Source organism: Chiloscyllium plagiosum, unplaced genomic scaffold, assembly GCF_037043375.1.
Source record: "Chiloscyllium plagiosum isolate Xiang-an unplaced genomic scaffold, Cpla_swu_hap1 HiC_scaffold_46, whole genome shotgun sequence".
Lineage (NCBI taxonomy): Eukaryota > Metazoa > Chordata > Chondrichthyes > Orectolobiformes > Hemiscylliidae > Chiloscyllium > Chiloscyllium plagiosum.
The window spans coordinates 4,521,932-4,665,460 of record NW_028270184.1 but is presented as its reverse complement, the minus strand read 5'-3'; the positions used below and the strand labels follow the sequence as shown (position 1 = coordinate 4,665,460).

General features: G+C 51.3%; 2 protein-coding genes across 4 annotated transcripts in view; both read left to right on the top strand.

The window, feature by feature from the left end:
• Nucleotides 1-15,763, top strand: part of LOC122543812 (mammalian ependymin-related protein 1-like) — a 24,301-nt gene extending 8,538 nt beyond the window's left edge. Inside the window, exons 3-7 of the mRNA XM_043682602.2 lie at nt 1,653-1,687; nt 4,668-4,805; nt 6,689-6,869; nt 10,008-10,095; nt 15,611-15,763. Of these exons, the coding sequence (XP_043538537.1) occupies nt 1,653-1,687; nt 4,668-4,805; nt 6,689-6,869; nt 10,008-10,095; nt 15,611-15,689 (521 nt within the window). The 3' untranslated portion in view covers nt 15,690-15,763. The remainder of the gene's footprint in view (nt 1-1,652; nt 1,688-4,667; nt 4,806-6,688; nt 6,870-10,007; nt 10,096-15,610) is intronic.
• A 26,198-nt stretch (nt 15,764-41,961) lies between these two features.
• Nucleotides 41,962-128,956, top strand: LOC122543979 (calpain-1 catalytic subunit-like). 3 transcript variants are annotated; one of them, XM_087983741.1, is made up of 22 exons: nt 41,962-42,088; nt 76,338-76,619; nt 83,728-83,797; nt 92,382-92,500; nt 93,222-93,355; nt 98,134-98,302; nt 101,101-101,184; nt 103,007-103,092; nt 108,999-109,073; nt 110,731-110,891; nt 113,461-113,630; nt 114,696-114,707; nt 115,285-115,496; nt 116,272-116,311; nt 117,316-117,381; nt 119,687-119,744; nt 119,842-119,906; nt 120,172-120,240; nt 121,501-121,579; nt 124,609-124,725; nt 128,005-128,063; nt 128,605-128,956. In XM_087983741.1, exons 2-22 carry the CDS (start codon nt 76,380-76,382, stop codon nt 128,629-128,631), a joined length of 2,112 nt encoding a protein of 703 aa, XP_087839867.1. In that variant the 5' UTR covers nt 41,962-42,088; nt 76,338-76,379; the 3' UTR covers nt 128,632-128,956. The 3 variants fall into 3 exon arrangements, with proteins under 3 accessions (XP_087839867.1, XP_087839868.1, XP_087839866.1); XM_087983740.1 differs by lacking the exon at nt 41,962-42,088 and adding an exon at nt 47,560-47,686; XM_087983742.1 differs by lacking the exons at nt 116,272-116,311; nt 117,316-117,381; nt 119,687-119,744; ... (4 more) ...; nt 128,005-128,063; nt 128,605-128,956 and adding an exon at nt 47,581-47,686 and having other exon boundaries at nt 42,066-42,088; nt 115,285-115,500.
• The last annotated feature ends 14,573 nt before the right edge of the window (nt 128,957-143,529 follow it).

Here is a 143,529-nt window from a genome sequence, read left to right as displayed (position 1 = left end):
TGCTTTTCCAGCACCACTCTAATCTAAACTCTGGTTTCCAGCATCTGCAGTCATTATTTTTACCTAGTACACATAATAGATATCTGGACTTAACAAGGTTAAAATAACAAAAACCAATTTCTATAATATGTTTTGGACCAGGTCACACCCCCTCAAAATATTAAGAAGGTAGCTTAGACTCTAATTTTGTTTCTTTTTATAAAAATAAATGCTGTGTTCCAGATGCAATTCGATTGGTCAAACTACTCGAAGTTAAGCAAAACACAATTTATTCAAACACGATAGTTAAAATACAACAAAAGAGAAAGGAAGTTGGAATAATTTAACTCTATTGGAAAACTTAACAGAATAATGGAAACAGTAACTATTACTAATTGACTGTTCCAATACAGTAGCATCCAAAAACACGCCCTTGGCAAAAGGCAAAATCAGAAAACAGATTTTGTCTCACATGCAATCGAGCAGCCCAGCTTTTGACTGCAATCGAGAGAGGGAAAAAATATCTTCCGCTTCAATCCCCCAACGGCAACTGCTGCTGAAAACTAAAAACTAAACATTCCAGGTTCTGTGGATGGAAGCTGGACCACACCCATTCAGGCTGCTTCTATTGTTCCAGCTTTCTTTTTAAAAAAAACAACCAAGGCTTCACAGGATATTTATTTTCTCATAGACTGTTGTTCCAAGACTCCTATTGACAAAACGTTTCAACAGGGTGACTCTCTTTGTAGCAAGACTCCCCTACGTGGAGTTTGGATCAAGGCTCTTGCCTTATCAGATGCAGAAGATCCATAAGAAATATTGAAGTAGGGAGGATTTGCTAGAGTTGTACAGAGTCATACCTGGCACATAGGAAGATGGCTGTGGTTATAGAGTCACAGAACCATAGAGTCAGACAGCAAGGGAACAGACTCTTCGGTCCAACTAATCTACGCCAACCATGTTCCCATTCCAAACTGGTCCCTCCTGCCTGCTCCTGGCCTATATCCCTCCAATTCTTTCCTATTCATGCACTTATTCAAATATCTTTTAAATGTTGTAACTGTACCTGCATCCACCATTTCCTTTGGCAGTTCATTCCACACACTAACCACCCTCTGTGAAAAAGTTGCCCTTCAGATCCCTTTTAAATCTTGACACCTATTCCCACAATCTCTCTCTTAAATAAAACCAGGACAAAACACAATTCTTAAAGCCACAGCGTTGTCACAAGCAATAAAAATAGTGATGCAACTTGATAAGGTGGTTGATAAGGGGTAGGCAGGAGTTTTCCTTTGTCTGTGTAAAGAACTAGTGCACATAAATGTAAAATAGAAACTAATAGCTCAAATACAGAACTTAATAATTTCTTGACAATGATGTGGAAATTGCACACATGAGTGACATGAGAGCAGATCACGTCAATGCATTTAAAGAGAGGTTTCATATGTGACAGAGGGATAAGGGGATCTGGGAACCAATGTGGGCAGAGCCCATTAGAATGGAGGAAACCCAAGTGGAATATAATTTCTGGCAGAGTCTACTTGGGCTGAATGGTCTCTGTTTCTGAAAATCTAGTGGCTTGACAGTGGAGAATGGTAAACGTGTACAATGATCCACTCGAATAGACCTGTGCTGCCTATAACAGAGCTTTTCCTTTACTTTGTATGTTGCAGATGGACCCAAGCTTCTGGAAGGTCAAATGGTCACCGTGAGTATCAGGATCATAATGTTTGGTGTCTCTGATTCCGCCCCCCTCCCCCCCCAGAGTTTTGAGGAGGGGCATTGAATCATAATGTCTGTGTGCCCATGCCTGCCTGAAGCCAAGTGTGTTTACATGCAGGACCCCTCTCCTCCGCAAAGGACATGTCCAACCAGTGCACCTTGATCAATTCAACAAAAACATGGAATGACCACTCTTTCCTGGCGCCTTTGAACCTAAACCCGTGTGGGGTTGATGATTGGTCATTGGGTACGTTCTCTGCAGCAACACCGTGACTAAGCAGAGTCACTTGCCCACCAAACAGCAGCCTATTGTGCAGTTTACATTGTTGTTCCCCTTGTAGATTTTGAATGTTTTGCCATCCGGTCCTGCTGAGTGCAAGACAAAACGTGTCAACAGGGTGACTCTCTTTGTAGCAAGACTCCCCTACGTGGAGCATTGTGTGTTTGGATCAGGGCTCTGGCCTTATCAGATGTAGGAAGTCCATAAGAGATATTGAAGTAGGGAGGGCTTTGCTAGAGTTGTACAGAGTCATACCTGGCACATAAGAAGATGGTTATCAGAACTTTATGATTCTGTGACTCTGTAACCACAACCAGCAAGGAAACAGACTCTTCGGTCCAACTAATCCATGCCAACCATGTTCCCATTCCAAACTGGTCCCTCCTGCCTGCTCCTGGCCTATAACCCCAAATCTTTCCTATTCATGCACTTATTGACATTTCTTTTAAATGTAACTGTAGCTGCATCCACCATTTCCTTTGGCAGTTCATTCCACACACAAACCACTCTCTGTGAAAAAGTTGCCCTTCAGGTCCCTTTTAAGTCTTTTAAAACTGAGCCCCCCAGATTTGAACTCTCCCACCTGAAGGAAAAAACCCTTGCTATTCAAGTTATCTATGCCCCTCGTGATTTTATAAACCACGATAAGGTCCCCTCTTAACCTCCTAAGCTCCAGTGAAAAAGTCCCAGCCTATCCTTATAATTCAAACCCTCCAGTCCTGGCAAGTAAATCTTTTCTGAACCCTTTACAGTTTAGTAATATCCTTCCGATAACAGGGCGACCAGAACTGGACACAGTATTCCAGAAGAGGTCTCACCAAAGTCCTGTACAACCTCAACATGACATCCCAACTCCTGCACTCAAAGGTCTGAGCAGTGAAGAGAAATATACAAAACGCCTTCTTAACCACCCTGCCTACCTGAGACCCAAACTTCAAAGAATTATGTATCTGAAACCCGAGGTCCCTCTGTTCTGCAACACTACCCAGGGCCTTACCATTAATTGTATAATGGTTTTAATTGTAAAAGTCCTGCCCTTGTTTGTTTTACCAAAATGCACAACCTCACGTTTATCTAAATAAAACTTCATTTTCCACACCCCAGCCCATGATCCAATTGATGAAGATCCCTTTGTAATGTTAGCGGTGGCACCAATTTTGGTGTCATCCACAAAATTACTAACCATGCCTCCTAAATTCTCATCCGAATCGGTCGTATATATGACAAGCAGAAGTGGATCTTATAAAATTGATAACGTGTGTATTTTGGAATAATCAAACCAAAACAATTGTCTTCGGCCTGTCATCTTGGCTCCAGGACATCTCTGTGTGAGTTCCTCAGGGGTAGTGTCCTGGGCCCACCCATCTCCAACTGCTTCGTCAATGACCTTCCCTCCATCACCACTTCTGACCTTATGATACTTGCTGCTTGTTCGACTCCTCAGAGACTGAAGCAGTCCCCATGTTCGAGTGTATAGGTTTGCATTTCCATCTAACAAGCAGCGCACATGCCATGCAAGTGCCAGGCAATCATTATTTCCGATAGGAAAGCGCCACACCATCGTCCTCGATGTTCAAAGGCATTAACATTGCTGAATCCCCATTTTTTTAATTGCATAGTCCTAGTGAACCATCATGCTACACTCACGCTCTCTCTCTCTCTCTCTCTCTCGAGGGAGAGAGAGATAACTGGTTGTGGTTAAACCTAAAGATCACCATGCCTTGGTTGAGGGGCAAGGTTGATAAGCCTATGACAACTTTACCTTTACACCTACCTCACAATTAATGTCTTAGGGTGGTACCAATGATCAGAAACTGAACTGGGCCAGCCATATAAACACAGCGGCTGCAAGAGCAGGTTAGAGGCTGGGAATCCTGCATCGAGAAACTCACCCCTCTTCCCCCCCCTCCCCCCCCCCCCCCCCCCCAAAGCCTATCCACCACTTACAGGGCATAAGTCAGGAGTGTGATGGAATAATCCCCACTTGCCCCTAGATGGGGACAGCTCCAACAACACTCAAGAAGCTCGACACCATCCAGGATGCAGCAGCCCATCTGATTGGCACCCCATCCGCAAATACCCACTCCCTTCACCACCGACACTCAGTAGCAGCAGTGTGTACTATCCACAAGGTGCACTGCAGACACTCACCAAGGCTCCTTAGACAGAACCTTGTGAACCCAGGAGAAGGACATGTGGGAACACCACTCCCTGCAGGTTCCCCTCTGAGCCACGCACCATGTTGCTGTTCCTTCACTGTCACTGGGTCCGAATCCTTGAGCTCCCTCCCAAACAGCACTGCAGCTTGGCCTTACACCATATGGAGCACTGTGGTTCAAAAAGCCAGCTCCCCACCACCTTCCCAGGAGCAATCATTGCTGGCTCTTAAAGAGAGAGAATTGGATGCTGTCTCCATTTTCTCGTTTTATCAGCCTTTCCTGCTATTTCCTTTCCCCCTCCTGTTGGTGTTGACTTCCTCCTTTACCAATGACTGCACCGATGCCTTAGGGACTGTAACGATCAATTACCACCACCTCATCATTTGAGAGATCTCTATCCCTCTCGAAGAGAAAAGAGCCTTATCTTTCCCCCCTCCCCCATCCAAAAAAACAGCTGCTGTAGACTTTTTCTCACGGGTATAACGTTTTCCAGTGCTGGTCTCATCCTTCTCAGTTTTATTTTATAGTTCGACCCAAGCAAACACTTTGAGATGTGGTCCAAGTTCGCCTTTGACGGGATACAAAAGAGGATATGCACCAAAAGTGTGCTGATGATGGACAAAGGCGTTAAGATCTCTGTGTACAATTTCCTCCTGTACAAAGAGGTGAGTTTACAGACCAAGAGGCTTCTGATTGATGAGGTAACGCCCCTCCCATCATCCTGACAAGGAGCCTTAAGCGGCTCCCACTACATGCAGCAGCATTCCGTATCATTGTTTCACGGTGAGGGATAGAAATACTGGGATATCTTCCATTCAGACTTCAAACACCAAGCTCCACATCACCTCTACACTGTCCCCCATCAAACACTCCCCAGGACAGGGACAGCACAGGGTTAGATACAGAGTAAAGCTCTCTCCACACTGTCCCCCCATCAAACATTCCCAGGGCAGGGACAGGGACAGCACAGGGTTAGATCCAGAGTAAAGCTCCCTCTACACTGTCCCCCCGCCATCATACACTCCCAGGGACAGGGACAACATTGGGTTAGATACAGAGTGAAATTCCCACTACACTGTTCCCCATCAAACACTCCCAGGACAAGTACAGCACAGGGTGAGATACAGAGTAAAGCTCCCTTTACACCGTCCCCCATCAAACACTCCCAGGACAGGGACAGCACGGGGTTAGATACAGAGTAAAGCTCCCTCTACACTGTTCCCCATCAAATACTCCCAGGACAAGTACAGCACAGGGTGAGATACAGAGTAAAGCTCTCTCTACACTGTTCCCCCATCAAATACACCCAGGACAGGGATAGCACTGGGTTAGATAGTGGGTAAAGTTCCCTGCACAATGTCCCTCATCAAACACACGCAGGACAGGGACAGCACAGAGTTAGATATAGAGTAAAGCTCCCTGTACACTGTGAGCAAGTCACATTGCTATTATTGTTTGGGACTCGGACTGTGAAGTGTTGAAAGATGTATCACATTGAGCTTGATCTGTATTCAGTGATGTTTGAAGGCTGTGAGGAAACCTGCTTTCCGATTTAATTTCAGATTTGGTCTTTGTGAGATGTTGGAGATTTTGTTTGTCTACATGCATTGAAATGGGTTCTTTAAAATCATTGAGGTGACCGGTTCAGTGCATCAGAAATTAATGGCAAGAGTCAAGAACCACAAAGTCAGAACTTTATTTCAATTATATCCCGTCTTCTTGCCTTACCTTACCTTCCTTTTCTCTCCTCTCCTTCTGAGTAACGCTTGATTCTTCTACTGTTCTTAAAAAAACAAATCATTTTCCATCTGTAAAGTTTACTCCCGATGCACAGTGCCTCAGTGGTTAGCACTGCTGCCTCCCAGTACCAGGGTCCCGGGTTTGATTCCACCCTCGGGCGACTGTCCATGTGGAATTTGCACATTCTCCCCGTGTCTGCGTGGATTTCCTCCGGGTGCTCCGATTTCCTCTCACAGTCCAAATAGGTGCAGGTTAGGTGGATTGGCCGTGTTGAATTGTCACAGTGTTCAGGGACGTGTAGGTCAGTTGTATTAGTCAGGGGTAAATGTAGAGCAATAGGGTAGGGGAATGGGTCTGGGAGGGTCAGTGTTGACTTGTTGGGCCAAGTGCCTGTTTCCGCATTGTAGGGATTCTATTCTGTATGTCAGATTGAAATAGCTCTGTAAATCATTGTTAAAGGAGTCCCCTATGTAAACAATTGTGTCACGATAGTTGCATGGTATAGCTGCTAGGTGGCACTGTCACTCTACTGTCTACAACATTGCACCATTGGAGTTAGAACAGAGAAACTGCTTGGTCAATCATCGATTTAATCTTCAATGAATTAATTTAAGAAGTAAAATTAATGAATTAACACACTTTACAACAGCAGTATTGAGCACAGAATAACTCAATGGATGGAAGAGCGAGGTCTAGCCCTTCCCACTGGGGTGGTGGGCAGTTGGCCAGAGGTTCTGATCTGTCAAACTGAGTGGCATTGTAAAGTTCCCTTGTGTAACTCCTCTCTGTTTCTCTCCTCTACTTGCAGAACATTATGTTCCAATTCTACCCCCAAAATAATACATGTGTGAAGACTCCTCTCCGTGTTCCATTCCTGCCCATTGCAATTCCCCGCAATGCAACATTTGTTTCTCAGATCTACATCGGAGGCTCCTCTGCTCCAAGAGAGGGGATACTGGCCAATGTTTGGAGTGGCGAAATTAACACTGGTAAGAGCGTGGGTGGATTCCTATTTAACCTCCTCCTTCCTGCTTATCTCTCTCTCGCGCGCGCGCTCTCTCATTACAAGAAAGCCCCTTGAGCTCCCGAGCTGAACGGGACCCTTTCTTTGGAGAGCACGGTGTGCCAGTTAAGTGCTGGCCTCCCCCTTCAATCAGATTCCAGGTGAGAGCTGTGAAATCCTCCTTAATGATCATTTCTTCCCCCTCATCCCCTGTCAGAATGTTGAAGGATACCATCCTGTTGGCCTGACAACCAGGTTTGAACCTCCTCTGGTCTGCATGCCAAAGGATCCTCTGAAAAGGAGATCATTTAGCCCCTTCATCACCTTCCACCATTCCATGAAACAATGGCTGCCCTGTCATCCTGGCCTTGACATCTATGATTGACTCAACATCAACTGCCCTTTTTTATTTTCCAAGATTGCTAAGGGCCTGTCCTTTGTGTACAGACATTTACAATCTTTCTTGAAAGATCTGATGTTATGTCTCATGATCAACAGGTCAGTCTACCTTAAAGAGATATGCCGATGATATTGTCAGTGTACCATAACTGAGGGTGCAGAGATCTCATACTCTTTCTTATCCCAGGATCCCTTGAGGCATGACATGCTGCTGAAAGCATGTTGCTCTTTGTAACCTTAACTGCACATGAAGAATGTAGTGTCTACATCTAATAGGTAGAAGTGGGTACTGAGATTAGAGTCAAGATTAGAGTGGTTCTGGAAAAGCACAGCAGGTCAGGCAGCATCCAAGGAGCAGGGAAATCGATGTTTTGGGCAAATGCCCTTCATCAGGAATCAGTTGTTCTAAATGTCTATTTCTCAATGACACCCTATCAATGCCCAGTTTCTTATGATGTTAACATGAACCTTACCACATCAGATAAAGTACCCTTTTGGAGACTAGCTGTCCCTGAGGTTAACATGGTTGTCTTCAGAAGCCTCCGCAATTTTGCTGTTAGATATTTGGAAAACTAATTGAAGGGCAACCAGACAACAACCTTGGACAATAGGGAATTCAGACACTGCAACTATTTGTCGCTCTTCAGTATCGGTTTTTGAGAGGACAGTCATCTGTACAGATTTGTAGACAGGACACTAATCATCAAGACAACATGTTTTCAAACATTAGACTGTTATTTCAAAATAGAAGAAATTTCTAGGAGTGCCTTACTTAAAAAGCTAATTATCCATTCAGCCGAAAGTGAAGACTGCAGATGCTGGAGATCAGAGTCAAGATTAGAGTGGTGCTGGAAAAGCACAGCAGGTCAGGCAGCAACCGAGGAGCAGGAAGATCGACGTTTCGGGCAAAAGCTCTTCATCAGGATTCCTGATTCAAAATGTCGATTTTCCTGCTCCTCGGATGCTGCCTGACCTGCTGTGCTTTTTCAGCTCCACTCTAATTGTCCATTTAGCTGAACCAAAGAGTTACCAACCTGTACTGAAGCACAGATGGTACTCTTTCTCTCTTTAAAAGGAACAAGCATAAGAGGCTGGCAGAGCAAATTACAGCAGATGCTGGAATCTGTGCTGAAAATAAAAAAAGCTGGAGATCACAGCCGGTCAGGCAGCATCCATGGAGACGAAGCAAGGTAGCGTGCCAAGTCTAGATGACTCTTCGTCAGAACTGTTAGCTCTTCATCGAAGCGTTTGCTTGCCCTCTCAATATAAGAGGCTTGAGACTCTTTAAAAATAAAAGACGGCCAAATGATCCGAAAAGTATAGTTCCAAAGCTCCTCCAGAAGAAAATCCGCTTAAAACCTGGAGCGGGTGTCCAGTGAAAACATGAATCTTCACTGAATTATAACTGTTTGAACAACAGGCAGATCGATATTACAGATCGAGTGGTAGGTGATCCAGAAAAGATTGGAGTTGCGCTTGAAGCCCAACTCGAGAGAAGAATGATCTTTAGGATTAGTAGACACCAACCCCAGGAGCCCATTGGTCAGTTCCACAGCCAAGGGTGATTATGACCTTCCCAAAGAGGAACTGTCTTGAGAGGTTCCTCGAACTGGTCACCATCTCTACATCTGTTTCACTCCTTTAGGAAGGACCTTGTGGGCACGTGCAAGGGCCAGAACATTGAATTGCTTGAGGATGAATCCAAGTGTCAAGTCAAGGTGGCAAACCAACCAGCATTGCAGCCAAAATTATTACAACAGTCAGCAAGTGCACCAAACCACCAGCATCTGTTAACGTTGTGGTCTGTCCCACCTACCCAAACGTGCCCCAAGCTTTTCTGATATGCAGGTGGCACCAAGGGACAGCGGGCTCTCCTGGTGAGGAAATCTGATTCCAAAGCCTGAGCCAGACCCAAAACAAACCACAGGTGACCCTCAAGCTGGTACCAAGGTGCATGAATAGAAACCCATCGGCAAAGTACAGAGCTAACCAAGCAAAAGGTCAATTTCAGAAGACGACAAATTAAAAGCTACAAACCAACATGGGAGCTAGTGCCTGCATAGTACAACTCTTCATCCGGGAAGGCATGTACCTAGTGGCACTTTGTGGGTCAAGTCATTAAAGTGTTATCAGAGCAAAGGCCTGCTCTCTCATTAGTGAGAGATGGTTGGTGGTGGATTAGCGTGAGGTCACCACATTTCAGATGAGGGGAAAGGTTGAGAAGAGCCCATCATGGTAACCTCAGCCAGTGTGGGAATTGAACCCATGGTGTTGGCATCATTCCAACCAGCTGTCCAGCCAATTCAGCTGGCCAGCCCCGACCCCATGGTGCAGCCTACAAGAACCCACCTCACGGAGTTCAACAGGTCACGAACTGTGTGTGTTGGTAGACTCTCGATGCAATGCGGTCCACCACCTCCCCTGGGCTTTCTGAAATGGTAACTCCACTGACCCCCATGTAGTTATAAATTCAAGCGATTCTTCTCATGCTTCCCCCCCCCCCACCCTCCATGATGGAACAGTCTGCACGTGATGCAATCAAATCAGTCAACCTCTGTCCAAATGGAGACAAAAACAGATATTTCTGGAGAAGCTCAGCAGGTCTGGCAGCATCTGTGGAGAGAAACCAGAGTTAATGTTTTGCGTCAGGTGAACCTTTTTCAGAACTGGGCAGTTGACATAACCCTGTCTTTACCAATGTGTGTTTTTTTTCTCCCCCACCCAGTGCACTACATGGCGACGTTCACGGAGGTCGGCTGTCTGCCCGTATCTGAGGTCATTTACACCAAGGAGACTGGCTGGGTCACTGAGATGTGAGTAGCTTGACGTTCTCTCTGCCTTTGTCCTTTTATTCATTCATTCCCTCCCCCAGCATCTCACCCCCTCCAATCCTCTCTGTTCCCACGCCTGTCACTCGCTGGGCTGCATGGCGAAATGTCCTGGGGTTGGTGACTGGGTAGGCCAAACTATGGCCACTGAACCTGGCTCTCTCCTCCCACAGCAGCACATGAACACACTGAGATATCAGCTGGGGGGGAGAAGGGTGGGGGGGTAAATGTGTGGAGTTAGCTCTGTTTCCCTCCCCTCACCCGTCCCCAGCTCCCTCAGCCCAGAGATACCAGAACCACTGCTGCCCTTCAAATGCAAACACGGCACTCTACAACCACTGAAAAGTTACAGCGCAGAAAGAGGCCATTCAGCCCCTCGTGTCTGTGCCGAGGAAACTAGCCGCCTGCTCAAATCCCATTGAGCAGCAGCCGGGGGTCTGTAACCCTGCAGGTTCCAGCTCTTCAGGAGCAGACCCGGCTTCATTTTAAATGAGTGAAGGGGTTTCCTGTCGCAAACACTGAACTGGACAGAGAATTTCAGACACCCACCAGTCTCTGGGTGAAAAGATTATCCCTTTCGTCCCCTCTAATCCTTCTGCGAGTAACCTTAAATCTGTACCCCTTTGGAAGTTGACCACGAGGAATAGACAGAAGTGAGGACGACCGCAGATGCTGGAGCTCAGAGTCGAGAGTGTGGTGCTGGAAAAGCACAGCAGGTCAGGCAGCATCCGAGGAGCAGGAGAGTCAACATTTCTGGCAAAAGCCCTTCATCAGGAATGGCTTTTGCCAGAAACGTTGACTCTCCTGCACCTCAGTTGCTGCCTGACCTCGTATGCTTTTCCAGCACCACACTCCCGACACTAAAGGAACAGATCTGTCCGCTCTCCCCAATCCCTTCATTATTTTGTACAGCTTGATTAAGCCAGCCTTCAGCCTCCTCTGTTCTAAGAGGAAACAACCCTAAACTATCCAATCTTTCTGCATCGCTGCACTTTACAAACCCTGCAAACATTCTTGTAAATTTCCCCTGTACGTCCTGTAATGTGGGGACCAGAACTGTACAGAAACCTTTAGCTGTGGCCTTACTAGTGTCTGGTACAGCACCAGCATTGCATCCCTACCCTTGCATTCAGAACCAGTGACAGAAGGCATCCCAAATACTTTCTTTAATTCCTTATCTCCACAACGTTCCACCTTCAGGGACTTGTGGGTGTAATGTCCAAGGTGTCTCCCCTCCTCTACCCTGTCAATACCCTCCTTGCTTGCTGAGTTTCCTTTGCTCTGTTTTTTCTTCCCCAACCCAGAACTTTCAGATTTGTCACACACACCCCACCACCACCAACGCAATCAAACCATCTTCCTGCAATCGACACCCATCCTCTTTGTTATCAGTCAGCACCACACTCTCGACCCGGACAATCTGCATATTTCCTAATTGTGCCTCCCACATTTAAGCCTAAATCATTAATACTTTGAGCAGACAGCATGGGGACCCAACTCTGTGAGCCCCTGTGGAACACCACTAGAAACCACTTTCATCCATCATCCTTTATCCTTCATTTCCTGATGCCGAGTTACTTTGGATCCATCTCGTCCCATTCCCCTGTCTGCCACTTGGGGCCTTGTCTGAAGGGAGCTGATTCAAACCCGCATTCACTGCACTACCCTCCCCAATCCCCCGTGTTACATCCTCAGCAAATTAAAGTAGCATGATACAACCTTCCCTTAGCCAAACAATGCTGACTATCCTGGATTAATCAATGCCTTTCTAAGTGACTGTTTCTCTCAATTGATTTTTTTGAAAAGTAATTTGCCCGCTACTGAGGTCAGACCGAGTGATCGATAATTATACGGCCTATCCCTCACATATTTGGTCCCTTAAACAAAGGGACAGGCATGACCTTCCTGCACACACCAACCCCCATGGAACCACTCCGAGCACAAAACATTTGGACTTGTAGAGAAGACGATAAAATGTGGAGCAGGAAGGGCACAGCATTGGAGGAGCAGGAAAGTCGACATTTTGGTTCGGGACCCTTCATCAGGACTTGTAGGGAATCTCTGCAGTCGGCCTATTGAATTTGCAATGACCCTCCAATGAGCATACCATTTCCCCCATCCCTGTAACCCTGCGTTTACCATGGCTAAACCCCCACCCCACCCCCACAACCTGCACGTCCCTGGACGCTTAGCATGGCCAATCTACCTTAACCTGCACAACTATGGACGATGAGAGGAAACCCACGTGGACACATGGAGAATGTGCAAACTGCCACCCAGACAGTCAAACTGAGGGCAACCCACAAGCCCACCCCCACAGCACCAGTACTGAGGAGCTTCTCCCATCTACCTGGGAGTCTGTCTCAAGGTGCCTGTGACAGTGCAGCACTCCAGCAGCAGCACCACACGAGTCAGCTTGAGGGTCAGGAGGGAGACTCGACCTTTCTGACCTTGAGCCACTGCTTTCCCATGTCTGGCACTGGCTGCTGTTATGACCTACCTGCGTCACCAGAGGGAGCATGGGTACCATTTCTGGGCTGGGAAGGTGTGCTGCAGTGAGATTCCCTGCTCAGGGACACACACTGGTCCCTGCAAATGGGGATGGGGCCTGGAGCCTTCCATTCTCAAACAGCTGTCTTGTGCAATACACAGACCCTGAGAACACAGGAGATCATTCAAAACGCAGCCTGGACTCGCCACAGATGGAGAGGAATATCCCTTGTTCTCATTCCCTTGTGTTGTAGGGGGCACTGGGTCTAAAATCAACAGGAGAGGAGCTGAGGGAGATGTATGATAAATGATCCCCCAACCTGATTTCCCTCCACGGACCTCACTTGTACAACAGAGGCCACAGGTCCGCGCTGCAAGTCCTGAGTGCACAACTCGGGGAGATAGTGAAGGCTGTTGCTTCTGAGTAAGTCAGTGTTCCTCCATAATGTGTGACAGCCCCTACACCCCCTTCCAATCTCTGTCACCTCCTCCAACCTCACTAGCCCTCCCTATCTCTGTAACCCCATCCAGCCCCTACACCCCTCCCTATCTCTGTAACCCCCTCCAGCCCCTACACCCCCTCCCTATCTCTGTAACCCCCTCCAGCCCCTACACCCCCTCCCTATCTCTGTAATCCCCTCCAGCCCCTACACCCCCTTCCTATCTCTGTCACCTCCTCCAGCCCCTACACCACCTCCCTTTCTCTGTCACCTCTTCCAGACCCTACACCCCTTCCTATCTCTATCACCCCCTCCAGCCCCTACACCCCCTTCCTATCTCTGTCACCTTCTCCAGTCCCTACATCCCCTCTCTATTTCTGCCATCTCCTCCAGCCCCATACCCCTCCCTATCTCTGTAACCCCCCTCCAGCAGGTACACTTCTCCCTATCTCTGTCACCTCCTCCAGCCCCTACACACCCTCCCTATCTCTGTAACCCCCTTCCAGCCCCTACACTCCCCTGCCTATCTCTGTAAACCCCCTTCCAGTCCTTGTACACCCCGCCCTATCTCTTAACCTTCTCCAGCCCCAATACACCCCTCCCTATCTCTGTAACATCCTTGAGCATTTACACACCCCTCCCCTTCTCTGTCACCTCCTCAAGTCCCGACACCCCTCCAATCTCTCTGTCACTTTCTCCAGCCCTGACATCCCTTCCTGTCTCTGTGTCACCTCCTCCAGTCCTGACATCGCTCCCTACCTCTATACAAACTCCGGCCACTACACACCTCTCCTTATCTCTCTGACCTCCTCTAGCTCTGACATCCCTCCTTACCTCTGTACATCACCTTCTAGTCCTTACAACCAAGGACAAACCAGCCCACTTGGTTGACACCCCATGGACCACCTTCATTCACTTCCTTCACCACTGACACAGTCACAGCAGTGTGTACCATCCACAGTGGACCACAGCACACTCCTTGGACAGCACCTTTCAAACCGACACCCTCTACCCCATCAATGGACAAGGGCAGCAGGTACCATTTCCCACTGAGCTGCACGCCATCCTGACTTGGGAACTAGATCACTTGTACCTTCCCTGTCACTGGGTCAAAATGCTGGCACTCCCTCCCTCACAGCACTGTGGGTGCCCCTGCAGGACTGCAGCAGTTCAAGAAGGCAGCTCACTATCACCTTGTAGTGGGGAGTGATTAGGGATGAGCAGTGACAATTTGCAAGAATACCAACAAAGGGGGGAACCATCCAATCTGAACAAATCTGTCAGTTAACTGTCAATCATCATCCCCTGCTGCATGGCACTGTCACGACCAATTAGAGCCCACCTGGCAACCCATTAGCATTCTTCTTTCATACAGGACAACACGTTGGTTTTCCCTTCTATTGGAATTCTTGCAAATTGTCCCGATCAGTGCAGGATGAAATGCGTTGATGAAGATGCCTTTTGCTTTCAGGAAGATTCACTATTTTAATCCCGGCAAGGCCCTGAGCAAAACCCAAACGTCAGTGAAGAGTCGCTGCTATTCACACGCTAAGGTTTACTGCTGAGGCTGGCTCCACTGGAACAGGCTTCCTTTTGGCAAATTCATGTGCATTCACTCGGAGCTATATTCCTTCGGCTGGTACCTCTCCCCAAGACAAACTGCAAACCAAACTTCAGTACCACGTGTGGGTTCCTGTGAACTCCATTTCCAACAGTTTTTGCCTGGTTTCTTGTCAGAGAGGCAGACATACTGTATTAGCCTACGCTCTCTCACATACCCCACTTTGAATTATTCTGACTGCGTCACTGTGCCTCTGTTGCTTGGAGACAACCTAGTTTTGGTCCTCTCTACCTTTTTTTCTTTCATGCACTGAAGTGCTAATCCCTACCCCCTTCCCCAATCTCCACGTGGACTTGAAGTGTCTGTGTGGAGTTTGCACATTCTCCCTGTGGGTTTCCTCCAGGTGCTCTAGTTTCATCCCGCGATCCAAAGATGTGCAGGTTAGGGTGGATTGGCCGTGCTAAATTGTCCCACAGTGCCCAGGGATGTGCAGGTTAGGGTGGATTGGCTGTGCTAAATTGTCCCATAGTGCCCAGGGATGTGTAGGTTAGGGTGGATTGGCCGTGCTAAATTGTCCCATAGTGCCCAGGGATGTGCAGGTTAGGGTGGATTGGCCGTGCTAAATTGTCCCATAGTGCCCAGGGATGTGTAGGTTAGGGTGGATTGGCCGTGCTAAATTGTCCCATAGTGTTCAGGAATGTGTAGGGTGTGCGCATTAGTCAGGGATAACTGGAGACGAATGGGTCTGGGTGGGTTACTCCTCGGAGGGTAAGTGTGAACTTGTTGGGCCGAAGGGCCTGTTTCCACACTGTAGGGATTCTATGACTCTAATAAACAAACCGTCATCCAGCCTCCTTACCAAGCCCAAAGTAACTCTACAAATTGAAAGTTCAGAAGAAAAATCTCCACCCTGTACACACCTTGCTAAATATCAATTAATCCTATGGTTAGACATTGTTCTTAACACTGAACAAGCCTGTACTCATTTTGTTTTTATTTAAATTTCTAGGTTCTATGACTTAACCACAGGAATCAGTGATCCCAATGTATTTATCCCTCCTCCTAAGTGCCTTAAACTGAACAATTGAGAATATTTGTTCTCAGATCCGGTACAATTGTAAGATTAATCTGACAATCTGAAATAAAGAACAACTGTACCCTTGCTCGCTCTGTTTATTGAGGTAGGAAACTTTGCCAGTCAAATGGCCGGAGGTCATGCAGAGTTCTGCTCCCTGACTTCCCCATCACTAATGCAGGACAAATACAGACTTTGAGATAAGGCTAGCTAGCATTACTAAATGGTGGTAGACTCTATGGATGCATTGTCACACCTAACTGCAACCGCACGCTGGAAATTTAGCCGGAAGCGTCACAAACATTCAGGTTTTGAAAACGCTGCTGGGAGTCAGAGGACTTGAATTAAGGGGAGGCTGGATAGGGTGGGACTTTTCTCACCGGATCGGAGGAGGTGACCTTCATAGAGGCTGATAAAATCATTAGGGGCAGAGACAAGGTGAGTGGCCGGTGTCTTTTCCCTCGGATGGGGGATTTCAAGACTAGGAGGCACATTTTTAAGATGAGAGGAGAGAGATTTTGAAAAGACATGGGGGGGGGGGTGGTTTGAGGTGGGGAAGGCAATTTTTATTTTAAACACACAGGTTGGTTTGTGTGTGGGATGAACTTCCTGAGGAAGTGGTGGATTGTGGGTGCAGTTACACAAGCACCTGATGAGGGAGCACCACTCCGTAAGCTAGTGCTTCCAATTACACCTGTTGGACTATAACCTGGTGTTGTATGATTTGTAACATTTAAAAGTGGGTAGACGAATAGGAAACATTTGGAGGCATATGGGCCAGGAGGGGGCAGGTGGGACTAGTTCAGTTTGGGAATATGCTCGGCATGGACTAAAGGGTCTGTTTCTGTGCTGTTTGACTCTTAAGTACACAATATTCTCCAATTTTACCTAATTATCAGACCCAGGTTGAGAAAAAGCATACACCAGGTTACTGTACTTAAAAAGGAATTAGTTTATTACAAGTACCATATATGCTCGAGTAATAGTCAAATTTCTTTAGACTACTTTTTAAGGTTACATTTATGAGGTTGACTATTCATGGATTTTAGTTTTGTGGGGCTGAACTTCATACTGTATCATTAGCAGAGCCCCGATTGGTCTCTAAACGAAGAAAGAAAGAAAACGCAACCAATTATGGTAATTATCAGATACAGACAATAGAAACAAAAATGAATTGCCAGTAGTAAGCTTTCATTTCTACCTACAAAATGTCAAGCAGGAAATATAATACAACTTTAAATCACAATTACCAGTACGTCGGAAACATGTCAAATGCAAAAGTTTATTAAAATCCTGCTTAATCATACGTTCAGCATCTTCAGCACCGAATAAATCTTCATACACATCAGGGTGAAGGTATCATCATACAGACCCTCCTCATCCTCGCTAATTGTAGTCAGCGATAGCACAACTTCTGCTGCTGCTGCGTCATCTATGTCACCCCATAGATAATCGTCCTCTGTGCTGTCTAATGCATTCGAAGTTCCACGTTTCTTGAACGATTTGAAAATAGTTTCAGCTTTTATTTTCCTTCCATGAATCAATGAAGCATTCACCCATCAGGGACAGTGACAGCCTCCGTACATGTATGTTGTTTTTTCCTGTATCACCCATCCAGCTATCCCACTTCATTCTCATCATATCTTTAAATGGCTGATTGATACCAATATCTATCTTATTGATACCAATATCTATCTTATTGATACCAGATACCAATATCTATCTTATTGTTACCAACATCTGTTGGTTGCGAAACACTGGTACATCCTCTGGGAATTACAGCTATGTCTGTGTCCTGTGATTGAATGTTAGCAACAACATTCGTCACTAGATGGGATCTAAACTGGTCCCAGACAGGCAAACTCTTTTCCTTGTGTAGCCCATCAGTAAATTCCAAACTTCCCTTATCCACCTTCATCAATCCAGCCTTGCGGGAGTACATGGATAACAATTCCTTTTGGAAATTTCTCCTTTGGTGAAGTTTTTTTCCCTCAAAAACAGCCATCGGTTTTAACTTGGTGCCTTCAGTCATACAAGAAATAACATTGGAGCGGCATGGTGGCTCAGTGGTTAGCACTCCTGCCTCACAGCACCAGGGACCCAGGTTCGATTCCGGCCTCGGGCGACTGTCTGTGTGGAGTTTGCACGTTCTCCCCGTGTCTGCGTGAGTTTCCTCCGGGTGCTCTGGTTTCCTCCCACAATCCAAAGATGTGCAGGCCCGGTGAATTGGCCAGGCTAAATTGTCCCATAGTGTTAGGTGCATTAGTTAGAGGGAAATAGGTCTGTGTGGGTTACTCTTCGGAGGGTCGGTGTGGACTTGTTGGGCCGAAGGGCCTGTTTCCACACTGTAGGGAATCTATTCTAAAAAAAAGGAAAGCCACTTTCCTCATGGCCAGTGGTTCTCACCGATACTGTTTGTTTCCCCTCTTTACTTTGCAGTTCAATTCTCCCACATGTCGAGAGTAATAGGTGATTTGTCCGTGTTCCCAATGCGTGGTAACTTGTAGCCTTCCTTCTGCCGAATTCTGGTCACCAGCTGGTGACACTGAAATGTCTTCTCGTTCAGCAAACTTAGTTCTCTGCTGAAGTGCCAAGTCATGCCTTCTGATGGACCTTATGTACCATGTAGCATTTGCCTGTAAAATCTGAAATTCCATCCTTCCCTGATTCGTTTCATGCATGGATTCTGATTAACACATTAGCACTCATACATTTTCCGGTTTGACCCATTCTCTAGTACCCGCTCAGCAACCCTTGTTTTCTCCAATAGTGGCCACTTGCTTAGTTTACCTCTGTTGGCGCACTTGCGCGTTAGCATTGTCCGAGGTTGGTTCGATATCTTTTTCCGAAACACAAAATTCTCTTACCGCTCCACAGATATTTGTCCTCTCTGCAACTTCAATACCTTCCGGTTTAAACGCTGATATACGTTGTTTTTTTTACCCTGGAGGGCATTTTTACACAAAATGATGGAGAAATTTCAAAACCTCAACTAGGTACATGACTATGCCATGGGGTTGGTTGTCACCTGACTCTTTCGAACTGAATTGCCGTGAATTGTGCACCAAATCACAATAGCACGAGAAAAAAATTCATCTCCTCATCGTAACATTTATGTACGGGACAATACCTTGACTCTCAAATGTTGATCTGTTATCTGTAAAGACCTTTACACAGGAAGGATTTGGAGGGATATGGGCCGGGTGCTGGCAGGTGGGACTAGATTGGATCGGGATATCTGGTCGGCATGGACAGGTTGGACATAAGCGTCTGTTTCCGTGCTGTACATCTCTATGACTCTATATATGGAAAGTTCCAGACTTTTGGCCAAATAGAGAGGGTCAACTTTTACATGAGGTCGACTATCACTTGAGTATGTATGGTAATTAGACTCTAGCCACAGGGATGTGCAGGTTAGGGTGGATTGGCCGTGGGAAATTGCCCCATAGTGCCCAGGGATGTGCAGGTTAGGGTGGATTGGCTGTGGGAAATTGCCCCATAGTGCCCAGGGATGTGCAGGTTAGGGTGGATTGGCCGTGCTAAATTGCCCCATAGTGTCCAGGGATGTGCAGGTTAGGGTGGATTGGCCATGCTAAATTGTCCCATAGTGCCCAGGGATGTGCAGGTTAGCGTGGATTGGCCATGGGAAATTGCCCCATAGTGCCCAGGGATGTGCAGGTTAGGGTGGATTGGCCATGGGAAATTGCCCCATAGTGCCCAGGGATGTGCAGGTTAGGGTGGATTGGCCGTGCTAAATTGTCCCATAGTGTCCAGGGATGTGCAGGTTAGGGTGGATTGGCCGTGCTAAATTGTCCCATAGTGCCCAGGGATGTGCAGGTTAGGGTGGATTGGCCGTGCTAAATTGTCCCATAGTGCCCAGGGATTAGATTAGATTAGATTACATTACAGTGTGGAAACAGGCCCTTCGGCCCAACAAGTCCACACCGACCCACCGAAGTGCAACCCACCCATACCCCTACATTTACCCCTTACCTAACACTACGGGCAATTTAGCATGGCCAATTCACCTAACCTGCACATCTTTGGACTGTGGGAGGAAACCGGAGCACCCGGAGGAAACCCACGCAGACATGGGGAGAACGTGCAAACTCCACACAGTCAGTCGCCTGAGGCAGGAATTGAACCCAGGTCTCCGGCGCTGTGAGGCAGTAGTGCTAATCACTGTGCCACCGTGCCGCCCAAATTGCCCCATAGTGCCCAGGGATGTGCAGGTTAGGGTGGATTGGCCATGGGAAATTGCCCCATAGTGCCCAGGGATGTGCAGGTTAGGGTGGATTGGCTGTGCTAAATTGTCCCATAGTGTCCAGGGATGTGCAGGTTAGGGTGGATTGGCCGTGCTAAATTGTCCCATAGTGCCCAGGGATGTGCAAGTTAGGGTGGATTGGCTGTGCTAAATTGTCCCATAGTGCCCAGGGATGTACAGGCGAGGTCGGTGAGCCATGAGCCATGGGATGGATGGGATGCTCCTCAGAGGGTCGGTGTCAACTTGATGGGTTGAATGGCCTGCTTCCACACTGTAGGGATTCTATGATTAAACAGTTATAATCTGTCAGCAATAATACTACGAATTAAAACTCTAATCCCCCTTACACACACAGAGACAAACTAGCAGTGAAATAGACGTTGTGGGTGAAGGAAGGCTGTGAGACATCTGCTGGTTCCTCTGCACATGTTACTGAGATGATCTTTGAATCTTCTGCTGCTTCTCTGTCACTTTTCGAGAGAGAGAGAGAGAGTTTCTGCTTCACTAATGAAGGTCTCTGATTTATCCGTTAAAATATCACAGCTTACAACACCTGCTGGAATAAAGGTGAACCTGTCTTCTACTCGTCCAAAATGGGTTTTGACAGCAGAGGACAGAGTGAGAAAGCCCCTCTACTGGTGGAGCTTTATCAGTCTTCGTCAGAGACATTAAAAACTGCAGATGCAAAACAGGCAGGCAGGAGACTGGGAGAACACAGCAAGCCAGGCAGCATCAGGAAGTGGAGAAGTCTACGTTTTGGGCGTAACCCTTCTTCAGGACACTCAAAATGTCTCCAGCTGGCTTGCTGTGTTCCCCCAGCCTCCTGTCTGTCCCTCCTGATGCTGCCTGGCTTGCTGTGTTCCCCCAGCCTCCTGTCTGTCCCTCCTGACGCTGCCTGCCTTGCTGTGTTCCCCCAGCCTCCTGCCTGTCCCTCCTGATGCTGCCTGCCTTGCTGTGTTCCCCCAGCCTCCTGTCTGTCCCTCCTGATGCTGCCTGCCTTGCTGTGTTCCCCCAGCCTCCTGCCTGTCCCTCCTGACGCTGCCTGTCTTGCTGTGTTCCCCCAGCCTCCTGCCTGTCCCTCCTGACGCTGCCTGGCTTGCTGTGTTCCCCCAGCCTCCTGCCTGTCCCTCCTGACGCTGCCTGCCTTGCTGTGTTCCCCCAGCCTCCTGCCTGTCCCTCCTGACGCTGCCTGCCTTGCTGTGTTCCCCCAGCCTCCTGCCTGTCCCTCCTGACGCTGCCTGCCTTGCTGTGTTCCCCCAGCCTCCTGCCTGTCCCCACTGACGCTGCCTGCCTTGCTGTGTTCCCCCAGCCTCCTGCCTGTCCCTCCTGATGTTGCCTGCCTTGCTGTGTTCCCCCAGCCTCCTGCCTGTCCCTCCTGATGCTGCCTGCCTTGCTGTGTTCCCCCAGCCTCCTGCCTGTCCCTCCTGACGCTGCCTGCCTTGCTGCGTTCCCCCAGCCTCCTGCCTGTCTACATTCTTGAGGGTGTTCCATGACCTTAGAACCAATCGCATGACAAAAGGCTTCTGCCATTGATGACTGGTCGCTCGTCCTGTGGGCACCCAGCCTCAACTGTGCACAGAAAGCACTTGTCTCCAGTTCGTCTGCAAACACTTCAGTTCCTGCTGTTCACACCAACTGCTCGACATGTGGCTCTTGCTTTTCAAAACGTGCAGCAATACTTTAAAATGGTGGTTTTAAATCAGTTTTATCTCATCGAAGAAAACATAAATAAGAGGCGGAGGAGGCCGTTCGGCCCTTAGAGCCTGCTACCCCAATTCAATGTGATCGTGGCTGAACATCCCATTCGGTCCCCTTTTTCCCACTCCCCCCCCCATCCTTTCACCCCTCAGAACCAAATCTAACTCCGTGAAAACATCCAGTGTTTTGCACTCGGCTGCTCCCTGTGGCAGAGAATTCCACAGGCTCCCCACTCTATGGGGGATGATGTTACTCCTCATCTCGCTCCGAAAGGTGCTGTCAAATATCCTGAAAACTGTGAACCCCGATTCTGGATTCCCTGGTCATCAGGACTTCATTTCCTTCCTGCATTTACTCTGTCTATCCCTGTTAGAATTTTATAGGTTTCTGTGAGAGATCCCCCATATTTTTCAAAACACCAGTGAGTACAGTCCAAACTAATCAAGTCTCTCCACAGTCTCTGTCACCTCCTCCAGCCCCTCCACCTCCTCCCTATCTCTGTCACCCCCTCCAGCCCCTACACCTTCTCCTTCCTCCCTCTCTGTCACCTCCTCCAGCCCCTACACCCCCCCATCTCTGTCACCTCTTCCAGCCCCTGCACCCCTCCATATCTCTGTTAATCTTCTCCAGCTTCGACATCCATCCCTATTTCTGTCATCTCTTCCAGCCCCTACACCCCTTCCACATCTCTGCCACCCCCTCCAGTCCCTACACCCCCTCTCTATCCCTGTAATCTCCTCTTGCCCCTACATCCCCTCCCTATCTCTGTCATCCCCTCCAGCCCCTACACCCCCTTTCTATCTCTGTCACCCCTTCCGCCCCTACACCCTCTCCCTATCTCTGTCACTCCCTCTAGCACCTACACCTCCTCCCTATCTCTGTAACCCCCTCCAGCCCCTACACCTCCCTATCTCTGTAACCCCCTCCAGCCCCTACACCTCCTCCCTATCTCTGTCATCCTATCCACTCCCCCTACCTCCCCTCCCTATCTCTGTCCTCCCCTCCAGTCCCTACACCCCCTCTCTATCCCTGTAATCTCCTCTAGCCCCTACACCCCCTCCCTATCTCTGTCATCCCCTCCAGCCCCTACACCCCTTCCGCCCCTACACCCTCTCCCTATCTCTGTCACTCCCTCTAGCCCCTACACCTCCTCCCTATCTCTGTAACCCCCTGCAGCCCCCTACACCCCCTCCCTATCTCTGGAATCTCTCGCCCTGTTTTTAAGCTGTTTCCTAAAACTCTGAGACTCACACTCAATGGAGGTAAGATTAGGGTAGCGATAAAATACTTGATCAGCATTAAATCTTTGTCACGAATAATTTGGGCCACTTCATTGCATTGGTAGGCACTATATCAAGACAAGTTGTTGTTGTAATTATACACCACCACCACTCCTCCCCCTGCCCACAACCCTACATTCCTATTTTACTCCCCCCCTGTTGAAGTCAGAGTCACTCCATCATGGAATCTTGTGGGAGAGAGAGAGAGTCTCGATCAACTGGATTAAATTCAGGATATCCGGTCGTTGTGGGCCAATTGGGCTGAAAGGGTCCGTTTCCGTGCTGTACATCTCTATAACTCTAAGTACAGAATGGTAGCTCCAAGAACATCAAACAATGGAAGGTGTGAGGTTATCACGGCGTGGGCTTTGGGAATTAAAGCTGAAAAATTAAAATTAAAAAATGGAGAATTCTTCAGTTTAACCCAACAATTGTACTGCCTCAGTACTGCACTGTAAGGACAGACTGTACCAAGCGAGGCTGTTGATGTCCCCTTGGTGAAGGGGAAAGCAGTAGGATCCCTACAGTGTGGGAGCAGGCCATTCAGCCCACAACCCCAAAGAGCGTCCCACTCTATAATTCCCATGGGTAATCCACCTAACCGGCACATCTGTGATGTGCGGGAGAATGTGTAAACTCTCAGGGTAGGATTGAACCCAGGTCTCTGGGTCCCCAGTGCTGTGAGGCAGCAGTGCTAACCACTGAGCCACAACCCCCCCCCGTGCCTTCCTTGAGAGAGAAAGGGCTTGAGGTTGTGAAGGCCTCTGGTTGGTTAACTCTGTCTCCCTCTCCACAGACACTACCCGGGGGTTTCTCCTGCACTTCCTGCTTTTTTTTCTCAGATTTCTGACATCCACAGCCCTCTGGGCTTTTCTTCTTTGCCCAAGGTGTAACGTCTGGGTGTGGAGCAATCAATCACTCAGTCTGCAGCCCTGCCCTGCATCGTCTCTGCCCGGGCAACTCCCAGCCTCAGAGAGGCAAACTATTTCCCACACTGAGTCAACTTTACAGCCATCACTTAAACTCCTCCACCGCCTTCCCCTTATTAGAAGACAGCGTTGCTCTCTCAAACCCTGCCAAATCAGAAAATCAAATCCCTGGCAGTGGTTCATAAGTAAGCAGCCGACTAATGTATTATCCAGTGAGATCAATGTAAGTGAGTTTACAATCAAAATACGTGCTGCTTGCTAACCCATCCAGCAGCCTGCAACAATTTGGAAATGCCATTTCTAATCATTTAAACAGGAAGTGGCTGACGCAACCAGCCGTCCGAGTTCAAGGCACCAGGCAGCTCTAATTACTAGGATGTGATTGAAAACAGAAGAAAGCTTCGCTGTACTTACTGCATTCCTCACCCCCTGCAGTCTCCCTCAAAACCCTGTGCCAAACCCCTTTCCTGCCCAAGATTCTGTTTCTCTCAATTTGTGCGCAGGATGGGATTCTCGCTGGCCAGGCCCAGCATTAATGGCCCGTCCCGAATTGTCCTTGGGAAGGTGGTGGGGAGCTGCTTTCTTGAACCTCCGTAGAGATACCCACACAGTGCCCATTAGGGAGTGAGCTCCAGGAACCGTTGGCGATGAAGGAACGGCCGATATATTTCCAATTCTCTATCTCTCTGAAGCAATACACAGATAAACCAGCTGTTGTACCCTGTACCGGGCTGTAATCAACCATTCAACCCCCAACTCACCACCCACCAAGCCCATTCTGTAACATGCCCCTCTACCAATCTCCCATTCCACCCTGGGGCACTGAGATGGAAGATGCATAGAACGTGGAACAGTACAGTGCAGCACAGACCCTTCACCCCTTGATGTTGTGCTAACCTTTTATCCTACTCTAAGATCAAACTAACCTATGTACTCTTCATTTTACTGTCATCCATGTGCCTATCCAAGAGTTGCTTAAATGTCCTTAATATATCTGACTCTACTACCGCAATGCATTCCACGGACCCACCACTCTCTGTGTAGAGAACCTGCCTCTGACATCTCTGGAAAACTTCCTCCAATCATCTTAAAATTATGCCCCCTCATGATAGATATTTCTACTCTGAGAAAAAGTCTCTGGCTATTCACTCTATCTGTGCCTCTCATCATCTTGCACACCTCTGTCAAATCTCCCAGACTGAGGGAGTGCTGCATTGTCAGAGGTGCTGTCTTTGGGACAGACACTGAGAGCCAGCCCGACCATCTCTGATGTGTCAACCACCACCTTTTATTGGACAGACAGCAGCCGTATGTTGGGGCCGCTGTTTGCTCCCTTTGCCAAGTAGTAAGGACAAAAGCCGTCTTTGCGTTTCTGTCTGTGGGATCTTTCTGTGCGCAATTCCTTGGTTTCCTGTACGGGAGCCATGACGACGTTCCCCCCCCCCCCCCCCCCCCCCCCCCCGCGCAGTCCCATCACTTTCCCTTTGAACAGCATTCGGGCTGCTCTTGTTGTCTGGTGTTTCTCTGGGAAGCTGGGTTCTGGCAGGGGGGGGGGTGGCACGGGGTGTCCCCACCTTGTCCTGTGCTTCTATAGCTTGATACCCAGCCCCAGTCTGTCCCACACTGATCCAAATACAACAAACCGTTCATTAACCAGCACCTAGGGGGGAGCACGGGGTTGATCGAATATTCGGGTTGACGAAAAGATCCACCATCAATTTAACAAACACACACTAAGGTAATAAAATCATCATGCAGGGGATATACACGTTTAGAGCCATAGAGATGTACAGCACGGAAACAGACCCTTTGGTCCAACTCTAGTCCATGCCGACGAGATATCCTAAATTAATCTAGTCCCATTTGCCAGCATTTGGCCCATATCCCTCTAAATCCTTTGTAATCCAGTCTCCACCACTTCCTCTGGCATACACACACCACCCTCTGCGTGAAAAATTGCCCTTCGGTCCCTTTTAAATTTTTGTTCTCTCACCCTAAACCTATGCCCCTCTAGTTTTGGACTCCCTCACCCCAGGGAAAAGTCCTTGTCTATTTACCCTATCCATGCCCCCTAATGATTTTATAAACCTCTATAAGGTAACCCCTCAGCCTCCGACGCTCCAGGGAAAATAACCCCGGCCGATTCAACCTCTCCCTGTAGCTCAAACCCTCCAACCCTGGCAACATCCTTGTAAATCTTTTCTGAACCCTTTCAGGTTTCACAACATCCTTCTTATAGCACATCTCTGTTAATACTTTTTATTTACAACATACATCACTTAGATAATAAAGCAACTTGGCCTTAAATGTACCAGAAAAGAGCTTTTCTCACTCACAGGCTGACCTGACTACTCAGACCTTGCGGTAACCGGAACCTGCTGGTGTTTGAGGCAGACCTTTGTTTTTCGGTTTATCGAAAGTGCCGGTTCATTAGGTGCCCGTTGAAGCAGAGTTTGTCAAAGTCCTCACTCTCCGATTACAAACAACGGTTTTGAAGGTGGGCCTTTGAATCTCTTGATTTTACAGCCTTCCAGAACCCAATGTGGCAATGAGACATTTTTATTTAGCCATGAGCAAGGCCTAATCTCTTCCAGTGGATGTTTTGTTTGGAACTGGATGGCAGAAGTGAAACACGCAGTTGTTTGATTACACAGACAGCACTGTATTCCCTTCGTAATTCATATTTAATCTTGCAAATGTAGATTGATGATGCTTTACTCGTTGTCTAGAGAATAGCATCCATCCGATAACAATCCACTTTGTGTAGGTCTATTTGAGTAAGTCCGTTGTTCTTAACTAATAGCTGCATCCATGTCTTAATTTACCAATGATTTGGAGATGCCGGTGTTGGACTGGGGTGTACAAAGTTAAAAATCACACAACACCAGGTTATAGTCCAACAGGTTTAATTGGAAGCACACTAGCTTTCGGAGCGACGCTCCTTCATCAGGTGATAGTGGACTAGTGTGCTTCCAATTAAGCCTGTTGGATGATAACCTGGTGTTGTGTGATTTTTAACTTTATTTTACCAAGCGATTGAGACAGGTTAATTGGTTCCACAAAAAAAGGTCAATGCATCTGGTTCAAAAAATAACATTCTGGTCATCCAACCCGGTATGAAAATTCCATGTTCTAGAAATCTAGAGCAATATCTTTGCTGTTTCGCAGTGAGATTGCAGTCATTTCGAAACTGACAGAGTTGAAGGGAAATTCAAGAATTTGGGTTCAGAGGGTTGACCTCTAAAAAGCCAACTTTATCTGCTTAGTGTTCAGCAAATAAGTCCAGTGGTTTATAGCCAAAATAGAAAGGTATATATTCTGACTTGTCTCAGTGATCTGTTCTTCATATGAGACCTAAGGGGCAACCTGTTCACACAGAGTGTGGTGTGTGTATGGAATGAGGAAGTGTGGAAGCTGGTCCAGTTACAACATTTAAGAGGCATTTGGATGGGTATATGAATAGGAAGGGTTTGGAGGGATATGGGCCAGGTGTTGGCAGGTGGGACTAGATTGGGTTGGGATATCTGGTTGGCGTGGACAGGTTGGACCGAAGGGTCTGTTTCTGTGCTGTACATCTCTATGACTCTATGTGGATCATTGGGATACCTTCTGGGGAAGGTGGGACCTGTACAAGAAGGACAGATTGCACTTGAACTGGAAGGGCACCAACGTCCCAGGCGGGAAGTTTGCTAGAGCTCTTCAGGAGGGTTTAAACTAGATGGGCGGGGGGTGGGAACCTGAGCTACAGATCATATGATGGAGTAGGGAGAGAACAGCCAGATACATCATGCAGACAGTCTGTGAGGAGGGATAGGCACTTGATAGGGCAATAATGCAGTTAGTGTGATGGGTTGAAGTGTATCTATTTTAATGTAAGTAGTATCAGGAATAAGGGTGACCAACTCAGAGCATGGATCAGTACTTGGAGCTATGATGTTGTGGCCATTACAGAGACTTGGATATTACAGGGACAGGAACGCTTATAGGATGTTCCAGGGTTCAGATGTTTCAAGAGGAATGGGGCGGGGGAGGTAAAAGAGATTCAAAGTTTGTGCGAAGATTTGTAGCTCGGATGGTCGTCGTTGTGGTTCTGTTCGCCGAGCTGGAAATTTGTGTTGCAGATGTTTTGTCCCCTGTCTAGGTGACATCCTCAGTGCTTGGGAGCCTCCTGTGAAGCGCTTCTGTGATGTTTCCTCCAGCATTTATAGTGGTTTGTCTCTGCCGCTTCCAGTTGTCAGTTCCAGCTGTCCGCTGCAGTGGTCGGTATATTGGGTCCAGGTCGATGTGCTTATTGATTGATTCTGTGGATTGATTCTGTGGATGAGTGCCATGCATCTAAGAATTCCCTGGCTGTTCTCTGTTTGGCTTGTCCTATAATAGTAGTGTTGTCCCAGTCGAACTCATGTTGCTTGTTATCTGCGTGTGGGGCTACTAAGGATAGCTGGTCGTGTCATTTCGTGGCTAGTTGGTGTTCATGGATGCGGATCGTTAGCTGTCTTCCTGTTTGTCCTATGTAGTGTTTTGTGCAGTCCTTGTATGGGATTTTGTACACTACATTGGTTTTGCTCATGCTGGGTATCGGGTCCTTCGTCCTGGTGAGTTGTTGTCTGAGAGTGGCTGTTGGTTTGTGTGCTGTTATGAGTCCTAGGGGTCGCAGTAGTCTGGCTGTCAGTTCGGAAATGCTCTTGATGTATGGTAGTGTGGCTAGTCCTTTGGGTTGTGGCATGTCCTCCTTCCGTTGTCTTTCCCTTAGGCATCTGTTGATGAAATTGCGGGGGTATCCGTTTTTGCCGAGTACATTGTATAGGTGTTCTTCTTCCTCTTTTTGCAGTTCTGATGTACTGCAGTGTGTTGTGGCTCTTTTGAATAGTGTCGTGATGCAACTTCTTTTGTGTGTGTTTGGGTGGTTGCTTTCGTAGTTTACGACTTGGTCTGTGTGAGTGGCTGTCCTGTATACCTTTGTGGTGAATTCTCCGTTCGGTGTTCTCTGTACCATCACGTCTAGGAATGGGAGGTGGTTGTCCTTTTCTTCCTCTCTCGTGAATCGGATTCCTGTGAGTGTGGCGTTGATGACCCGGTGTGTGTTCTCTATTTCTGTGTTTTCTCTGTCATATCGTGTTTTCACAGAAATAGAGAACACACAGCTAACGATCCGCATCCATGAACACCAACTAGCCACGAAACGACATGACCAGCTATCCTTAGTAGCCACACATGCAGATGACAAGCAACATGAGTTCGACTGGGACAACACTACTATTATAGGACAAGACAAACAGAGAACAGCCAGGGAATTCCTAGAGGCATGGCACTCATCCACAGATTCAATCAATAAGCACATCAACCTGGACCTAATATACCGGCCACTGCAGCGGACAGCTGGAACTGACAACCAGAAGCGGCAGATACAAATCACTATAAATGCCGGAGGAAACATCACAGAAGCGCTTCACAGGAGGCTCCCAAGCACTGAGGATGTCACCTAGACAGGGGACGAAACAGCTGCAACACAAATTCCCAGCTCGGCAAACAGAACCACGGTAAAAGAGGTGGGGAAGTGGCATTGCTAATCAGGGGTAGCATCACAGCTACAGAAAGGGAGGTCATCGAGGAGGGTTTCTCTCCAGACTCAGTATGGGTGGAAGTCAGAAACAGGAAGGGAATAGTCAGTTTATTGGGAGTTTTCCACAGTATACCCACCCCAATAACAACAGAGACACCTGGGAGGCGGATTTTGGAAATGTGTAGAAGTAACAAGGTTGTTGCCATGGGTGACTTTAAACTTCCCCAAAAATTGATTGGAACTTGCTTAATTCAAATAGTTTGGATGGCGCAATTTTTGTCAGGTGTTTCCAGGAAGGGTTCCTGACACAATATGTAGATTGGCCGACTAGAGGGGAGGCCATATTGGATTTGGTGCTTGGCAACGAACCAGGCCAGGTGTCAGATCTCTCGGTGGGAGAGCATTTCAGTGATAGTTATCACAACTCCCTGACCTTCCCTACAGTCATGGAGAAGGATAGGAACAGACGGTATGAGAAAGTATTTAATTGGGGGAGGGGAATTTACAATGTTATTAGGCAGGAATTGGGGGCGCCTAAATTGGGAACAGATGTTCTCAGGATAATGCACAACAGAAATGAGGAGATTGTTTAGGGAGCACTTGCTGCGAGTGCTGGATCGGTTTGTCCCACTGAGGCAAGGAAGGGATGGTAGGGTGAAGGAACCTTGGGTGGCAAGGAATATGAAACATCTAGTCAAGAGGAAGAAGGAAGCTTACTTAGGGTTGAGGAGCAAGGATCAGACGGATCTAGAGGGTAACAAGGTAGCCAGGATGGAACTGAAGAATGGACTTTGGAGAGCTAAAAGGGGGCATGGAAAAGGTTTAGCAGGTAGGATTAAGGAAAACCATAAGGTGTTCTACACTTATGTGAGGAACAAGAGGATAGCCAGAGTGAGGGTAGGGCCAATCAGGGGTATTGGGGGGAACTTGCGTCTGGAGTCAGAGGAATTGGGGGAGGTCCTTAATGAATATTTTGCTCCAGTCTTCACAACTGAGAGGGATCTTGATGTTTCTGGGGACAGAGTGAAACAGACTGATATACTCAAACAGGTTGATGTTAGGAAGGAAGATGTGCTGAAAATTTTGAAAAACATAAGGATAGATAAGTCCCATGGGTCAGATGGGATACAGGAGGAGAAAGTGAGGACTGCAGATGCTGGAGATTCTCCTGCTCCTTGGATGCTGCCTGGCCTGCTGCACTTTTCCAGCAGCACATTTTCAGCTCAGATGGGATATACCCTAGCTTACTACAGGAGATGAGGGAAAAGATTGCTGCACCTTTGGCGATGATCTTTGTGTCCTCACTGTCCACTGGAGTAATGCCAGATGACTGGTGGGTGGCAAGTGTTATTCCCTTGTTCAAGAAAGGGAATAGGGATGATCCTGGGAATTACAGACCAGTCAGTCTTACATCTGTGGTGGGCAAAGTATTGGAGAGGATTCTGAGAGACAGGATTTATGATTACTTGGAGAATCATAGTTGGATTAGAGATAGTCAGCATGGCTTTGAGAGGGGCAGGTCATGCCTCACAAACCTTATTGAATTCTTTGAGGATGTCATTAAACACATTGATGAAGGTAGAGCAGTGGATGTGGTGTACATGGATTTTAGCAAGGCATTTGATAAGGTTCCCCATTGTAGGCTTATTCAGAAAGTAAGAAGGCATGGGATACAGGGAAACTTGTCTGTCTGGATACAGAGGGTGGTGATAGACGGAAAATATTCAGCCTGGAGCTCGGTGACCAGTGGTGTTCCTCAGGGATCGGTTCTGGGACCTCTGCTCTTCGTGACTTTTATAAATGACTTGAATGAGGAAGTGGAAGGGTGGGTAAGTAAGTTTACCGATGACGTGAAGGTTGGTGGAGTTGTGGATAGTGTGGGGGGCTGTTGTAGGTTGCAACGGGACATTGACAGGATGCAGAACTGGGCTGGTAAGAGGCAATGGAGTTCAACCTGGAAAACTGTGAAGGGATTCACTCCGAAAGGTTGAATTTGAACGTAGATTACAGGGTTAAAGGCAGGATTCTTGGCAATGTGGAGGAACAGAGGGATCTTGGGGTCCATGTCCATAGATCCCTCCCAGGTTGATAGCGTTGTTCAGAAAGCGTATGGTGTGTTGGCTTTCATTAGCAGGGGGATTGAGTTTAAGAGCTGCGAGGTTATGCTGCAGCTCTATAGAGCCCTGGTTAGACCACACTTGGAATATTGTGTTCAGTTCTGATCGCCTCATTAGAGGGAAGATGTGGAAGCTTTAGAGAGGGTGCAGAGGAGATTTACCAGGATGCTGCCTGGACTGGAAGGTATGTCTTCTGAAGAAAGATTGAGGGAGCTAGGCTTTCCTCGTGGAGCGGAGAAGGATGAGAGGTGCCTTGATAGAGATGTACAAGATGAAGAGGGGCATAAATGGAGTGGATAGACAGAGGCTTTTTCCCAGGGTGGAAATGTCCATCACAAAGGGGCATAATTTTAAGGTGACTGGAGGAAGGGTAAGGGCAGATGTCAGAGGTAGGTTTTCCACACAGAGTGGTGGGTGCGTGGAATGCACTGCCAGCAGAGGTAGCAGAATCAGAGACATTAGGGACATTTAAGCAACTCTTGGATAGGCACATGGAAGTTAGTATAATGAAAGGTATGTAGGTTAGTTTGATCTTAGGGTAGGATAAAGGGCTGGAACAACATCGAGGGCTGAAGGGCCTGTACCATTCTACGTTCTAACTGCAGGAATTCCGAGCTCCCCAGCAACTTCCACAACCTCAGACTTTTATTCAGGGCACTCTCTCTGAATTACATGCCCTGTTACACTCTCTCTGAATTAAACGCCATATTACACTCCCTCTGAATTACATGCCCTGTTACACTCTCTCTGAAATACACACCCTGTTACACTCTCTCTGAAATACATGCTCTGTTACACTCTCCCTGAATTACACGCCCTGTTACACTCTCTGTGAAATACATGCTCTGTTACACTCTCCCTGAATTACACGCACTGTTACACTCTCTCTGAATTACACGCTCTGTTACACTCCCTCTGAAATACATGCTCTGTAACACACTCTCTGAAATACACGCCCTGTTACACTCTCTCTGAAATACACGCCCAGTTACACTCTCTCTGAAAGACATGCCCTGTTACACTCTCTCTGAATTACATGCCCTGTTACACTCTCTCTGAATTACGTGCCCTGTTACACTCTCTCTGAAATACACGCCCAGTTACACTCTCTCTGAATTACATACCCTGTTACACTCTCTCTGAAAGATATGCCCTGTTACACTCTCTCTGAATTACATGCCCTGTTACACTCTCTCTGAATTATGTGCCCTGTTACACTCCCTCTGAAATACGCGCTCTGTTACACTCTCTCTGAATTACACGCCCTGTAACACACTCTCTGAAATACACGCCCTGTTACACTCTCTCAGAAATATACGCCCTGTTACACTCTCTTAGAAATACACGCTGTGTTACACTCTCCCTGAATTACACGCCCTGTTACACTCTCTCTGAATTGCACGCTCTGTTACACTCTCTCTGAAATACACGCCCTGTTACACTCTCTGAAATACATGCCGTAACACTCTCTCTGAAATACATGCTCTGTTACACTCTCTCTGAAATACATGCCCTATTACACTCTCTGAAATACACGTCCTGTTACACTCTTTCTGAAATACACGCTCTGTTACACTCTCCTTGAAATACACGCTCTGTTACACTCTCTCTGAAATACACACTGTTACACTCTCTCTGAATTACATGCCCTGTTACACTCTCTCTGAGCTACACGTCCTGTTACACTCTCTCTGAGCTACACGTCCTGTTACACTCTCTCTGAGCTACATGTCCTGTTACACTCTCTCCGAAATATACGTCCTATTACACCCGCTCCAAAATACATGCCCTGTTACACTCCCTCTGAATTACATGCCCTGTTACACTCTCAGAAATACATGCCCTGTTACACTCTCTGAAATACATGCCCAGTTACAATCTCTCTGAAATACACGCTCTGTTACACTCTCTCTGAAATACACGCTCTGTTACACTCTCTCTGAAATACACGCCCTGTTACACTCTTTCTGAAATACACGCCCTGTTACACTCTCTCAGAAATACACGCCCTGTTACACTCTCTCTGAAATACATGCTCTGTTACACTCTCCCTGAATTACACGCCCTGTTACACTCTCTGTGAAATACATGCTCTGTTACACTCTCCCTGAATTACACGCACTGTTACACTCTCTCTGAATTACACGCTCTGTTACACTCCCTCTGAAATACATGATCTGTAACACACTCTCTGAAATTAGATTAGATTAGATTACTTACAGTGTGGAAACAGGCCCTTCGGCCCAACAAGTCCACACCGACCCGCCGAAGCGTAACCCACCCATACCCCTACATTTACCCCTTTACCTAATACTACGGGCAATTTAGCATGGCCAATTCACCTGACTTGCACATCTTTGGACTGTGGGAGGAAACCGGAGCCCCCGGAGGAAACCCACGCAGACACGGGGAGAACGTGCAAACTTCACACAGTCAGTCGCCTGAGTCGGGAATTGAACCCGGGCCTCTGGCGCTGCGAGGCAGCAGTGCTAACCACTGTGCCACCGTGCCGCCAAATCTAATCTAATCTAATCTAATCTAATCTAATCTAATCTAAAATACACGCCCTGTTACACTCTCTCTGAAATACACGCCCAGTTACACTCTCTCTGAATTACACGCCCTGTTACACTCTCTCTGAAAGACATGCCCTGTTACACTCTCTCTGAATTACATGCCCTGTTACACTCTCTCTGAATTACGTGCCCTGTTACACTCCCTCTGAAATACACGCTCTGTTACACTCTCTCTGAATTACACGCCCTGTAACACACTCTCTGAAATACACGCCCTGTTACACCCTCTCAGAAATATACGCCCTGTTACACTCTCTCAGAAATACACGCTGTGTTACACTCTCCCTGAATTACACGCCCTGTTACACTCTCTCTGAATTGCACGCTCTGTTACACTCTCTCTGAAATACACGCCCTGTTACACTCTCTGAAATACATGCCGTAACACTCTCTCTGAATTACACGCTCTGTTACACTCCCTCTGAAATACATGCTCTGTAACACACTCTCTGAAATACACGCCCTGTTACACTCTCTCTGAAATACACGCCCAGTTACACACTCTCTGAATTACATGCCCTGTTACACTCTCTCTGAAAGATATGCCCTGTTACACTCTCTCTGAATTACATGCCCTGTTACACTCTCTCTGAATTACGTGCCCTGTTACACTCCCTCTGAAATACACGCTCTGTTACACTCTCTCTGAATTACACGCCCTGTAACACACTCTCTGAAATACACGCCCTGTTACACTCTCTCAGAAATATACGCCCTGTTACACTCTCTCAGAAATACACGCTGTGTTACACTCTCCCTGAATTACACGCCCTGTTACACTCTCTCTGAATTGCACGCTCTGTTACACTCTCTCTGAAATACACGCCCTGTTACACTCTCTGAAATACATGCCGTAACACTCTCTCTGAAATACACGCTCTGTTACACTCTCTCTGAAATACATGCCCTATTACACTCTCTGAAATACACGTCCTGTTACACTCTTTCTGAACTACATGTCCTGTTACACTCTCTCTGAAATACACGCTCTGTTACACTCTCTCTGAAATACACGCTGTTACACTCTCTCTGAACTACATGCCCTGTTACACTCTCTCTGAGCTACACGTCCTGTTACACTCTCTCTGAGCTACACGTCCTGTTACACTCTCTCTGAGCTACATGTCCTGTTACACTCTCTCCGAAATATACGTCCTATTACACTCGCTCCAAAATACATGCCCTGTTACACTCCCTCTGAATTACATGCCCTGTTACACTCTCAGAAATACACGCCCTGTTACACTCTCTGAAATACATGCCCAGTTACAATCTCTCTGAAATACATGCTCTGTTACACTCTCTCTGAAATACACACTCTGTACACTCTCTCTGAACTACACGTCCTGTTACACTCTCTCTGAAATACACGCTCTGTTACACTCTCTCTGAAATACACGCCCTGTTGCACTCTTTCTGAAATACACGCCCTGTTACACTCTCTCAGAAATACACGCCCTGTTATACCCTCTCTGAAATGCATGCCCTGTTACACTCTCTCTGAAATACATGCACTGTTACACTCTCTCTGAAATACACGCTCTGTTACACTCTCTCTGAAATACACGCCCTGTTGCACTCTTTCTGAAATACACGCCCTGTTACACTCTCTCAGAAATACACGCCCTGTTATACCCTCTCTGAAATGCATGCCCTGTTACACTCTCTCTGAATTACACGCTCTGTTACACTCCCTCTGAAATACATGCTCTGTAACACACTCTCTGAAATACACGCCCTGTTACACTCTCTCTGAAATACACGCCCAGTTACACACTCTCTGAATTACATGCCCTGTTACACTCTCTCTGAAAGATATGCCCTGTTACACTCTCTCTGAATTACATGCCCTGTTACACTCTCTCTGAATTACGTGCCCTGTTACACTCCCTCTGAAATACACGCTCTGTTACACTCTCTCTGAATTACACGCCCTGTAACACACTCTCTGAAATACACGCCCTGTTACACTCTCTCAGAAATATACGCCCTGTTACACTCTCTCAGAAATACACGCTGTGTTACACTCTCCCTGAATTACATGCCCTGTTACACTCTCTCTGAATTGCACGCTCTGTTACACTCTCTCTGAAATACACGCCCTGTTACACTCTCTGAAATACATGCCGTAACACTCTCTCTGAAATACACGCTCTGTTACACTCTCTCTGAAATACATGCCCTATTACACTCTCTGAAATACACGTCCTGTTACACTCTTTCTGAACTACATGTCCTGTTACACTCTCTCTGAAATACACGCCCAGTTACACTCTCTCTGAAATACACGCTGTTACACTCTCTCTGAACTACATGCCCTGTTACACTCTCTCTGAGCTACACGTCCTGTTACACTCTCTCTGAGCTACACGTCCTGTTACACTCTCTCTGAGCTACATGTCCTGTTACACTCTCTCCGAAATATACGTCCTATTACACTCGCTCCAAAATACATGCCCTGTTACACTCCCTCTGAATTACATGCCCTGTTACACTCTCAGAAATACACGCCCTGTTACACTCTCTGAAATACATGCCCAGTTACAATCTCTCTGAAATACATGCTCTGTTACACTCTCTCTGAAATACACACTCTGTACACTCTCTCTGAACTACACGTCCTGTTACACTCTCTCTGAAATACACGCTCTGTTACACTCTCTCTGAAATACACGCCCTGTTGCACTCTTTCTGAAATACACGCCCTGTTACACTCTCTCAGAAATACACGCCCTGTTATACCCTCTCTGAAATGCATGCCCTGTTACACTCTCTCTGAAATACACGCTCTGTTACACTCTCTCTGAAATACACACCCTGTTACACTCTTTCTGAAATACACGCTCTGTTACACTCTCTCTGAAATACACACCCTGTTACACTCTTTCTGAAATACACACTCTGTACACTCTCTCTGAACTACACGTCCTGTTACACTCTTTCTGAACTACATGTCCTGTTACACTCTCTCTGAAATACACGCTCTGTTACACTCTCTCTGAAATACACGCCGTTACACTCTCTCTGAAATACACGCCCTGTTACACTCTCTCAGAAATACACGCCCTGTTACACTCTCCCTGAATTACACGCCCTGTTACACTCTCTCTGAATTGCACGCTCTGTTACACTCTCTCTGAAATACACGCTCTGTTACACTCTCTGAAATACACGCCCTGTTACACTCTTTCTGAAATACACGCTCTGTTACACTCTCTTTGAAATACACGCTCTGTTACACTCTCTCTGAAATACACGCTGTTACACTCTCTCTGAGCTACACGTCCTGTTACACTCTCTCTGAGCTACACGCTCTGTTACACTCTCTCTGAAATACACGCCGTTACACTCTCTCTGAAATACACGCCCTGTTACACTCCCTCTGAATTACATGCCCTGTTACACTCTCAGAAATACACGCCCTGTTACACTCTCTCTGAAACACATGCCCAGTTACAATCTCTCTGAAATACACGCTCTGTTACACTCTCTCTGAAATACATACCCTGTACACTCTCTCTGAAACACACCCTGTTACACTCTTTCTGAAATATACAATCTGTACACTCTCTCTGAACTACACGTCCTGTTATGCTCTCTCTGAAATACACGCCCTGTTACACTCTCTCTGAAATACACGCCCTGTTACACTCTTTCTGAACTACATGTCCTGTTACACTCTCTCTGAAATACACGCTCTGTTACACTCTCTCTGAAATACACGCCGTTACACCCTCTCTGAAATACACGCCCTGTTACACTCTCTCTTAAATACATGCTCTGTTACACTCTCTCTGAAATACACACCCTGTTACACACTCTCTGAAATACACGCCCAGTTACACTCTCTCTGAAATACATGCTCTGTTACACTCTCTCTGAAATACACGCTCTGTTACACTCTCTTTGAAATACACGCTCTGTTACACTCTTTCTGAACTACATGTCCTGTTACACTCTCTCTGAAATACATGCTCTGTTTCACTCTCTCTGAAATACACGCCGTTACACTCTCTCTGAAATACACGCCCTGTTACACTCTCTCTGAAATACACGCCCAGTTACACTCTCTCTGAAATACACGCTGTTACACTCTCTCTGAAATACACGCCCTGTTATACCCTCTCTGAAATGCATGCCCTGTTACACTCTCTCTGAACTACACGCCCTGTTACACCCTCTCTGAAATACACGCCCTGTTAAAGTGTTTGGAAATGCAGCAGTTTATACACAGCAAGATCCCACAACCAACTATGGGGGTGTCACCTTCCGACAGTGCCCGCTCCCTCAGTGCTGACCCTCCCACAGTACCCGCTCCCTCAGCGCTGCCCTTCCGACAGTGCCCGCTCCCTCAGCGATGACCCTCCCACAGTGCCCACTCCCTCAGCACTGACCCTCCCACAGTGCCCACTCCCTCAGCGCTGACCCTCCAACAGTGTCCGCTCCCTCAGCACTGATACTGAATTGTGCGCCTGCTTTACAGTGTCTCTGGCCTCTCTGGGATAAGGTTTAAACCCACAGTCCCTTGCCTCGAAGCTGAGAGAGATCCCCACTCATGTTGCTGGAGATAATATCACACCCAGAAAACCTGCAGTGGACAAGGAGGGAGTGTGTGGCTGGAACATGCTCAATGTGGTTACCCTGTCCTAAAACCCGTACTGTCCCTCAACGGTGTGCACATATTTACATGAATCTTCGATGCTGGTAAATTGAAGTGGAAAGCGATTGTTAAATTTCCTTCCTCATTGAAAGCTGAGGCTTTTATAGGAGTGTCGGCTGCACAGTGTACAATATTACTCAGAGCTGGGGGAAGGGCCAGTCTCACACAGACAAGCAGTTTCTGCTGTTCTGTGGCTAACGCATTAGCGTGAGAGAATGAGAACCGAGTACTGAAATGAGATGTTGCTTTAAAAGGAAGTGAAGATACAGGAATAGGTCAGAAATCACTCTTTCACTTCAGGCTCCAGATTTCAATGGAACTCGCCTTTGAACCCCTGCAAGGCAGGATACTGCCCCCGTCCTGGAAGTGTCTGATGGGAACAGTGCAGAGGAAGCTTTACTGTGTATCCCGTCCCTCCACAAACTCCTGCCCCAGCGCTGACCCTCCGACAGTGCCCACTCCCTCAGTACTGACCTTCCGACAGTGCCCGCTCCCTCAGCACTGACCCTCCAACAGTGCCCGCGCCCTCAGCACTGACCGTCAGACAGTGCCCGTTCCCTCAGCGCTGACCTTCTGACAGTGCAACTTCCTCAGACACTGCCCACTCCCTCAGCACTGACCCTCTGACAGAGCCCACTCCCTCAGCGCTGACCTTCTGACAGTGCCCACTCCCTCAGCGCTGACCCTTCGACAGTGCCCGCTCCCTCAGCACTGACCCTCCGACAGTGCCCACTCCCTCAGCACTGACCCTCTTACAGTGCGGCACTCCCTCAGTGCTGACCCTCCGACAGTGCCCACTCCCTCAGACAGTGCCCACTCCCTCAGCACTGACCCTCACACAGTACCCGCTCTGTCAGACAGTGCCCACTCCCTGAGACAGTGCCCACTCCCTCAGCACTGACCCTCTGACAGCGCCCACTCCCTCAGCACTGACCCTCCGACAGTGCACGCTCCCTCAGCACTGACCTTCCGACAGTGCCCACTCCCTCAGCACTGACCCTCCGACAGCGCCCACTCCCTCAGCACTTACGCTCTGACAGCGCCCACTCCCTCAGCACTGACCCTCCGACAGTGCCCGCTCCCTCAGCACTGACCTTCCGACAGTGCCCGCTCCCTCAGCACTGACCCTCCGACAGCGCCCACTCCCTCAGCACTGACCCTCCGACAGTGCATGCTCCCTCAGCACTGACCCTCCGACAGTGCGGCTCTCCTTCAGCACTGATCCTCTGACAGTGCCCACTCCCTCAGCACTGACCCTCCGACAGTGCCCACTCCCTCAGCACTGACCCTCTGACAGTGCCCACTCTCTCAGCACTGACCCTCCGACAGTGCCCACTCCCTCAGACAGTGCCCACTCCCTTAGCACTGACCCTCACACAGTACCCGCTCCGTCAGACAGTGCCCACTCCCTGAGACAGTGCCCACTCCCTCAGCACTGACCCTCCGACAATGCCCACACCCTCAGCGTTGACCCTCTGACAGTGCCCACTCCCTCAGCACTGACCCTCCGACAATGCCCACACCCGCAGCGTTGACCCTCTGACAGTGCCCACTCCCTCAGCACTGACCCTCCGACAGTGCCCACTCCCTCAGCACTGACCCTCACACAGTACCCGCTCCGTCAGACAGTGCCCACTCCCTGAGACAGTGCCCACTCCCTCAGCACTGACCCTCCGACAATGCCCACTCCCTCAGCACTGACCCTCCAACAGTGCCCGCTCCCTCAGCACTGACCCTCCAACAGTGCCCACTCCCTCAGCACTGACCCTCCAACAGTGCCCGCTCCCTCAGCACTGACCCTCCAACAGTGCCCGCTCCCTCAGCACTGACCCTCCGACAGCGCCCACTCCCTCAGCACTTAACCTCTGACAGCGCCCACTCCCTCAGCACTGACCCTCCGACAGTGCCCGCTCCCTCAGCACTGACCTTCCGACAGTGCCCGCTCCCTCAGCACTGACCCTCCGACAGCGCCCGCTCCCTCAGCACTGACCCTCCGACAGTGCATGCTCCCTCAGCACTGACCCTCCGACAGTGCGGCTCTCCTTCAGCACTGATCCTCCGACAGTGCCCACTCCCTCAGCACTGACCCTCCGACAGTGCCCACTCCCTCAGCACTGACCCTCCGACAGTGCCCGCTCCCTCAGCGCTGACCTTCTGACAGTGCCCACTCTCTCAGCATTGACCTTCCGACAGTGCCCACTCCCTCAGACAGTGACTACTCCCTCAGCACTGACCCTCACACAGTACCCGCTCCGTCAGACAGTGCCCACTCCCTGAGATAGTGCCCACTCCCTCAGCACTGACCCACCGACAATGCCCACTCCCTCAGCGTTGACCCTCCAACAGTGCCCACTCCCTTAGCACTGACCCTCCAACAGTGCCCGCTCCCTCAGCACTGACCCTCCAACAGTGCCCGCTCCCTCAGCACTGACCCTCCGACAGTGCCCACTCCCTCAGTGCTGACCTTCCGACAGTGCCCACTCCCTCAGCACTGACCCTCCAACAGTGCCCGCTCCCTCAGCACTGACCCTCCAACAGTGCCCGCTCCCTCAGCACTGACCCTCCGACAGTGCCCGCTCCCTCAGCACTGACCCTCCAACAGTGCCCGCTCCCTCAGCACTGACCCTCCGACAGTGCCCGCTCCCTCAGCACTGACCCTCCAACAGTGCCCGCTCCCTCAGCACTGACCCTCCAACAGTGCCCGCTCCCTCAGCACTGACCCTCCGACAGTGCCCGCTCCCTCAGCACTGACCCTCCGACAGTGCCCGCTCCCTCAGCACTGACCCTCCAACAGTGCCCGCTCCCTCAGCACTGACCCTCCGACAGTGCCCGCTCCCTCAGCACTGACCCTCCAACAGTGCCCACTCCCTCAGTGCTGACCTTCCGACAGTGCCCACTCCCTCAGCCCTGACCCTCCGACAGTGCCCACTCCCTCAGCATTGACCCTCCGACAGTGCCCACTCCCTCAGCACTGACCCCTGGACAGTGAGGAGGTGCCAATATGCCAGAGGGCATTGAGGTTGAAATGGGTTAAATATAAACCAAGCCTTGCCAATGTGCCAGGGTCAATGATTAACCAAAGACAGGTTTAGACCTAATGAGCTGGTGAAATGGGCGGGCACAGGGGGAGGTACAGATGGCACCGGGGGGTGGTGTCCTCTCTGTGTTCCCTGGCACATGGACAGGACCAGTCCTGAACAGGACCCCGCCGGGAACGCGCACGATGCAATGCGCTGTGCGCGTGCCCGCCGCGCCTGGGAGTGGCGGAGGCGCGCTCCGGGTGTGTGCAAACCGAGAGAGAGAGAGATCGGTGCGGGGAGAGTCGGTAAGTGAGATTGGAGCAGCAGCGGGCGGAGGGAGAGAGGGACCATCAGGGAGAGGGACTGTAACAGGGTAGGAAGGAGGGAGAGGGACTGTAACAGGGAGGGAGGGAGAGGGACTGTAACAGGGTAGGAAGGAGGGAGAGAGAGAGAGACTGTAACAGGGTAGGAAGGAGGGAGAGAGAGAGACTGTAACAGGGTAGGAAGGAGGGAGAGAGAGAGACTGTAACAGGGTAGGAAGGAGGGAGAGAGAGAGAGACTGTAACAGGGTAGGAGGGAGGGAGAGAGAGAGAGACTGTAACAGGGTAGGAGGGAGGGAGAGAGAGAGAGACTGTAACAGGGTAGGAGGGAGGGGGAGAGAGAGAGACTGTAACAGGGTAGGAGGGAGGGGGAGAGAGAGAGACTGTAACAGGGTAGGAGGGAGGGAGAGAGAGAGGGACTGTAACAGGGTAGGAGGGAGGGGGAGAGAGAGAGACTGTAACAGGGAAGGAAGGAGGGAGAGAGAGAGACTGTAACAGGGTAGGAGGGAGGGAGAGAGAGAGAGACTGTAACAGGGTAGGAGGGAGGGGGAGAGAGAGAGACTGTAACAGGGAAGGAGGGAGGGAGAGAGAGAGAGACTGTAACAGGGTAGGAAGGAGGGAGAGAGAGAGGGACTGTAACAGGGAAGGAGGGAGAGAGAGAGACTGTAACAGGGTAGGAAGGAGGGAGAGAGAGAGAGAGACTGTAACAGGGTAGGAAGGAGGGAGAGAGAGAGGGACTGTAACAGGGAAGGAGGGAGAGAGAGAGAGACTGTAACAGGGTAGGAAGGAGGGAGAGAGAGAGACTGTAACAGGGTAGGAGGGAGGGAGAGAGAGAGAGACTGTAACAGGGTAGGAAGGAGGGAGAGAGAGAGGGACTGTAACAGGGAAGGAGGGAGAGAGAGAGACTGTAACAGGGTAGGAAGGAGGGAGAGAGAGAGAGACTGTAACAGGGTAGGAAGGAGGGAGAGAGAGAGGGACTGTAACAGGGAAGGAGGGAGAGAGAGAGAGAGACTGTAACAGGGTAGGAAGGAGGGAGAGAGAGAGACTGTAACAGGGTAGGAGGGAGGGAGAGAGAGAGAGACTGTAACAGGGTAGGAGGGAGGGAGAGAGAGAGACTGTAACAGGGTAGGAGGGAGGGAGAGAGAGACTGTAACAGGGTAGGAGGGAGGGAGAGAGAGAGAGACTGTAACAGGGTAGGAGGGAGGGGGAGAGAGAGAGGGACTGTAACAGGGAAGGAGGGAGGGAGAGAGAGAGAGACTGTAACAGGGTAGGAGGGAGGGGGAGAGAGAGAGACTGTAACAGGGTAGGAGGGAGGGAGAGAGAGAGAGACTGTAACAGGGTAGGAGGGAGGGAGAGAGAGAGAGACTGTAACAGGGTAGGAAGGAGGGAGAGAGAGAGACTGTAACAGGGTAGGAGGGAGGGAGAGAGAGAGAGACTGTAACAGGGTAGGAGGGAGGGAGAGAGAGAGAGAGACTGTAACAGGGTAGGAAGGAGGGAGAGAGAGAGAGACTGTAACAGGGTAGGAAGGAGGGAGAGAGAGAGACTGTAACAGGGTAGGAGGGAGGGAGAGAGAGAGAGACTGTAACAGGGTAGGAGGGAGGGAGAGAGAGAGAGAGACTGTAACAGGGTAGGAGGGAGGGAGAGAGAGAGAGACTGTAACAGGGTAGGAAGGAGGGAGAGAGAGAGAGACTGTAACAGGGTAGGAGGGAGGGGGAGAGAGAGAGACTGTAACAGGGTAGGAAGGAGGGAGAGAGAGAGACTGTAACAGGGTAGGAGGGAGGGAGAGAGAGAGAGACTGTAACAGGGTAGGAAGGAGGGAGAGAGAGAGAGACTGTAACAGGGTAGGAAGGAGGGAGAGAGAGACTGTAACAGGGTAGGAGGGAGGGGGAGAGAGAGAGACTGTAACAGGGAAGGAGGGAGAGAGAGAGACTGTAACAGGGAGGGAGGGAGAGAGAGAGACTGTAACAGGGTAGGAAGGAGGGAGAGAGAGAGAGACTGTAACAGGGTAGGAAGGAGGGAGAGAGAGAGAGACTGTAACAGGGTAGGAAGGAGGGAGAGAGAGAGAGACTGTAACAGGGTAGGAAGGAGGGAGAGAGAGAGACTGTAACAGGGTAGGAGGGAGGGGGAGAGAGAGAGACTGTAACAGGGTAGGAAGGAGGGAGAGAGAGAGAGACTGTAACAGGGTAGGAAGGAGGGAGAGAGAGAGAGACTGTAACAGGGTAGGAAGGAGGGAGAGAGAGAGAGACTGTAACAGGGTAGGAAGGAGGGAGAGAGAGAGACTGTAACAGGGTAGGAAGGAGGGAGAGAGAGAGAGAGACTGTAACAGGGTAGGAGGGAGGGGGAGAGAGAGAGACTGTAACAGGGAAGGAGGGAGAGAGAGAGACTGTAACAGGGAAGGAGGGAGAGAGAGAGAGACTGTAACAGGGTAGGAAGGAGGGAGAGAGAGAGACTGTAACAGGGAAGGAGGGAGAGAGAGAGAGACTGTAACAGGGAAGGAGGGAGGGAGAGAGAGAGGGACTGTAACAGGGAAGGAGGGAGAGAGAGAGACTGTAACAGGGTAGGAAGGAGGGAGAGAGAGAGACTGTAACAGGGTAGGAGGGAGGGAGAGAGAGAGAGACTGTAACAGGGAAGGAGGGAGGGAGAGAGACTGTAACAGGGAAGGAGGGAGAGAGACTGTAACAGGGTAGGAGGGAGGGAGAGAGAGAGAGACTGTAACAGGGAAGGAGGGAGGGAGAGAGACTGTAACAGGGAAGGAGGGAGGGAGAGAGACTGTAACAGGGTAGGAGGGAGGGAGAGAGAGAGAGACTGTAACAGGGAAGGAGGGAGGGAGAGAGACTGTAACAGGGTAGGAGGGAGGGAGAGAGAGAGACTGTAACAGGGAAGGAGGGAGAGAGAGACTGTAACAGGGAAGGAGGGAGAGAGAGAGACTGTAACAGGGAAGGAGGGAGAGAGAGAGAGAGAGAGACTGTAACAGGGAAGGAGGGAGGGAGAGAGACTGTAACAGGGAAGGAGGGAGGGAGAGAGACTGTAACAGGGTAGGATGGAGGGAGAGAGAGAGACTGTAACAGGGAAGGAGGGAGAGAGAGAGAGAGAGAGAGAGACTGTACAGGGAAGGAGGGAGAGAGAGACTGTAACAGGGAAGGAGGGAGAGAGAGAGAGAGAGAGAGACTGTACAGGGAAGGAGGGAGAGAGAGACTGTAACAGGGAGGGAGGGAGGGAGAGAGAGACTGTACAGGGAAGGAGGGAGGGAGAGAGAGAGAGAGAGACTGTAACAGGGAAGGAGGGAGAGAGAGAGAGAGACTGTAACAGGGAAGGAGGGAGAGAGAGAGAGACTGTAACAGGGAGGGAGGGAGAGAGAGAGAGAGACTGTACAGGGAAGGAGGGAGGGAGAGAGAGACTGTAACAGGGAGGGAGAGAGAGACTGTAACAGGGAGGGAGAGAGAGACTGTAACAGGGAGGGAGAGAGAGACTGTAACAGGGAGGGAGAGAGAGACTGTAACAGGGAGGGAGAGAGAGACTGTAACAGGGAGGGAGAGAGAGAGAGACTGTAACAGGGAGGGAGAGAGAGACTGTAACAGGGAGGGAGAGAGAGACTGTAACAGGGAGGGAGAGAGAGACTGTAACAGGGAGGGAGAGAGAGACTGTAACAGGGAGAGAGAGAGACTGTAACAGGGAGAGAGAGAGACTGTAACAGGGAGGGAGGGAGAGAGAGACTGTAACAGGGAGGGAGGGAGAGAGAGGCTGTAACAGGGAGGGAGGGAGACTGTAACAGGGAGGGAGGGAGGGAGACTGTAACAGGGAGGGAGAGAGAGACTGTAACAGGGAGGGAGAGAGAGACTGTAACAGGGAGGGAGAGAGAGACTGTAACAGGGAGGGAGGGAGAGAGAGACTGTAACAGGGAGGGAGAGAGAGAGACTGTAACAGGGAGGGAGAGAGAGAAAGAGACTGTAACAGAGAGAGAGAGACTGTAACAGGGAGGGAGAGAGAGACTAACAGGGGAGGGAGAAAGAGACTGTAACAGGGAGGGAGAGAGATTGTAACAGTGGGAGGGGGAGAGAGAGAGAGAGAGACTAACAGAGGGAGAGGGGAATGAGAGAGACGGTAACAGAGGGAGGGAGAGAGAGAGACTAACAGGGAGAGAGAGACTGTAATAGAGGGAGAGAGGAAGAGAGACTGTAACAGAGGGAGGGAGAGAGAGAGACTGTAATAGAGGGAGAGAGGAAGAGAGACTGTAACAGAGGGAGGGAGAGAGAGAGACGGTAACAGGGAGGGAGAGAGAGACGATAACAGAGGGAAGGAGAGAGAGGGAGAGACTGTAACAGAGGGAGGGAGAGAGAGATGGTGAGAGAGGGAGAGAGAGACTGTAACAGAGGGAGAGAGAGCTGTAACAGAGGGAGTTAGAGAGAGAGCTGTAACAGAGGGAGATAGAGAGAGACTGTAACAGAGGGAGGGAGAGAGAGAGAGAGAAGGTAACAAAGGGAGGGGAAGAGAGAGAGATGGTGAGAGGGAGAGAGAGAGAGACTAACAGAGGGGGAGAGAGAGACTGTAACAGAGGGTGAGAGAGAGACTAACAGAGGGAGAGAGAGAGAAACTGTAACAGAGAGGGAGAGAGAGAAACTGTAACAGAGAGGGAGAGAGAGAAACTGTAACAGAGCGAGGGAGAGAGAGAGACTGTAACAGAGCGAGGGAGAGAGAGAGACTAACACAGGGAGAGAGAGATTGTAATAGAGGAGGGAGAGAGAGTGAAAAAAACAGACTAACAGAGAGAGGGAGGGAGGGGGAGAAAGAGGAAGAGAGAGAGAGAGAGAGAGAGAGAGAGTGTAACAGAGGGAGGAGAGAGAGGGAGAGCTGCTAACAGAGGGGAATCCCTGTAAATACTGACACACTCCCCCCTCCTCCCCAGGACCCCCTGTAAATACTAACACTCCACGCTCCTCTCGGGGACCCCTTGTAAATACTGACACACTCCCATCACCCCCCAGGGAGTCCCTGCAAATACTGACACTCCCCCTCCCCACGGGGACCCCCCTCCCTAAATACGTACACACTTCTCCCCTCCCCGCCCCCGCCCCAGGACCCCTGTAAACACTGACATATTCCTCCTCCCCCCATGGACCTCCTGTAGATACTGACACACTCCCCTCCGGGTATCCCCTATAAATACTGACAAACACCCCCCAGAATCCTGTGTAAATACTGACTCACTCCCCCCATGATATCAGGGGATGATACCATTGGGATGTAGTAATTGGCCTGTTTTGATGGAGATCAGTGACTCGGTGCATACCGGGGTGTACAGGTCTGTGACAGTAAGCTGATAATTTTGGGATATTGCACTTTTTCTTGGTTATCGTTAATGCTGGTGTGTGTGTGTGTGTGTGTGTGTCTGTCTGACTGTCTGTCTGGGTGTGTGTGCTGTGTCAATGCTGATCTCTCTACCCTGTGCGTGTGGATTGACACAAACCACTTTGTGAAAGTGTGCTTCAGTCCGGTCTGGGAACCGAAACAGCCCAACGAGTAACACGTTGAACCTCATCTGGAACCTCTTGGTGAATCCTACCAGTGGTGTCAGAGCTGCAGGTGGTGAGTTTGTACAACAGGAACACACTGCAGTTAAACTCTGGTAAACGATACGGTGCACGTTGCACTGTCCCTGTCTCTCGCCACCACAGGCACCCCATTGTCAGCTATGAATGGTCCCCATTAGCGGCTATCCACCCCCCCACCCCCAGGATGACTGTTAACCACTCCTTTCTTTGCCCAACTGGTTTTCTGTCTATCTCTGGACTCCGAGTTAACGTTCTGGGTCGAGATGACCTTCTCGCAGAACTCATGTCGCCGAAAGGTCTCTCGCTCCGAAATGTTAACTGATTTCTTTGCGTGGATGATTATCGGCTCTGCTGAGCTTTTCCAGCAATTCCAGTTTCTGATTTACAGCATCTGCTCTTCTTTTGGCTTCAGTCGGGGTCTTGTATCCTTCAGTCAGGTCATTCCCTCACCCCGCTAAACTCCAGTCAAAACAGGCCCAGCCTGCCCAGCCTATTCCCCATAGGTTGCCCATTCCAGGTATTCTACGAGTAAAGCCCCTCCAGTGTATCTACAGGAGTAAATCACTGCGGATGCTGGAAATCCAGACTGAAAACAAAACGTGCTGGAGATCCCAGCGGGTCGGGCAGCATCCATGGAAGGAGAAAAAGCCAACGTTTCCACTCCAGATAGCTCCTCATCGGAGCTCTGATGAGTCATCTAGACTCGAAACGTTATCTTGCTCTCTCTCCAAGGATGCAGCCCTGACCCGCTCAGACCTCCAGCAGTTTTTGTTTCCCTCCAAAGTATTGATATCGTTCTGAAATCAGAACTGCCCACTCGAGGTGCGGTCTCACCAAAGCCTGAATTGCATCCTTTCTTTGATGTTCAAGTCCTCGTGTAATAAAGAATAGCACCCCATTACCTTCCAGTTGCCTCCAGCCCAGTGTTCTGTGACTCCTGCTACACCGACACACCCTCATCATCAGCAATCTCACAATGCACAATCATCACAACTCACTGAGTTCAACCGGAGATATCCGTGTACCCTCCGGCCCTGTAACCACCACAGTCCCAATGGTATGCCCCGCACAGGATGGTGTTGACAGGTGAACCCTGTGGAACTCTAGGGCATACAAGTCAGTCTTGTTCCTGAAACCACACGGGGTTGCGCCAGGCTGAGAAGTTACACAGGACGAGGGGTTACACAAGGAGATTTCAGCTGCCGACATTGCACAAGGTTGCAATGTTCACTTCAAACTGTAAAGCAGAACAGCGAGTGACCCTTACCCTGCTGAATAAACCCTGACTCTGGACAGTTACACAATGAGTGAGCCTTACCCTGCTGAATAAACAATGACTCTGTACAGTTACACAGTGAGTGACCCTTACCCTGCTGAATAAACACTGACTCTGTACAGTTACACAGTGAGTGACCCTTACCCTGCTGAATAAACACTGACTCTGTACAGTTACACAGTGAGTGACCCTTACCCTGCTGAATAAACACTGACTCTGTACAGTTACATAGTGAGTGACCCTTACCCTGCTGAATAAACACTGACTCTGTACAGTTACACAGTGAATGACCCTTACCCTGCTGAATAAACCCTGACTCTGTACAGTTACACAGTGAATGACCCTTACCCTGCTGAATAAACACTGACTCTGTACAGCTACACAGTGAGTGACCCTTACCCTGCTGAATAAACACTGACTCTGTACAGTTACACAGTGAGTGACCATTATCTTGCTGAATAAACACTGACTCTGTACGGTTACACAGTGAGTGACCCTTACCCTGCTGAAAAAACACTGACTCTGTACGGTTACACAGCGAGTGACCCTTACCGTGCTGTATAAACACTGACTCTGTACGGTTACACAGCGAGTGACCCCTACCCTGCTGAATAAACACTGACTCTGTACAGTTACACAGTGAGTGACCCTTACCCTGCTGAATAAACACCGACTCTGTACAGTTACACAGTGAGTGACCCTTACCCTGCTGAATAAACACTGACTCTGTCCAGTTACACAGCGAGTGACCCTTACCCTGCTGAATAAACCCTGTCTCTGTACGGTTACACAGTGAGTGACCATTACCCTGCTGAATAAACCCTGACTCTGTACGGTTACACAGTGAGTGACCATTACCCTGCTGAATAAACCCTGACTCTGTACGGTTACACAGTGAGTGACCCTTACCCTGCTGAATAAACCCTGACTCTGGACGGTTACACAGTGAGTGACCCTTACCCTGCTGAATAAACACTGCCTCTGTACAGTTACACAATGAGTGACCCTTACCCTGCTGAATAAACACTGACTCTGTACAGTTACACAGTGAGTGACCCTTACCCTGCTGAATAAACCCTGACTCTGTACGGTTACACAGTGAGTGACCCTTACCCTGCTGAAAAAACACTGACTCTGTACGGTTAGACAGCGAGTGACCCTTACCCTGCTGAATAAACCCTGACTCTGTACGGTTACACAGTGAGTGACCCTTACCCTGCTGAAAAAACACTGACTCTGTACGGTTACACAGCGAGTGACCCTTACCCTGCTGAATAAACCCTGACTAGGTACAGTTACACAGTGAGTGACCCTTACCCTGCTGAATAAACACTGACTCTGTACGGTTACACAGTGAGTGACCCTTACCCTGCTGAATAAACACTGACTCTGTACAGTTACACAGTGAGTGACCCTTACCCTGCTGAATAAACCCTGACTCTGTACAGTTACACAGCGAGTGACCCTTACCCTGCTGAATAAACCCTGACTCTGTACGGTTACACAGTGAGTGACCCTTACCCTGCTGAATAAACACTGACACTGTACAGTTACACAGTGAGTGACCCTTACCCTGCTGAATAAACACTGACTCTGTACGGTTACACAGTGAGTGACCCTTACCCTGCTGAATAAACACTGACTCTGTACAGTTACACAGCGAGTGACCCTTACCCTGCTGAAAAAACACTGACTCTGTACGGTTACACAGCGAGTGACCCTTACCCTGCTGAATATACCCTGACTCTGTACGGTTAGACAGCGAGTGACCCTTACCCTGCTGAATAAACACTGACTCTGTCCAGTTACACAGTGAGTGACCCTTACCCTGCTGAATAAACACCGACTCTGTACAGTTACACAGTGAGTGACCCTTACCCTGCTGAATAAACACTGACTCTGTACGGTTACACAGTGAGTGACCCTTACCCTGCTGAATAAACACTGACTCTGTCCAGTTACACAGTGAGTGACCCTTACCCTGCTGAATAAACCCTGACTGTACGGTTACACAGTGAGTGACCCTTACCCTGCTGAATAAACACTGACTCTGTACGGTTACACAGTGAGTGACCCTTACCCTGCTGAATAAACACCGACTCTGTACAGTTACACAGTGAGTGACCCTTACCCTGCTGAATAAACACTGACTCTGTACGGTTACACAGCGAGTGACCCTTACCCTGCTGAATAAACACTGACTCTGCACGGTTACACAGTGAGTGACCCTTACCCTGCTGAATAAACCCTGACTCTGTACAGTTACACAGTGAGTGACCCCTACCCAGCTGAATAAACACTGACTCTGCACGGTACACAGCGAGTGACCCTTACCCTGTTGAATAAACACTGACTCTGTACAGTTACACAGTGAGTGACCCTTACCCTGCTGAATAAACACCGACTCTGTACAGTTACACAGTGAGTGACCCTTACCCTGCTGAATAAACCCTGACTCTGTACGGTTACACAGTGAGTGACCCTTACCCTGCTGAATAAACACTGACTCTGTACAGTTACACAGTGAGTGACCCTTACCCTGCTGAATAAACACTGACTCTGTACGGTTACACAGTGAGTGACCCTTACCCTGCTGAATAAACACTGACTCTGTCCAGTTACACAGCGAGTGACCCTTACCCTGCTGAATAAGCACTGACTCTGTACAGTTACACAGTGAGTGACCATTACCCTGCTGAATAAACACTGACTCTGTACAGTTACACAGTGAGTGACCCTTACCCTGCTGAATAAACCCTGACTCTGTACGGTTACACAGCGAGTGACCCTTACCCTGCTGAATAAACACTGACTCTGTACGGTTACACAGTGAGTGACCCTTACCCTGCTGAATAAACACTGACTCTGTCCAGTTACACAGCGAGTGACCCTTACCCTGCTGAATAAGCACTGACTCTGTACAGTTACACAGTGAGTGACCATTACCCTGCTGAATAAACACTGACTCTGTACGGTTACACAGCGAGTGACCCTTACCCTGCTGAATATACCCTGACTCTGTACGGTTACACAGTGAGTGACCCTTACCCTGCTGAATACACACTGACTCTGTACAGTTACACCGTGAGTGACCCTTACCCTGCTGAATAAACACTGACTCTGCACAGTTACACTGTGAGTGACCCTTACCCTGCTGAATATAGCCTGACTCTGTACGGTTACACAGTGAGTGACCTTTACCCTGTTGAATAAACCCTGACTCTGTACAGTTACACAGCGAGTGACCCTTACCCTGCTGAATAAACCCTGACTCTGTACAGTTACACAGCGAGTGACCCTTACCCTGCTGAAAAAACACTGACTCTGTACGGTTAGACAGCGAGTGACCCTTACCCTGCTGAATAAACACTGACTCTGTACAGTTACACAGTGAGTGACCCTTACCCTGCTGAATAAACACCGACTCTGTACAGTTACACAGTGAGTGACCCTTACCCTGCTGAATAAACACTGACTCTGTACGGTTACACAGTGAGTGACCCTTACCCTGCTGAATAAACACTGACTCTGTCCAGTTACACAGCGAGTGACCCTTACCCTGCTGAATAAGCACTGACTCTGTACAGTTACACAGTGAGTGACCCTTACCCTGCTGAATAAACACCGACTCTGTACAGTTACACAGTGAGTGACCCTTACCCTGCTGAATAAACACTGACTCTGTACGGTTACACAGTGAGTGACCCTTACCCTGCTGAATAAACACTGACTCTGTCCAGTTACACAGCGAGTGACCCTTACCCTGCTGAATAAGCACTGACTCTGTACAGTTACACAGTGAGTGACCCTTACCCTGCTGAATAAACACTGACTCTGTACGGTTACACAGTGAGTGACCCTCACCCTGCTGTATAAACCCTGACTCTGTACGGTTACACAGTGAGTGACCCTTACCCTGCTGAATAAACACTGACTCTGTACGGTTACACAGCGAGTGACCCTTACCCTGCTGAATAAACACTGACTCTGTACGGTTATACAGTGAGTTACCCTTAACCTGCTGAATAAACCCTGACTCTGTACGGTTACACTGTGAGTGACCCTTACCCTGCTGAATATACCCTGACTCTGTACGGTTACACAGTGAGTGACCCTTACCCTGCTGAATACACACTGACTCTGTACAGTTACACTGTGAGTGACCCTTACCCTGCTGAATAAACACTGACTCTGTACAGTTACACAGCGAGTGACCCTTACCCTGCTGAAAAAACACTGACTCTGTACGGTTACACAGCGAGTGACCCTTACCCTGCTGAATATACCCTGACTCTGTACGGTTAGACAGCGAGTGACCCTTACCCTGCTGAATAAACACTGACTCTGTCCAGTTACACAGTGAGTGACCCTTACCCTGCTGAATAAACACCGACTCTGTACAGTTACACAGTGAGTGACCCTTACCCTGCTGAATAAACACTGACTCTGTACGGTTACACAGTGAGTGACCCTTACCCTGCTGAATAAACACTGACTCTGTCCAGTTACACAGTGAGTGACCCTTACCCTGCTGAATAAACCCTGACTGTACGGTTACACAGTGAGTGACCCTTACCCTGCTGAATAAACACTGACTCTGTACGGTTACACAGTGAGTGACCCTTACCCTGCTGAATAAACACCGACTCTGTACAGTTACACAGTGAGTGACCCTTACCCTGCTGAATAAACACTGACTCTGTACGGTTACACAGCGAGTGACCCTTACCCTGCTGAATAAACACTGACTCTGCACGGTTACACAGTGAGTGACCCTTACCCTGCTGAATAAACCCTGACTCTGTACAGTTACACAGTGAGTGACCCCTACCCAGCTGAATAAACACTGACTCTGCACGGTACACAGCGAGTGACCCTTACCCTGTTGAATAAACACTGACTCTGTACAGTTACACAGTGAGTGACCCTTACCCTGCTGAATAAACACCGACTCTGTACAGTTACACAGTGAGTGACCCTTACCCTGCTGAATAAACCCTGACTCTGTACGGTTACACAGTGAGTGACCCTTACCCTGCTGAATAAACACTGACTCTGTACAGTTACACAGTGAGTGACCCTTACCCTGCTGAATAAACACTGACTCTGTACGGTTACACAGTGAGTGACCCTTACCCTGCTGAATAAACACTGACTCTGTCCAGTTACACAGCGAGTGACCCTTACCCTGCTGAATAAGCACTGACTCTGTACAGTTACACAGTGAGTGACCATTACCCTGCTGAATAAACACTGACTCTGTACAGTTACACAGTGAGTGACCCTTACCCTGCTGAATAAACCCTGACTCTGTACGGTTACACAGCGAGTGACCCTTACCCTGCTGAATAAACACTGACTCTGTACGGTTACACAGTGAGTGACCCTTACCCTGCTGAATAAACACTGACTCTGTCCAGTTACACAGCGAGTGACCCTTACCCTGCTGAATAAGCACTGACTCTGTACAGTTACACAGTGAGTGACCATTACCCTGCTGAATAAACACTGACTCTGTACGGTTACACAGCGAGTGACCCTTACCCTGCTGAATATACCCTGACTCTGTACGGTTACACAGTGAGTGACCCTTACCCTGCTGAATACACACTGACTCTGTACAGTTACACCGTGAGTGACCCTTACCCTGCTGAATAAACACTGACTCTGCACAGTTACACTGTGAGTGACCCTTACCCTGCTGAATATAGCCTGACTCTGTACGGTTACACAGTGAGTGACCTTTACCCTGTTGAATAAACCCTGACTCTGTACAGTTACACAGCGAGTGACCCTTACCCTGCTGAATAAACCCTGACTCTGTACAGTTACACAGCGAGTGACCCTTACCCTGCTGAAAAAACACTGACTCTGTACGGTTAGACAGCGAGTGACCCTTACCCTGCTGAATAAACACTGACTCTGTACAGTTACACAGTGAGTGACCCTTACCCTGCTGAATAAACACCGACTCTGTACAGTTACACAGTGAGTGACCCTTACCCTGCTGAATAAACACTGACTCTGTACGGTTACACAGTGAGTGACCCTTACCCTGCTGAATAAACACTGACTCTGTCCAGTTACACAGCGAGTGACCCTTACCCTGCTGAATAAGCACTGACTCTGTACAGTTACACAGTGAGTGACCCTTACCCTGCTGAATAAACACCGACTCTGTACAGTTACACAGTGAGTGACCCTTACCCTGCTGAATAAACACTGACTCTGTACGGTTACACAGTGAGTGACCCTTACCCTGCTGAATAAACACTGACTCTGTCCAGTTACACAGCGAGTGACCCTTACCCTGCTGAATAAGCACTGACTCTGTACAGTTACACAGTGAGTGACCCTTACCCTGCTGAATAAACACTGACTCTGTACGGTTACACAGTGAGTGACCCTCACCCTGCTGTATAAACCCTGACTCTGTACGGTTACACAGTGAGTGACCCTTACCCTGCTGAATAAACACTGACTCTGTACGGTTACACAGCGAGTGACCCTTACCCTGCTGAATAAACACTGACTCTGTACGGTTATACAGTGAGTTACCCTTAACCTGCTGAATAAACCCTGACTCTGTACGGTTACACTGTGAGTGACCCTTACCCTGCTGAATATACCCTGACTCTGTACGGTTACACAGTGAGTGACCCTTACCCTGCTGAATACACACTGACTCTGTACAGTTACACTGTGAGTGACCCTTACCCTGCTGAATAAACACTGACTCTGCACAGTTACACTGTGAGTGACCCTTACCCTGCTGAATATAGCCTGACTCTGTACGGTTACACAGTGAGTGACCTTTACCCTGTTGAATAAACCCTGACTCTGTACAGTTACACAGCGAGTGACCCTTACCCTGCTGAATAAACCCTGACTCTGTACAGTTACACAGCGAGTGACCCTTACCCTGCTGAAAAAACACTGACTCTGTACGGTTACACAGCGAGTGACCCTTACCCTGCTGAATAAACCCTGACTCTGTACGGTTACACAGTGAGTGACCCTTTCCCTGCTGAATAAACACTGACTCTGTCCAGTTACACAGCGAGTGACCCTTACCCTGCTGAATAAACACTGACTCTGTACAGTTACACCGTGAGTGACCATTACCCTGCTGAATAAACACTGACTCTGTACGGTTAGACAGCGAGTGACCCTTACCCTGCTGAATAAACCCTGACTCTGTACAGTTACACAGTGAGTGACCCTTACCCTGCTGAATAAACCCTGACTCTGTACGATTACACAGTGAGTGACCCTTACCCTGCTGAATAAACCCTGACTCTGTACGGTTACACAGTGAGTGACCCTTACCCTGCTGAATAAACACTGACTCTGTACGGTTACACAGTGAGTGACCCTTACCCTGCTGAATAAACACTGACTCTGTACAGTTACACAGTGAGTGACCCTTACCCTGCTGAATAAACCCTGACTCTGTACGATTACACAGTGAGTGACCCTTACCCTGCTGAATAAACCCTGACTCTGTACGGTTACACAGTGAGTGACCCTTACCCTGCTGAATAAACCCTGACTCTGTACGATTACACAGTGAGTGACCCTTACCCTGCTGAATAAACCCTGACTCTGTACGGTTACACAGTGAGTGACCCTTACCCTGCTGAATACACCCTGACTCAGTATGGCTCCATATCGAGTGACTGTCAGTTAACATTGTTTTCTGGAGTTCAGAAGGATGAGTGGAATCTCCTCGAAACCTGGACTGGGTAGATGCAGGAAAGGTGTTTCTGATGACGGTGGTGTCTGGAACTAAGACCATAGTCTCAGGACATCGGCTGAACCGTTCGGTAAAGATAAAGTCTCATTGTCACAGAGAGGTCGATAGGTCTCCTCTCTTATAAGACCATAAGGAACAGGAATAGCCATTTGGCCCCTCTATTCTGTGCCTCCTTGTTGTGGACTCTCCCCTGAGGGCTAACATCCTGTCAGCATTTACCCTGCCAAGCCCCTGAGGACTCCTGCATGTTTCAATGTGATCACCCCTCATGCCTTGAAACTTCAGTGAGTCGAGTCCCAACCAGTTTAACCACTGCCCCTCCATACGGGCCATCATCTTGGTGAGCCCTCTCTAAACTGACGGCAGTAAAATGATATCTTTCCTTAAATCCGGGACCAAAGCTGCTCATAGTGCTCCAGTTGTGGTCTCCGCAGCACCTTGTCCAATTACCATAAGGCTTCCTTGTTCTTAAACTCTAACCCCCTTGAAATAAGGGGCAACATTCCATGACCCTTCCTGATTACCTGTTGCCCCTGGGTACTAGCTTTCTGTGCTTTGTGCATAACCTCTCCGAAGTCCCTTTGTATTGCAGCTTTCTGCAGTTTCTCTCCATTTCAATACCACTATTCTTTTGTTCTCCCTTCCAAAATGAACAACTTCACATTTTCACATAATATACTCTATTTGCCAACCTTTTATCCACTTAACCTATCAATATTTCCCAATAAACTGTTTTTATCCCTCCCACAATCTGCGTTCCCACTTAGTCCGCAAATTTGGCGACAGTACATTCACTTCTTTCCCCCAAGTCATTAATATATATCATAAACAATGATCACATGGATTGTAAACCATGGGAATGTATATTGTAAACAATTATAACATCCAGTGGGAAACCATGGTAATGCCCAATGGAAAACGATGATAATATCTAATGGGAAACAATGATAATATCTAATGGGAAACAATGATAATATCTAATGGGAAACAATGATAATATCTAATGGGAAACAATGATAATATCTGTTTGAAACAATGGTAATACCTCGTGGAAACAATGGTAATACCTAATGGGAAACCATTGTAATATTTAATGGGGAATGATGGTAATATCTATTGGAAACAGTTGCAATCCCAGCAGTGATCCCTGTGGAGTCCATTGGTCACGGGTCACCAATCCGAAAAAGATCTCTTATCCCCACTCGGCCAATTCCCTATCCAGGCCAGTAACCCACCTCCAACACTGCAGGCTCTTGTGACTTAACCTTTTGCGGTGCACTTTCTCAAACACCTTCTGGAAGTCCACCACACTGACTGGATCGCCTCTGGTTGAAACTTCCTTGAAAATCTCGAAGACGTTAGTCAGCTACGATTTCCCTTTCATGACACTGCTCGATCAGGTGGTGATTTTCCAAATGTTCCCGCTATCATTTCCTAAATAACTGATTCCAATACTTTCCCAACAGTAAATGTTCGGCCAATTGGTCTTTAGTTACATGCTTTTTGCCTCCTTCCCTTTTTGAATAGGGTGTCACATTGGCAGTTTTCCAATCCAGAATCCAAGGACTTTTGGAAAGTTATAACCAATGCATCTGTTATCTCTCTAGCTTCCTCTTTGAGGATCCTATGATATAAACCATCTGAGGCAGGGGACTTAGCTGCCTTGCATCTCTCCAATCCTACTTCTCTCGTGGTGGTGAGGGCACTTTGTCCCTCCCCTGAATTCTTCAGTATTAATGGAATGTTTGAAGTATTTTCCACCATAAAGTCTGACACAAAATACTAGTTGAACTGCTCTGCCATTTCCTTGTTCCCCAAAAGCATCTCCCCAGATTCATTTTCGAAGGGGCTGTGTTCACTTTGACCTCTCTTCCCATTTTATATATTTACAGGAGCTCTTACTGTCAGGTTTTATATTCCTTGCCAGTTTGCCCTTGAAGTATATTTTTTGTGTCTTTATTACCTTACTTTGTTGGATTCTTAATTAATCTCAGTCTTTGGGGCTATCACTGACTTTTACCTCCTTTATGTGCATTTTCTTTTAACTTGATACTCTCCTTACCTTGGTTAGCCATAGTTGGTTTAACCCTCTCTTTGAGTCTTTCCTCCTTACTGCTGGAGAGTCACAAATTACCTTTTTAAATGTCTGCTACTGTGTCCTCACTGCTTTTCTGCTCCTCTATCTACATCAGCTAACTCAATTTCTCATTTCATTGCAATTCCCTTTATTTAAGCTAAACACTTGTTCTGACTCAATCTTCTCACTCTCAAACTGAATATTAAATATGATCATGTTATGATCACTACTTCCAATGTGATTTTTTTTAAAACTCAGAAATCATTTAGAGTCATAGAGATGTACAGCACGGAAACAGACCTTTTGGTCCAACACGTCCATTTCAACCAGATATCCTTAATTAATCTAGACCTATTTTCCAGCATTTGGCCCATATCCCTCTAAATCCTTTGTAATCCAGATGCCTTTGAATGTTGCTACTGTACCAGCCTCCACCACTTCCTCTGGCAGCTCATTCCATACACGCACCACCCTCTGCGTGAAAAAGTTGCCCCTTGGGTTCCTTTTAAATTTTTCCCCTCTCACCTTAAGCCTCTGCCCTCTAGTTTTGGACTCCCAACCCTGGAGAAAAGACTTTGTCTATTCATGCCCCACATGATTTTATAAACCTCTATAAGGTCACCCCTCAGCCTCCGACGCTCCAGAGAGAACAGTCCAGGCCGATTCAGCCTCTCCCTGTGGCTCAAACCCTCCAACCCTGGCAACGTCCTTGTAACTCTTTTCTGCACCCTTTCAAGTTTCACAACATCCTTCCTCTAGCCAGGAGAACACATGAAGAACCTGCCTCGTTACCCACTCGATCCAAGATGGCCTGATCCCTGATTGGTTCCGTGACAGTTTCCCAGATGAAAATGATCCCAAACGAATTATTGTCATGGCTACCCTTTCCAATTTGAATCACCCAGTCAATATGAAGACTAAAGTTGCCCAACGTTGTTGCTTGACTCTCCTTTACATGCTCCTAATATTTGTTGGTTTCTAGCCTTTCACACAGAGCCATGACTGTTTTTGGGGTCTGTCCACCACTCTGGCCAATGTCTTATTGCCTGCATTGCTTTTTTGCTACCCGATAGACTCGACATCATCCAATCCTGGATCACTCTCACAGTTGTCTTCATTTCACCTATGAACAGTGTGACCGGATCACCTTTCTCATCCTTCCTGCCTAACAGCTCAGTTATCCCTGACTGTGAAGTTCTCCCCAGTTTGATCTCCTTGTAACAGTGCCATTGGCACGGTGGCTCAGTGGTTAGCATTGCTGCCTCCCGGCGCCAGGGACCCGGGTTCGATCCCACCCTCAGGCGACTGTCTGTGTGGAGTTTGCACATTCTCCCCGTGTCTGCGTGGGTTTCCTCTGGGTGCTCCGGTTTCCTCCCACAGTCCAAAGATGTGTAGGTTAGGGTGGATTGACCGTGGGAAATTGTCCCATAGTACCCAGGGGTGTGCAGGTTAGGGTGGATTGGCAATGCTAAATTGTCCCACAGTGTCCAGGGATGTACAGGTTAGGGTGGATTGGCCGTGCTAAATTGTCCCACAGTGCCCAGGGATGTGCAGGTTGGGGTGGATTGGCCGTGGGAAATTATCCCATAGTGCCCAGGGATGTGCAGATTAGGATGGGTTGGCCTTGGGAAATTATCCCATAGTGTCTAGGGATGTACAGGTTAGGGTGAGTTGGCCGTGCTAAATTGTCCCATAGTGTCCAGGGATGTGCAGGTTAGGGTGGATTGGCCATGGGAAATTATCCCATAGTGCCCAGGGATGTGCAGATTAGGGTGGGTTGGCCTTGGGAAATTATCCCATAGTGTCTAGGGATGTACAGGTTAGGGTGAGTTGGCCGTGCTAAATTGTCCCATAGTGTCCAGGGATGTGCTGGTTAGGGTGGATTGGGCATGGGAAATTATCCCATAGTGTCCAGGGATGTGCAGGTTAGGGTGTATTGGCCGTGCTAAATTGTCCCACAGTGCCCAGGGATGTGCTGGTTAGGGTGGATTGGGCATGGGAAATTATCCCATAGTGTCCAGGGATGTGCAGGTTAGGGTGTATTGGCCGTGCTAAATTGTCCCACAGTGCCCAGGGATGTGCAGGTTAGGGTGGATTGGCCGTGGGAAATTATCCCATAGTGCCCAGGGATGTGCAGATTAGGGTGGGTTGGCCTTGGGAAATTATCCCATAGTGTCTAGGGATGTACAGGTTAGGGTGATTGGCCGTGCTAAATTGTCCCACAGTGCCCAGGGATGTGCAGGTTAGGGTGGACTGGCCGTGCAAAATTGCCCCATAGTGCCCAGGGATGTGCAGGTTAGGGTGGATTGGCCGTATTAAATTGTTCCACAGTGCCCAGGGATGTGCAGGCTAGGGTGGATTGGCTGTGCTAAATTGTCCCATAGTGCCCAGAGATGTGCAAGTTAGGGTGGATTGGCCGTGGGAAATTATCCCATAGTTTCCAGGGATGTACAGGTTAGGGTGAGTTGGCCATGCTAAATTGTCCCATAGTGTCCAGGGATGTGCAGGTTAGGGTGGATTGGCCATGGGAAATTGTCCCATAGTGTCCAGGGATGTGCGGGTTAGGGTGGGTTGGCCGTGGGAAATTTTCCCATAGTGCCCAGGGATGGTCAGGTTAGGGTGGATTGGCCGTGCTAAATTGTCCCATTGTGTCCAGGGATGCGCAGGTTAGGGTGGGTTGGCCGTGGGAAATTATCCCATAGTGTCCAGGGATGTGCAGGTTAGGGTGTATTGGCTGTGCTAAATTATCCCATAGTGCCCAGGGATGTGCAGGTTAGGGTGGAGTGGTCGTGGGAAATTATCCCATAGTGTCCAGGGATGTACAGGTTAGGGTGAGTTGGCCGTGCTAAATTATCCCATAGTGTCCAGGGATTTGCAGGTTAGGGTGTATTGGCTGTGCTAAATTATCCCATAGTGCCCAGGGATGTGCAGGTTAGGGTGGAGTGGTCGTGGGAAATTATCCCATAGTGTCCAGGGATGTACAGGTTAGGGTGAGTTGGCCGTGCTAAATTATCCCATAGTGCCCAGGGATGTGCAGGTTAGGGTGGAGTGGTCGTGGGAAATTATCCCATAGTGCCCAGGGATGTGCAGATTAGGGTGGGTTGGCCTTGGGAAATTATCCCATACTGTCCAGGGATGTACAGGTTAGGGTGAGTTGGCCGTGCTAAATTGTCCCATAGTGTCCAGGGATGTGCAGGTTAGGGTGGACTGGCCGTGGGAAATTATCCCATAGTGCCCAGGGATGTGCAGATTAGGATGGGTTGGCCTTGGGAAATTATCCCATAGTGTCTAGGGATGTGCAGGTTAGGGTGAGTTGGCCGTGCTAAATTGTCCCATAGTGTCCAGGGATGTGCTGGTTAGGGTGGATTGCCCATGGGAAATTATCCCATAGTGTCCAGGGATGTGCAGGTTAGGGTGTATTGGCCGTGCTAAATTGTCCCATAGTGTCCAGGGATGTGCAGGTTAGGGTGGACTGGCCGTGGGAAATTATCCCATAGTGCCCAGGGATGTGCAGATTAGGGTGGGTTGGCCTTGGGAAATTATCCCATAGTGTCTAGGGATGTACAGGTTAGGGTGGATTGGCCGTGCTAAATTGTCCCGTAGTGCCCAGGGATGTGCAGGTTAGGGTGTATTGGCCGTGCTAAATTGTCCCACAGTGCCCAGGGATGTGCAGGTTGAGGTGGATTGGCTGTGCAAAATTGCCCCATAGTGCCCAGGGATGTGCAGGTTAGGGTGGATTGGCCGTGCTAAATTGTTCCACAGTGCCCAGGGATGTGCAGGTTCGGGTGGACTGGCCGTGGGAAATTATCCCATAGTGCCCAGGGATGTGCAGATTAGGGTGGGTTGGCCTTGGGAAATTATCCCATAGTGTCTAGGGATGTACAGGTTAGGGTGAGTTGGCCGTGCTAAATTGTCCCATAGTGTCCAGGGATGTGCTGGTTAGGGTGGATTGGGCATGGGAAATTATCCCATAGTGTCCAGGGATGTGCAGGTTAGGGTGTATTGGCCGTGCTAAATTGTACCACAGTGCCCAGGGATGTGCCGGTTAGGGTGGATTGGCCGTGCTAAATTGTCCCGTAGTGCCCAGGGATGTGCAGGTTAGGGTGGATTGGCTGTGCTAAATTGTCCCACAGTGCCCGGGAATGTGCCGTTTAGGGTGGATGGGCCGTGGGAAATTATCCCATAGTGCCCAGGGATGTGCAGATTAGGGTGGGTTGGCCTTGGGAAATTATCCCATAGTGTCTAGGGATGTACAGGTTAGGGTGGATTGGCCATGCTAAATTGTCCCACAGTGCCCAGGGATGTGCAGGTTAGGGTGGATTGGCCGTGGGAAATTATCCCATAGTGCCCAGGGATGTGCAGATTAGGGTGGGTTGGCCTTGGGAAATTATCCCATAGTGTCTAGGGATGTACAGGTTAGGGTGATTGGCCGTGCTAAATTGTCCCACAGTGCCCAGGGATGTGCAGGTTAGGGTGGATTGGCCGTGCAAAATTGCCCCATAGTGCCTAGGGATGTGCAGGTTAGGGTGGATTGGCCGTGCTAAATTGTTCCACAGTGCACAGGGATGTGCAGGCTAGGGTGGATTGGCTGTGCTAAATTGTCCCGTAGTGCCCAGAGATGTGCAAGTTAGTGTGGATTGGCCGTCGGAAATTATCCCATAGTTTCCAGGGATGTACAGGTTAGGGTGAGTTGGCCATGCTAAATTGTCCCATAGTGTCCAGGGATGTGCAGGTTAGGGTGGATTGGCCATGGGAAATTGTCCCATAGTGTCCAGGGATGTGCGGGTTAGGGTGGGTTGGCCGTGGGAAATTGTCCCATAGTGTCCAGGGATGTGCGGGTTAGGTTGGAGTGGCCGTGGGAAATTTTCCCATAGTGCCCAGGGATGGTCAGGTTAGGGTGGATTGGCCGTGCTAAATTGTCCCATTGTGTCCAGGGATGCGCAGGTTAGGGTGGGTTGGCCGTGGGAAATTATCCCATAGTGTCCAGGGATGTGCCGGTTAGGGTGTATTGGCTGTGCTAAATTGTCCCACAGTGTCCAGGGATGTGCAGGTTAGGGTGGAGTGGTCGTGGGAAATTATCCCATAGTGCCCAGGGATGTGCAGATTAGGGTGGGTTGGCCTTGGGAAATTATCCCATAGTGTCCAGGGATGTACAGGTTAGGGTGAGTTGGCCGTGCTAAATTGTCCCATAGTGTCCAGGGATGTGCAGGTTAGGGTGGACTGGCCGTGGGAAATTATCCCATAGCGCCCAGGGATGTGCAGATTAGGGTGGGTTGGCCTTGGGAAATTATCCCATAGTGTCTCGGGATGTACAGGTTAGGTTGGATTGGCCGTGCTAAATTGTCCCGTAGTGCCCAGGGATGTGCAGGTTAGGGTGTATTGGCCGTGATAAATTGTCCCACAGTGCCCAGGGATGTGCAGGTTGGGGTGGATTGGCTGTGCAAAATTGCCCCATAGTGCCCAGGGATGTGCAGGTTAGGGTGGATTGGCTGTGCTGAATTGTTCCACAGTGCCCAGGGATGTGCAGGTTAGGGTGGACTGGCCGTGGGAAATTATCCCATAGTGCCCAGGGATGTGCAGATTAGGGTGGGTTGGCCTTGGGAAATTATCCCATAGTGTCTAGGGATGTACAGGTTAGGGTGAGTTGGCCGTGCTAAATTGTCCCATAGTGTCCAGGGATGTGCTGGTTAGGGTGGATTGGGCATGGGAAATTATCCCATAGTGTCCAGGGATGTGCAGGTTAGGGTGTATTGGCCGTGCTAAATTGTCCCACAGTGCCCAGGGATGTGCCGGTTAGGGTGGATTAGCCGTGGGAAATTATCCCATAGTGCCCAGGGATGTGCAGATTAGGGTGGGTTGGCCTTGGGAAATTATCCCATAGTGTCTAGGGATGTACAGGTTAGGGTGTATTGGCCGTGCTAAATTGTCCCACAGTGCCCAGGGATGTGCAGGTTAGGGTGGATTGGCCGTGGGAAATTATCCCATAGTGCCCAGGGATGTGCAGATTAGGGTGGGTTGGCCTTGGGAAATTATCCCATAGTGTCTAGGGATGTACAGGTTAGGGTGATTGGCCGTGCTAAATTGTCCCACAGTGCCCAGGGATGTGCAGGTTAGGGTGGTCTGGCCGTGCAAAATTGCCCCATAGTGTCTAGGGATGTACAGGTTAGGGTGATTGGCCGTGCTAAATTGTCCCACAGTGCCCAGGGATGTGCAGGTTAGAGTGGTCTGGCCGTGCTAAATTGTCCCATAGTGTCCAGGGATGTGCAGGTTAGGGTGGATTGGCCATGGGAAATTGTCCCATAGTGTCCAGGGATGTGCGGGTTAGGGTGTGTTGGCCGTGGGAAATTTTCCCATAGTGCCCAGGGATGGTCAGGTTAGGGTGGATTGGCCGTGCTAAATTGTCCCATTGTGTCCAGGGATGCGCAGGTTAGGGTGGGTTGGCCGTGGGAAATTATCCCATAGTGTCCAGGGATGTGCAGGTTAGGGTGTATTGGCTGTGCTAAATTATCCCATAGTGTCCAGGGATGTGCAGGTTAGGGTGGACTGGCCGTGGGAAATTGTCCCATAGTGTCCAGGGATGTGCTGGTTAGGGTGGATGGGCCGTGGGAAATTATCCCATAGTGCCCAGGGATGTGCAGATTAGGGTGGGTTGGCCTTGGGAAATTATCCCATAGTGTCCAGGGATGTACAGGTTAGGGTGAGTTGGCCGTGCTAAATTATCCCATAGTGCCCAGGGATGTGCAGGTTAGGGTGGAGTGGTCGTGGGAAATTATCCCATAGTGCCCAGGGATGTGCAGATTAGGGTGGGTTGGCCTTGGGAAATTATCCCATAGTGTCCAGGGATGTACAGGTTAGGGTGAGTTGGCCGTGCTAAATTGTCCCATAGTGTCCAGGGATGTGCAGGTTAGGGTGGACTGGCCGTGGGAAATTATCCCATAGTGCCCAGGGATGTGCAGATTAGGATGGGTTGGCCTTGGGAAATTATCCCATAGTGTCTAGGGATGTGCAGATTAGGGTGAGTTGGCCGTGCTAAATTGTCCCATAGTGTCCAGGGATGTGCTGGTTAGGGTGGATTGCCCATGGGAAATTATCCCATAGTGTCCAGGGATGTGCAGGTTAGGGTGTATTGGCCGTGCTAAATTGTCCCATAGTGTCCAGGGATGTGCAGGTTAGGGTGGACTGGCCGTGGGAAATTATCCCATAGTGCCCAGGGATGTGCAGATTAGGGTGGGTTGGCCTTGGGAAATTATCCCATAGTGTCTAGGGATGTACAGGTTAGGGTGGATTGGCCGTGCTAAATTGTCCCGTAGTGCCCAGGGATGTGCAGGTTAGGGTGTATTGGCCGTGCTAAATTGTCCCACAGTGCCCAGGGATGTGCAGGTTGAGGTGGATTGGCTGTGCAAAATTGCCCCATAGTGCCCAGGGATGTGCAGGTTAGGGTGGATTGGCCGTGCTAAATTGTTCCACAGTGCCCAGGGATGTGCAGGTTCGGGTGGACTGGCCGTGGGAAATTATCCCATAGTGCCCAGGGATGTGCAGATTAGGGTGGGTTGGCCTTGGGAAATTATCCCATAGTGTCTAGGGATGTACAGGTTAGGGTGAGTTGGCCGTGCTAAATTGTCCCATAGTGTCCAGGGATGTGCTGGTTAGGGTGGATTGGGCATGGGAAATTATCCCATAGTGTCCAGGGATGTGCAGGTTAGGGTGTATTGGCCGTGCTAAATTGTCCCACAGTGCCCAGGGATGTGCCGGTTAGGGTGGATTAGCCGTGGGAAATTATCCCATAGTGCCCAGGGATGTGCAGATTAGGGTGGGTTGGCCTTGGGAAATTATCCCATAGTGTCTAGGGATGTACAGGTTAGGGTGTATTGGCCGTGCTAAATTGTCCCACAGTGCCCAGGGATGTGCAGGTTAGGGTGGATTGGCCGTGGGAAATTATCCCATAGTGCCCAGGGATGTGCAGATTAGGGTGGGTTGGCCTTGGGAAATTATCCCATAGTGTCTCGGGATGTACAGGTTAGGGTGATTGGCCGTGCTAAATTGTCCCACAGTGCCCAGGGATGTGCAGGTTAGGGTGGTCTGGCCGTGCTAAATTGTCCCATAGTGTCCAGGGATGTGCAGGTTAGGGTGGATTGGCCATGGGAAATTGTCCCATAGTGTCCAGGGATGTGCGGGTTAGGTTGTGTTGGCCGTGGGAAATTTTCCCATAGTGCCCAGGGATGGTCAGGTTAGGGTGGATTGGCCGTGCTAAATTGTCCCATTGTGTCCAGGGATGCGCAGGTTAGGGTGGGTTGGCCGTGGGAAATTATCCCATAGTGTCCAGGGATGTGCAGGTTAGGGTTTATTGGCTGTGCTAAATTATCCCATAGTGCCCAGGGATGTGCAGGTTAGGGTGGAGTGGTCGTGGGAAATTATCCCATAGTGCCCAGGGATGTGCAGGTTAGGGTGTATTGGCCGTGCTAAATTGTACCACAGTGCCCAGGGATGTGCCGGTTAGGGTGGATTGGCCGTGGGAAATTATCCCATAGTGCCCAGGGATGTGCAGAATAGGGTGGGTTGGCCTTGGAAAATTATCCCATAGTGTCTAGGGATGTACAGGTTAGGGTGGATTGGCCGTGCTAAATTGTCCCACAGTGCCCAGGGATGTGCAGGTTAGGGTGGATTGGCTGTGCTAAATTGTCCCGTAGTGCCCAGGGATGTGCAGGTTAGGGTGTATTGGCCGTGCTAAATTGTCCCACAGTGCCCAGGGATGTGCAGGTTAGGGTGGATTGGCTGTGGGAAATTATCCCATCGTGCCCAGGGATGTGCAGATTAGGGTGGGTTGGCCTTGGGAAATTATCCCATAGTGTCTAGGGATGTGCAGGTTAGGGTGTATTGGCAGTGCTAAATTGTCCCACAGTGCCCACGGATGTGCAGGTTAGGGTGGATTGGCCATGGGAAATTATCCCATAGTGCCCAGGGATGTGCAGATTAGGGTGGGTTGGCCTTGGGAAATTATCCCATAGTGTCTAGGGATGTACAGGTTAGGGTGAGTTGGCCGTGCTAAATTGTCCCATAGTGTCCAGGGATGTGCTGGTTAGGGTGGATTGGGCATGGGAAATTATCCCATAGTGTCCAGGGATGTGCAGGTTAGGGTGTATTGGCCGTGCCAAATTGTCCCACAGTGCCCAGGGATGTGCTGGTTAGGGTGGATTGGGCATGGGAAATTATCCCATAGTGTCCAGGGATGTGCAGGTTAGGGTGTATTGGCCGTGCTAAATTGTCCCACAGTGCCCAGGGATGTGCAGGTTAGGGTGGATTGGCCGTGGGAAATTATCCCATAGTGCCCAGGGATGTGCAGATTAGGGTGGGTTGGCCTTGGGAAATTATCCCATAGTGTCTAGGGATGTACAGGTTAGGGTGATTGGCCGTGCTAAATTGTCCCACAGTGCCCAGGGATGTGCAGGTTAGGGTGGACTGGCCGTGCAAAATTGCCCCATAGTGCCCAGGGATGTGCAGGTTCGGGTGGATTGGCCGTATTAAATTGTTCCACAGTGCCCAGGGATGTGCAGGCTAGGGTGGATTGGCTGTGCTAAATTGTCCCGTAGTGCCCAGAGATGTGCAAGTTAGGGTGGATTGGCCGTGGGAAATTATCCCATAGTTTCCAGGGATGTACAGGTTAGGGTGAGTTGGCCATGCTAAATTGTCCCATAGTGTCCAGGGATGTGCAGGTTAGGGTGGATTGGCCATGGGAAATTGTCCCATAGTGTCCAGGGATGTGCGGGTTAGGGTGGGTTGGCCGTGGGAAATTTTCCCATAGTGCCCAGGGATGGTCAGGTTAGGGTGGATTGGCCGTGCTAAATTGTCCCATTGTGTCCAGGGATGCGCAGGTTAGGGTGGGTTGGCCGTGGGAAATTATCCCATAGTGTCCAGGGATGTGCAGGTTAGGGTGTATTGGCTGTGCTAAATTATCCCATAGTGCCCAGGGATGTGCAGGTTAGGGTGGAGTGGTCGTGGGAAATTATCCCATAGTGTCCAGGGATGTACAGGTTAGGGTGAGTTGGCCGTGCTAAATTATCCCATAGTGTCCAGGGATTTGCAGGTTAGGGTGTATTGGCTGTGCTAAATTATCCCATAGTGCCCAGGGATGTGCAGGTTAGGGTGGAGTGGTCGTGGGAAATTATCCCATAGTGTCCAGGGATGTACAGGTTAGGGTGAGTTGGCCGTGCTAAATTATCCCATAGTGCCCAGGGATGTGCAGGTTAGGGTGGAGTGGTCGTGGGAAATTATCCCATAGTGCCCAGGGATGTGCAGATTAGGGTGGGTTGGCCTTGGGAAATTATCCCATACTGTCCAGGGATGTACAGGTTAGGGTGAGTTGGCCGTGCTAAATTGTCCCATAGTGTCCAGGGATGTGCAGGTTAGGGTGGACTGGCCGTGGGAAATTATCCCATAGTGCCCAGGGATGTGCAGATTAGGATGGGTTGGCCTTGGGAAATTATCCCATAGTGTCTAGGGATGTGCAGGTTAGGGTGAGTTGGCCGTGCTAAATTGTCCCATAGTGTCCAGGGATGTGCTGGTTAGGGTGGATTGCCCATGGGAAATTATCCCATAGTGTCCAGGGATGTGCAGGTTAGGGTGTATTGGCCGTGCTAAATTGTCCCATAGTGTCCAGGGATGTGCAGGTTAGGGTGGACTGGCCGTGGGAAATTATCCCATAGTGCCCAGGGATGTGCAGATTAGGGTGGGTTGGCCTTGGGAAATTATCCCATAGTGTCTAGGGATGTACAGGTTAGGGTGGATTGGCCGTGCTAAATTGTCCCGTAGTGCCCAGGGATGTGCAGGTTAGGGTGTATTGGCCGTGCTAAATTGTCCCACAGTGCCCAGGGATGTGCAGGTTGAGGTGGATTGGCTGTGCAAAATTGCCCCATAGTGCCCAGGGATGTGCAGGTTAGGGTGGATTGGCCGTGCTAAATTGTTCCACAGTGCCCAGGGATGTGCAGGTTCGGGTGGACTGGCCGTGGGAAATTATCCCATAGTGCCCAGGGATGTGCAGATTAGGGTGGGTTGGCCTTGGGAAATTATCCCATAGTGTCTAGGGATGTACAGGTTAGGGTGAGTTGGCCGTGCTAAATTGTCCCATAGTGTCCAGGGATGTGCTGGTTAGGGTGGATTGGGCATGGGAAATTATCCCATAGTGTCCAGGGATGTGCAGGTTAGGGTGTATTGGCCGTGCTAAATTGTACCACAGTGCCCAGGGATGTGCCGGTTAGGGTGGATTGGCCGTGCTAAATTGTCCCGTAGTGCCCAGGGATGTGCAGGTTAGGGTGGATTGGCTGTGCTAAATTGTCCCACAGTGCCCGGGAATGTGCCTTTTAGGGTGGATGGGCCGTGGGAAATTATCCCATAGTGCCCAGGGATGTGCAGATTAGGGTGGGTTGGCCTTGGGAAATTATCCCATAGTGTCTAGGGATGTACAGGTTAGGGTGGATTGGCCATGCTAAATTGTCCCACAGTGCCCAGGGATGTGCAGGTTAGGGTGGATTGGCCGTGGGAAATTATCCCATAGTGCCCAGGGATGTGCAGATTAGGGTGGGTTGGCCTTGGGAAATTATCCCATAGTGTCTAGGGATGTACAGGTTAGGGTGATTGGCCGTGCTAAATTGTCCCACAGTGCCCAGGGATGTGCAGGTTAGGGTGGATTGGCCGTGCAAAATTGCCCCATAGTGTCTAGGGATGTGCAGATTAGGGTGGATTGGCCGTGCTAAATTGTTCCACAGTGCACAGGGATGTGCAGGCTAGGGTGGATTGGCTGTGCTAAATTGTCCCGTAGTGCCCAGAGATGTGCAAGTTAGTGTGGATTGGCCGTCGGAAATTATCCCATAGTTTCCAGGGATGTACAGGTTAGGGTGAGTTGGCCATGCTAAATTGTCCCATAGTGTCCAGGGATGTGCAGGTTAGGGTGGATTGGCCATGGGAAATTGTCCCATAGTGTCCAGGGATGTGCGGGTTAGGGTGGGTTGGCCGTGGGAAATTGTCCCATAGTGTCCAGGGATGTGCGGGTTAGGTTGGAGTGGCCGTGGGAAATTTTCCCATAGTGCCCAGGGATGGTCAGGTTAGGGTGGATTGGCCGTGCTAAATTGTCCCATTGTGTCCAGGGATGCGCAGGTTAGGGTGGGTTGGCCGTGGGAAATTATCCCATAGTGTCCAGGGATGTGCAGGTTAGGGTGGAGTGGTCGTGGGAAATTATCCCATAGTGCCCAGGGATGTGCAGATTAGGGTGGGTTGGCCTTGGGAAATTATCCCATAGTGTCCAGGGATGTACAGGTTAGGGTGAGTTGGCCGTGCTAAATTGTCCCATAGTGTCCAGGGATGTGCAGGTTAGGGTGGACTGGCCGTGGGAAATTATCCCATAGCGCCCAGGGATGTGCAGATTAGGGTGGGTTGGCCTTGGGAAATTATCCCATAGTGTCTCGGGATGTACAGGTTAGGGTGGATTGGCCGTGCTAAATTGTCCCGTAGTGCCCAGGGATGTGCAGGTTAGGGTGTATTGGCCGTGATAAATTGTCCCACAGTGCCCAGGGATGTGCAGGTTGGGGTGGATTGGCTGTGCAAAATTGCCCCATAGTGCCCAGGGATGTGCAGGTTAGGGTGGATTGGCCGTGCTGAATTGTTCCACAGTGCCCAGGGATGTGCAGGTTAGGGTGGACTGGCCGTGGGAAATTATCCCATAGTGCCCAGGGATGTGCAGATTAGGGTGGGTTGGCCTTGGGAAATTATCCCATAGTGTCTAGGGATGTACAGGTTAGGGTGAGTTGGCCGTGCTAAATTGTCCCATAGTGTCCAGGGATGTGCTGGTTAGGGTGGATTGGGCATGGGAAATTATCCCATAGTGTCCAGGGATGTGCAGGTTAGGGTGTATTGGCCGTGCTAAATTGTCCCACAGTGCCCAGGGATGTGCCGGTTAGGGTGGATTAGCCGTGGGAAATTATCCCATAGTGCCCAGGGATGTGCAGATTAGGGTGGGTTGGCCTTGGGAAATTATCCCATAGTGTCTAGGGATTTACAGGTTAGGGTGTATTGGCCGTGCTAAATTGTCCCACAGTGCCCAGGGATGTGCAGGTTAGGGAGAATTGGCCGTGGGAAATTATCCCATAGTGCCCAGGGATGTGCAGATTAGGGTGGGTTGGCCTTGGGAAATTATCCCATAGTGTCTAGGGATGTACAGGTTAGGGTGATTGGCCGTGCTAAATTGTCCCACAGTGCCCAGGGATGTGCAGGTTAGGGTGGTCTGGCCGTGCAAAATTGCCCCATAGTGTCTAGGGATGTACAGGTTAGGGTGATTGGCCGTGCTAAATTGTCCCACAGTGCCCAGGGATGTGCAGGTTAGGGTGGTCTGGCCGTGCTAAATTGTCCCATAGTGTCCAGGGATGTGCAGGTTAGGGTGGATTGGCCATGGGAAATTGTCCCATAGTGTCCAGGGATGTGCGGGTTAGGGTGTGTTGGCCGTGGGAAATTTTCCCATAGTGCCCAGGGATGGTCAGGTTAGGGTGTATTGGCCGTGCTAAATTGTCCCATTGTGTCCAGGGATGCGCAGGTTAGGGTGGGTTGGCCGTGGGAAATTGTCCCATAGTGTCCAGGGATGTGCTGGTTAGGGTGGATGGGCCGTGGGAAATTATCCCATAGTGCCCAGGGATGTGCAGATTAGGGTGGGTTGGCCTTGGGAAATTATCCCATAGTGTCCAGGGATGTACAGGTTAGGGTGAGTTGGCCGTGCTAAATTATCCCATAGTGCCCAGGGATGTGCAGGTTAGGGTGGAGTGGTCGTGGGAAATTATCCCATAGTGCCCAGGGATGTGCAGATTAGGGTGGGTTGGCCTTGGGAAATTATCCCATAGTGTCCAGGGATGTACAGGTTAGGGTGAGTTGGCCGTGCTAAATTGTCCCATAGTGTCCAGGGATGTGCAGGTTAGGGTGGACTGGCCGTGGGAAATTATCCCATAGTGCCCAGGGATGTGCAGATTAGGATGGGTTGGCCTTGGGAAATTATCCCATAGTGTCTAGGGATGTGCAGATTAGGGTGAGTTGGCCGTGCTAAATTGTCCCATAGTGTCCAGGGATGTGCTGGTTAGGGTGGATTGCCCATGGGAAATTATCCCATAGTGTCCAGGGATATGCAGGTTAGGGTGTATTGGCCGTGCTAAATTGTCCCATAGTGTCCAGGGATGTGCAGGTTAGGGTGGACTGGCCGTGGGAAATTATCCCATAGTGCCCAGGGATGTGCAGATTAGGGTGGGTTGGCCTTGGGAAATTATCCCATAGTGTCTAGGGATGTACAGGTTAGGGTGGATTGGCCGTGCTAAATTGTCCCGTAGTGCCCAGGGATGTGCAGGTTAGGGTGTATTGGCCGTGCTAAATTGTCCCACAGTGCCCAGGGATGTGCAGGTTGAGGTGGATTGGCTGTGCAAAATTGCCCCATAGTGCCCAGGGATGTGCAGGTTAGGGTGGATTGGCCGTGCTAAATTGTTCCACAGTGCCCAGGGATGTGCAGGTTCGGGTGGACTGGCCGTGGGAAATTATCCCATAGTGCCCAGGGATGTGTAGATTAGGGTGGGTTGGCCTTGGGAAATTATCCCATAGTGTCTAGGGATGTACAGGTTAGGGTGAGTTGGCCGTGCTAAATTGTCCCATAGTGTCCAGGGATGTGCTGGTTAGGGTGGATTGGGCATGGGAAATTATCCCATAGTGTCCAGGGATGTGCAGGTTAGGATGTATTGGCCGTGCTAAATTGTCCCACAGTGCCCAGGGATGTGCCGGTTAGGGTGGATTAGCCGTGGGAAATTATCCCATAGTGCCCAGGGATGTGCAGATTAGGGTGGGTTGGCCTTGGGAAATTATCCCATAGTGTCTAGGGATGTACAGGTTAGGGTGTATTGGCCGTGCTAAATTGTCCCACAGTGCCCAGGGATGTGCAGGTTAGGGTGGATTGGCCGTGGGAAATTATCCCATAGTGCCCAGGGATGTGCAGATTAGGGTGGGTTGGCCTTGGGAAATTATCCCATAGTGTCTCGGGATGTACAGGTTAGGGTGATTGGCCGTGCTAAATTGTCCCACAGTGCCCAGGGATGTGCAGGTTAGGGTGGTCTGGCCGTGCTAAATTGTCCCATAGTGTCCAGGGATGTGCAGGTTAGGGTGGATTGGCCATGGGAAATTGTCCCATAGTGTCCAGGGATGTGCGGGTTAGGGTGTGTTGGCCGTGGGAAATTTTCCCATAGTGCCCAGGGATGGTCAGGTTAGGGTGGATTGGCCGTGCTAAATTGTCCCATTGTGTCCAGGGATGCGCAGGTTAGGGTGGGTTGGCCGTGGGAAATTATCCCATAGTGTCCAGGGATGTGCAGGTTAGGGTTTATTGGCTGTGCTAAATTATCCCATAGTGCCCAGGGATGTGCAGGTTAGGGTGGAGTGGTCGTGGGAAATTATCCCATAGTGCCCAGGGATGTGCAGGTTAGGGTGTATTGGCCGTGCTAAATTGTACCACAGTGCCCAGGGATGTGCCGGTTAGGGTGGATTGGCCGTGGGAAATTATCCCATAGTGCCCAGGGATGTGCAGAATAGGGTGGGTTGGCCTTGGAAAATTATCCCATAGTGTCTAGGGATGTACAGGTTAGGGTGGATTGGCCGTGCTAAATTGTCCCACAGTGCCCAGGGATGTGCAGGTTAGGGTGGATTGGCTGTGCTAAATTGTCCCGTAGTGCCCAGGGATGTGCAGGTTAGGGTGTATTGGCCGTGCTAAATTGTCCCACAGTGCCCAGGGATGTTCAGGTTAGGGTGGATTGGCTGTGGGAAATTATCCCATAGTGCCCAGGGATGTGCAGATTAGGGTGGGTTGGCCTTGGGAAATTATCCCATAGTGTCTAGGGATGTGCAGGTTAGGGTGTATTGGCAGTGCTAAATTGTCCCACAGTGCCCACGGATGTGCAGGTTAGGGTGGATTGGCTGTGCAAAATTGCCCCATAATGCCCAGGGATGTGCAGGTTAGGGGAGATTGGCCGTGCTAAATTGTTCCACAGTGCCCAGGGATGTGCAGGCTAGGGTGGATTGGCTGTGCTAAATTGTCCCGTAGTGCCCAGGGATGTGCAAGTTAGGGTGGATTTGCCGTGGGAAATTATCCCATAGTTTCCAGGGATGTACAGGTTAGGGTGATTTGGCCATGCTAAATTGTCCCATAGTGTCCAGGGGTGTGCAGGTTAGGGTGAGTTGGCCGTGCTAAATTGTCCCATAGTGCCAAGGGATGTGCAAGTTCGGATGGATTGGCCGTGCTAAATTGTCCCATAGTGCCCAGGGATGTGCAGGAGAGGATGGGTTGGCCATGCTAAATTATCCCATAGTGTCCAATGATGTGCAGGTTAGGGTGGATTGGCCGTGGGAAATTGTCACGTAGTGCCCAGGGATGTGCAGGTTACGATGGATTGGCCGTGCTAAATTGTCCCACAGTGCCCAGGGATGTGCAGGTTAGTGTGGATTGGCCGTGCTAAATTGCCCCATAGTGCCCAGGGATGTGCAGGTTAGGGTGGATTGGCCGTGCTAAATTGTTCCACAGTGCCCAGGGATGTGCAGGTTAGGGTGGATTGGCCGTGCTAAATTATCCCATAGTTTCCAGGGATGTACAGGTTAGGGTGAGTTGGCCATGCTAAATTGTCCATTGTGTCCAGGGATGTGCAGGTTAGGGTGGATTGGCCATGGGAAATTGTCCCATAGTGTCCAGGGATGTGCGGGTTAGGGTGGGTTGGCCATTGGAAATTGTCCCATAGTGTCCAGGGATGTGCGGGTTAGGGTGGAGTGGCCGTGGGAAATTATCCCATAGTGCCCAGGGATGTTCAGGTTAGGGTGGATTGGCCATGGAAAATTGTCCCATCGTGCCCCCAGGGATGTGCAGGTTAGGATGGATTGGCCGTGCTAAATTGTCCCATAGTGCCCAGGGATGTGCAGGTCAGGATGGATGTGCCATGCTAAATTGTCCCATAGTGCCCAGGGATGTGCAGGTTAGGGTGGATTGGCCGTGGGAATTTATCCCATAGTGCCCAGGGATGTGCAGGTTAGGGTGGATTGGCCATGGGAAATTGCCCCATAGTGCCCAGGGATGTGCAGGTTAGGGTGGATTGGCCGTGCTAAATTGTCCCATAGTGTCCAGGGATGTGCAGGTTAGGGTGGATTGGCTGTGCTAAATTGTCCCATAGTGCCCAGGGATGTGCAGGTTAGGGTGGATTGGCCGTGCTAAATTGTCCCATAGTGCCCAGGGATGTGCAAGGTGGGTGTGTGATTCATGGGAAATGCGGGGGCTACGGGAATAGGGTGGGATGCTCTGTCGAGGGACAGGGGGATAGGGAGACCTGGATCGTCGGCTGGGTGTGGGGCAGCAAGGCGAGCCAGCGTGCGGCCTGTATGTAGTTTGGTGGTTGATTTTCACGAGCACAGATTCGATGGCTTGAAGGGCCTATTTCTGAGGTATAGATCTCCCAGACTTGAGGTTTGTAAATACTGGCGTCTTGTTTCGGAGTTCTGACTGGGTTCTGCCTCTTGCTGTCTTCCTTGTGTAGGTGTTTATCCACGTGCAGGCTGCAGACTGAGCTGATGCGAGGATGCACTCAGGCTTTGCAGGGAGAGTTTACAAACAGAGGCAGAAACAGCTCGGGGCAGGCAGACACGACCAGGCCTTCAAGTACCTCGGGCAGGATTACGAGAGCCTCCGTGATGACTACCTCGCCCGAGGGGGTCTGTTCGAGGATCCGCATTTCCCTGCAGGCTCCACCAGTATTGGGTATAAAGAGCTGGGTCCGCACTCCTCCAAAACCTACGGCATCTGCTGGAAAAGGCCAAAGGTGAGTGTGAACGGAGCGGTGAGTGTGAGCAGGGCGGTATCTCTAGTCAGGTCGGTGAGTGTGAGCGGGATGATGATTGTGGTCAGGTCAGTGAGTGTGAGCAGGGCGGTGTGTGGTCAGGTCGGTGAGTGTGTGCGGGGCGGTGTCTCTAGTCAGGTTGGTGAGTGTGAGCGGGGCGGTGTGTCGTCAGGTCAGTGAGTGTGAGTGGGTCGGTGAGTGTGAGCGGGGCAGTGTGAGCGGGGCGGTGTGTGGTCAGGTTGGTGAGTGTGAGCAGGTCGGTGAGTGTGAGCGGGATGATGATTGTGGTCAGGTCAGTGAGTGTGAGAGGGCAGTGTGTGGTCAAGTCAGTGAGTGTGCGCGGGGCGGTGAGTGTGAGCGGGATGATGATTGTGGTCAGGTCAGTGAGTGTGAGAGGGCGTGTGTGGTCAAGTCAGTGAGTGTGTGCGGGGCGGTGAGTGTGTGCGGGACGGTGTCAGTAGTCAGGTCAGAGTGTGAGCGGGGCGGTGAGTGTGGTCATGTCAGTGAGTGTGAGCAGGGCAGAGAGTGAGAGTGGGCAGTGATCTTAGTCAGGTTGGTTAGTGTGAGCGGGGTGTTGTGTGGTCAGGTCAGTGAGTGTGAGCGGGGCGGTGTGTGGTCAGGTCAGTGAGTGTGAGTGGGTCAGTGAGTGTGAGAGCGGGCGGTGTGTGGTCAGGTTGGTGAGTGTGAGCGGGATGATGATTGTGGTCAGGTCAGTGAGTGTGAGCGGGGTGGTGTGTGGTCAGGTCAGTGAGTGTGTGTGGGGCGGTGAGCGTGAGCGGGGCGGTGTCAGTAGTCAGGTCCGAGTGTGAGCAGGGTGGTGAGTGTGGTCAGGTCAGTGAGTGTGAGCAGGGCAGAGCAGAGAGTGTGAGTGGGACGGTGACCTTAGTCAGGTTGGTGAAGTGTGAGCGGGGCGGTGAGTCCGAGCAGGGCAGTGTCTGTCGTCAGGCCAGTGAGTGTGAGCGGGATGATGATTGTGGTCAGGTCAGTGAGTGTGAGCGGGGTGGTGAGTGTGAACGGGATGAAGATTGTGGTCAGGTCGGTGAGTGTGAGTGGGGCGGTAAGTGTGAGCGGGGCGGTGAGTGTGAGCGGGATGATGATTGTGGTCAGGTCGGTGAGTGTGAGCGGGGCAGTGTCAGTAGTCAGGCCACTGAGTGTGAGTGGGATGATGATTGTGGTCAGGTCAGTGAGTGTGAGCGGGGTGGTGAGTGTGAACGGGATGAAGATTGTGGTCAGGTCGGTGAGTGTGAGTGGGGTGGTAAGTGTGAGCGGGGCGGTGAGTGTGAGCGGGATGATGATTGTGGTCAGGTCGGTGAGTGTGAGCGGGGCAGTGTCAGTAGTCAGGCCACTGAGTGTGAGCGGGATGATGATTGTGGTCAGGTCAGTGAGTGTGAGCGGGGCGGTGTGTGGTCAGGTCGGTGAGTGTGAGCGGGGCGGTGTGTGGTCAGGTCAGTGAGTGTGAGCGGGTCGGTGAGTGAGAACGGAGCGGTGACCTTAGTCAGGCCAGTGAGTGTGAGCGGGATGATGATTGTGGTCAGGTCAGTGAGTGTGAGCGGGATGATGATTGTGGTCAGGTCAGTGAGTGTGAGCGGGGCGGTGTGTGGTCAGGTCAGTGAGTGTGAGCGGGTCAGTGAGTGAGAACAGGGCGGTGTCAGTAGTCAGGCCAGTGAGTGTGAGCGGGATGATGATTGTGGTCAGGTCAGTGAGTGTGAGCGGGATGATGATTGTGGTCAGGTCAGTGAGTGTGAGCGGGGCGGTGTGTGGTCAGGTCAGTGAGTGTGAGCGGGTCAGTGAGTGAGAACAGGGCGGTGTCAGTAGTCAGGCCAGTGAGTGTGAGCGGGATGATGATTGTGGTCAGGTCAGTGAGTGTGAGCGGGATGATGATTGTGGTCAGGTCAGTGAGTGTGAGCGGGGCGGTGTGTGGTCAGGTCAGTGAGTGTGAGCGGGTCAGTGAGTGAGAACAGGGCGGTGTCAGTAGTCAGGCCAGTGAGTGTGAGCGGGATGATGATTGTGGTCAGGTCAGTGAGTGTGAGTGGGGCGGTGTGTGGGCAGGGCGGTGTCAGTAGTCAGGCCAGTGAGTGTGAGCGGGGCAGTGTGTGGTCAGGTCGGTGAGTGTGGGCGGGGCAGTGAGTGTGAGCGGGGCGGTGTCAGTAGTCAGGCCAGTGTGAGCGTGGCAGTGTGTGGGCAAGTCAGTGAGTGTGTGGGGCAGAGAGTGTGAGCGGGGCGGTGTCAGTAGTCAGGCCAGTGAGTGTGAGCGGGGCAGTGTGTGGTCGGGGCAGTGTGTGGTCAGGTCAGTGAGTGTGAGCGGGGTGGAGAGTGGTCAGGTCAGTGAGTGTGAGCGGGGCGGTGTGTGGTCAGGTCAGTGAGTGTGAGCAGGGCAGTGTGTGGTCAGGTCAGTGAGTATGAGTGGGGCGATGACCTTAGTCAGGCCAGTGAGTGTGAGCGGGATGGTGATTGTGGTCAGGTCAGTGAGTGTGAGCGGGGCGGTGTCAGTAGTCAGGCCAGTGAGTGTGAGCGGGGCAGTGTGTGGTCAGGTCAGTGAGTGTGAGCGGGGCAGTGTGTGGTCAGGTCAGTGAGTGTGAGAGGGGTGGAGAGTGGTCAGGTCAGTGAGTGTGAGCGGGGCAGTGTGTGGTCAGGTCAGTGAGTGTGATCAGGTCAGTGAGTGTGAGCGGGGCAGTGTGTGGTCAGGTCAGTGAGTGTGAGCGGGGCGGTGAGTGGTCAGGTCAGTGAGTGTGAGTGGGGCAGAGAGTGGTCAGGTCAGTGAGTGTGAGCGGGGCGGTGAGTGGTCAGGTCAGTGAGTGTGATCAGGTCAATGAGTGGGAGCGGGGCAGTGTGTGGTCAGGTCAGTGAGTGTGAGCGGGGCGGTGAGTGGTCAGGTCAGTGAGTGTGAGTGGGGCAGAGAGTGGTCAGGTCAGTGAGTGTGAGCGGGGCGGTGAGTGGTCAGGTCAGTGAGTGTGATCAGGTCAATGAGTGGGAGCGGGGCAGTGTGTGGTCAGGTCAGTGAGTGTGAGCGGGGCGGTGAGTGGTCAGGTCAGTGAGCGTGAGCGGGGCGGTGAGTGGTCAGGTCAGTGAGCGTGAGCGGGGCGGTGAGTGGTCAGGTCAGTGAGTGTGAGCGGGGCGGTGAGTGGTCAGGTCAGTGAGTGTGAGCGGGGCGGTGAGTGGTCAGGTCAGTGAGTGTGAGTGGGGCGGTGAGTGGTCAGGTCAGTGAGTGTGAGCGGGGCGGTGAGTGGTCAGGTCAGTGAGTGTGAGCGGGATGATGATTGTGGTCAGGTCAGTGAGTGTGAGCGGGGCGGTGAGTGGTCAGGTCAGTGAGTGTGAGCGGGGCGGTGAGTGGTCAGGTGTTTTAAAAAATTCTCAAGGTCAGGTTCGTAGGAGAGTAGTCTGACACAGAACAAACGACCAAGAGGCGAGTCTGCTAGAATATGGGCATTTTATTCCCCGCAGCGTCGCCACAACCAGGTCTCATACAACGGGTCTGGCTTATACTCACTCTACATGTTACCGGAACTGGGAGCCGTCAGTTCTCGTAGAGCGGTTGCCAACAACCCACGCTCGGCGGTTAAACGTAACCCCGGAGCAGACTCCCGGGTCTGGCTTATACTCACTCTACATGTTACCGGAACTGGGAGCCGTCAGTTCTCGTAGAGCGGTTGCCAACAACCCACGCTCGGCGGTTAAACGTAACCCCGGAGCAGACTCACCGAACTGGAGACTTTTCCAGCTGATATACTCTTTTCCAGATATAAACATTCATGTGAACAGCAGAGCAAGGCTAAAAAACACATTCCATTCTGGTTACATACAGATAAGAAGATTCACACGGGGAGGTGTGTAATAAGATTCACACGGGACTAAGCAACACCTCCATTCCGGTTAGATTCACACATGTATTGGGACATAATTTTTAACCGTTTCACCACATTCCACTGCTTGGCCCAATACATGTGTTACATTATGATTCACACATGTATTGGGACATAATTTTACACCACATTCCACTGCTTGGCCCAATACATGTGTTACATTATGCTTAATTCAGTTCAATTCGTTTCAGTTAATTTCAGTTCAGTCAATTCAGTGTAGTTCAATTCAGCTCAGTTCAGGTCTGTTCAGTTCAATTCAATTGTGTTCAATTCAGTTCCGTCCATTTCAATTCAATTTAGCTCAGTTCCATTTTGTTCTGTTCAGTTTGATTCACTTCAGTTCCACTCAGTTCAGTTCAGTTCAATCCCATTCAATTCTGTTAACTCCGCTTACATGCCCACATCCTCCGCTGTACCCCAGGCAAGGGGTTCTTCGGCAGGACTGGGATCCTCTCTCAAACAAACTGCCATGTACATGCCCACATCCATGCCATCCCGGGACGGTCGGGACCTCCACAGTTTGTTCTTCTGGTTTCTTAGACTTTTTCCAAAACATTGTTCTGTATCAAAATCTCTCCTCAATTGCGATTGATCCTGCCGACTACGCCAAATGTTTTAAAAAATTCTCAAGGTCAGGTTCGTAGGAGAGTAGTCTGACACAGAACAAACGACCAAGAGGCGAGTCTGCTAGAATATGGGCATTTTATTCCCCGCAGCGTCGCCACAACCAGGTCTCATACAACGGGTCTGGCTTATACTCACTCTACATGTTACCGGAACTGGGAGCCGTCAGTTCTCGTAGAGCGGTTGCCAACAACCCACGCTCGGCGGTTAAACGTAACCCCGGAGCAGACTCACCGAACTGGAGACTTTTCCAGCTGATATACTCTTTTCCAGATATAAACATTCATGTGAACAGCAGAGCAAGGCTAAAAAACACATTCCATTCTGGTTACATACAGATAAGAAGATTCACACGGGGAGGTGTGTAATAAGATTCACACGGGACTAAGCAACACCTCCATTCCGGTTAGATTCACTCATGTATTGGGACATAATTTTTAACCGTTTCACCACATCAGGTCAGTGAGTGTGAGCGGGATGATGATTGTGGTCGGGTCAGTGAGTGTGAGCGGGGCGGTGTCAGTAGTCAGGCCAGTGAGTGTGAGCGGGGCAGTGTGTGGTCAGGTCGGTGAGTGTGAGCGGGGCAGTGTGTGGTCAGGTCAGTGAGTGTGAGCGGGGTGGTGAGTGGTCAGGTCAGTGAGTGTGAGCGGGGCGGTGAGTGGTCAGGTCAGTGAGTGTGAGCGGGGCGGTGAGTAGTCAGGCCAGTGAGTGTGAGCGGGGCAGTGTGTGGTCAGGTCGGTGAGTGTGAGCGGGGCGGTGAGTGGTCAGGTCAGTGAGTGTGAGCGGGGCGGTGAGTGTGAAAATGACCCTGGATATAATGAGGACAGGGAACACGAGCAGCCGATAACTGACAGGGCAGAGGGAACGGGCCGTTGTTAGAGGGAAGCCGGTCTGAATCCACGCTTCGAGGTTGTGCAGTTTCCAGTTGAGTCCGAGAGGTTGTTCAATGCCCCAGCTGGGTCAGGAGGTGTGGTTCCTCCAGATGGGACGGACCCTTGTTGCAATGTTCCATCAGGACTCCTCCATCATTCCCAACACTTCCTCACTCCTTCACAATTGCAGAAAGTGTAACACTCCCCTCTCACCTCCTTGTCAGAGGTTTCAAACACACCTTCCAACTCGAGCAGTATTTCATGTTTACTTCTTTCAGCCCAGTCACTGTCTCACTGTGCAGTGTGCATTTCACTGGGAAGATCACACACAGACTGGGGAACACCACCTGTAGGGATGGGATCCCAAACTTCCAGCTGCTTGTTATTACAGGAAAACAACACAGTGCTCTCGTACTGATGTCTCTGAGTGTGAGCGTGAGCGTCCCAGTCAGATTAACAGACACGGCCAATAGATGTCACCTTGACGGTAATAATGGCTCAGGTATACCCTACTGAAGGTTTGATTGGAGCACAGTTAACCTCAATGGTTCTGGGGGGGCACGGTGGCTCAGTGGTTAGCACTGCTGCCTCACTGCACCAGGGACCCAGGTTCGATTCCAGCCCCAGGCCATTGTGTGCAGCGGGTACATTCTCCCAGAGACTTGCATTGGTTTGCTCCCACAGTCCAAAGATGTGCAGGTTAGGGTGGATCGGCCGTGCTCAATTACCCCATGTGCCCAAGGATGTGTAGGTTAGGGTGGATTGGCCGTGCTATAGTGCCCAGGGATGTGCAGGTTAGGGTGTATTGACCATGGGAAATTGCCCATAGTGTCCAAGGATGTGCAGGTTAGGGTGTATTGACCATGGGAAATTGCCCCATAGTGCCCAGCGATGTGCAGGTTAGGGTGGATTGGCCGTGGGAAATTGCCCCATAGTGCCCAGGGATGTGCAGGTTAGGGTGGATTGGCCGTGCTAAATTGTCCCATAGTGCCCAGCGATGTGCAGGTTAGGGTGGATTGGCCGTGGGAAATTGCCCCATAGTGCCCAGGGATGTGCAGGTTAGGATGGATTGGCCGTGCTAAATTGTCCCATAGTGCCCAGGGATGTGCAGGTTAGGGTGGATTGGCCGTGCTAAATTGTCCCATAGTGCCCAGCGATGTGCAGGTTAGGGTGGATTGGCTGTGGGAAATTGCCCCATAGTGCCCAGGGATGTGCAGGTTAGGATGGATTGGCCGTGCTAAATTGTCCCATAGTGCCCAGGGATGTGCAGGTTAGGGTGGATTGGCCGTGCTAAATTGTCCCATAGTGCCCGGGGATGTGCAGGTTAGGGTGGATTGGCCGTGGGAAATTGTCCCATAGTGTCCAGGGATGTGCAGGTTAGGGTGGATTGGCTGTGCTAAATTGTCCCATAGTGCCCTGGGATGTGCAGGTTAGGGTGGATTGGCCGTGCTAAATTGTCCCATAGTGCCCAGGGATGTGCAGGTTAGGATGGATTGGCCGTGCTAAATTGTCCCATAGTGCCCAGGGATGTGCAGGTTAGGGTGGATTGGCCGTGCTAAATTGTCCCATAGTGCCCAGGGATGTGCAGGTTAGCCATGGGAATTGCAGGGTTACAGGAGTAGTGTGGGATGCTCTTCAGAGGGGCAGAGTGGACTTAATGGGCCAAATGGCCTCTTTCTGAACTGTCGGGATTCCAACAGATGTCAACAACTAACTGCCTTTATGTATCCACAGGAAATATGTTCCAACCCACAGTTCATCGTGGATGGAGCGACACGCACTGACATTTGTCAGGGAGGCTTGGGTAAGGTCACAGTTCCAGTACAATCTGATTTAGCCTGTAGTGCGCTATCAGTGATACTACATTAACAACCCAAAGCGTCTGGGGTACATGGGTTGTATTCCCGCAGTAGGGTTTAATAAAGAGAGCTTGGAGTTTACAAAAGGAAGAATCCAATGTATTGGTGCCCGCATAACTGCCCTCCAATGGAGTTAAAACCCCCATGTCTGGGTCAGTAATGCCCTTCGGGGAGGGGAAATCTGCTGTCTTTATCTGGTCTGGCCTACACGTGAATCCAGACACACATCGATGGGGTTGACTGTTCATTGCCCTCAGAAATGGCTGAGCGAGCTGAACGTTTCTATCCCAAATTCACCACCTCAGGGGCCACAGGAAAAGGCCAATAAAGAGAGACAGAGACAGACTGTGCAAAGTGATCCAAAGAGTTCTGTTAAGGAAATTGGGTATGTCTGTAAAGACTAACCAATTGTTACAGATGCACCATTCTATCCAGATACATCACAGCAGCTGCTCTGCCCAGGACCCTGAGAAACGACAGGGAGCTGTGAACACAGCCCAGCCCATCACACAACCCAACCTTCCAACCACCGACTCCATCTCCGCTTCCCACTGCCTCAGGGAGGCAGCCGACGTCAAAGACCCCTCCCACCCCGGTTATAACCTCCTCCAACCTCTTCTGTTGGCAAAAAGATACAAACGCTTAAACACAGGCACTGACAGGTTCAAGAACAGCTCCTTCCCTGCTGTTATTAGACCCCTGAATGGACTCTCACGTTGATCTCGCTCCCTGTGCACCTTCTCTACAGCTGTAACATTGTATTCCTCGCTCTGTTCTATCACCCTGAGGCACTTTGTTTGCTACAATTTGACTGTACTGCACACAGAACAACTCTTTTCACTGTACTGAGATACGTATGACAGTAATAAATCAAATCAACAAGATGTCTGTTGCCCTTTGCCCAGTTCCATTCGGAGGGTGAGAATGTGAATAGTTATATAGGATTTGGAGTCAGCATGCTTTCGGTCATTGCCACTCACTGCGTGCTGAGATATTCTCTCACATCCTCCCTGGTGTCTCTCCCCCAAAACCCAACACCTGCCTTTTGCTATGCTTTCCTTCATTGGTCAGAGTGTTGAGTACAGGAGTTGGGAGGTCACGTTGCGGCTGTACAGGACATTGGTTCGGCCACTGTTGGAATATTGCATTCAATTCTGATCTCCCTCCTGTTGGAAGGATGTTGTGGAACTTGAAAGGGTTCAGAAAAGATTTACAAGGATGTTGCCAGGGTTGGAGGGTTTGAGCTACAGGGAGAGGCTGAACAGGCTGGGGCTGTTTTCCCTGGAGCGTCGGAGGCTGAGGGGTGACCTTATAGAGGTTTATAAAATCATGAGGGGCTTGGATAGGGTAAATAGACAAGGTCTTTTCCCTGGGTCGGGGAGTCCAGAACTAGAGGGCATAGGTTCAGGGTGAGAGGGGAAAGATTTAAAAGGGACCTAAGGGGCAACCTTTTCGCCCAGAGGGTGGTCAGTGTATAGAATGAGCTGCCAGAGGAAGTGGTGGAGGCTGGTACAATGACAACATTTAAAAGGCATCTGGATGGATTCATGAATAGGGAGGGTTTAGAGGGATATGGGCCAAGTGCTGGCAAATGGGACTAGATTAGGTGAGGATATCTGGTCAGCATGGACGAGTTGGGCCGAAGGGTCTATTTCGGTGCTGTATGATTCTATGACTCTCCTCAGTAGCTAACAGGATTAGCCAGTAGACCCACGTCCTGGGAGTGAACCTAGTCTACTTCACCGACTGATTTCTCTTTGATTTGTCGAGTTTCCTGTTTGCTTCTGTATGCTCTCTGATATCTCCCTTTGTGTTTCTGTGGATTTTACAATCACCTCCTGCTGACGCTTTGGGAGGGCAGAGAGACAGGGCTCTCGGCCAAACCCACTGCATCATTCTCTCTGCAGGCAGCAGCTTCCCAAATATTCACTCACTGCCCTTAAAACAGAGCGGAGAGCTCACCAGACAGCAATCCCAACGCTGGGGTCAGGGCGGGGCCCGGCCTCTGGGAAGCGGGCGTTGGATGGGTGAGGGCTTCATAGGAATGGGGCCTTTTATGTTACAAAACAACGTCCATTCACTCAAAGAGGGAGCAACATTCAGCAGACCCAGTCCTTGTCCCTGTAACCCCCTCCAGCCCCCGCACTCCCTATCTCTGTAACCCTCTCCACCCCCTCCCTGTCCCTGTAACCCCCTTCAGCCCCTACACCCCCTCCCTATCTCTGTAACCTCCTCCAGCCCCTACACCCCCTCCCTATCTCTGTAACCCCCTCCAGCCCCACACCCCCTTCCTATCTCTGTAACCCCCTTCAGCCCCTACACCCCCTCCCTATCTCTGTAACCCCCTTCAGCCCCTACACCCCCTCCCTATCACTGTAACCCCCTCCAGTCCCTACACCCCCTTCCTATCTCTGTAGCCCCCTCCACTCCCTCCCTGTCCCTGTAACCCCCTCCAGCCTCTACACCCCCTTCCTATCTCTGTAGCCCCCTCCACCCCCTCCCTATCTCTGTAACCCCCTCCAGCCCCTACACCCCCTCCCTATCTCTGTAACCCCCTCCTGCTTTTTTGTCACCTGTTGATAATACATTTTCAGTGTCATATTTTCCTGACGTAGCTTGGGAGGTTGGACACCTTTATGGGTGGTATATAAACCTCGGAACAGGGGTAGGCCATTCTGCCCCTTGAGTCTGTCCCACCATTCAGTGAGATCATGGCTGATCTGGGACCCAATGCCATAAAGCTGCCTTTGCCCCGTACCCCTTTATTCCTTTGTTGAACAAATATTTCTCTCTTAGACTTCAAGACAGGTTGGTTGCGCCAGATAACGTGGAGATGTTTGAGGTTAGGAATTTGTAAATTATGCAGATGCAGGTCTGAATTGTAATCTGAGCTGACTACAGAATGGGTGTGTCTCTGTGGGAGGTAAATTGCCCTTTTGGTGAGCAGAGTTTAATATCCCTCCCTCTGGTATCAGGATGCACTGCTTTCCATTGTCACAGAGACGTACAGAACAGAAACAGACCCTTAGGTCCAAACGCATCTGTGCCGACCAGATATCCTAAATTAATCTAGTCCCCATGGCCAGCGTTTGGCCCACATCCCTCTAAACCCTTCCTATTCATATCCCCATCCAAATGCCTTTTAACTGCTGTAATTGTACCAACCTCCACCACTTGAGTGATGCTATGTGAGTGTAACTGAGAGTGACACTGACAGAGAGAGAGAGAGAGTGGGAATGTGAGAGTGTGTGCGCGTGTCAGACTGTGGACAAGCATGTGAATGTGAGTGTGTGTGTGCGCGTGCGCGTGTATCTTAATATCTAAGATTGTGGCGCTGGATAAGCACCGCCGACCAGGCAGCATCTGAGGGGCAGGAGAGTCGAAGTTTTGAGCATAGGCTCTTTGTCAGGAATGCGGCATCGAGGGCCTGAGAAACTCTCCAGCTCCTCGGGATGCTGCCTGACCAGCTGCGCTTTTCCAGCACCACATTCTTCGACTCTGAGCTCCAGCATCTGCAGATCTCACTTTGAGTGTGCATCTGAATATGTCTGTGTACGTGTAAATATGTGAGAACGTGCGCATAAGTGTGACAGAGTTCAGTGCCTGCGCGTGTATGAATGTGACAGTGTGAGTTGAGTGTGCGCGAGAGACTGCGTTGAGTGTGTGCGCGAGAGACAGTGTGAGTTGAGTGTGTGTGTGACAGTGCGAGTTGAGTATGTGTGTGCGTGACAGTGCGTTGAGTGTGTGTGCATGAATGTGACAGTGAGTTGAGTGTGTGTGTGTGACAGTGCGTTGAGTGTGTGTGTGACAGTGAGTTGTGAGTGTGACAGTGTGTGTGTGACAGTGAGTTGTGAGTGTGACAGTGCGTGAGTGACAGTGTGTTGTGTGCATGACAGTGCGTTGAGTGTGTGTGCATGAATGTGACAGTGCGTTGAGTGTGTGAGTGACAGTGCATTGAGTGTGTGTGAGTGACAGTGCATTGAGTGTGTGTGAGTGACAGTGCATTGAGTGTGTGTGAGTGACAGTGCATTGAGTGTGTGTGTGAGTGACAGTGCATCGAGTGTGTGTGTGAGTGACAGTGCATCGAGTGTGTGTGTGTGTGAGACAGTGCGTCGAGTGTGTGTGAGTGACAGTGCATTGAGTGTGTGTGAGTGACAGTGCATTGAGTGTGTGTGAGTGACAGTGCATTGAATGTGTGTGAGTGACAGTGCATCGAGTGTGTGTGTGAGTGACAGTGCATCGAGTGTGTGTGTGAGTGACAGTGCATCGAGTGTGTGTGTGTGTGAGACAGTGCGTCGAGTGTGTGTGAGTGACAGTGCGTTGAGTGTGTGTGTGACAGTGCGTTGAGTGTGTGAGTGACAGTGTGAATTGAGTGTGTGTGTGAGTGACAGTGCATTGAGTGTGTGTGTGAGTGACAGTGCATTGAGTGTGTGTGTGAGTGACAGTGTGAGTTGAGTGTGTATGTGTGAGTGACAGTGTGAGTTGAGTGTGTGTGTGTGACAGTGTGATATGAGTATGTGTGTGAGTGAGACAGTGTGTGTGTGTGACAGTGAGTTGTGAGTGTGACAGTGTGTGAGTGACAGTGCGTTGAGTGTGTGCGTGAGTGGCAGAATAAGTTGTGTGTGTGTGCGTGACAGTGCGTTGAGTGTGGTTGAGTGTGTGCGAGTGACTGTGTGTATGTGAAAGTGTAAGTTGAGTGTGTGTGCAAGTGACAGTGCGTTGAGTGATTGTGTTGTGTGTGAGAGAGAGTGTGAATGTGTGTGAGAGAGTGACTGTGTGTGTGACAGTGAGTTGAGTGTGTGCGTGAGTGACAGTGTGAGTTGAGTGTGTGTGCGAGTGAATGTGAGTTATATGTGCGTGTGAGTTGAATGTGTGTATATGAGACTGTGTTGTGTGTGTGTGTGACAGTGTGTGTGTGTGTGTGTGTGACTGTGTGTGTGTGTGTGTGACTGTGTGTGTGTGTGTGTGACAGTGTGTTGTGTGTGTGTGAGTGACAGTGTGTTGTGTGTGTGTGAGTGACAGTGTGTTGTGTGTGTGTAAGTGACAGTGTTGTGTGTGTGTAAGTGACAGTGTTGTGTGAGTTGAGTGTGTGTGAGTGAGTGACTGTGTGTTGTGTGTGTGAGTGACAGTGTGAGTTGAATGTGTGCGAGTGACTGAGTTGAGTGTGCATTTGTATGACAGTGTGAGTTGAGTGTGCATGTGTGTGACTGTGAGTTGAATGTGTGTGTGACTGTGTTGAGTGTGTGTGTGTGTGTGTGTGAGTGAGAGTGTGTGACTGTGTGTGAGTGACTGTTGTGTGTGTGTGCGAGTGACAGTGTGAGCTGAATGTGTGCGAGTGACAGTGAGTTGTGTGTGAGAGAGTGAGTGACTGTGTGTGTGACTGTGTGAGTGAGTGACTGTGTGTGTGTTGTGTGTGTGACTGTGTGAGTGAGTGTGTTGTGTGTGTGTGTGAGTTGAGTGTGTGTGAGACAGTGTGTGTGTGAGACAGTGTGAGTTGAGTGTGTGTGTGACAGTGTGAGTTGAGTGTGTGTGTGACAGTGAGTTGAGTGTGTGTGTGACAGTGAGTTGAGTGTGTGTGTGACAATGTGTTGAGTGCGTGTGTGTGAGAGTGACTGTGTGTGAGTCACAGTGTGTGAGTGACTGTGTGAGTGACAGTGAGTTGAGTGTGTGTGTATGAGTGACAGTGTGTTGAGTATGTGTGCATGACGATGACAGTGTGAGTTGAGTGAGTGTGACGGGTGGGTGTGACAGTGTGTGTATATGAGTGAGAGGTGCAGTGGGAGAGTCACATACCTGTGGGAAATATTTGGCCACAGAATACAGCCAGACCGGTGTTTCCACGCCTGACTGCGTCCATGGGTTATTCAGTAACCGGGAGTGATCACTGTTTCCAAGAATCACTGGCTCTTTGTTTCCAGCGTCAATGTTTCCTTCTGCCTTGAACACGCAGTGACTCCGTCGTTGGGCAGGATGTTTGGGAACACGGTGAACACAAGGAACAGCTCAATGTGCCTCAGGACTGTAACCCGAACGATCGCTGAACTTCCCACGTCCTGGAGGAAGGGAATCTGCAGCAGCTCCCCCCTCCGGGTCTTCCAACGGGAGCAGCAAGCTGAGGTCACTGCAATGGGCCATTCAGCCCATCGAGCCTGCCCTCAGTCAATGAGATCGTGGCTGACCTGACCATCCTCAAGCCTTTGCTCAATCCCCCTTCAAAATTACATCTCAGGCTTGAATATACTGAATGACCCAGCCTCTGCGACCAGGAATTCCACAGATAGACTCCCTTCGGGACAGAAGAAATTCCCCCTGTGACACTGTGGATGACACAGTTAGAGATGTGCTCACTCCACAGCTTGACAGTACCAGAAGGACTGGCTTAATATTTGGCGGCGAAACAGGCGGGAGAGGGGCATTGCCCCTGGGCACACCCGTGATTCAAAGATCCCGGGTAATGCTCTGAGGACATTGGCCCACACCCCTGCACAGCAGGCGGTGACATTTAAATGCAATACAGAAAACAAATGTGGAATTTTAAAAAAAAGGAGAGATTGCAGAATGCTGTGGAACAGAGGGATTTAACATCTTGGTACATGAGTTATTCAGGGCTTTGGTGGCGCCTCTTCTGGTCTACTGTGTCCAGTTACAGGAAGGATATTATCAAGCTCGGATTGACCAGGATGTTCCCGGAAATGGAAGTTTTGAGTTCCAAAGGAGGGATGGGACTCTTTTCATTGCCCCGCGGTTCAGAGGTGACCTGATAGAAGTTTATAAAATAATGAAGGGTACAGATAGAGTTAACGGGAGGTGTGTTTTCCCCGAGGACGGGAGATTTCACGACTAGGGGGCCCATTTTTAAGGTGAGAGGAGAGAGGTTTTAAAAAAATGGCACAAGGGGCAATGCTTTTATACCGGGGGGGGGGTGTTCATGTTTAAAAGACATTTGGATAAGGACATGGAAAGGAAAGGGTTTGCAGGGATATGGGCCAGGAGCAGGCAGGGGGGACTAGTTCACTTTGGGGTTTCGGGTCGGCACGGACTGGTTGGGCCGAAGGGTCTGTGTCTGTGCTGTTTGACTAAGAGAATGTTAGTCTGCAGACACAGCAAGTGATCGGGAAGGCGAGAGCGAGATTGGGGGTCGTTGTCAGGGGAACAGGATATAACAGAAAGGGGGATTTTACAGCTGGGCAGGGCCTGGGTGAGACCATGTCCGTATAGAGTTTCTGTTTCACTCCATAAGGCAGGACCTAACTGTGTTGGCTGTGAACGTTTGCTTGAGCGATTCTGGGGTTGGAAGGACTTAGCTTCTTCAAACTATTTGAGCAGATTGAGTGCGTGGAGGGTCAGAGAATGAGAGGTGACCGCATTGTAATGTCCCATCCTGAGCGGGAAACGGGGTGAATACTGTGAGGTTCTTTCCCCTCACGAGGGAGACAGAGGACAGGGTTTAACAATAAGAGGCATCCCTTTGAAGAGGGAGGTGAGGGCTATTTATTTTCCGGAGGGTCATTGGGATTCTCTTCCCTCAGAGAGCAGTGAGAGCTTGGTCACTGGATACAGTATTCTCTTCCCCCCCCTTCCTCCCCTCCTCCCATCCTCCCCCCCCCTCTCCTCCCCTCCTTCCCCCCTCCCCCCCCCTCCCCTCCTCCCCCCCCCTCCCCTCCTCCCCCCCCCCCCTCCCCTCCTCCCCCCCTCCTCCTCTCCTCCCCCCTCCCTCCCCTCTCCTCCTCCCTCCCCTCCCTTGGGGAAGGTGTGAGTTGACCTCTGAGGCCCTCAGACAGCCCCCAGGGTCAGGCAGACAGCCCCCTGTGTGAGCATCACGGTGCAGGCCCGGAGTAGCCTCCCTCCCTCCCTTTCCTCCCCCCCTCTCTTCCCTCCCCCCCCCTTCCCTTCCCCTCCCCCCCCTTCCCTTCCCCTCCCCCCCCCCCTTCCCTTCCCCTCCCCCCCCCTCCCTTCCCCTCTCCCCCCTCCCTTCCCCCCCCCCTCTTCCCTTCCCCCCCCCCTCTTCCCTTCCCCCCCCCCTCTTCCCTTCCCCCCCCCTTCCCTTCCCCCCCCCCCTTCCCTTCCCCCCCCCCCTCTTCCCTCCCCCCCCCCTTCCCCCCCCCCCTCTTCCCTCCCCCCCCCCCTTCCCTTCCCCCCCCCCTTCCCTTCCCCCCCCCCTTCCCTTCCCCCCCCCCCTTCCCTTCCCCCCCCCCCCTTCCCTTCCCCCCCTCTTCCCTTCCCCCCCCCCCCCCCCCCTTCCCTTCCCCCCCTCTCGCCCAGGGCCCTCAGCAGTGGGTTCACTGAGCACGGAGTCAGCAGGCCATAAGTGAGGCCTGCGCTTCCCCTCGGGGTGGGGATGGGGTTTGTGGGGTGGGGGTTGTACTGTCTCCCCTCAGGGAGCAGGGTGGGGCTCCAGTCCACAACTTCACCCTGAAAGGGGGCATCATCCCCGGGCTCCCCCATCCCTCCCCGGGGTACATCCCCGATCATTCCCCCATCCCTCCCCAGAGCACAACGATCCTGTGACCAAGGTGCTTTGTTTTCCAGGTGACTGCTGGCTGTTGGCAGCCATCGCCTCCCTGACTCTGAACGAGAAGATCCTCCATCGAGTGGTACCCCATGGCCAGAGCTTCCAGCATGGCTACTGTGGGATCTTCCATTTCCAGGTAGTTGGGGGGGGGGGGGGGGGGGGGAATGTGGGGGAGACGGTGGTGGGTGTGTGGGTGCTTCCATTTCCAGGTGGTTTGGAGGCAGGAGGGGTGTGAGATCTTCCACTTCCAGGTAGTCGGGGTGTGTGTGGGATCTTCCACTTGCAGGTGGAAGGGTAGGGGAATTTTCCATTTCCAGGGAGTGGGGGTGTGGGGTCTTCCATTTCCAAGTAGTTTGGAGGAGGGGAGAGGTTTGGAAAAGTGTGGCATCTGCCATTGCCAGGTAGTGGAGCTGGGGAGGTGTGGGATCTTCCATTGCCTGGTAGTTTTGAGGGGTGGGGGTTTGGTGGAAAGTGTGGAATCTTCCATTTTGAGATAGTTTGGGTGGGGGGAACGTATAGAATCTTCCATTTCCAGGTATTTGAGATGGTGGGGGGGGGGGGGGGTGGAGTTGGAGAGAGGGTTGGTGTGGAGTCTTCCATTTCCAGGTGGGGGGGGGAGTTGGAGAGAGGATTGGTGTGGAGTCTTCCATTTCCAGGTGGGGGGGGAGTTGGGGAGAGGGTTGGTGTGGAGTCTTCCATTTCCAGGTGGGGGGGGAGTTGGAGAGAGGGTTGGTGTGGAGTCTTCCACTTCCAGGTGGGTGGGGCTGAAGGGAGTGCTGTGGAATCTTCCAAACCCAGGTGGGATTGGGGCAGACAGGGTTCCTGAGTGATGGTAACCCCCATTCCCCCTTTTACAGTTCTGGCAGTTTGGTGAATGGGTGGAAGTGGTGATCGATGACCGACTCCCGGTGAAAGATGGAAAGCTGGTGTTTGTGCACTCGGCGGCGAGGAACGAGTTCTGGAGCGCTCTCCTGGAGAAAGCCTATGCCAAGTGAGTCCCAGCCACTCTCTGTCGCTCGCTGGGTGACTCCTGACCCTTCCCTTCACGGCCTGCCGTGTCAGGCTGCCCACTGAATGTTGGTGGGCCTTTCAGTCAAGAGTTGCTTTGTAAATGATCCCAAGCGTTCTCTCACTCCACTCCCATCCCTGCACCCCTGGCATTAGGAGGTCAGCCATGTTCCTTGTCAATCCCTCACCCTTTCCCCGTATCCTCCTTCTCCTCCGAGTTGTTTATCGAGGGGTTGACGAGATTCCTGCTGAGACCTGACCCTGGAGTCGCGCGTTTGTGTCTGTGTCCGAGAGATCCTGCTCTCCTTCTCTGACATATCTGCTACAGCAGAGGGCCACCAAGACTGACCGCTGAGACGGTGGGATTGAGAGGAGACTGAGGAGACCGGGCCCACAGTCTCTGGAGTTTTGGCGAGTGAGAGATAATTACAAAGGGGAGTGTGCCTAAAGGCAGGAGGTTTTGAGGGGATTGCAGGAAAAGCAAGGGTGCTTGGGGTCTGGACTCTGCTGCCTGGGAGAGGAGTTGAGGCAGGAAATTTCACAACCTTTAAAAAGCACTTAGATGAGCAGTGTCATAACACTGCAGGCTGTGAGGTCCAGTGTGGGAAAACAGGCCTGGTGTCGGGGGTAGCATATTTTTGGCAGTACAGATGAACAAAAGGGCTTGTCTACATTGGTTGTAGAACACAAAATTCGACAAGGGGGGGAGAATGCTGGAAGACTTTATTCATACACGGGATGGTGACTATGCAGAGGCCGAGTCATTGAGTGTATTTAGGTAAAAACAATGACTGCAGATGCTGGAAACCAGATTCTGGATTAGTGGTGCTGGAAGAGCACAGCAATTCAGGCAGCATCCAAGGAGCTTCGAAATCGACGTTTCGAGCAAAAGCCCTTCATCAGGAATAAAGGCAGTGAGCCTGAAGCGTGGAGAGATAAGCTAGAGGAGGGTGGGGGTGGGGAGAGAGTAGCATAGAGTACAATGGGTGAATGGGGGAGGAGATGAAGGTGATAGGTCAGGGAGGAGAGGGTGGAGTGGATAGGTAGAAAAGGAGCTAGGCAGGTCGGACAAGTCCGGACAAGTCATGGGGACAGTGCTGAGCTGGAAGTTTGGAACTAGGGTGAGGTGGGGGAAGGGGAAATGAGGAAACTGTTGAAGTCCACATTGATGCCCTGGGGTTGAAGTGTTCCGATGCAGAAGATGAGGTGTTCTTCCTCCAGGCGTCTGGTGGTGAGGGAGCGGCGGTGAAGGAGGCCCAGGACCCCCATGTCCTTGGCAGAGTGGGAGGGGGAGTTGAAATGTTGGGCCACGGGGCGGTGTGGTTAATTGGTGCGGGTGTCTCGGAGATGTTCCCTAAAGCGCTCAGCTAGGAGGCAACCAGTCTCCCCAATGTAGAGGAGACCACATCGGGAGCAACGGACACAATAAATGATATTAGTGGATGTGCAGGTGAAACTTTGATGGATGTGGAAGGCTCCTTTGGGGCCTCAGAGGTAGTTAGATTCTAGTGAGGGGATCAAGGGTTATCGGGAGAAGCCAAGAGAATGGGGTTGAGGGACATGTCGTCCATGATCGAATGGCGGAGGAGACTCAGTGGGCCGAATGGCCTCATTCTGCTTCTATACCTTATGGTCTAAGAAGGTTCCCCGTCCATTCCCAGGCATTGGGCTGCAGACTTGGAGGGACAAAGCGGGAGGAGTGGGTCGAGAACCAAAAGGTCGCAAACTCAGGATGAGGGGTCGGCCATTTTGGAGCGAGATGAGGAATTCCTTCACTTGGAGGGTGGGGGTGCTTTGAAATTCTCAGCCCCCCCAGAGGTTCGATCACTGAGAATATTTGAGGTTTCGAGGGACGGTGTGGGGGAAATGATGTCAAGACCAATGATTGGCTGTGGCCTGATTGAGTGACAGAGCAGGCTAGATGGGCTGAAATCGCTTTGGAGGCCACAATATAATCGCCGCCCTATTGGTGTACGCTGAATGCTAACCACTCACTGTACCTCAGGAGGAGCCAAATAGAACCAGTTTAGTTCTGGGAAACTTGGTCAGCATGGACGAGTTGGACCGAAGGGTCAGTTTCCCAATGTATAACTTTATGACTTCCCAAAGCCTGTCCCACCATCTACAAGGCACAAGGCAGGAGGGTGAGGGAATACTCCCCACTTGTCCCTGGATGGGGGCAGCTCCAAAAACACTCGAGAAGCTCGACACCATCCAGGGACAAAGTAACCCCCACATGATGGGAACCACATCCCCACTCCCTCCCTCCCCGCACCGACGCTCAGTAGCGGCAGTGTGTACCAGCTACAAGAGGCGCTGCAGAAACTCATCAAAGACCCTCAGGCAGCACCTTCCAAACCCACGGCCACTTCCATCCAGAAGGTCAAGGGGCAGCAGGTACATGGGAACACCACCCCCCTGCAGGCTCTCCACTCACCATCCTGATTCGGAAATATATCGGCTGTTCCTTCAGTGTGGCTGGGTCAGAATCCTGGAATTCCCTCCCTAAGGGACATTGTGGGGCATCCCACAGCGCACAGACTGCAGCGGTTCAAGAAGGCAGTTCACCCCCACCTTCTCAAGGGGGCAACTAGGGACGGGGTGATAAATACTGGGCGCAGTCAGCGATGTCCTGTGAGAGAATAGAAAGGACCTGAGAAGTTATCAGGGGACTGAGAGAACCCCACTTCACTGTGACATTGACTGTGTTTTAACCTGTGTCCACAATCTGACACCGACCAGACTTGGGAGTAAATTACTGCAGATGCTGAAACACAAACATGCTGCAAATCACAGTGGGTCAGGCAGCACCCATGGAGAGAGAGAGAGCAAGCTAACATTTCAAATCCAGATGACTCTTCATTTATTTGTGTTTTCAGTAACTACCAGATTTGTTTCTTTGAAAAAGCATCCAGCCATTGCTATCTTGTTTGTAATAAAGTCGACCCATTTCAGTAAACCACATGATCTCACCACCCCGTCAACTGCAAGATAAGGATCGAGTGAATGCAGTTTTCTCAGCAGTCTGCACACAAGCACCAGCAGAGGTGTGGAAGTGGATGCAGTGTTTGGATTTTCTGACTCCTCGTGTATTCAGACTGCCCCTTGAGATTGCAGCAATTTCGGTTCTTTAACCTGCTGTCAAACCTTCAGTTAGCTGCTCAGTGAAAAACGAGCGGTGTACGTTAGAAATAATATCCAGCAATCTGCGTTTGCAAATGTAAGCAGCAGTCTGTCCTGTGGCGACTAACAGAGATGAGTACTCTCCCACCCAGTCATCGCCCTTTCCATTTGGTCACCACCCACAGTTCAGGATCGTTCCTAAAGAGTCGATTCTCTCAAACTTTGAAAATTGTCTGTTTCTGAAAATGTAATATCTATTTGTCTGCCTCTTCCTTCTCTCAGCAAATCTCTGCATTTCTCCTTGTCCAGCTCTCCCTCTTGTCATCTGCTGTATTCTGCCTGGTTGCTTGTCACACACTCTCCCTCTCCCTCTGACTGTCACCCTTAAATCTCTCACTCTACCCCCTGCCCCATCTCCCACCTTCCTTTTTTTTTTGTCCTTGCCTCTCAATATCTCTTACTGAGCCTGGGTCTCTCTCTCTCTCTCTCTCTCAGGGAGTCCCTCTCTCTCTCTCTCTCTCTCTCTCTCTCTCAGGGAGTCTCTCTCTCTCTCTCTCTCTCTGTCTCTGTCTCTCAGGGAGTCCCTCTCTGTCTCTGTCTCTCTCTCAGGGAGTCCCTCTCTGTCTCTGTCTCTCTCTCAGGGAGTCCCTCTCTGTCTCTCTATCTCTATCTCTCTCTCTCTCTGTCTCTCTCTGTCTCTCTCTATCTATCTCTCTCTCTCTCTCACACGCACACACACCCACCTATCTCCCTGCAGATGTTCTCCCAGAGTCCAATGGGACCTTGAGCTGATGGGATGACGTGTGGCAGATGAAGTTTAATTTAGATAAATGTGAGCTGCTGTATTTTGGTTAGGTAAATCAGGGCAGCACATATACACTTAATGATACGGTGGTGGGGAGTGTTGTGAAATGGAGACCTAGCGGTGCGATTACATAGCTCCTTGGAACAGAAGTCTCAGGTAGCCAGGATAGTTAAGGAAGGCATTTGGAATGCTTGCCTTCTTTGGTCAGAGCATTGCGTATAGGCTTTGGGAGGTCACGTTGCAGCTGTTCAGTATATTGGAAAGGCCACAGTTGGAATGCTGTGTTCAATTCTGGTCTCCCTGCTCTAGGAAAGATGTTGTTAAACTTGAAAGGATTCAGAAAAGATTTAGTAGGATATTGCGAGGGATAGAGGAGGGTTTAAGCTACAGGGAGAGGCTGGATAGGCTGGGGCTGTTTTCCCTGGAGCGTCGGAGGCTGAGGGGTGACCTTCCAGAGGTTTACAAAATCATGAGGGGCACGGATAGGGTGAATTGACAATGTCTTTTCCCTGGGGTGGGGAAGTCCAGAACTAGAGGGGCATAGGTTTAGGGTGAGAGGGGAAAGATATAAAAGGGACCTAAGGGGAAACTTTTTCACGCAGACGGTGGTATGTGTATGGAATGAGCTGCCAGGGGAAGTGGTGGAGGCTGGTACAATGACAACATTTAAGAGGCATTTGGATGGGTATATGAATAGGAAGGGTTTGGAGGGATGTGGGGCTAGATTAGGTTGGGATATCTGGTCGGTGTGAACGGGTTGGGCCAAAGGGTCTGTTTCTGTGCTGTACATCTGGAGGACTCTCTGACTCTCCATATTTCTCCTCTCTGTACAGATTAAATGGTTGTTATGAAGCCCTCTCGGGAGGTAGTACATCTGAAGGTTTTGAAGATTTCACAGGAGGAGTGACGGAAATGTATGACCTTCGTAAATCGCCCCATGACCTTTACCAAATTATCGAGAAGGCTCTGGAACGTGGTTCACTCATGGGCTGCTCCATTGACGTAAGCTCAGTTTGGCACCACATCAGGCACCATCAGCATTGACCCTCCAACAGTGCCCACTCCCTCAGCACTGACCCTCCTACAGTGCCCACTCCCTCAGCACTGACCCTCCGACAGTGCCCGCTCCCTCAGCACTGACCCTCCGACAGTGCCTGCTCCCACAGCACTGACCCTCCGACAGTGCCCGCTCCCTCAGCACTGACCCTCCGACAGTGCCTGCTCCCTCAGCACTGACCCTCCGACAGCGCCCGCTCCCTCTGCACTGACCCTCCGACAGTGCCCACTCCCTCAGCACTGACCTTCCGACAGTGCGGCTCTCCCTCAGCACTGACCCTCCGACAGTGCGGCACTCCCTCAGCACTGACCCTCCGACAGTGCGGCACTCCCTCAGCACTGACCCTCCGACAGTGCCCGCTCCCACAGCACTGACCCTCCAACAGTGCCCGCTCCCTCAGCACTGACCCTCCGACAGTGCCTGCTCCCACAGCACTGACCCTCCGACAGTGCCCGCTCCCTCAGCACTGACCCTCCGACAGTGCCTGCTCCCTCAGCACTGACCCTCCGACAGTCCCTGCTCCCTCAGCACTGACCCTCCGACAGCGCCCGCTCCCTCTGCACTGACCCTCCAACAGTGCCCGCTCACTCTGCACTGACCCTCCAACAGTGCCCACTCCCTCAGCACTGACCTTCCGACAGTGCGGCTCTCCCTCAGCACTGACCTTCCGACAGTGCGGCTCTCCCTCAGCACTGATCCTCCGACAGTGCGGCACTCCCTCAGCACTGACCCTCCGACAGTGCCCGCTCCCACAGCACTGACCCTCCAACAGTGCCCACTCCCTCAGCACTGACCCTCCGACAGTGCGCCTCTCCCTCAGCACTGACCCTCCGACAGTGCCCGCTCCCACAGCACTGACCCTCCGACAGTGCGGTGCTCCCTCAGCACTGACCCTCTGACAGTGCCCACTCCCTCAGCGCTGACCCTCTGGCGTGCCCACTCCCTCAGCGCTGACCCTCTGGCAGTGCCCACTCACTCAGCGCTGACCCTCCGACAGTGCCCGCTCCCTCAGCACTGACCCTCTGACAATGCCGACTCCCTCAGTGCTGACCCTCCGGCAGTGCCCGCTCCCTCAGCGCTGACCCTCCGACAGTGCCCGCTCCCTCAATGATGACCGTACGACAGTGCCCACTCCCTCAGCACTGACCCTCCGGCAGTGCCTGTTCCCTCAAAACTGACTGTCTGGCAGTGCCCGGTCCCTCAGCACTGACCCTCCGACAGTGCCCGGTCCCTCAAAACTGACCCTCCGGCAGTGCCCGCTCCCGCAGTGCTGACCCATTGGCTGTGCCCGCTCCCTCGCTGCTGACCCTCCGGCAGTGCCCGTTCCCTCGTTGCTGTCCCTCCAGCAGTGCTGACCGTCCGGCAGTGCCCGCTCCCTCGGTGCTGACCCTCCGCCAGTGCTGACCCTCCGGCAGTGCCCGCTCCCTCGTTGCTGTCCCTCCAGCAGTGCTGACCCTCCGGCAGTGCCCGCTCCCTCGGTGCTGACCCTCCGCCAGTGCTGACCCTCCGGCAGTGCCCGCTCCCTCGTTGCTGTCCCTCCAGCAGTGCTAACGCTCCGGCAGTGCCCACTCCCTCGGTGCTGACCGTCCGGCAGTGCCCGCTCCCTCGGTGCTGACCCTCCGCCAGTGCTGACCCTCCGGCAGTGCCCGCTCCCTCGTTGCTGTCCCTCCAGCAGTGCTGACCCTCCGGCAGTGCCCGCTCCCTCGGTGCTGACCCTCCGGCAGTGCCCGCTCCCTCGGCGCTGACCCTCCGGCAGTGCCCGCTCCCTCAGCACTGACCCTCCGACAGTGCCCGCTCCCTCGGTGCTGACCCTCCGGCAGTGCCCGCTCCCTCGGTGCTGACCCTCCGGCAGTGCCCGCTCCCTCAGCACTGACCCTCCGGCAGTGCCCGCTCCCTCGGTGCTGTCCCTCCAGCAGTGCTGACCCTCCGGCAGTGCCCGCTCCCTCGGTGCTGTCCCTCCAGCAGTGCTGACCCTCCGACAGTGCCCGCTCCCTTGGTGCTGACCCTCCGACAGTGCCCGCTCCCTCGGTGCTGTCCCTCCAGCAGTGCTGACCCTCCGACAGTGCCCGCTCCCTTGGTGCTGACCCTCCGACAGTGCCCGCTCCCTTGGTGCTGACCCTCCGGCAGTGCCTGCTCCCTCGGTGCTGTCCCTCCAGCAGTACTGACCCTCCGGCAGTGCCCGCTCCCTCGGTGCTGACCCTCCGGCAGTGCCCGCTCCCAGGATCTGCCCCTCCAGCAGTGCTGACCCTCCGACAGTGCCTGTTCCCTCAGTGCTGACCCTCCGGCAGTTCCCGTTCCCTCGGTGCTGACCCTCCGGCAGTGCCCGCTCCCTCGGTGCTGACCCTCCGGCAGTGCCCGCTCCCTCGGTGCTGACCCTCCGGCAGTGCCCGCTCCCTCGGTGCCGACTCTCCGGCAGTGCCCGCTCCCTCGGCACTGACCCTTCAACAGTGCCGCACTCCCTCAGTTGTCCCTTTGAATGAACATTCCTGCAAAATGACCTGATATGTGTAAGTGATGACGTTTTCACTAATGATATCTCTTCTTGCCAATACTCAAACATGATGTGGCAGTGCCCGTGTTGGACTGGGGTGGACAAAGTTAAAATCACACAACACCAGGTTATAGTCCCACAGGTTTATTTGGAAGCACTAGCTTTCGGAGCGACGCTCCTTTATCGGGTAATTGAATGCTCCAACAATGTGCCTGTTGTTTGATCGTTCTGATGGTCTTTTTACTTTCCCAGATCACCAGCCAGTTTGACATGGAGGCTGTGACGTTCAAGAAGCTGGTCAAAGGTCATGCTTACTCCCTCACTGGTGCCCGGGAGGTCAGTCTGTAAGCCCATTCAGAACGTGTTAGTCAGAAATAAACTGCTTCTCTGTGTGCCCCCTCCCTGTCTCTCGGTGCTGGGTGGGTATTGGTCTCTGTTTGATGGTTCTCTCCCCCCGTGTCCCCCTCCCTGTCTCTCGGTGCTGGGTGGGTATTGGTCTCTGTTTGATGGTTCTCTCCCCCGTGTCCCCCTCCCTGTCTCTCAGTGCTGGGTGGGTATTGGTCTCTGTTTGATGGTTCTCTCCCCCGTGTCCCCCTCCCTGTCTCTCGGTGCTGGGAGGGTATTGGTCTCTGTTTGATGGTTCTCTCCCCCTGTGTCCCCCTCCCTGTCTCTCGGCGCTGGGTGGGTATTGGAGTCTTTTTGATGGTTCTCTCCCCCCATGTCCCCCTCCCTGTCTCTCGGTGCTGGGTGGGTATTGGTCTCTGTTTGATGGTTCTCTCCCTCTGTGTCCCCCTCCCTGTCTCTCGGTGCTGGGTGGGTATTGGTCTCTGTTTGATGGTTCTCTCCCCCGTGTCCCCCTCCCTGTCTCTCGGTGCTGGGTGGGTATTGGTCTCTGTTTGATAGTTCTCTCCCCCTGTGTCCCCCTCCCTGTCTCTCGGTGCTGGGTGGGTATTGGTCTCTGTTTGATGGTTCTCCCCCCGTGTCCCCCCTCCCTGTCTCTCGGTGCTGGGTGGGTATTGGTCTCTGTTTGATGGTTCTCTCCCTGTCTCTCGGTGCTGGGTAGGTATTGGTCTCTGTTTGATGGTTCTCTCCCTGTGTCCCCCCTCCCTGTCTCTCGGTGCTGGGTGGGTATTGGTCTCTGTTTGATGGTTCTCTCCCTGTCTCTCGGTGCTGGGTGGGTATTGGTCTCTGTTTGATGGTTCTCTCCCTGTGTCCCCCCTCCCTGTCTCTCGGTGCTGGGTCGGTATTGGTCTCTGTTTGATGGTTCTCTCCCTCTGTGTGCCCCCTCCCTGTCTCTCGGTGCTGGGTGGGTATTGGTCTCTGTTTGATGGTTCTCTCCCTGTCTCTCGGTGCTGGGTGGGTATTGGTCTCTGTTTGATGGTTCTCTCCCCCCGTGTCCCCCTCCCTGTCTCTCGGTGCTGGGTGGGTATTGGTCTCTGTTTGATGGTTCTCTCCCCCGTGTCCCCCTCCCTGTCTCTCGGTGCTGGGTGGGTATTGGTCTCTGTTTGATGGTTCTCTCCCTGTCTCTCGGTGCTGGGTGGGTATTGGTCTCTGTTTGATAGTTCTCTCCCCCTGTCCCCCCCTCCCTGTCTCTCGGTGCTGGGTGGGTATTGGTCTCTGTTTGATGGTTCTCTCCCTCTGTGTCCCCCCTCCCTGTCTCTCGGTGCTGGGTGGGTATTGGTCTCTGTTTGATAGTTCTCTCCCCCTGTCCCCCCCTCCCTGTCTCTCGGTGCTGGGTGGGTATTGGTCTCTGTTTGATGGTTCTCTCCCTCTGTGTCCCCCCTCCCTGTCTCTCAGTGCTGGGTGGGTATTGGTCTCTGTTTGATCGTTCTCTCCCTCTGTGTCCCCCTCCCTGTCTCTCGGTGCTGGGTGGGTATTGGTCTCTGTTTGATCGTTCTCTCCCCCCGTGTCCCCCTCCCTGTCTCTCGGTGCTGGGTGGGTATTGGTCTCTGTTTGATCGTTCTCTCCCCCCGTGTCCCCCTCCCTGTCTCTCGGTGCTGGGTGGGTATTGGTTTCTGTTTGATGGTTCTCTCCCTGTCTCTCGGTGCTGGGTGGGTATTGGTCTCTGTTTGATAGTTCTCTCCCCCTGTCCCCCCCTCCCTGTCTCTCGGTGCTGGGTGGGTATTGGTCTCTGTTTGATGGTTCTCCTCTTTTCCAGGTACGTGCCCGGGGAGGTTTGGTTAAACTGGTGCGATTGCGAAATCCCTGGGGGGAGGTGGAGTGGACCGGAGCCTGGAGTGACAGGTCAGTGGATCTCCCTTTGGAGGTTGTATCCTTTGGAAGGAGGAGAGGCAAAGTCTTTGGAACAGCCAACATCTGGCGTCACTTCCAAATCCGTGACCTCTGACCCCAAGGGCAGCAGATACCATAGGAACATCGCCCTCTCCGATTTCCCTCCTAGCCGCACACCTTCCCGACTTGGAAATATATTGGCCGTCCCTTCAGTGTCGCTGGGTCCAGAATCCTAGAGCTCCCTCCCTAGCGGCAGTATGTGGATATCCCTACAGTGTGGGGACTGCAGCGGTTCAAGAAGGCAGCTCACCACCTCTTCAGGAGGCAGTTAGGGACAGGCTATAAATGCCCCAGCACTGACCCCATCTGGGCTGCCCACATCCTGTGAATTAGTGAAATAGCAATCGACAGGGAGGGTGGTTCCCTCTCATGAGAGAGGCTAGAATGAGGGGGAACAGTTTCAAAGGAAGGTGTCTCGCTCTGAAGACAGAGATGGGGAGAATTTATTTTCCATCCCTGACGGTCACGAGAGTGTGGAAGCCCCTTCCTCTGGGTCACTGAATCCTTTTAAGATCGATAGGTTCTCAACTGATGACGAGTTAACAGGAATCAGCAGCTGTGTGGAGTTGAGGCTAGTTTTATTGACCGTGACCCTTTTGGAACGGCCCACTCTTCGTCAACGGGGAACTTTTTTTCGTCGGTTCCTGATTAACTTTGAACTTTAACTTCTGGCCTCAAAAAGTGCCTCCTTCCTTCAGACGAACGTGGGCGAGACAGTGTGGGGTCAGGACCTGGGATCAGGCCTGGGGCCTGGTAATGGGCAAACATTTTCCAAGTGCAACATTCTCCTAATGTCCCCCCTCGGGTTATAGAGTCATAGAGATGGTCCAGTTTGTCCACGCCAACCAGATATCCTAAATTCATCTACAGAGGAGCCTCGAATATCCAGCATTCGATTATCCAAATTTCGGATTATCCGAACAAGATCACAAGGTCCTGATGCTTGGCTAAACTGTAATTTAGCGTTTGATTATTCAGACAAAATATTCCCCGCCCATGTCATTCGGATAATCAAGGTTCCTCTGTAGCCCCACCTGCCAGCACCCGGCCCATATCCCTCCAAACCCTTCCTATTCATATACCCATCCAGATGCCTCTTCAATGTTGTCATTGTACCAGCCTCCACCACCTCCTCTGGCAACTCATTCCATACACGTACCACCCTCTGCGTGAAAAAGATATCCCTCTTAAATCTTACCCTTTTGACCCTAAACCTATGCCCCTCTAGTTTTGGACTCCCCCACCCCTGGGAAAAGACCTTGTCTATTTACCCTATCCATGCCCCTCATGATTTTATAAACCTCTATAAGGTCACCCCTCAGCCTCCCAGGCTCCAGGGAAAACAGTCCCAGCCTGTTCACCCTCTCCCTGTCGCTCAAACCCTCAAAGCTTGGGAACTTTTCCGGATTCTCTTTAATCCGTGGCCTTCTGGTAACCACCCCTTCTGCTGCTTGATCCAGCAGTCCCCTTTCAGATTCTCGATTCAGTCTCCCCCCTGAACCATAAGTGCTGGCCTAGCTAGTGACAGCCACTGCCTGTCAATTAATAAAAACAAATACAAACTCTGTTCTCTACTGTTTGTGTCACAGTTTCAGAATTCCTTACTGCACTAACTTGTTTCCAGGCTACACTCTCCTTGGTTGTCTGGTGACACAGCGTGTTACAGTTAAACCTTTCTGAGGGCTGAGTCTTCCAGACTAGGTCTGTACAGTGCAGGCCTGTGGGAATCCTGATGCCAAGCTTTGCAAAGTGCAACCTTTTTTTAATCTTCGGTTACGGGTGTCACCTAATGAGCCCAGCAACGTATCGCCCATCCCTCATTGCCCCTAGAGAAGGTGGTCTGAGCAGACTACAGCCTGGAGGTGCTCTGGCCTGCATGGTGCAGATAGAACCGCCCATACTAACTGTGTCTAATTAATAAGACTTGCATTGAAAGAAAATTAATGAAAAAAATTCTTCCCTGCCATTATGAGACTGCTGAATGGACCTCTCTAACTTCAAATGATGTTGATCTGTCTTTGAGCATCTCCAGCGCGTGTGTAACCTGTCTGCCTCACTCTGTCTAAACACCTCTGTCTTGTTTGCTTTGATCTGCTCACAAAACACTGCTTTGCACTGTACTCAGGTACACATGACTACAATAAATCCAATCAAATTAACAGCCATTAAGAAGAAAATTCTGATCCTTAACCAGTATGGTGACAATTCCAACAAAGCTTTATCTCCTTTGGGAGTTATAGACCCCATACCCATGGTGTTGTACGGTTAGAATGGACTCCCACTGTATTGCCTCCAGGACTGAGCACGTCCCCTCCAGGTGAGGACCAGCGAACTGTTTATAAATATTCAGAATCATTTTGTTTTAACTTGTCCACAGGAGGTGGGTGTTGCTGGTGAGACTGACCTTTGCTCACAGATATAGAGAGGCAGGGAGGGAATGCCTGAGTTAAAGGTGTAAGAGGACAGAGCTTGGGGATTTAACGATCGACAGGTCATGACCTGAACCTTCCTTCGTGGATTTAGTCAAAGACCTTCAACTACTCTAGAGAAACTCCAGAGGTTGGCAGAAGTCAGCGTGACACTGTCCAAGGTTAGCACTCAGTGGCAGAAGCATTTTTAACAGCACTGTCCGACAGAGCGGCACTCCCTCAGCGTTGACCCTCCAACAGTGCCCGCTCCCTTCGTGCTGACCCTCCGACAGTGCGGCACTCCCTCAGCGCTGACCCTCCGACAGTGCGGCACTCCCTCAGCGCTGACCCTCCGACAGTGCGGCACTCCCTCAGCGCTGACCCTCCGACAGTGCGGCACTCCCTCAGCGCTGACCCTCCGACAGTGCGGCACTCCCTCAGCGCTGACCCTCCGACAGTGCGGCACTCCCTCAGCGCTGACCCTCGGACAGTGCGGCACTCCCTCAGCGCTGACCCTCGGACAGTGCGGCACTCCCTCAGCGCTGACCCTCGGACAGTGCGGCACTCCCTCAGCGCTGACCCTCGGACAGTGCGGCACTCCCTCAGCGCTGACCCTCGGACAGTGCGGCACTCCCTCAGCGCTGACCCTCGGACAGTGCGGCACTCCCTCAGCGCTGACCCTCGGACAGTGCGGCACTCCCTCAGCGCTGACCCTCGGACAGTGCGGCACTCCCTCAGCGCTGACCCTCGGACAGTGCGGCACTCCCTCAGCGCTGACCCTCGGACAGTGCGGCACTCCCTCAGCGCTGACCCTCGGACAGTGCGGCACTCCCTCAGCGCTGACCCTCGGACAGTGCGGCACTCCCTCAGCGCTGACCCTCGGACAGTGCGGCACTCCCTCAGCGCTGACCCTCGGACAGTGCGGCACTCCCTCAGCGCTGACCCTCGGACAGTGCGGCACTCCCTCAGCGCTGACCCTCGGACAGTGCGGCACTCCCTCAGCGCTGACCCTCGGACAGTGCGGCACTCCCTCAGCGCTGACCCTCGGACAGTGCGGCACTCCCTCAGCGCTGACCCTCGGACAGTGCGGCACTCCCTCAGCGCTGACCCTCGGACAGTGCGGCACTCCCTCAGCGCTGACCCTCGGACAGTGCGGCACTCCCTCAGCGCTGACCCTCGGACAGTGCGGCACTCCCTCAGCGCTGACCCTCGGACAGTGCGGCACTCCCTCAGCGCTGACCCTCGGACAGTGCGGCACTCCCTCAGCGCTGACCCTCGGACAGTGCGGCACTCCCTCAGCGCTGACCCTCGGACAGTGCGGCACTCCCTCAGCGCTGACCCTCGGACAGTGCGGCACTCCCTCAGCGCTGACCCTCGGACAGTGCGGCACTCCCTCAGCGCTGACCCTCGGACAGTGCGGCACTCCCTCAGCGCTGACCCTCGGACAGTGCGGCACTCCCTCAGCGCTGACCCTCGGACAGTGCGGCACTCCCTCAGCGCTGACCCTCGGACAGTGCGGCACTCCCTCAGCGCTGACCCTCGGACAGTGCGGCACTCCCTCAGCGCTGACCCTCGGACAGTGCGGCACTCCCTCAGCGCTGACCCTCGGACAGTGCGGCACTCCCTCAGCGCTGACCCTCGGACAGTGCGGCACTCCCTCAGCGCTGACCCTCGGACAGTGCGGCACTCCCTCAGCGCTGACCCTCGGACAGTGCGGCACTCCCTCAGCGCTGACCCTCGGACAGTGCGGCACTCCCTCAGCGCTGACCCTCGGACAGTGCGGCACTCCCTCAGCGCTGACCCTCGGACAGTGCGGCACTCCCTCAGCGCTGACCCTCGGACAGTGCGGCACTCCCTCAGCGCTGACCCTCGGACAGTGCGGCACTCCCTCAGCGCTGACCCTCGGACAGTGCGGCACTCCCTCAGCGCTGACCCTCGGACAGTGCGGCACTCCCTCAGCGCTGACCCTCGGACAGTGCGGCACTCCCTCCGCGCTGACCCTCGGACAGTGCGGCACTCCCTCCGCGCTGACCCTCGGACAGTGCGGCACTCCCTCCGCGCTGACCCTCGGACAGTGCGGCACTCCCTCCGCGCTGACCCTCGGACAGTGCGGCACTCCCTCCGCGCTGACCCTCCGACAGTGCGGCACTCCCTCCGCGCTGACCCTCCGACAGTGCGGCACTCCCTCCGCGCTGACCCTCCGACAGTGCGGCACTCCCTCCGCGCTGACCCTCCGACAGTGCGGCACTCCCTCCGCGCTGACCCTCCGACAGTGCGGCACTCCCTCCGCGCTGACCCTCCGACAGTGCGGCACTCCCTCCGCGCTGACCCTCCGACAGTGCGGCACTCCCTCCGCGCTGACCCTCCGACAGTGCGGCACTCCCTCAGCGCTGACCCTCCGACAGTGCGGCACTCCCTCAGCGCTGACCCTCCGACAGTGCGGCACTCCCTCAGCGCTGACCCTCCGACAGTGCGGCACTCCCTCAGCGCTGACCCTCCGACAGTGCGGCACTCCCTCAGCGCTGACCCTCCGACAGTGCGGCACTCCCTCAGCGCTGACCCTCCGACAGTGCGGCACTCCCTCAGCGCTGACCCTCGGACAGTGCGGCACTCCCTCAGCGCTGACCCTCGGACAGTGCGGCACTCCCTCAGCGCTGACCCTCGGACAGTGCGGCACTCCCTCAGCGCTGACCCTCGGACAGTGCGGCACTCCCTCAGCGCTGACCCTCGGACAGTGCGGCACTCCCTCAGCGCTGACCCTCTGACCGTGCGGCACTCCCTCAGCGCTGACCCTCTGACCGTGCGGCACTCCCTCAGCGCTGACCCTCTGACCGTGCGGCACTCCCTCAGCGCTGGCCCTTCGACAGAGCAGCCGACCCTCAGTACTAAAGGTAAAGTCACTTTTTTTCTACTGGACTCTAGGGCTGTTCTGTTACTCGAGAGAAAGTGATGGTTAATCAGAGGGTCACTGTGCCTCAGGTGAAGGGGAGCCCTTTATGGTAACATCAGCCTGAGTGAGCACTGAACCCATGCTGCTGGCATCATTGTGCATGACAAACCAGCCATCCTGTGCTAACCGAGCTCTCTCTTCTAACCTCACCCACTACCCAGTGTTCTATCACCAACTATCGGCCTGGTGTATGGGGCCTCAGACCCACAACTAACCAAGGGGAGTCAGTTTCCTACTTGGGACATGGGCATCCTTGGCATTGCTGCCCTGGCGAAGATGGTGAGAACTTCTGCAGTCTAGATGCTGTCCAGACACCAGTGCAGTGCCTTGAGGGAGGGAGTTGCGGGATTCTGTCCCAGCGACACTGAAGGAACGGCCGGTATATTTCCAAGTCGGGATGGTGAGGGGCTCAGAGGGGAACCTGCTGGGGGTGGCCTTCCCTCGCTGACTGAGGTCGATGACTGGGGATTGTTTATAAACTGCTCTTGTTTCTCCTGCAGGTCGAGTGAATGGAACAGTGTGGACTCCTCGGACTGCAGCTCGATGAGAATAAAGCTGGAGGACGGCGAGTTCTGGTGAGTACAGTTGGCGGATTCCCAACTCGGCCCTGAGTTATCATGGCTCCTGCTGCCCTGTCAGTCCCCCCATCGAACACTTCCCAGGACAGAGACAGATACAGAGTAAAGCTGCCTCTACACTGTCCCCCCATCAAACACTCCCAGGTCAGGGACAGCATGGGGTTAGATACAGAATAAAGCTCCTGTTAAACTGTCCCCCCATCAAACACTCCCAGATCAGGGACAGCACAGGGTTAGATACAGAGTAAAGCTCCCTCTACACTGTCCCCCCATCATGCACTCCCAGATCAGGGACAGCACAGGGTTAGATACAGAGTAAAACTCCCCCGACGCTGTCCCACCCTTCCAGGACAGGGACAGCACGGGGTTAGGTCTAACTCTGCTTGGAGGAATGAGTTAGATTAGATTAGATTACTTAGTGTGGAAACAGGCCCTTCGGCCCAACAAGTCCATGCCGCTCCGCCGAAGTGCAACCCACCCAGACCCACTCCCCTACATTTATCCCTTCACCTAACACTACGGGCAATTTAGCATGGCCAATCCACCCTAACCTGCACATTTTTGGACTGTGGGAGGAAACCGGAGCACCCAGAGGAAACCCACGCAGACACGGGGAGAATGTGCAAACTCCACACAGTTAGTCGCCTGAGGGGGGAATTGAACCCGGGTCTCTGGTGCTGTGAGGCAGCAGTGCTAACCACTGTGCCACCGTGCCGCCCATAAGTTGTGAGAGGGGCGGGTCTGATGGGCCTGTTTACTTAGCCACCCTTGTACAGATCACCCAGCAGCTCGGGAGGGAGCTGTCTGGTCCTGGTTCAGTGCCTGGACCTTCCTCTGGCACATGTACAGGAGCTTTCATGAGAGTGTAGCTGGGGCCTGCACTCAGTGTGGACATCGCTGGCTGTTGCGTGTTTGCGACGAGGGACTCTGAGGGTGGATTGTGGAGGTTCGGGGCCTGTCCTCCATTGGAGATTGAGCCCGCAGACTCCGGAGGTTAGATCAATACGAGGTGATGGTATCAGAGAGTTGGGTAGTGGAGATGTCCGAAGGAGGTGCCAAGGACTGGGATGTTTTACACTGAAGGGTCGGAGGCTGAGGGGGGTTTATAAAATCAGGAGGGGGTACAGATAGGGTTAACGGTAGGTAGCTTCTCTCCAGATTTCAAAACTAGGGCACACATTGTTAAACTGAGAGGAAAAAGATTTTAAAAAAGACACGAGGGGCAACTTTTCTTACACAGAGAGTGGAATGAATTTCTGAGGACATGGTGGATGTGGGCACTGTTGCAATGTTTAAAAAGCATTTGGATAAGGACCTGGATAGGAAAGGGTTTGGAGGGATATGGGCCAGGAGCAGGCAGGTGGGACTGGATTAGTTTGGGATGATGGGCAGCAGGGACTGGTTGGGCCGAAGGGTCTGTTTCCGTGCTCTCTGACTGAGGGTCACAGGGAGCTGGGATAAGTGAGGCGAAGCCTTTCTCTCTGAGCATTAGGAATCTCTGGATCAGTCACCAGATGTGTGCAAGGCCGGGATCTGTAGCGTCAGGGGATTGAGGGATGATCCGCCGATGCCCAGTCGAGTGGTGGTGGTGGTCTTTGAGGGAATGAAAAGCCTCCCATATTAACCTTTTCCACACGTTCTCCCCCCTCTACAGGATGTCCTTTGGTGACTTCCTCAGAGAATTCAACCGCTTGGAAATTTGCAACCTGACGCCGGATACTCTGAAATCGGAAACGATCTGCAATTGGAGCACCTCTCTGTACGAGGGCTCCTGGAGGCGTGGGAGCACCGCTGGAGGCTGCCGGAATTATCCAGGTATCCCCGGAGATCGGCGACTCCCTGCCAACAGACCCGCCTGTCTCTGAGGCCCGGCGCTACCCACCCTGACCCTGTGTCCTCGCTTCCCTGCTCGCCATCCCCTCGGGATCCGCTGCCTGGAGAGCATTCTCCCAGCCTCTCCCAAAACCCGATTGGGAAAACCGTCCCGATCCTCAAACGTGACCTCAGCCTCTACACCTGTCTTGTGGACCTTGTCGGAAGCCCTTGCTGAGCTGCTTTCCGGAACATTCCGCTTTGGTTTCAGTTTATCCGGCAGAATTCAGCTTTTCCTGTCCCTTGTTTTCTGAGCCCCTCACGTTTAACGTTCCGTCAAAGACCCCGTGTACGGGACACAGAGAGAAACTGGGGCTGAGGCCTCCATCTCCTTGGGCCTACTCAGCCTCCATTTTCCTGCCCGTTCCCCGAGAGACGGAAAATGTATCTAATCCCAGCCCAGAATATATTTAACGATGGACCCCGTGAGAAAATTCTAGGAATTTCTCCACCGCATGACTGAAGAAATGACCCTCCCCCTCCATCCTGAGACTGTATCACCCTCACACCCATATTCTAGATTCCCTAGAGCTAGGGCAAACACTCTCTCTACCTCTACCTTGTCCGAGCCCCGTCAGAATCCTGTCTGTCTCAGTGTGATCACCTCCCATTCCCCTAAACTCCAGGGAATATCAGCCTCTCCTGGGGGCCTTCTCTCTCTCTCCGGCCTTCTTGCATCGAATCCCTCCACAACTGCTGACAGTCCGTGTCCACCTCACCTCTTCCACCCGCTCCTCATTTTAAACGTTTCTGGCGCACGGCCCCCAAACGTTTGCCGTTTCTGTCTGACCCCGGCCTGGTTCGGCTGGTTCTTAAAGCGGATCCTGACTGGATCAGCTGGCTGGGCGAAACTGGATCCCTTCCCTACGGTCGATTAGCTATCCTACAGTGTGGAAACAGGCCCTTCGGCCCAAGTCCACACCGACCCTCCAAAGAGTAACCCACCCAGACCCATTTCCTTACCCTATATTTAAATCTGACTAATGCACCTAACACTACGGGCAATTCCCCGTGGCCAATTCACCCTGACCTGCACATCTTTGGATTGTGGGAAGAAACTGGAGCACCCGGAGGAAACCCATACAGTGCTGGGGAGAAGGTGCAAACTCTACACAGACAGTCGTTGAGGTGGGAATTGAACCCGGGTCCCTGGCACGGGTTAGCAGTGCTAACCACTGAGCCGCCCATTCTTGACTTGATTCTTGGGTTGGCTGTTCTCAAAAGCGTCGAGTGTGTGGTGCAGTCTGAACCCATTCCACGGTGGTTCTCACAGCTCCTGGCATCACTCTGCCCTCTACATGGTACCCCACCCTTGGCAAGGTCTCTGACAAACTGCACATAAGAGAGAGAGAGAGAGAGACAGAGATCGATTGATCGACCATTTGATCGATCTATGGTCTTTGGTGCTCCTTGTATTGTACGTCCCATGGGATGTGGGTGTGCAGATTAGGCCCAGTTTTCGTTCATTATCCCTAAGCCAACACAGTGGCTCTCCAGACCTACTTCACAGTCGGCCACAGTCAGGCTGTGGGGTCTGGAGTCACGTGTAGGCCCCGACTGAGTAATGGCGGCCAATTGCCTTCGAACTGGCCCAGCTTCTCCAATCCACCGTTCATAAAGAAACTTGCTCACTCGCACCCGGGACGGTCCAAATCAATCTCCCTCCCCAGCCTCTCAGGGACTCTCCCCTCCTTCCCAAAGGGATGGGGGCCAGACTACGGCACTGTCGCTGAGGGTGACCCAGAACTGTATTAATCGTTCAGCGAAACATTCACCCCCTCCCTCTCCAGCTCTCTGCTGCTCCGGGACTCTGTCTCTCTATTCACATCCTCAAACTCGAATTCCAAATCGATGGGAAGGATTAGGCCCAGGATCTGAGCTTTATGAAGGGTGTTGTTGTATCTGGAATACAAGGCAGTCCTAGAGTGCCTTCTCTTCAATGGGACGTAATCCATGATGGAAACCGTACTGTGTCTGTGAGCTCAGTATTGATTGTTCCTCACTGGGAGAACACTCTCTCTGTGGTCTTTTGACTTGGAAGGCGTTACCGTTTCTCACTCGGTCATTCCTCCGGGAGCTTTCAGAATCCATTAGCTTTAATTAATCCGCTCCCAGTGTCCCCGGGCTGTCAGCGCCAATCTGAAATGTTCTTTTCTCACTCGTCTTGCGTGGAATGGTTATGACCCTTCATTCAACACCCCTCCCTGCCATCTCTCCCAACACCCCTCCCCTCACCCGCATAGTATGTCGCTAATACCCCTTGCCTAGCCCCAAACCTCCCCCATCTCTGCCTACTCCCCTCTGACATCCTCCTCCATCCCTGTTCTCCACTCCCCTCCCACCCTGACCCATGTTCAGGCCCTCTCCCCTCCCTGTGCTGAGGGTTACCTGGAGTTGGAGGGGTTGGGGGGGGGGAAGCGCGAGGAGTGAGGCGAATGCAGAAGGGTTTTCCCTTTTACTGACGGCGGTGGCTGCTGTTGCTGTTGTTGTTGTTCCCCTCGCCCACCCCCAGCCACGTTCTGGATAAACCCCCAGTTTAAGATTGAACTGAAGGAAGAGGATGACGACCGGGTGGGAACAGAACCCGGCTGCAGCTTCCTGGTCGCCCTGATGCAGAAAGATCGTCGCAAACTCCGCACCGCGGGCAGGGACATGGAGACCATCGGCTTTGCCATCTACGAGGTGGGCACAGGGCAGGGTTGGCGGTGAGCAGAGGGGTGACTCCCACTGGGAGGGAGGGGGTGAGGTGGGTGAAGGATTGCTGGGCTCTGGGGCGGGGGGAGTCTCAGAGCCGATGACAGATTGCTCGTCCTTAGATTTTTCTATCTCTCTCTCTCTCTCTCTCTCTCACCCCCCTGAAGGTTGAGGAGGTGGCGGCAACACTCAGTGGGCCAGCTGTTTGACTGCCGGAGGCATCACAGCTCAGCTCCTTGCTTGACCCTGCTTCCTTCCTCACCACAGACCCCCACCTCATCACTGCCTCAGGGACCAGTGGATGGGGAGGGGGAGCTGCTGTAAGAGTGTGACTGGGATTGGGGGGGTGGGGGATGTCGATAAGTGATGGAGCTGGAGTATAATGGAGAGGTACGTGGTTCCAGTGTGAACAGCAGCGAGGTCACAGAGGGGCTGACTGGTCTGGTCCCCAGGGGTTGACACGCACACTCACACTCTCTCACACACAAACACACACACACATTTATATACACACATACAAATGTACACATACACGTGCATACACGCACACACATATACATATATACACATACACACACATACATACACACATATATATATACACACATACAAATGTACACACGCATACACACACACACATACACACACACATATACATACACACACACACATACACACACACATATATATACACACACACACATATACACACACATATACACACACATACACACACACATACACATACACACACACACACATATACACACACACACACATATACACACACACACACACACACACACACACACACATATACATATACACACACCACTCCCTGGGAAGGGTCAGGTTTCTCCAGACCTGCTAAATTCGGGGTGAGGGTCTGGGAGATACGTGAGGCCAGGATATCTGCACGGCTGAACCGTGCTGTTGCTCTGACAGGTTCCTGCGCACAGCAGGATCCCGTAGGTCTCTCTCTCCCCCTCCACCTCCCCCTCCTTCTCCTGCTTCATCCTGCTCTGATTTCCAGCCTTTCTGTTTTCTCTGCAGGTCCCCCCTGAGGTAAGTCATCCTGTCTGTCTGTGGATCACCGCTCAGAGCAGGTAACAATCGCCAAAAACATTGTCTTGTGGTGGCGGGACAGGTTAGGGGTGGGCACTGGGTCCTGGGGACAGGGTGGGAGTGGGCAGTGAGTCCGGGGGACGGGGTGGGAGTGGGCACTGGGTCCGGCGGACAGGGTGGGAGTGGGCACTGGGTCCGGGGGACGGGTTCGATGTGAGCGAAGGGGTCAACGGTTAATAGAGATCCAGGAATTTTAAAAGTGGAATGGAAATTGCGCCTCCTCCTGTTCGTTCTGAGTGTTGTATCCCCAGGCACTCCTTAGCATCCAGCTATTCAGCTGTGGGGTGCGTCACAGTAGGATATGTTCCGGTGTCCACTTTCTGATCTCCCGGTTTTCCTGTTGAAGGGTGGGATCTGTGGATTTGAGTGGGGAGTGGGAACATTCCCAAAACTCAGCTGCGTTTGCTGGGAGGTACGCCCTGAAGGGTGGGTTTGAGAGGTTGCAGTCAGAGTGACACTGGGAGCTGTTAGCCTGGGTAAGTCTCCTGCTGTGATTCCCCCCCCCGCTGTGTTGCAGTACACCGGACGTTCGGCTGTTCACCTGAAGCGGGATTTTTTCCTGACACACGGCTCGCAGGCTCGCTCCGAAATGTTCATCAATCTCCGGGAGGTCAGTACCCGCTTCAAGCTGCCTGCCGGAGAGTACATCGTCGTCCCCTCGACCTTCGAACCCAACAAAGAGGCCGACTTCTGCCTGAGGGTGTTCTCTGAGAAGCGCTCACACTCTGAGTAAGTTCACACTTGGCAGATTGCGCTGGTGTCATCACTGGGCTCCGGGGTCAGGCTGACATCCCACGGGTTCCGATTTAAATCTAAATTTGATTCAGAATTCTAGAATCGAGAGCTAGTCTCCGCGATGGGGACCACGGATCTCCGAACCTGTCTTTACTTTTTATTCATTCCTGGGATGTGTGCGTCGCTGGCTAGGCCCAGCATTTATTGTCCGTCCCGAATTACCCAGTGGGCAGTGAAGAGTCAACCCCATCGCTGTGGGTCTGGAGCCACATGTAGGCCCGACCAGGTAAGGATGGCAGTTTCCTTTCTTGAAGGACATTAGTGACCCAGATGGGTTTCTCGAACAATTGACAATGAATTGATGGTCATCGTTAGACTCTTAAGTCCAGATTTTTTTGGGAACTGCGGTGGTGAGGTTTGAGCCCACGTCCCCTGAATACTACCGGGATCTCTCTCTGGATTAACAGGCCAGCGACAACACTTAGAGCCATAGTTTTGTCTGGTTCACTCATGTCCTTTTTGGGGAAGGAAGCTGATGACCCTCCCCAGCCTGGCCTACACACCCCAGCGACTTCAGAACTGGCTGAGCCAGAAGCTCAGTGTGAGGAGCAGTTAGGGACAGCTAGTCAATGGGCCTCACTGGTTACGCCCACATTTCGGAAAATATAAATGGCGGCAGGTCTGGGGGGGGTAAAGCCTCACGTGGGGCCCTGAGGTATTTACCTGTGTGACTGAGGGCTGTTTCTGTTTCTAACTGTGTTGTATACAGGGAACTCGATGATGAAATCAGTGCTGACCTCGGACAGGAGGTAAGATACCAGATGTCGAAGGAGTGGGATTACAGACCATTTTGCTTGTTTTATTTTGTTCTGTTCTCTAGAATCTGAGACAGGAGGATGTCAGAACAGGGCAATGGAACACAGTGTCTGAAACTGCACACCACACAGCACGGGGTTAGATACAGGGGAAAGCCCCCTCTACACTGACACCCCCATCAAACCCTCCCCAGGACAGGGACAGCACGGGGTTAGATACAGAGTAAAGCTCCATCTACACTGTCCCCCCATCAAACACTCCCAGGACAGGGACAGCACGCGGTTAAATACAGAGTAAAGCTCTCTCTACACTGTCCCCCATCAAACCCTCCCCAGGACAGGGACAGCACGGGGTTAGATACAGAGTAAAGCTCCATCTACACTGTCCCCCCAACAAACCCCCCCAGGACAGGGACAGCACGGGGTTAGATACAGAGTAAAGATCCCTCTACACTGTCTCCCATCAAACACCCCCAGGTAAGGGACAGCACGGGGTTAGATACAGAGTAAAGCTCTCTCTACACTGTCCCCCATCAAACACTCCCCAGGACAGGGACAGCACGGGGTTAGATACAGAGTAAAGCTCACTCTACACTGTCCCCCCCATCAAACACTCCCAGGACAGGGACAGCACGGGGTTAGATACAGAGTAAAGATCCCTCTACACTGTCTCCCATCAAACACCCCCAGGTAAGGGACAGCACGGGGTTAGATACAGAGTAAAGCTCCCTCTACACTGTCCCCCATCAAACACTCCCCAGGACAGGGACAGCACGGGGTTAGATACAGAGTAAAGCTAACTCTACATTGAGGGACCATCAACAGGACAGCATGGATTGGGAGGAGGGAGCCAGTCGGAGAGATGGGGGACTTGGAGAGGGGATTGTCTGGGAGAGAGGGCAGACTGGTGGCGGGTGGGGATGGGGATTGTTGATGGGGAAGTGGGTTGGTTGGAGTGTGTTGAACCCTGTTTGACAATGTTGTTGTGACTGCAACAGGAGGAAGTACCTGAACACGCAATTGATGAAAAATTCAAGAGTCTCTTCAGGCAGTTGGCTGGAGAGGTGAGTGTGTGAAATGTGAGGGTGTCAGCTGGTCTGTATTATAAAAACTACCTGCATGGATACAGTGTCATTCATGTTCAGACAAACGTTACCAGTGCAATTATCAAACATAATTACAGAGATAGGGAGGGGGTGTAGGGGCTAGAGGGGGTGACAGAGATAGGGAGGGGGTGTAGGGGCTGGAGGGGGTGACAGAGATAGGGAGGGGGTGTAGGGGCTGGAGGGGGTGACAGAGATAGGGAGGGGGTGACAGAGATAGGGAGGGGGTGTAGGGGCTGGAGGGGGTTACAGAGATAGGGAGGGGGTGTAGGGGCTGGAGCGGGGTTACAGAGATAGGGAGGGGGTGTAGGGGCTAGAGGGGGTGTAGGGGCTGGAGGGGGTGACAGAGATAGGGAGGGAGTGTAGGGACTGCAGGGGATGCCACGGAGGGAGTGTAGGGGCTGGAGGGGGTTACAGAGATAGGGAGGGGCTGGAGGGGCTGGAGGGGGTTACAGAGATAGGGAGGGGCTGTAGGGGCTGGAGGGGGTGACAGAGTTAGGGAGGGGGTGTAGGGGCTGGAGGGGGTGACAGAGATAGGGAGGGGGTGTAGAGGCTGGAGGGGGTGTAGGGACTGGAGGGGGTGACAGAGATAGGGAGGGAGTGTAGGGGCTGGAGGGGGTTACAGAGATAGGGAGGGAGTGTAGGGGCTGGAGGGGGTTACAGAGATAGGGAGGGATGTAGGGACTGGAGGGGGTGACAGAGATAGGGAGGGGGTGTAGGGGCTGGAGGGGGTGACAGAGATAGGGAGGGAGTGTAGGGGCTGGAGGGGGTTACAGAGATAGGGAGGGGGTGTAGGGGCTGGAGGGGGTGACAGAGATAGGGAGGGGGTGTAGAGGCTGGAGGGGGTGTAGGGACTGGAGGGGGTGACAGAGATAGGGAGGGGGTGTAGGGGCTGGAGGGGGTGACAGAGATAGGGAGGGGGTGTAGAGGCTGGAGGGGGTGTAGGGACTGGAGGGGGTGACAGAGATAGGGAGGGGGTGTAGGGGCTGGAGGGGGTGACAGAGATAGGGAGGGGGTGTAGAGGCTGGAGGGGGTGTAGGGACTGGAGGGGGTGACAGAGATAGGGAGGGGGTGTTGGGACTGGAGGGGGTGACAGAGATAGGGAGGGGGGGGTAGGGGCTGGAGGGGTTGTAGGGGCTGGAGGGGGTGTCAGAGATAGGGAGGGGGTGTAGGGGCTGGAGGGGGTGACAGATAGGGAGGGGGTGTAGGGGCTGGAGGGGGTTACAGACATAGGGAGGGGGTGTAGAGGCTGGAGGGGGTGTAGGGGCTGGAGGGGGTGACAGAGATAGGGAGGGGGTGTAGGGGCTGGAGGGGGTGACAGATAGGGAGGGGCTGGAGGGGGTGACGGAGATAGGGAGGGGTTGTAGGGGCCGGAGGGGGTGTCGGAGAAAGGGAGGGGGTGCAGGAGCTGGAGGGGGTGACAGAGATAGGGAGGGGGTGTAGGGGCTGGAGGGGGTGACAGAGATAGGGAGGGGGTGTAGGGGCTGGAGGGGGTGACAGATAGGGAGGGGGTGTAGGGGCTGGAGGGGGTGACGGAGATAGGGAGTGGGTGTAGAGGCTGGAGGGGGTGACAGAGATAGGGAGGGGGTGTAGGGGCTGGAGGGGGTTACAGACATAGGGAGGGGGTGTAGAGGCTGGAGTGGGTGTAGGGGCTGGAGGGGGTGACGGAGATAGGGAGAGGGTGTAGGGGCTGGAGGGGGTTACAGAGATAGGGAGGGGGTGTAGAGGCTGGAGGGGGTGACAGAGATAGGGAGGGGGTGTAGGGGCTGGAGGGGGTTACAGACATAGGGAGGGGGTGTAGAGGCTGGAGGGGGTGACAGAGATAGGGAGGGGGTGTAGGGGCTGGAGGGGGTTACAGACATAGGGAGGGGGTGTAGAGGCTGGAGGGGGTGACAGATAGGGAGGGGGTGTAGGGGCTGGAGGGGGTGACGGAGATAGGGAGGGGTTGTAGGGGCCGGAGGGGGTGTCGGAGAAAGGGAGGGGGTGTACGGGCTGGAGGGGGTTACAGAGATAGGGAGGGGTGTAGTATTGGAGGGCGTTACAGAGATAGGGAAGGGTGTAGGGGTTGGAGGGAGAGAGACAGATAGGGAGGGAGTGTAGGTGCTGGAGGGGGTGACAGAGATAGGGAGGGGTTTGGGAGTCCTTTGTAATTGATCCTGTTAAGAAATCAATGGGAAGTGGTGGTTATATTGTTATCCGAATGGATTTTCCTCCTCATCTGTCTGGTCCAGATTGAAGGAATGTTCCCTTTCTTGTCTTTCTACAGGACATGCAGATCACAGTGACTGAGCTCCAGACAATCCTTAACCGTGTGGTAGGAAAACGTAAGCAGCCCCGGTGCTCCGCGGTCTCTCCGTTTGCCCTGTCTCGGCTACTCCCCTCGCCTCTAACCGAGCTCTCTCTCTTGTGTCTTACCTCTAGACCAAGACCTGAAGACCGATGGTTTTAGTCTGGATTCCTGTCGATGTATGATCAATCTCATGGATGTATCCTCTCGAGAGCAGTGTGTCACACGTAGGAAATCTGATTTCAGAGCTGGTCAGGGCCTGCCATCCCCCTGCCCCCTCTAGGTGTAGGTATCGAGAGATGGTGGCGTCAGGTTGTGATGTGGGATCTGGAGGAGTGGGCTCCCGGGATGTGGACATGGGAAAACAGGCATCAATTCTCATATCGGGTCGGGGAACAGTTGCCATCTTTGCGATATGTTAGCGCCTGGTTCATCCCGTGGTTTTCCTTAAATGTTGCCACCAGCGAGACGGGAACGCCAGGCTGGGCCTGACCGAGTTTAACGTGTTGTGGAACAAGATTCGCAAGTGGTTGGTGAGTGATCATTTTCAGGTCCATCTCCTCCTCCTGCAGCTGGGGTTCAGGGATTAAGCTTCAGACCTCCCTTTGTAAACCGTCCCTAGTTGCCCCCTTGAGAAGGTGGGGGTGAGCTGCCTTCTTGACCCGCTGCAGTCCATGTGCTGTGGGTAGACCCACAGCGTCCCTTAGGGAGGGTATCCCAGGATTCTGACCCAGCCACAATGAGGGAACGGCGAGATATTTCCAAGTGGGGATGGTGAGGGGCTCGGAGGGGAACTTGCAGGGGGTGGTGTTCCCATGCACCTGCTGCCCCTTGTCCTTCTGGATGGAAGTGGCCGTGGGTTGGGAAGGTGCTGTCTGAGGATCTTTGGGGAGTTTCTGCAGTGCATCTTGTAGCTGGTACACACTGCTGCTACTGAGCATCGGGCGTTGGGGGGAGTGGGGTTGTGGTGCCAATCAACCCTGGATGGACAGTACTGCCCTTCCTTGGCTTGATGACGTATGTTGGACTTGTCTTACCAACATGACATTAAGACCCTCTCAGCTGGCTGGAGAACAGCGGCACGATGGCTCAGTGGTTAGCGCTGCTGCCTCACAGCACCAGGGTCCCAGGTTCGATTCCGGCCTCGGGTGACTGTCTGTGTGGCGTTTGCACATTCTCCCCGTGTCTGCGTGGGTTTACTCCGGGTGCTCCAGTTTCCTCCCACAGTCCAAAGATGTGTAGGTTTAGGTGAATTGGCCATGCTAAGTTGCCCATAGCGTTAGGTGCTTTAGTCAGAGGGAAATGGGTCTGGGTGGGTTACTCATCGGAGGGTTAGTGTGGACTTGTTGGGCCGAACGGCCTGTTTCCACACTGTAGGGAATCTAATCTAACAGTCTCGCTCTGCTCCCTCCACACCCTACCCACCCCCCCCACCCTCACCGGATCAATATCCACCCCTCAACTCAGTCCAACATTGCCAAGGATCTGGGCCAATCTCACATTGTGTGTGGAATCTTGCTGTGCACAAATTGGCTGCCACGTTTCTTAAGTGACAATGGTGCCTGCACTTCAAAAAGGTGCTGCTCCGTCTCTAATGTGGTTGGGGGAGGAGGGGACGGGATCCCTGAACAGCGCTAGGTGAATGCAGTCTGTCCCCTGAGGAAAACCCCATCATTCCTCCCTCCCTCTCTCTCCCTGTCACGTCTAAGAGCTGCTAATGGTGGACCCAGCGCTGAGCTCAGTCTGGGACTATTTCCTGGGCCATTCACGGTGATGTGGATCTGTCTCTGCAGGGAGTTTTCCGACAGTTTGATCTGGATAAATCCGGCAGCATGAACGCCTACGAGATGAGGCTAGCGTTGGAGTCTGCAGGTACGGCGTCGCGGGCATACACACACCACGAGCTTCCGACAGGCCAAGCCGCATCACTGCGAGCTTGGAGTCACGTGTAGATCCACAGCCTGGAAACACAAGGGACGTCTCCGTATGAGAGAACAGGGATGAGGCAAAATCTCTCCACTTGGGGAGGGTGGAGGGATGAATCTGTACAATTCTTCCGCCGCGGAGAGAGGAGTCGTGGACTATATTCGAGGCTGAGGACAGGGAGAAGGCAGCAGAATGGGGTTGGGAAACTCATCAAATGGCGGAGCAGACTGGATGGGCTGAATGGCCTGATTCTGCTAGAGTATCTTATGGACGGCACGTTTCCTTCCCAGTAAACCAGGAGGGTTTTTATAGTAATAAAAACATAAATTGCTGGAAAAGCTCAGCAGGTCTGGCAGCATCTGTGGCCAGAAATCAGAATTAACGTTTCGGATCTGGTGACCCTACCTCAGAGGAAGGGTCGCTCAACCTGAAAGGTTAACTCTGATTTCTCTCCACGGATGCTGCCAGACCAGCTGAGCTTTTCCAGCAATTTCTGTCATTTTTGTCCGATTTATAGCATGCGCTGTTCTTTCAGGTTTTGTTTAGCAGTTGGTGAGAGGGTCATGAAGATCTAGTGGCATGGGAGTTTAAAAAAAAAAATCATTTATAATTGTCCAGAAGGCAGTCAAGAGTCAACCACATCGCTGTGGGTCTGGAGTCACATGTAGGCCCAGGTCAGGTATAGATGGCAGGTTTCTGTTTCGGAGATTTTCCATTTCCCATGAGTGAAGCAGATGGTTATTTTTTTCTGACAGTTGCAAACATTAGACTCTTAATTCCAGATTTTTATTGAATACAAATGCCACCGTATGCTGTTGCAGGATTCAAACCCGAGACCCAGGACGTCGCCGGGGTCTCTGGGTTAATAAGCTAATGATATGACCCATTAGACCATCACCTTCACAGTCAGTAATCCAGAACCAGAGGTGAATGTCCTGGGCACATTGGAATCCCATCATGGCAGGTGGGGAAATGTGAATTCGATTCAATGCAAAATGATCTGGAATGAAAAAACTTTAGTGTAAAAATCAGACAGTGGGACCATTGGTGAATGTTGTACAAACACATCTGGTTCACACACCTTCTTTGGGGAAGGAAATCTGCCGACCTACACGTGACTACAGGCCTGAGGCAATGTGGGTGACTCTAAACTGCATTCAGGGTGACTAAGGATGGGCAATAAATATCAGTCTAGCTGGTGAGGCCCACATCCCCAAACAAATTTTTTAAAAGTCTAGCTTTCATAGAGTCGTAGACATGTACAGCACGGGAACAGACCCTTCAGTCCAACCTGTCCATGCTGACCAGATAAGCCAACCCAATCTAGTCCCATTTGCCAGCACTTGGCCGATATCCCTCCAAACCCTTCCTATTCATATACCCATCCAGATGCCTTTTAAATGTTATAATTGTACCAGCCTCCACCACTTCCTCTGGCAGCTCATTCCATACACATACCACCCTCTGCGTGAAAAAGTTGCCCCTTAGGTCTCTTTTATATCTTTCCCCTCTCACCCTAAACCTATCCCCTCTAGTTCTGTACTCCCCAACCCCAGGGAAAAGACTTTGTCTATTTACCCATCCATGCTCCTCATGATTTTGTAAACCTCCTATAAGGTCACCCCTCAGCCTCCGACGCTCCAAGGAAATAGCCCCAGCCTGTTCAGCCTCTCCCTGTAGCTCAAACCCACCAACCCTGGCAATGTGTTGTAAATGTTTTCTGAACCCCTTTATGCTTAACAACATCTTTCCTGTAAGAAGGAGACCAGAATTGCACACAATATTCCAAAAATGGCCTAACCAATGTCCTGTACAGCCGCGACATGACCTCCCAACTCCTGTTCCCAATACTCTGACCAATAAAGGAAAACATACCAAACGCCTCCTTCACTATCCTATCTCCCTGTGACTGTACTTTCAAGGAGCTATGAACCTGCACTCCAAGGTCTCTTTGTTCGGCCACACTCCCTAGGATCTTTAATACCAGATTTTATTAATGGGCAGAAAGTTCCACCAAGATGGGATATGATCTTGTTCTTGGAGTGTTAACGTGGATTTCTATCCCAGTAACACTGCCAGCATCTCCTCTGCAAGGTGAGGGTCCAGTAGAGGTCTTGACAAGGCCTGGTGTACTCATTGCCTGGGCCTCTAGGCGTGTGATAACCTCAAAATGGACTAGCAGCTCCAGGCTAACACACCACTGACAGGCCCAGGCCATCCTCACCCATGCTCCCCTGCATTTCAGACAGTGGATAAAACTTGGGGATTTAATCTTACTCCTTAAATGTGTCCCCGCCTCCTCCCCATCTTCCTGCAAAACCAGCCCCAGGAGAACGAAGTCCTGGGGACTCGCTGCTCATTTACCTCATTTGTTTGGCTGTGCAGTAATGCCAATGTGTTGTATATAGGCTGCTTTGAGAGCTCTCCGAGGGCTTTGATGAGGTGCCGTACAAATGCAGATCCTTTCTTGCACATTCTAGTTGCTTATGGGACCTCCATTCAAAATCCGATTTGGCCCCTGAACTTCCCTCAGCGGTGGGCTAGTGAATCGGAAGCAGGAGCCTGTTCCAGGTTCCAATAAGTCAGTGGCTGATGTGATTGAGTTTTGAACCCGGAATCTGGTCTGCCTGTTTTTGAGCTTTGAAGAGATTAATGACCTCCGGGATCTGCCTTTCTACAAAACAGTCACCACCCAGAAAGGGAAGCTCATTGAGAGGTGATTCCCAGAGGCATGACAGGCTCGCTGTCAGGAGTCACCTTGCAGAGTGCACAGCTAGGCCTTGGGCCTAACTGGGCAGGCTTTGGGTGGTCTGTGGGCCTACCCACCAAGTCTCCACGTTGGGCCTGTAGCTGTGAGAAAGCCAAGCCAGGGCTTCGGGGGAGCTGCAGCAAAAAGTAAAATCTCAGGGACCCCCCCCCGAGCTCTGGTTTAGTGATGTCCGTGTGTCTGACTCCACTCTCTCTCCCCTTTGCAGGGTTTAAACTGAACAATCACATGCACAATCTGCTCATCACACGCTACGCGGAGCCTGACCTTTCTGTCAACTTTGATAACTTCATCTGCTGTTTAATCCGCTTGGAGAGCATGTACAGTGAGTGCCCCTTAACCTCCATTTCACATGTGTTGATTTGAATTGAACTGAATTTATTGTCACATGTACCGAGAGGCACAGTGAAACGCTTTGTCTTGTGAGCAATACAGGCAGATCACAGAGTTAAGTAGCATAGATAGTAAATAATAGGTAAACAGCGGCAAAAACAAAAACACAGGTATAGGTGAATGTTAAGAGTTTGTGATTCCATTCAGTATCTAACAACAATGGAGTAGAAACTGTTGTGAAACTGGGCTGGTGCGTGTGTTCAGGTTTCTGTACCTTCTCCCCGATGGTAGAGGTTGTAGAAAAACATTGCCAGGGTGGGATGTGTCTTTGAGAGTGCTGGTGGCCTTTCCTTGACAGCAGGCCTGGGAGATGGATTCTAGAGATGGGAGGTTGGCCTTTGTGATTGTCCGGGCCGAGTTCACCACTCTCTGTACCCGTCTTCGATCCTGAATGGTACGGTTGCCATACCGGGTAGTGATACATCCAGACAGAATGCTCTCAATGGCACACCTATAAAAGTTGGCGAGGGTATTCACCATCATGCCAAATTTCCTCAGCTGCCTGGGGAAGGAGAGACGTTGTTGGGCCTTTGTAACCAGTGCGTCCACATGAAGAGTCCAAGAAAGCTTGTTGTGGATGACCACTCCCAGGAGCCTGACACTCTCCACTCGTTCCTCCTCTGTGCTGTTAATGTGTAGGGGGGGGGGGCATGAATAACATCCCGCTGAAAGTCAATAATGAGTTCCTTGGTTTTGCCGGCATTGAGAGCCAATTATTCTCAGTGCACCATTTTTCCAGGTCTTCCACCTTCCTTCTGTAGTCTGTTTCATTGCAAACTGAGATTCGACTGACTGTGGTAGTGTCATCAGCGAACCTGCAAATGGCATTGGTCTGGTATTTGGCGACAGCGAGTACAGTAGGGGGCTGAGTACGCACTCCTGGGGGGCTCCAGTGTTCAGTGTTAGTGAGGATGAAATATTGTCCCCAATCTTCACTGATTGTGGCCTGTGGGTCAGGAAACTGAGGATCCAGTTGCAGAGAGTGGGGCTTAGTCTGAGATCACTACGTTTAGTAATCAGTCTGGGGATAATAGTGTTGTAGGCTGAACTGTCATCAATGAGTAGGATTCTTATTGGTTGTTCTTGGTGTCAAGATGTTCTAGGGAAGCGTGAAGGGCAAATGATATGGGATCTGACATGGGTCTGTTGGTCCAATAGGCAAATTGGAGTCGGTCAAGAGTAGTGGGGAGGCTGGAGTTGATTAATGCCATGACCAGCTTTTCAAAGCACTTCATGACCACCAAAGTGGTAGTCATTAAGACATGCTGCATGAGTTTTCTTAGGCACAGGGGATGATGTTGGCCCTGTTGAAACAGGCAGGGACAGTGACCTGCTGCAGGGAGAGGTTGATGTCGTCTGAGAAGACCTCTGCCAGTTGATCTGCGCATGCTCTGAGTGCACGGCCTGGTACTCCGTCTGGTCCCATCGCTTCCTTTGGATTCTCACAAAGGAAAACTGATCTGACCTCTGATGCAGTGACTGTTGGGATAGATGTGTCAGCACTTGTCGGAATAGATGTTATCTCTCCGCCGATATTCTGCTCAAAGTGAGCGTGGAAGGCGTTGAGAATATCTGGGAGGGATGTGTCATTGTCTGCTATCTTGCACTGTCTCTTTTTAGAACTTGTGATGTCATTCAGTCCTTGCCATAGTCGCTGGGTGTCTGTCTGGGTCTCTAGTTTGGATCAGTATTGGTCCTTGGCTGTCTTAATGGCTCTGTGAAGGTCATACTTGGATTCCTGATATTTGAGTGGGTCTCCTGATCTGAAGGCATCGCACCTGGTTTATCTCAGTTTCTGTATGTCCTGATCCATCCGGGGTTTCCTGTTGGGGAACACCCGGATTGACTTCCTCGGTATGCAGTCCTCCACACACTTGCTGATAAAGTCTGTGACGGTGGTGGCGCACTTGTCCAAGGTACCTGCGGCCTGTTTGAACACGGCCCAGGCAGCCGATTCCAAACAGCACCGGAGTTGATTCTTTGTCTCCCCCAACCAGAACTGGACCTGTATCCGCCAGGGGGGTCTCCCGCTTGAGTTTTTGCCTTTAAGCGGGAGCAGAAGCACGGCATTGTGGTCAGAGTTCCCGAAATGAGGGTGGGGGGAAGGAGTGGTGGGCATCTTTCACAGTGGTGTAGCAGTGGTCTAAAATGTTCACACCCCTAGTGGGGCAGGTAATGTTCTGGTGGTACTTGGGCAACACCTTCCTTAGATTGGCTTGATTGAAGTCTCTAGTTACAATAAACTGGGCCTCGGGGTGTTAGTGGTGGGGTATAGCACATCCAGAGCTCCCTCACCCCTTGCTTGTGGTATATACACAGCGGTAAATTCCTGTGGTAGGTAGAAGAGGCGGCATTTGATGGTGAGGAGTTCATTGCACCACAAGTTGATTTAAAAAGCAAACCCCTCCACCCTTTGTCTTACCCACAGACGCAGTACGGTCCATACGATGGATAAAAAACCCATCAGCCTGAAGTGCGCAGTCGGGAATGGATGGGTTGAGCCTGGTTTCTGTGATGCAGAGTGTGCAGCAGTCCCACAGCTCACACTGGAAGCTGAGCCGTGATCTGAGTTAGTCCATCTTGTTCTCCAGAGATTGTACATTTGCTCAGAGTAAGCTAGGCAGGGGCTCTTGAAACCATGTAGTCTCAGTCTAACCAGCAGGCCGGCACGCTTACTCCGCTTCCTCACAGGTTTCTTACATCTGAGTGGTCTGGTGGAGTGGATTGTGACTGCTTCCAGTTCAGTGATCCTTCCTAGGAGCCTGTGGAGCAGGAAGGTTGCAGTTGGGTGTATTTTTGCGGAGGGTCTGTTTATGACCCAGTGCAGCAGGTAATTTACTGTGTGCGGAGGGAGTGTGCTTAGGACCCAGTGGAGAAGGTAGATTTCTGCCTGTGTTCTGACTTGTCCAGTTAGTTCCTGGTTTCAGTTGCCGGCGACTCGCTGCTACAGGTTCAGCCACATTTTTTATTGTTCAGAAGCGTTTGGGCTGGTCTCCAGGTACATTCTGATAGATTTCATGTCAGACGGGTGTCGTATTGGGCCGAGAGCATTTGTGAATGTGTGTTTGTGTACCTTTTTGTCTGTCTGCGCCAGTCTGACTTTGTGCCCGTCTGTCTTTGTGTGTGTGTGTGTGTGTGTGTGTGTGGGTGTGCTGATGAGAACCAGAATAGTGAGATTGTGACAAGTCACTGTGCTGCTGTCTCACTGCAGGGTCCTTTGTGACGCTGGATACAGACCGAGATGGTATTGTCACTTTTGATGTGTATCAGGTCAGTACTGAGATTTGTTACTCCCTCATCCCTGCCCAGAATAGTTACCCATGCAATCTGTCAAAGCTTCAAAATAAAAATCATAGCATGATGGAATTCCCTACAGTGTGGGAGTGGGCCATTCGGCCCTAGAAGTCTGCACTGACCCTCTGAAGACATTCCCAGAGCCATACCTGTATCACGTAACCCTGCATTTCCCATGGCCGATTCACCTGGCCTGCACATCTTCGGACTATGGAAGGGAGCCCACGCAGACACTGGGAGAATGCGCAAACTCCACACAGACAGTCGCCGAAGAGTGGAATCGAACCTGGGTCCCTGGTGCCCTGAGGCAGCAGTGCTAACCACTGAGCCACCGTGCCATCATGGTTAAAGCATGCAGTATCTTTAACTCAGCCAAAACGTGGTCACCATTAATCCCTGAACCCTGCATCAGTGACGCTACCTCAGAAATACCTTGCTGGCTGTAGAGGGCTGGGGGAGGGTGGGGTGTTCTGAGCCAGTCCAGCCTCTAACCCTGATCTTTCTGTTGTTTCCACAGTGGCTGATGCTGACCATGTTTACTTGAGAACGATGCTGTGAAGTCTTGCCTCCTGCTGCTGTGCCCCACATGCGTGCTTCCCACACCAAGTGCCTTCCGCTGCTTAGATGGTGGACACCGGCCTTGTCCCGTGTCTTGCGAACGTCCCTCGCATTCCTCCCCCACCAGCAAATACCCCTCCCAGCTGCAGCTACGTTTTATCTTGGATTCGGAGCTAGGTTTCCGGGTGCTGTTTTATGACTGTGTATGTGTCTGTTTTTTTTAATTATTATTTCCGAAGGGCTGCCAAATCTTTTACAGGAAACTCAAATAAAACGTATCGACAGAATTAAAAATGCAACGCTCACGTGGACACTTGTTGCAGATCTCTTCGGTACGAGGGATGTTGAGCCTGTAGTGTTCAACGCTGCAGACAGGGTCCTCTGGTCTTAAACACACCTATCTGTTAGCAGCTTCCAACACCGAGGGGGGGAAGGGATCCAACCCTGGGCAGAAACTGGGGGCAAAGTACTAGAGTCCACGGGGATTCAAGTCTGAAAATGTGAAATTGTTCAATTTGGCAGGAAGAGGATATGATCTAAATGGGGAGGGGGTTACAGAGCTCAGACATGTCGAGGGATCTGGGAGTGCTAGTGCCTGAATCTCACATTTTGAGAATGCAGGTACAACGAGCAATTAGAAAGGCTCATAGAGTCTTCTCACTTATTGTGAGAGGAGTTGAATATAATTTTTTTCCACAGTGAGTGGTTCATGTGTGGAATGAACTCTCCAGAGGGAAGTGGTGTGCGATGACCAGAACATCTGTTGTTCACGTCCCACTTATTCCACAAATGTCTTCCAACATGCCTGAACAGATTGGTTATGAAAAATCTGGAAAGCTCCAGGCAAATGTTGGATAATGGAACTAGAGTACTCATGCACGATGGCAAAAATGAAGACTGCTGATGCTGGAAATCCGAGTCTAGATTAGAGTGGTGCTGGAAAAGCACAGCAGGTCAGGCAGCATCCGAGGAGCAGGAAAATCGACATTTCGGGCAAAAGCCCTTCATCAGGAATTTTTCCTCGGATGCTGCCTGACCTGCTGTGCTTTTTCAGCACCACTCTAACCTAGACTCTACTTATGCATGATGACTAGCAGGGATAAAATGAACCAAAGGGCTTGCTGTAAAACTCTCTGAATCACTCCGGAACAAAACTGATAAGCAAAACTGCCCCACTTGCGTGCCAAACAATGTCCGTGTCCAATGATAGACAGAGCGAAGTCATCAACAACCGACTGGTCAGATCGAAACTCTGCAGTGCTGCCACATCCAGTCGTGAATGGTGGTGGACAATGAAACAACTCACTGGAGGAGGAGGCTGGACAAATATCCACATCCTCAACGATGGAGGAGCCCAGCACATTAGTGCAAAGATAAGGCTGAAACATTGGCAGGAATCTTCAGCTAGCAGTGGGGAGTGGATGATCCATCTTCCAGAGGTCCCCAGCATCACAGATACCAGTCTTCAGCCAATTCCATTCACTTCATGTGATGCCAAGACATGGTTGGAGACACCGGATATTGCAAAGGCTACAGACCCTTCCAACACTGTGGTAATAGTACTGAGGACAGTTACAACACTTGCATCGACCCCACAATGTGGAAAATTGCCCAGGTATGTCCTGGACATAAAAAGCAGGACAAATCCAACCTGGCCAGTTCCCACCCCATCAGTCTACTCTCTCATATTAACGTTCTGGAAAGTGTCATCAGTAATGCTATCAAGCAGCCCCTGCTCAGCAATAACCTGCTCAGTGATGCCTAGTTTGGGTTCCCCCAGGGCCATTCAGCTCCTGACTTCATTACAGCCTTGGTTCAAACACGGATAAAAGAGCTGAAATCCAGAGGGGATCGGAGAGTGACAGCCCTTGACATCAAGGCTGCATTTGACCAAGTGTGGCATTGAGGAGCCCGAGCAAAACTGGAATCGATGGGTATCAGATGGCTAACTCTCTGCTGGTTGGATTTATACCTGGCAGATAGGAAGATGGTTGTGGTTTTTGGAGGTCAGTCATCTCAGCTCCAGGATATCTCTGCAGGAGTTCCTCAGGGTAGTGTCCAAGGCCCAACCATCTTCAGCTGCTTCATCCATGACCTTCCCTCCATCCTGAGGTCAGAGGTGGGACTGTTCGTTGATGATTGCACAATGTTTAGTGCTATTCATGGCTCCTCAGCCACTGAAGCAATCTGTGTTCAAATACAAGAAGGTCTGGACAATATCCAAGCTTGGGCTGATAAGTGGCAAGTAACATTGATACCACACAAATGCCAAGCAATGACCATCTCCAATAAGATGATCTAACCATTGCCTCTTGACATCCACTGTTGTTACAATTATTGAACACCCCTCCCTCCCCCCAACTGACCAGAAACTGAACTGGACTAACCACATAAACATAGTTTTTGGATGTAGGTTTGCTCGCTGAGCTGAAAGGTTCATTTCCAAATGTTTCATTACCTTACTAGGTAACATCTTCAGTGGACCTCATGCGAAGCAATGCTGAAAATTCCTGTTTTATATTTATGTTTGGGTTTCTTTGGGTTGGTGATGTCACTTCCTGTTCCTTTTCTCAGGGGGTGGTAGATGGTACATAAACATAATGGCTACAAGAGCAGGTCAGAGACTGAGAATACATCAGTAAGTAATTCCCCAAAGCCCATCCCACCATCTACAAAGCACAAGGCAGGAGGGTGAGGGGATACTCCCCACTTGCCCCTGGATGGGGGCAGCTCCAACAACACTCAAGAAGCTCGACACCATCCAGGGACAAAGCAGCCCCCACTTGATTGGCCCCACACCCACAAACACCCACTCCCTTCCCCCACCGATGCTCAGTAGCAGCAGCATGTATCATCTAGAAGATGCGCTGCAGAAACTCACCAAAGATCCTCAGGCAGCACCTTCCAAACCCATGGCCACTAGTATTTGAAGAACAAGAGGCATACATGGGAACATCACCCCCTGCAAGTTCCCCTCCGAGCCCCTCACCATCCCGACTTGGAAATATCTCACTGTTCCCTCAGTGTGGCTGGGTCAGAATCCTGGGATTCCCTCCCTAAGGGACACTGTGGGTCTACCCACAGCACATGGACTGCAGCGGGTCAAGAAAGCAGCTCACCCCTCCCCCTCAAGGGGTAACTAGGGACGGGCTGATAAATACTGAGCCCAGCCCCAATGTCCTGTGAGAGAACAGAAAGGAACTGAGAGAAACGCACTTCACTGTGATGCTGACTGTTTCAATCTGTGACCACAATCTGACACCAACAGACTTGTTTGTTTAAAAAAGCATCCAGCCATCATTATCTTTGATTTCCTGTTTCTAACTAAACAGACCCACTTCAACAAACCATATGATCTCTCACACACACACACACACACTCTCACAGACACAGACATACACACACTGTCACTCTCCAATGCCCATTCCTCTGGCCTCACTCATTCCCAGGTGGAGGGCACCTATACCTAACCTGTTGGTATTAGCACCTTCCCCCCCAACCCCCCCAGTGCAAGGTGGACCACAGCAAGAGGGGTTCTGCAGTGGTTCTAAACAACTGTTCATTTTTTTCCTCTCGAAAAGGAAGGTACCAGCACCCTTTTCCTTGTTAAATGTCCCTGTTGTTGGAACAGTGAAGGCTGGAACAGAAGAAACCAGCAATTCCACGTTTCATTTTAAACATGATTCTCTGTTTGATACAACATCCATTAGTCAGTGGTGGGGCTCAGGCAATGGGGCTGTGGAAACGTCCTTCAGGGAGGGGACAGAGCAAGGAGGCGTTTGGCTGCAGTAATAACACCCCTCCACCAGATGGGGCGATGGAGCTGTGCAGCAAATTCAAAGTCTTTGCTGTCCTCTGGTGGTGGGAACAGAGATCTGCAGCTCAAAGGAAACGAGAAAAACCTTTATTTTATTCATTCACAGGAAGTTGAAGACATGTCTGCATAGGCCCAGTGTTTATTGCCCAGGGGGCAGTTAAGTGTCTGTGGGTCTGGAATCACATGTAGGCCAGACCAGGTAAGGATGGCAGGTTCCTTCCCTAGAGGACATTAGTGAACTAGATGGGTTTTTCTGACAATTGACAACATAGCATTGGATTCTTAATTCCAGATTTTCTTTTATTGAATTCAAATTCCATCGGATTTTGAAAGGGGTCCTCAGGACATTATTTGGGGGTTTCTGGATTAATAGACCAATGATAATATACTGGAATAGCAAAATAGCAGGCCTCTTCCTGCCTTTAATTTCTTTGTAGTTCTGGCTCTTTGAAATCATTCTTGAAGATCAGTTTGAGATTTCCTCCCACTGTGGCCAAATTGAAAGGAAATTATTTCTGGGAGATTAACTTTTTGCTATTTTGGCCATGCTTCAAAGATTCTGTGGCCCCAGTTAACTCTCCGCTCATGAAAAGCTAATGTACATGCCTTAAATTCTTCCCATCTGTCTGCCACCTCCAAACAACTGACAACTTTGTTTTGTTTCTGCCTGTTGTGAAATTTAGGAAGATCAGTCAAACCATCCCAATATAATATGGGCTTGCCTGACCTCAAGGCATCCCAGAGTAGTCTAATCAACAAGGGAAGACTATATTCAGTCAGGCACATCCCTCTCAGCTCAGCACTATTACAGTTCTACTGCTTCTCCATTGAGGTGTCTCTGTGTCTGGTTAATGATCTGTAACTATCACATAAAACAAAATCATAAATCTTCTCATTAAGAGGAGTTTTCACACATACAACAAGCTGTTCAGAAAACTCTGCTCACATTTTGACAACTGTCACAAATTCTACCTCAGTTGCTGAGACAATCCCCATTCCACAGTACAGCACTTCCTCAGTACTGACCCTCCGACAGTGCGGCACTCCCTCAGTACTGACCCTCCGACAGTGCGGCACTCCCTCAGTACTGACCCTCCGACAGTGCGGTACTCCCTCAGCACTGACCCTCCGACAGTGCGGTGCTCCTTCAGTACTGACCGTTCGACAGTGTGACACTTCCTCAGTACTGACCCTCCGACAGTGCGGCACTCCCTCAGTACTGACCCTCCGACAGTACAGCACTTCCTCAGTACTGACCCTCCGACAATGCGGCACTCCCTCATTACTGACCCGATAGTGCAGCGCTCCCTCAGCAGTGACCTACCACTAGTGCGGTGCTCCCTCAGCACTGACCTACCGCTAGTGCGGCGCTCCCTCAGCGCTTCGTCAACACTGACCCTCTGACCGTGTGACGTTCCCTCAGCACTGACCCTCCAACATTGCCCACTCCCTCAATACTGACCCTTCAACTCTATGGCCCTCCCTCAATACTGATCCTCTGACAGTGCGGCACTCCTTCAGTACTGACCCACTGATAGTGCTGTGCTCCCTCAGTGCTGACCCTCCGACAGTGCGGCGCTCCCTCAGCACTGACCCTTCAATAGTGTGGCACCCGCTCAGCACTGACCCTCCGACAGTGCGGTGCTCCCTCAGTACTGACCCTCCGACATTGCGTCGCTCCCTTAGCACTGACCCTCCGACAGTACAGCATTCCTTCAGTACTGACCCTCCGATATTGTGGCGTTCCCTCAGCACTGACCCTTCAATAGGTTGAAGGTTGATAAGTCCCCGGGGGCCTGATGGTCTACATCCCAGGGTACTGAAGGAGGTGGCTCGAGAAATCGTGGATGCGTTGGTGATTATTTATTCAATAGATTCGGGATCATTTCCTGCGGATTGGAGGGTGGCTAATGTTGTACCACTTTTTAAGAAAGGTGGGAGAGAGAAAACAGGAAATTATAGAGTGGTGGGAAAGATGCTGGAGTCTATTATAAAGGATGAAATTATGACACATCTGGATAGTAGTAACAGGATAGGTCAGAGTCAGCATGGATTTATGAAGGGAAAATCATGCTTGACTAATCTTCTGGAATTTTTTGAGGATGTAACTCTGAAGATGGATGAGGGAGATCCAGTAGATGTAGTGTACCTGGACTTTCAGAAAGCTTTTGATAAAATCCCACATATGAGGTTAGTGAGCAAAATTAGGGCGCATGATATTGGGGGCAAAGTACTAACTTGGATTGAAAGTTGGTTGGCTGACAGGAAACAAAGAGTAGTGATAAACGGCTCCATTTCAGAATGGTAGGCAGTGACCAGTGGGGTACCGCAGGGATCAGTACTGGGACCGCAGCTTTTTACAATATATGTTAATGATATAGAAGATGGTATTAGTAATAACATTAGCAAATTTGCTGATGATACTAAGCTGGATGGCAGGGTGAAATGTGATGAGGATGTTTAGAGATTACAGGGTGACCTGGACAAGTTAGGTGAGTGGGCAGATGCATGGCAGATGCAGTTTAATGTTGATAAATGTATGGTTATCCACTTTGGTGGCAAAAACAGGAAGGCAGATTACTACCTAAATGGAATCAATTTAGGTAAAGGGGTAGTACAGAGAGATCTGGTGTTCTTGTACACCAGTCAATGAAGGTAAGCATGCAGGTACAGCAGGTAGTGAAGAAGGCCAATAGCACACTGGCCTTCATAACAAGAGGGATTGAGTATAGAAGCAATAAAGGTTCTTCTGCAGCTGTACAGGGCCCTGGTGAGACCACACCTGGAGTACTGTGTGCAGTTCTGGTCTCCAAATTTGAGGAAAGACATTCTGGCTATTGAGGGAGTGCAGCGTAGGTTCACGAGGTCAATTCCTGGAATGGCGGGATTACCTTACACTGAAAGACTGGAGCGACTGGGCTTGTATACCCTTGAGTTTAGAAGACTGAGAGGGGATCTAATTGAGACATATAAGATTATTAAAGGATTGGACACTCTGGAGGCAGGAAACATGTTTCCGCTGATGGGTGAGTGCCGAACTAGAGGACACAGCTTAAAAATACGGGGTAGACCATTTAGGACATAGACGAGGAGAAACTTCTTCACCCAGAGAGTGGTGGCTGTGTGGAATGGTCTGCCCCAGAGGGCAGTGGAGGCCCAGTCTCTGGATTCATTTAAGAAAGAGTTGGATAGAGCTCTCAAGGATAGTGGAATCAAGGGTTATGGAGATAAGGCAGGAACAGGATACTGATTAAGGATGATCAGCCATGATCATATTGAATGGTGGTGCAGGCTCGAAGGGCAGAATGGCCTACTCCTGCACCTATTGTCTAATAGTGCGGCACTCGCTCAGCACTGACTCTCCGACAGTGCGGTGCTCCCTCAGTACTGACCCTCTGACATTGTGTCGCTCCCTTAGCACTGACCCTCCGACAGTACGGCATTCCTTCAGTACTGACCCTCCGATATTGCGGCGCTCCCTCAGCACTGATGCTCCCTCAGCACTGACCCTCCGACAGTGCCTGCTCCTTTGGCGCTGACCCTCCAACAGTATCCACTCCCTCAATACTGACCCTTCAACTCTATGGCCCTCCCTCAGTACTGACCCTCTGACAGTGCGGTACTCCCTCAGTACTGACCGTCCAACAGTGTGACACTCCCTCAGTAGTGACCCTCCGACAGTGCGGCACTCCCTCAGTACTAACCCACCGACAGTGCGGCGCTCCCTCAACACTGACCTCCGACAGTGCGGCGCTCCCTCTTGGTGCTGACCCTCTGACAGTACAGCGTTCCCTTGGTGCTGACCCTCCGACAGTGCGGCGCTCTCTCTCGGTGCTGACCCTCCGACAGTGCGACGCTTCCTCTCGGTGCTGACCCTCCGACAGTGCGGCGCTCCCTCGATGCTAACCCTCCAATAGTGTGGCACTCCCTCGGTACTGGCCCTCCGACAGTGCGGCGCTCCCTCGATGCTAACCCTCCAACAGTGTGGCACTCCCTCGGTACTGACCCTCTGACAGTGCGGCACTCCCTCGGTACTGACCCTCCAACAGTGTGGCACTCCCTCGGTACTGGCCCTCCGACAGTGCGGCGCTCCCTCGATGCTAACCCTCCAACAGTGTGGCACTCCCTCGGTACTGACCCTCCGACAGTGCGGCACTCCCTCGGTACTGACCCTCCGACAGTGCGGCACTCCCTCGGTGCTGACCCTCCGACAGTGCGGCGTATCCTTGGTGCTGACCCTCCGACAGTGCGGCGCTCTCTCGGTACTGACCCTCCGACAGTGCGGCGCTCCCTCGGTACTGGCCCTCCGACAGTACGGCGCTCCCTTGGTACTGACCCTCCGACAGTGCGGCGCTCCCTCTCAGTGCTGACCCTCCGACAGTGCGGCGCTCTCTCTCAGTGCTGACCCTCCGACAGTGCGACACTTCCTCTCGGTGCTGACCCTCCGACAGTGTGGCGCTCCCTCGATGCTAACCCTCCAACAGTGCGGCGCTCCCTCGGTACTGACCCTCCGACGGTGTGGCACTCCCTCGGTACTGGCCCTCCGACAGTGCGGCGCTCCCTCGGTACTGACCCTCCGACAGTGCGGCGTTCCCTTGGTGCTGACCCTCCGACAGTGCGGCGCTCCCTCGATGCTAACCATCCAACAGTGCGGCACTCCTTCGGTACTGACCCTCCAACAGTGTGGCACTCCCTCGGTACTGGCCCTCCGACAGTGCGGCGCTCCCTCGATGCTAACCCTCCGACAGTGTGGCACTCCCTCGGTACTGACCCTCCGACAGTGCGGCACTCCCTCGGTGCTGACCCTCCGACAGTGAGGCGTACCCTTGGTGCTGACCCTCCGACAGTGCGGCGCTCCCTCGGTACTGACCCTCCGACAGTGCGGCGCTCCCTCGGTACTGGCCCTCCGACAGTGCGGCGCTCCCTTGGTACTGACCCTCCGACAGTGCGGCGCTCCCTCTCGGTGCTGACCCTCTGACAGTGCGGTGTTCCCTTGGTGCTGATCCTCCGACAGTGCGGCGTTCCCTTGGTGCTGACCCTCCAACAGTGCGGCGTTCCCTTGGTGCTGACCCTCCGAAAGTGCGGCGTTCCCTTGGTGCTGACCCTCCGACAGTGCGGCGCTCCCTCTCGGTGCTGACCCTCTGACAGTGCGGTGTTCTCTTGGTGCTGATCCTCCGACAGTGCGGCGCTCCCTTGGTGCTGACCCTCCGACAGTGCGGTGCTCCCTCTCTCAGAACAGGGAATATTTGGTGGGAGATTGAACTGAGGCATCCAGAATCAAGAAGGGAGTATTGGATCAAGTCAGTGAGGGAGAAACCCTTCCGGGAATGACGGACTCAGATTGAAGGTGATTGGCACAAAAAAAGCTGAGAAAAAACATGAAGAAATATTCTTGAGCAAGTGGGCTTTCTCTCGAACTGCCCAGCACTAACTGGAAATTGAAACATTGGTTCCGACAGTTACATGGTTACCCTGGCCAGTCATACATCCTTGATTTATAGACCAGAAAATGTTATGAGCAACGGGGAAATGAAGAGATGTTCAGAAATAATTAATTTGTAAGAAATATATTGAAAAAAATTATTTGTTTACCTTTTTGTCCATGAGCAACTGATATTAAATTTCTGCTCATTGAGTCTGGCACATAACTCAGGATATATATTCTCATCACACTGTGATGCTGTAACACTTTGCTGAGTATTGCTTTTATCAGAATTGTTGACAACTGTTTAAGAAAGAAATCCAATTTGCGATATTTTTGCCTGATTGCATCCAATTGCTTCCAGTGACTCTGCCAGGGGTTTACTGTCATCCAGTGGTTTACCAGTCCTCCATAACCTTGCTGTTTACTGCTCTCAAAACACAACTCTCTGCAGGGATGCTGGACTCTCAGCACTTTCTGGAGGGTGGTGTGTAGTAGGTGGGTGTGAGCAGTTATTTCGGGTGCTAGCATGGAACCAGTTAATCCGTGGGATGTGGAGGTCGCTGGCTGGTCCCAGCATTTATTGCCTGTCCCTAATTGCCCCTTGAGAAAGTGGTGGGGAGATGCCTTCCTGAACCGCTGCAGTCCATGAGGTGCAGGGACCCCCGCACAATGTTGTTAGGGAGGGAATTTCCAGGATTTTGACCCAGCGACACTGAAGGAACAGCCGATATAGTTCCAGGTTGGCACGGTGGCTATTGGTTAACACTGCTACCTCACAGTACCAGGGACCCAGGTTCAATTCCATTCTCGGGTGTAGAGTTTGCGCATTCCCCTGTGTCTGTGTTCTCTGTTTCCTTCCACAGTTTGGAGATGTGCAGGCTAGGTGGGTTAGACATGGGAAATGCAGGGTTACAGGGATAGAGGGGTGGGTCTGGGTGGGATGCTCTGTGGAGGGTTAGTGTGGGCAGAATGGCCTGCCTCCACACTCTAGGGGTTCTATGAATGGTGAGTGGCTTGGAGGGGAACCTGCAGAAGGTGGTGTTTCCACGTATCTGCTGCCCTGTCCTTCTAGGTGGGCGTGGGTTTGTAATGTGTTGTAGGAGGAGCCTGGTTAAGTTGCTGCAGTGCCTCTTCCAGATGGTACACACTGCTGCTACTGAGTGTCGGTGGGGGAAGGAATAGATGTTCGTGGATATGGTGCCAATCAATCGGGCTACTTTGTCCTGGACGATGTTAAACATTTTTTGAGTGTTGCACCCATCCAGGTAAGTGGGGAGTATTCCATCAGACTCCTGACTTGTGTGTTGGTGACAGGCTTTGGAGAGTCAGGCGGTGAGTTACTTGCTGCAGGATTCCCAGCTTCTGATCTGCTCTTGCAGCCACTGTAGCTATATGGTTGGCCCAGTTCCGTTTCTGGATGTTTGTAGTGAGGGAATAAATGATGACAGTATTGAATGCCAAGGGCTGATGGTTAGATTCTGCCTTATTGGAGATAGTCTTTGCTGCTGTTTGTCAGGATATCATCCAGATCTTGTTACATTTAAACATGGACTGCTTCAGTATCTGAGGAGTTGTGAATGGTGCTAAACATTGTGCAATCATTTTGGTAAAACATTCCCAACTCTGACCTTAAGATGGAGGAAAGGTCATGGATGAAGCAGCTGAAGATGGTTGGGCCTTGGACACTACCCTGAGGAACTCCTGCAGAGATATCCTGGAGCTGAGATGACTGACCTCCAAAAAGCACAATCATCTGACTATCTGCCAGGTATAAATCCAACCTGCAGAGAGTTGGCCCCCTGAAACCCATCGATTCCAGTTTTGCTAGGGATGCCACACTTGATCAAATGCAGCCTTGATGTCAAGGGCTGTCACTTTCTGACCCCCTCTGGATTTCAGCTCTTTGTCTATGTTTGACCCAAGTCTGTAATGAGGTCAGGAGCTGAGGGGCCCTGGGGGAAACCAAACTGGCTGTCACTGAGCAGGTTATTGCTGAGCAGGGTCTCCTTGATAGCACTGTTGAAGACAACATCCATCATTTCACTGATGATCGAGATTAGACTGATGGGGTGGTAATTGGCCGGGTTGGATTTGTCCTGTTTTTTTATGTACAGGACAGACCTGGGCAATTTTCCATGTTGTCGAGTAGATGCCAGTGTTGTAACTGGACTGGAACAGCTTCACTGGGGGAAGGCATAGCAAAACTTCCAAAGCAATGCCCAACATCACATCAAAGCAATATCTAACTCATCCAATACAACATCCAATGTTACTTCCAACATGCCCAACACAACATCAAACTCAACATCCAACTCACACTCCAGTGCGAATGCTAGCTTCCACAAGATCCAACTCACGGGTCCAACACAACGACCTGCTCACCCATTACAAATTCAAACTCAATATCCAACTCACAGGTCACCCACAACTACCAGCTCACCGATTACAAATTCAAACTCAACATCCAACTCACAGGTCACCCACAACTACCAGCTCACCGATTACAAATTCAAACTCAACATCCAACTCACAGGTTACCCACAACTACCAGCTCACCGATTACAAATTCAAACTCAACATCCAACTCACAGGTCACCCACAACTACCAGCTCACCGATTACAAATTCAAACTCAACATCCAACTCACAGGTCACCCACAACTACCAGCTCACCGATTACAAATTCAAACCCAACATCCAACTCACAGGTCACCCACAATTACCAGCTCACCGATTACAAATTCAAACTCAATATCCAACTCACAGGTCACCCACAACTACCAGCTCACCCATTACAAATTCAAACTCAACATCCAACTCACAGGTCACCCACAATTACCAGCTCACCGATTACAAATTCAAACTCAACATCCAACTCACGGGTCACCCACAACTACCAGCTCACCCATTACAAATTCAAACTCAACATCCAACTCACGGGTCACCCACAACTACCAGCTCACCCATTACAAGTTCAAACTCAACATCCAACTCACAGGTCACCCACAATTACCAGCTCACCGATTACAAATTCAAACCCAACATCCAACTCACGGGTCACCCACAACTACCAGCTCACCCATTACAAGTTCAAACTCAATATCCAACTCACAGGTCACCCACAACTACCAGCTCACCCATTACAAATTCAAACTCAATATCCAACTCACAGGTCACCCACAACTACCAGCTCACCCATTACAAATTCAAACTCAATATCCAACTCACAGGTCACCCACAACTACCAGCTCACCCATTACAAATTCAAACTCAACATCCAACTCACAGGTCACCCACAATTACCGGCTCACCGATTACAAATTCAAACCCAACATCCAACTCACGGGTCACCCACAACTACCAGCTCACCGATTACAAATTCAAACTCAACATCCAACTCACAGGTCACCCACAACTACCAGCTCACCGATTACAAATTCAAACTCAACATCCAACTCACAGGTCACCCACAACTACCAGCTCACCGATTACAAATTCAAACTCAACATCCAACTCACAGGTCACCCACAACTACCAGCTCACCCATTACAAATTCAAACCCAACATCCAACTCACAGGTCACCCACAACTACCAGCTCACCCATTACAAATTCAAACTCAATATCCAACTCACAGGTCACCCACAACTACCAGCTCACCCATTACAAATTCAAACTCAACATCCAACTCACAGGTCACCCACAACTACCAGCTCACCGATTACAAATTCAAACCCAACATCCAACTCACGGGTCACCCACAACTACCAGCTCACCGATTACAAATTCAAACTCAACATCCAACTCACAGGTTACCCACAACTACCAGCTCACCGATTACAAATTCAAACTCAACATCCAACTCACAGGTCACCCACAACTACCAGCTCACCCATTACAAATTCAAACCCAACATCCAACTCACAGGTCACCCACAATTACCGGCTCACCGATTACAAATTCAAACCCAACATCCAACTCATGTGTCCAACACAACGACCAGCTCACCCATTATAAATTCAAACCCAACATCCAACTCACAGGTTACCCACAATTACCAGCTCACCCATTATAAATTCAAACCCAACATCCAACTCACAGGTTACCCACAATTACCAGCTCACCCATTACAAATTCAAACCCAACAGCCAACTCACGGGTTGTCCACAATTACCGGCTCACCGATTACAAATTCAAACTCAAATCCAACTTATGGGTCCAACACGACGCCCAGCTCACCCGTTACAAATTCAAACCCAACATCCAACTCACGGGTCACCCACAACGATCAGCTCACACATTACAAATTCAAACTCAACATCCATCTCATATGATGCAATGTTCATCTCAAATTAGCCCCCGTCCATCTCACTGAGATAGGCATTGAATTCAACCAGTCAGGCACAATAATGTTCTTTCTCTTGAATAGATAACTCTATTCTATATCTCCATGGCAACCTGAATTACACCCAATGATCTTGGTGAGCTCTGACTAACATAGTTCCATCCTGCAACATAAGATCTTTTGGCTTGGAAGGAGTGAGATGGACGGTAACAGTCAGATGTAGATGCCAGCACAGACTGACGGCCGGCCTATAGCACTGTAAGCTTAAAACGATATCTTTTCTTATTGATTCTCTGCTGTTACTCTCCTTTTTAGTGTCAAATAAAAACAAAAATGCTGGAAATCTGAAATTAATATAGGAAGTTCTGGAGAAACTCTGCACGCCTTACACGTCTGTGGAGAGAGAAACAGAGTTTCTGTTTCGATTCTGGGATGACTTCTTCAGAACTGCTGGTGAGGAACTGCGGAAACAGGGAGGAAGAAGAGTCAATGGGCTCAAAAGGTTATCTCTGTTTCTCTCTCCACAGATGCTGCCAGACCTGCTGAGTTTCTCCAGCACTTTCTGTTTATAATTCCCTTTTAGCATTTCTCTTTATCAATTCCGTTCCTTCAATTGTGTGCTTAACGAGCAGCATTTTGCATCACTGATACTAATCCTTCCATCAAATCTTAATTACATTCCCTGTCCCTTGTGAAGTCTCTATTTATCTGCAAATTAGTTTCTTCATCCAGATCAGCTACCTAGACAATGAATGAGTGTGCAAGCTTACTCCACACCAACAATATGAGAACCATCATGTTTCAAACCTTTTCAGTTCTGAAAAAGAATCATATCAGACTTGAAATATTAACTCTGTTTCTCACTTACATACAGCACAGAAAAAACTCGTCCAAGCTGACCAGATATCCTAAATTAATCTAATTCCATTTGCCAGCAGTTGGTCCATATCCCTCTAAACCCTTCCCTATTCATATACTCATCCAGATGCCTTTAAAATGCTGTAATTGTACCAGCCTCCACCACTTCCTCTGGCAGTTCATTCTGAACACGCACCACCCTCTGCATGAAAAAGTTGCCCCTTAGGTCTTTTTTATTATCTTTCCCCTCTCACCCTAAACCTCTACTTTATCATTCTAGACTCCTCACCCTGGGGAAAAAGACCTTGGCTATTCACCCTATCGATGCCCTTCATGATTTTACAAACCTCTATAAGGTCACCCCTCAGCATCCGACGCTCCAGGGAAAACAACCCCAGCCTTTTCGGTCTCTCCCTATACCTCAAACCCTCCAACATTGGC

Coding starts and splice junctions, on each gene's coding strand:
- LOC122543979 (XM_087983741.1), top strand. CDS start 76,380: ATGCACTCAGGCTTTGCAGGGAGAGTTTACAAACAGAGGCAGAAACAG. Junction 92,501..93,221: donor GTGGGATCTTCCATTTCCAG/GTAGTTGGGGGG, acceptor CCCCTTTTACAG/TTCTGGCAGTTTGGTGAATG. Junction 124,726..128,004: donor CCGCTTGGAGAGCATGTACA/GTGAGTGCCCCT, acceptor GTCTCACTGCAG/GGTCCTTTGTGACGCTGGAT.